At 38.2% G+C, this 144,179-nt stretch overlaps 1 protein-coding gene, 1 long non-coding RNA gene, 1 other non-coding gene and 1 pseudogene across 3 annotated transcripts; all 4 read right to left on the reverse strand.

The window, feature by feature from the left end:
• Positions 1-14,651: 14,651 nt before the first annotated feature.
• Positions 14,652-75,655, reverse strand: LOC115933177 (ankyrin repeat domain-containing protein 30B-like). Its single transcript, XM_063698401.1, has 21 exons — positions 75,362-75,655; positions 71,327-71,441; positions 70,995-71,168; positions 69,002-69,108; positions 63,386-63,450; positions 59,518-60,318; positions 54,239-54,269; positions 51,380-51,452; positions 45,526-45,616; positions 43,580-43,641; positions 40,991-41,078; positions 39,241-39,269; positions 39,070-39,142; positions 36,811-36,872; positions 32,422-32,512; positions 27,741-27,769; positions 27,575-27,647; positions 24,584-24,645; positions 23,037-23,127; positions 20,401-20,514; positions 14,652-14,741 (listed from the first exon to the last, which is right to left on the reverse strand). Exons 1-20 carry the CDS (start codon positions 75,580-75,582, stop codon positions 20,411-20,413), a joined length of 2,442 nt encoding a protein of 813 aa, XP_063554471.1. The 5' UTR covers positions 75,583-75,655; the 3' UTR covers positions 14,652-14,741; positions 20,401-20,410.
• Positions 64,712-64,818, reverse strand: LOC129527296 (U6 spliceosomal RNA). The gene has a single exon (XR_008672269.1). It is a non-coding gene; the product is annotated as a U6 spliceosomal RNA (small nuclear RNA).
• A 22,473-nt stretch (positions 75,656-98,128) lies between the features above and the next one.
• Positions 98,129-99,327, reverse strand: LOC134757323 (uncharacterized). Its single transcript, XR_010131186.1, has 3 exons — positions 99,203-99,327; positions 98,382-98,562; positions 98,129-98,247 (listed from the first exon to the last, which is right to left on the reverse strand). It is a non-coding gene; the product is annotated as an uncharacterized lncRNA (long non-coding RNA).
• An 18,091-nt stretch (positions 99,328-117,418) lies between these two features.
• Positions 117,419-128,711, reverse strand: LOC101152023 (general transcription factor II-I-like; annotated as a pseudogene).
• Between the last annotated feature and the right edge of the window lie 15,468 nt (positions 128,712-144,179).

Consider the following 144,179-nt stretch of genomic DNA (forward strand, 5'->3'; position numbering starts at 1 on the left):
ACCTCTGCCTCCTCCAACCTGCCCTCCTGTGACTTTGCCCATTCTAGTAATGGCAAGATATCCTCCCATCTCAACCTCCCAAGTAGATGGGACTACAGGTGCACGCCACTGCGCTCAGCCAATTTTTGTAGAGATGGGGTTTCTCCATGTTCCCCAGGCTGGTCTGGAACTCCTGAGCTCAAGCAATCCTCCTGCCTTGGCCTCCCCTCCAACGTCCTGGGATTACAGGCATGAACCAGCGCACCGGCCACCACCCTGGTATTTATGATAGCAAAATGTGTATATTTTAGTAGCTAACAAAGATTTGGGAGAACAGTAGAATTCATCTCTCTCTGGGAAGAAAGTGCTTTGAGCACTGCCTGGCACAACATAAGGGCAATATACATGTTTGTTACATAGAAATGTTAAATAAATAAGGGCATAAGAAAGTTCTAAATTGAGTCTTTGCAGATATTTCGATAAAAGTAAAATTCAGAACAGTTTACCCAGAAAGTCTTTTCAACAATATTTCCTATTTATGCAATAAAACATAGAGAAGGGTGTAGAGAAGGAAGTAGCTCCAGCAATTCCCCTCTCCCAGGTCGCCAGGTTTCCCTCTTGCACTGACTCCCACATATGCTGTTGTTTCTTGCGTCTTAAAAGGAGAAAGAAAACACAACCCCACTTCTCTTCAGCTGCTGTCTCATCCTCTCCTCTGTCTCCCCATTCTTCCTCCCATTCTCTCTTGAACTCACTCTGATCAGCCTTTCACCCCCACCACACCATCAAAAGGCAAAGGTCACCAACAATCTCATTGCTAAATCCTGGTCAGGGCTGGGTTGCTTTTCATGAGACCCACCAGCAGCCTTTCCTCCCCTCCCTGTTCAGCTGTCCTCGTGTGTCTCCACAGCCACTCCCTCCTGGTCTCCGTGGCTGACTCAGCCTCCTCCCCTACGTCTCCATGTTGGCCTCTGTGCTCTACTGATTCTCTGGGTGTTTAATCTGGGCTCATGACTTTAAACACTATCTGAATGCTGCTGACTCCCCACTTATAAGTCCGGCTTGGGTCTCCTCCCTGGCCCTATGTAGCCGCAAGACCTACATGGCCAAAGATAAACTCCTGATGGCCCCCAACCTGCCCTCCTGTGACTTTGCCCATTCTAGTAAATGCAAACATGATCCTTCTAGTTATTCAGGGCAAACATCCTGCTGTCATCCTGTCCCGTTCCCATCAGCAAATCTGATTGGCTCTGCCCTCAGGCCTTGGCAGACTCCATCACTTCCTACACCCCCACTGCAAACCTTCTTCTCCACATCACCAGGTCCCTTAACTGAATTGTCAATCGTCTCCTCTATGTGATGTGATGTTGGGCCTGCTGTGTCCCCTTCAGGACTGAGACTGCTAGGAGTGTCACCTGTGGGGCGCCTCCCCAGGAACCATCCTCAGCCAAAGACAAACTGCCTTAGCCAAGGTTCTGACCCCTCCCTGGAGCAGCCCACATCCCAGGACTGGCCCCAGTGGGGCTACAAAGCCCAGCCCCCTTGCCTTGATTCAGACCTTCTCTCAAGGACCACTCTGGCCCAGAGCTTCCCCTAAGATCATCTGAGGACTCTGTTGTCTCCTCAGCCACGTCCTGCCTCCCTCACTCCCTCACAGGTGCAGCTCCCGCAGGCACAGTCCCACAGGCTTCCTGGAAACAAATTCCATCCAGAGTCTGCTTTCCAGGGAACTTGACCTAACATTTCTCCCACTGGGCCTCTTCCTACTGTTCCCAACATGGTGGCCAGAGTGAGCCAGTTAAAACAGGTCTGTTCAAGTCATTCCTCTGCCAAACATCTAGAAGCTTCCATTTCACTCAGAGTCAGGGACAGCATGACCTGTGTGCTGATGTGAGAGCCCCTCACCTCTCTGACTCAGTCCCCATGCACTCTCCCCTTTCCACCCCACTGCAGCCACAGTGCATCTCCTTGGCGTGCCTGGGCCAGATCAGCCTCCTTTCTACCTCTGAGCCTTGGCATGTGATGTTCCCACTGCCTGGAATAAGCATCCCCTGATGTCCACACAGTTTAGCCCCCACTTCCTTCAGGTCTGTATGCAGATGTCACCTTCTCAGGGAGGCCTCCATGGCCATTCTGTTTACAGATTCAAAGCCCCCGTCTTTCACAGCTTCTATCCCCTCCTGCTTTCATTTTTCTCTGTAGCACCTGTCACCATCTAACATGTTATGTGTTTCACTCTTTCATCATGTTTATTGCCTATTCCCCCACACAGTGTGTCCTCCACAAGGGCAGAGCTTTTGTATTGTGCATTGCTAGATGCCCAGAGCCTAGCTAGTCCCTGGCATGGAGTGCTCAGTGAATATCTCTTGAATAAATACATTTTAGAAATCTATCTATTCCCTTCAGTTCAGGCAACTGCAATCAAATTCTCATGTATGGTTTACATCCATGTAGTTTAAGTGTCATAAAGCCACAGACAACATACCTGGGCTACAGTGTCTATGATTCTCCCCTTGATGTGGACATCCTCCAGAGGAACCAAGTTCCCAGAGGCATCCTGGAGGCCGGCCTTGGTGCTGCTGGAAGTTCTGGCATCTGGTAACTGGTAATCTAAACTTTAAAAATGTTACCATTAGCTTTCAAAATCATCCCTGTCTATTTTTGTTATCTTGATCTTTATTCCTTCTCCATGCCTTCATGCATTTTATTGTAGGGAAAATGGACAAACAGCATTTTATGATTTTCAATAGCCAATTCTGACAAGCAAGTGAACCCACATGAGAAAAATGGGAGGTGTCTTCTGCCTTTTTTTTTTTTTTTTTGAGACAGCATCTCACTCTGTCACCCAGGTGGGAGTGCAGTGGCACAATCTCTGCTCATGGTAGACTCATCCTCTCTTGCTCGGGTGATCCTCCCATCTCAGCCTCCTGAGTAGCTGGGACTACAGGCATACACCACCATGCCTAGCTAATTTTTTGGTATTTTTTTGTAGAGATGAGGTTTAGCCATGTTGCCCAGGCTGGTCTCAAACTCCTGGACTCAAAGGATCCACCTGCCTTGACTTCCCAAAGTGCTGGGACTATGGGTGTGAGCCACCATGCCTGGCCTGCCTTTTTTTTTTTTTTTTTAAAGACCCTTCTGCTTAAATTTTTGTTCTTCTTTTCTTCTTTTTGGTAGAGATGGGAGTCTCACTATGTTGCCCAGGCTGGTTTTGAACTCCTGTGCTCAAGTAATCCTCCTGCCTCAGCCTCTTGAGTAGCCGGGACTACAGGCATGTGCTCTTCTGCTTTTTTAATGTATAGACTGTGGGGTGTCCTCTTGAAAACATATCATTACTTGACATATGTTTAAATATACACACAAATACACAGAAGTCTTCAGACTGTCTCAAAGGTGGCTGAAGCCTGAATCCAGGTGTCTGCATTCCCTGGCTTGTAGTGTGGAAGGGCTCGGTCACTATTATTTATGGTGCCACCCAAGCATTTTGGGATGGCATCAAACAACGTAGATTTTCAATCCAAGGCTCCTATGGCAGCATACTGAAAAATGTTCACATCCTATTCTAAGTGGTACAAACATACAGAATACAGATAAGGTTAGGAAATATAAATACATATCATCTTGCCAGATATTTCACTTAATGACGCCCAGAGAAAAAATTGGAGTCACCTCTGAACACACATGACCTCATGCATTTCTGACAAAAAATAATTTGAGCACGGTCAAAAATGTTAATGTGTTCTTACAGTCCTACTAATTAATACTGTAATTGTTTGGCCTCATGATACTCTGAGAAGTGAATATCCTCTTGTATGCTCGCACTACTACCGCTAACACACGCACCACACGTGACAATTTACTCAGTGCCTTCAATTGCTCTCATTCCCATTGGAGACAAGGTGGAGCGCAAAAGGTATGCAGTTTCAAGACTGCAGGGTGGCAGGGCAACACTCAAACCCTGGGCTTCCCGGCTCTACAGCGGCTCTGCTGTCTGTTCTCCCCATCCCATTACACTTTCTGCGCCATGACATCTTAGCAAGGTTCCACAGGTTTTAGCCTTGGCTATTCCTGAAGGGAATAAGCTCAACTTCAGTGTGTTAATGAAGTCACACGGAATTTTGAGATCGCTTAACCTTTCTCAAGCATCCTGGTTTTCATGTATGCAAGATAAAAAAGGAAATGAGGCTGGCCATGGTGGCTCACATCTGTAATCCCAGCACTTTGGAATACCAAGGCAGGAGGATCGCTTGAGGCCAGGAATTTCAGACCAGCCTGGGCAACATAGTGAGATCTTGTCTCTAAAAAAAAAAAAAACACAAATAAAAAAATGTTGGCAGGGCGCCGTGGCTCACGCCTGTAATCTCAGCACTTTGGGAGGCTGAGGCGGGCGGTTCATGAGGTCAGGAGATTGAGACCATCCTGGCTAACACAGTGAAATCCCATCTCTACTAAAAATACAAAAAATTAGCCGGGTGCGGTGGCAGGTGCCTGTAGTCCCAGCTACTTGGGAGGCTAAGGCAGGAGAATGGCGTGAACCCTGGAGGCGGAGCTTGCAGTGAGCTGAGATCGCGCCACTGTAGTCCAGCCTGGGCGACAGAGCGAGACTCCGTCTCAAAAAAAAAAAAAAGGTCACGGATGGTAGTCCTAGCTACTCGGGAGGTTGAGTCAGGAGGATCATTTGAACCCAGGAGTTTGAGGCTGCAGTGCACTTTGATCACACACTGTACTCCAGCCTGGGGGACAGAGTGAGACCCTGTCTCAAAAAAAAAATATATATATATATATATTTTAAAATTGAGTGCTCTATTTTGATATTAGGCAGAGGGGTTTGACTGATGTTAACATTGAGAGAAATTTGTGGGAAACAATTCTGAGATTGAAAAGAAATGAAATACTTATGAATGAGGTCATAGATAAAACAAATGCAAATATACACTCCATTGAAAATATAACATTTGAGGTCTATAAATATAATAACATAAAACAGCATTCAAGAAAATTGTCCTACCTTCAACCTTTGAAAAATTTGAAAACTCAGGTCTGTATTCCTCTAATTCAGTATGATCACTAGGATGAAAGTCCTTTCTTTGATCTCCAGGCGTGGGAAATTTAATAATATATTTCATTTTAACCTGATTGGTTTTATAGACAACAAATTCATCATCCTAGAGCAAACAGAAATCAGTAGGTGATTAACAACAATAGCAACAAAAAACCTGTATGGGCAGATGTTTTCATAAAAGCATGTTTGCTAATTTAGAAAATGTTGAATTCATGCAGTAAATATTTAACAATTATTTAAACTTAAGCATATTTAATGAAAATAGGAGCAAAAAACTGAGGCTCTTCTTTGAGCATTCAAGACCCTCTTTGCTTGTTCCTTGATATAAAAATACCTCAAAGTCTGTGGTGACAGAGGCTGTTTGTGAAACTCCATGCACACTGTCGTAGCCTGGTGGTGCTTCAGTTAAGGAAAAGTCCTTCTTGTGTAAGTCCATACACTTTCTGAGGGCTACGTCACAAATGAGCAGGAGTCTGGTGCCATCTGTCTCTCCCGGGTGTGAGTACTTGATACTTGTCCTGCATGTGAAAGGAAATAAACACATATTTATTGCTTACAGTGACTTGTCAATAACATTTTATTGCATAAACAGGAAATATTATTGAAAAGACTTTCCTGGTAAACTGTTCTAAATTTTCCTGTTATTGAAATATCTCCAAAGACTCAATTTAGAACTTTATTATGCACTTATTTATTTAGTATTTCTTCTTCTTTTTTTAAGACAGAATCTTGCTCTGTTACCCAGGCTAGAGTGCAGTGACATGACCATAGCTCATTGCAGTCTCGAACTCCTGGGCTTAAGTGATCCTCCTGCCTCAGCCTCTTGAGTAGCTGGGACTACAGGTGTGCACCACGCCTAGCTAACTTTTAAATTTTTTTGCAAAGATGGGGTCTCACTATGTTTCCCAGGCTGGTCTCAAACTCCTGGGCTCAAGTGATCCTCCCTCCTTAGCCTCCCATAGTGCTAGGATTACAGGCATGAGCAACCATGCCTGGCCTATTTTGCATTTCTACGTGACAAATATGTATATTGCCCTTATGTTGTGCTAGGCAGTGCTCAAAGCACTTTGTTTCCAGACGGAAATGAATTCTACTGTTCTCCTAAATCTTTGTTAGCTACTAAAATATACACACTTTGCTGTCATAAATACCGGGGTGGTAAGTAGAAGGAAAAAACACCGCCTTATTAATTAGGAAAAAGTAGATTTAATTCTCTGCACTAAAGCTCGGAAAGGAGTAAGAACTGTGGGTACCAAGTGAGTAAGAACCAGTCAAAGGGAAAGACAAGCTCTCACAAAGCCTCCTGAGTGGAAAAACAAACATTTCAAATGATATCCAAATGAGAAATGTTGTTTTATCTTTCTTGGGGAATCAGCAGCTTTAATAAGGCAACTCTTGCTATTAGGAGCACAGGCTAGGACACACCTTTGGGGACAACATTTTATTTTTTTATTATACTTTAAGTTCTAGGGTACGTGTGCACAACGTGCAGGTTTGTTACATAGGTAGGAATTGAACAATGAGAACACTTGGACACAGGGGACAACATTTTAGAGACGCATCTCTATTTTTTTTTTTTTAGAAACAGAGTCTCCCTCTGTCGCCCAGGCTGGAGTGCTGTGGCGGATTTCGGCTCACTGCAAGCTCCGCCTCCCGGGTTCACGCCATTCTCCTGCCTCAGCCTCCCCCACAGCTGGGACTGCAGGCACCCGCCACCACGCCCGGCTAATTTTTTTGTATTTTTAGTAGCGACACGGTTTCACCGTGTTAGCCAGGATGGTCTCTTATCTCCTGACCTCGTGATCGGCCTGCCTCGGCCTCCCAAAGTGCTGGGATTACAAGTGTGAGCCACCGAGCCCGGCCTATTTTTTTTTTCTTTCTTTTTTTTGAGACGGAGTCTCGCTCTTTTGCCCAGGCCAGACTGCAGTGGCGCTATCTCCGCTCACTGCAAGCCCCACCTCCCGGGTTCACACCATTCTTCTGCCTCAGCCTCCGGAGTAGCTGGGACAACAGGCTCCCGCCACCACGCCCGGCTAATTTTTTGTATTTTCAGTAGAGACCGGGTTTCACTGTGTTAGCCAGGATGGTCTCGATCTCCTGACCTCGTGATCCGCCTGTCTCGGCCTCCCAAAGTTCTGGGATTACAGGCGTAAGCCACCGCGCCCGGCCTTATTTTTTTAAAGATTAAGTTCAAAATGCAGAAGTATGGCCAGACGACCCTTCTTTGTTTCCCCCACTAAAAAAAAAAAAAAAAAAATCAGTCCCCCCATTCCTTCTATAACCCTCTCCCCTTTGGAAGGCTCTTTTCCTGCAACTTACAAGCATGCTTCCTTCCTTTTCATTAAGCCCCACCCTGGACTTCTCCCTGGAGCTCTCTCTGTTGCTTCCTATCTCACCATGTTCTGGCAGAGGGGTCCAGTGACCGTCTCTTCTGGCTTATTTACTCCTTAATCCACTGCTATTTGGCTCAATTCACATCTAAAAATTTTTACTTTGATATATTGTGCATAGGAAAAAACATTTATGATATACATATTTAAAGAATAATAAGATAAATATCCACATAGCTACCACTTAGCTTAAGAACTAGAACATCCCTAAAACTTCTATGCTGCCCCACAGCTCACCTTCTCTCCCACCCAGAGGTAATTTGATCACTGTCTTGATTTTTGTGTGTGTTATTTTCTCTTTTTTCCCATGTGGAATTTATTCCATAAGGAGCCACAGAGGAGACCCTGGGTAGGTGGGAGAGGTTTTACTGTGTCCCCTTTTTTATAACAGTTTTCTCTTTTGTGTGTGTGTGTGTGTGTGTGTGTGTGTGTGTTTGAGACAGGGTCTTGCACTCTTTCATCCAAGCTGGAGTGCAGTGGTGCAATCATAGCTCTCTGCAGCCTCAACCTCCTGGCCTCAAGCAATCCTCCCACCTCAGTCTCCTGAGGCTGGGACTACAGGTGTGCACCACTGTGCCTGGCTAATTTTTAAAAACAATTTTGTAGCGGCCGGGAGCAGTGGCTCATGCCTGTAATCCCAGCACTTTGGGAGGCCGAGACGGGTGGATCACGAGGTCAGGAGATCGAGACCATCCTGGTTAACACGGTGAAACCCTGTCTCTACTAAAAATACAAAAAAATTAGCCGGGCGTGGTGGCAGGCGCCTGTAGTCCCAGCTACTAGGGAGGCTGAGGCAGGAGAATGGCGTGAACCCCGCAGGAGGAGATTGCAGTAAGCCGAGCTCGCGCCACTGCACGCCAGCCCGGGCGACAGAGTGAGACTCTGTCTCGAAAAAAAAACATTTTTGTAGCTATGGGGTCTCACTATGTTGCCCAGGCTGGTCTTGAACTCTTGGCCTCAAGCAATTTCATCCACCTTGGTCTTCCAAAGGGTTAGGATTACTGGCTTGAGCCACTGCCTGGCCTATTTTCTTTCATAGTATTAACGCACAGATATATGTCCCTCAACAATGTAATGTATACTTTTGCTTGTTTTTGAGCCTTGCACATACATGCATACCTCGTTTTATTGCACTTTGCAGATATTGCTTTTTTTTTTTTTTTTTTTTTACAGATTGAAGGTTTGTGGCAACTCCGTGTTGAGCAGGTCTACTGGTGCCTTTTTTTTTTTAACAGCATGTGCTTCCTTTGTGTCTCTGTGTCTCATTTTGGTAATTCTCACAGTGTTTCAAACCTTTTCATTTTTATTATAGCTGTAATGGCAATGTGTGATCAATGATCTGTGATGTTACTGTTGCAATTGTTTTGGGTGCAATGAACTGTGCGCATATAAGGTGGTGGGCTTGGTAAATGTTATGTGTGTTCTGACTACTCCACTGACCAGTGGTTCCCTCATCTCTCTCCTTCTTCTCTGGCCTCCCTATTTCCTGAGATACAGCAATACTGAAATTAGGCCAGTTAATAACCCTATAGTGGCCTCTAAGTGTTCAAGTGAAAGAAAGAGTTGTACATCTTTCACTTTAAATCAAAAGCTAGAAATGATTAAGCTTGGTGAGGAAGGCATGTTGAAAACCAAGGCGGGCTGAAAGCTAGCCCCCTTGCGGCAAACAGTTCTCCAAGTGGTGAATGTAAAGAAACAATTCTTGAAGGAAATTAAAAGTGCTGCTCCAGTGAACATACGAATGATAAGAAAGCAAAACAGCCTTATTGCTGATGTGAAGAAAATTTTAATAGTCTGGATAGAAGATCAAACCAGCCACAGCATTCTCTTAAGCCAAAGTCTAATCCAGAGCAAGGCCCCAACTCTGTTCAATTCTATGAAGGCTCAGAGAGGTGAGGAAACTGCAGAAGGAAGGCTTGAAGCTAGCAGAGGTTGGCTGAGGTTTAAGGAAAGAAGCCATCTCCATAACATAACAATGGAAGGTGAACCACCCAGTGCTGATGTAGAAGCTGCAGCAAATTATCCAGAAGATCTAGCTAAGATCACTGATGTAGGTGGCTTCACTAAACAACAGATTTTCCATGTAGACATAACAGTCTTCTATTGGAAGAAAATGCCATCTAGGACTTCCACAGCTGGAGAGGAGTCAATGGCTGGCTTCAAAGCTTCAGATGACAGGCTGACTCTTGTCAGGGGCTAATGCAGCTGGTGACTATGAGCTGAAGCCAGTATTCACTTACCATTCCAAAAATCCTAGAGCCCTAAAGAATTGTGCTAAATCTACTCTTTCTGTGCTCTATAAATGGAACAACAAAACCTGGATGACAGCACATCTGTTTACAGAATGGTTTACTGAATTTTACGCCCAGTGTAGAGATCTATTGCTAAACAAAAAAGGTTCCTTTCAAAATATGACTGCTCACTGGCAAAGCGCCTAGCCATCCAGGAGCTCTGATGGAGAGGTACAAGGAGTTTGTTGTTTTCACGCTTGCTAACACAACTTCCATTCTGCAGCCATGGATCAAGGAGTAATTTCAGCTTTCAAGTCTTATTACTTAAGAAATATATTTTGGGCTGGGTGCGGTGGCTCATGCCTGTCATCCCAGCACTTTGGAAGGCCGAGGAGGGCAGATCACCTGAGGTCAGGAGTTTGAGACCGGCCTGACCAATATGATGAAACCCCGTCTCTACTAAAAATACAAAAATTAGCCAGGCATGGTGGCATGCGCCTGTAATCCCAGCTACTCAGGAGGCTGAGACAGAAGAATCGCTTGAAACCGGGAGGCGGAGGTTGCAGCGAGCCGTGATCGCGCCATTGCACTCCAGCCTGGGCAACAAGAGCAAAATCAATCTCAAAAAAAAAAAGAAAGAAAGAAAGAAAGAAAGAAATACATTTTGGCCAGGTATGCCTGTAATCCCAGGAATCTGAGGTGGGATGATCACTTGAGTTCAGCCGTTTGAGGTTCCAGGGAGCTATGGTTGCATCTTACTGTACTCTCACCTGGGCAATAATGGAGCAAGTCCCCAACTCTAAAAAAAAAAAAAAAAAATACATTTTGTAAGGCTATAGCTGCCTTAGACAGTGATTCCTCTGATGGATCTGAACAAAGTAAATTGAAAACCTTCCAGAAAGGATTCGCTATTCTCCTTGCCCTTAAGACCATTTGATGAGTTATGGGAGGAAGTCAGCATATCAGTATTAACAGGGGTTTGGAAGAAGTTTATTCTAACTATCTTGGGTGACTTTGAGGGGTTCAAACTTCAGTGGAGGAAGTCACTGTAGATGTGGCAGAAGCAGCAGGAGAACTAGAATTAGAATTGGAGCCTGAAAATGGGACTGAATTGCTGCAATCTCATGATCAAACTTGAATGAATGAGGAGTTGCTTCTTATGAATGAGTGAAGAAAGTGGTTTCTTGAGATGGAATCCATTCCTGGTGAAGATGTTGTGAACATTGTTGAACTGACAACAAAGGATTTTGAATATTACATAAACTTAGTGGATAAAGCAGCAGCAGTGTTTGAGATAATTGACTCCAATTTTCAAGGAAGTTCTACTGCAGGTAAATGGTATCAAATAGCATCTCATACTACAGATAAATCTTTCATGAAAGGAAGAGTCAATTGCTGAGGCAAACTTCATTCTTGTCTTATTTTAAGAAATTGCCACGGCCACCTCAGCTTTCAGCAACCACCACCCTCATCAGTCAGCAGCCATCAACATTGAGACAAGACCTTCCACCAGCAAAAAGACAATGGCTCACTGAAGGCTCAGATGATTAGCATTTTTAGTAATATAGTATGTTAAAATTAAGGTATGTACATTTTTTTAAAAAACAATGCTATTGCATACTCAATAGACTAGAGTGTAAACCCTTTATACTCATTGGGAAACCAAAAAATGTGTGTGACTCACTTTATTGCAATATTTGCTTTATTGCAGTAGTGTGGAATCAAACCCTCAATATCTCCAAGGTATGCCTGTATATAGAATCATCTAGTAACTTTTGCTCCACTAAGGTCCTAAGGCTCATCCATTTGACATGTGTAGCCACAGTCCACTTGTTTAAACTGCAGGATGGGACTTCATGTAGGACTCCACCAAAATGTACGGATCCATTCCACTGTCCATGGACATCTGCATGATTTCCAGTGTTCTGTTATTACAGTGCTCTCTCTTTTTTTCTTTTTTCTTTTCTTTCTTTCTTTTTTTTTTTTTTAAAGATTGGGTCTCGCTTTGTCTCCCAAGCTGGATGTAGTGGTTCAGTCATACCTCACTGTGGCCTTGGACTGCTGGGCTCAAGCAATCCTCCTGCCTCAGCCTCCTGAGTAGCTTGGATTACAGATGTATGACACAATGCCTGGCTAATTTTAAAAAGTTTTTTTAGACGTAGGGCCTTGCTGTGTAGCCCAGGCTAATCTCAAACTCCTGAATTTGAGAAATCTCTCTGCCTCAAACTCCTGAGTAGCTGGGACTACAGGTGCATACCACCACGCACAGCTAATTTTTGTATTTTTAGTAGAGATGGGGTTTCATCACATTGGCCAGGATGGTCTCGAACTCCTGGCCTCAAGTGATCTACCTGCCTTGGCCTCCCAAAGTGCTGGGATTACAGGCATGAGCCACTGTGCCTGGCCCCAGCTCATTTTCTTTGCTATTGGGTTTCTATTCAAGTCTTTTGCACATCTGCTTATAGGGTTGCTTATCTTTTCCTTATTGATTTGTAGGAACTCTTTAAATATCTTGGATCATTATACTTTGTCCTGGGCCTGAACTCAGTCTCCATCCTTTAATTAGCTCTGCAACCTCAGGCAAGTTCCCTGACCTCCCTGAGTCTGTTTCCTTGCATAAAATGATGTCACAATACCAATTATGAGGTTGGCAGATGATGTACCTGGGGTTCTTCTCACTGTGTTGCCCACTCTGGACTGCAGTGGCATAATCATAGCTCACTCCTGCCTTGAATTCCTGGACTCAAGTGATCCTCCTGCCTCAGCCTCCCTAGTAGCTGGAACTATGGGTTCTATTAGCACCACCATGCACAGCTAATTTTTAAAATTTTTTATAGAGATGGGGTCTTGCTATGTTGCCTAGGCTGGTCTTAAACTCCTGGGCTCAAGTGATCCTCCTGCCCTGGCCTCCGAAAGAGCTGGGATTACAGGCATAAGCCGCCATGTCTGGCCCAAGGGCAGATTTAAATATTATCAAGGATGTTGAAGATGAAATAGTATTCCAGGCATATTGAGGTCATATATAATAGATAAATCTATGTTTTGGTTGAGAAACTCCCTCACCAAGGAAAGACAGAAGAAAACACATAGCAAGTACTCAGTAATGATTCTGTGATTAAGGATCGAACATACCTGAGCAAATCACTGAAATAAATCCCACTTCCAAGGTTTCCAACGTCTGTTCTTTGCACACCACGATCTTCCACTACTTTGGGTAAAAGCAACCCTCTGAAAAGAGAAGGGCAGGATAAGGTGTAAGCCCAACGCTAACTGCATCTCTCCCTTGCTCAGAACTTTGGCAGGTTCCTACTGAACTTCTGGCATTCAGAGAACTCTGCAATCAGGGTGAAGCCATGGTTGTTTCTCGGAACACAAGTAAAGGGAGATTTCTGCCTTTTTTTTTTTTTTTCTGAGACGGAGTCTCGCTCTGTTGCTCAGGCTGGAGTGCAGTGGCACCATCTCAGCTCACTGCAAGCTCCGCCTCCCGGGTTCACGCCATTCTCCTGCCTCAGCCTCCTGAGTAGCTGGGACTATAGGCATGTGCCACCACACCCGGCTAATTTTTTGTATTTTTAGTAGAGACGGGGTTTCACCGTGTTAGTCAGGATGGTCTCGATCTCCTGGCCTCATGATCCACCTGCCTCAGCCTCCCAAAGTGCTGGGAATACAGGCATGAGCCACCGCTCCCAGCCCCTGCCTTTTATTATATAAACACCTACTGTTTGAATTTCGTATTAGGAGATCTAATGAATTTTGTAAAATAGCTTTTGGGTTTTGGTCCTACTTAGAAAGCTCATCCCTACTTAAAGATTAGTTTAAAAAGATTCTCCCATTTTTCATTTAGTATACTTTTATGGTTTGAATTTAAATATTTAAATATTTGCTCTATCTGGAGTTTAAGTATGAGAAATGAGGTAACGGTCCAACTTTATATTTTTTTCCTTGCGGTTACCCGTTTATCTCTATAGATAGTATTGAAGAACTTGTCTTTCTTCCACGAAGATCTGCTTGTATCATATCCTAAATCTTCTGTGTTTTTGAGTTAATTGCTGTTTAATATTAATGTCACCCTCATTACGCTTCTTTTCCAGAATTTTTCTGGTAATTTCAAAATTAAAAAAAGTATGTGTTGTAGAATCAGCTTTTCACTTCTTTAAAAAAATCTTATTGGTAATTTTATCATGACTGCACTAAATCTATAGACTAATCCAGGAAAAACTGGCATCCTTCTGATTCATGCAAGTTGCCTTTTGGGTCCCTCAGTAGCAGTTTAATGGGTTTTTTTTTCCCCCAGGTGAATCTTGTATGTTTCTTTTTACGTTTCTTCTAAGTACTTAATTAATGGATCTACATTTAATAGTATTTTCTCCTGCTCCTGTGACTTCAGTTTCAGCCCTAATATTAAGTAGTAATTCAAAGCAAACAGAATCTTAGAGTTATGTTTCAAATAAACAACTCGTGTTGTCTAGTGTGCACTCTAATTTCTGGACTCTTCTCTTTAAATATTGGGCTATCCCTACATTAGATACACATGGAAGACTCATGAATATAGAATCACTTTTCTTCATATGACACAGTCTTCAAGAAGCAATTCATACCTATTTACTAAATTTTAAAAGTAATAGATACATAATTTTTCAAAATACAGATGAGGTCTTGCTAGGTTTTCCAGGCTGGTCTTGAACCCCTGGCCTCAGGTGATCCTTTTGCCTCAGCCTCCCAAAGTGCTAGGATGACAGGTGTGACCCACCCTGCCCAGCCATAAATATGTAATTTAAATTACACACTTAATTATAAACTGTGTAATTTTCTCCAGAATGCAGTAAGCTAGCTGATTTTAACTGAAAAGACCCATGTAATATAGAAAAAAGTAGAAAAAAAAAGTAAAACACTTCACATTTGTGAGGCTGAAATTTTTGAAAAATAAAGATGGCTACTCGTACCGACACAAGATTCCCACGATGTTTCGTACAGGAGAACCATGCAACAAGGGCCTCACATTGCCAGGTTTGCTCAAAAACTCTGTGGTTTCATTCACTCTGCCAACTCTAAATCTGCAAGACATCCACTGGGCTCTTACTGTAAGAATTAGAAGAAAAGCCTTTAGATTACATAATGGGAAACAAAACAAAAAGTCATTATGGCAGAAGAAATCCCAAAAGAGTCCAAATGTCTATTATCAGGAAACTGATTCAATGAGTCACAGCACAGCCTATCTTCGAAGTATTATGCAGGTATTAAAAAAATCAAATTCTTTAAAAAAATAAGGATATGTAGTAAAGCATACAGTAAAATACAAAGTTTAAAAGTAGATTACAAAACTTTGTACATAGTATGATCCCAATTTTGTCAAATATATAATAATATATGGAATATATAGTTCTTGCTCTGGGCAACAGAGCAAGACCATGTCTCTGAAAAAAAAAAAAAAAAAAAAAAAAAAAGAATGTAACTTCTGGCCGGTTGTGGTGGCTCAGGCCTGTAATCCCAGCACTTTGGGAGGCCAAGGCGGCTGGATCACTTGAGCCCAGAAGTTTGAGACCAGCCTGTGCAACATGGTGAAACCCCATCTCTACTAAAAATACAAATATTAGTTGGGCGTGGTGGTGTGCACCTATAGTTCCAGCTACTCAGAAGGCTGAGGCAGGAGAATCACTTGAACCTGGCGGGGGATGGGGGCGGTAGAGGTTGCAATGAGCCGAGATCGTGCCACTTCACTAGAGCCTGGGCGACAGAACAAGACTCTGTCTCAAAAGAAAGAAAGTTTGCCGGGCGCGGTGGCTCACGCCTGTAATCCCAGCACTTTGGGAGGCCGAGGCGGGCGGATCACGAGGTCAGGAGATTGAGACCATCCTGGCTAACACGGTGAAACGCCATCTCAACTAAAAATACAAAAAATTAGCTGGGCGTGGCAGCGGGCGCCTGTAGTCGCAGCTACTCAGGAGGCTGAGGCAGGAGAATGGCATGAACCCGGGAGGCTGAGCTTGCAGTGAGCCGAGATCGTGTCACCGCACTCCAATCTGGGCGACAGAGCAAGACTCCGTCTCAAGAAAAAAAAAAAAATGTTATCGGCCACGCGCGGTGGCTCACGCCTGTAATCCCAGCACTTTGGGAGGCCGAGGCGGGCGGATCATGAGGTCAGGAGATGAGACTATCCTGGCTAACACGGTGAAACCCCGTCTCTAGTAAAAATACAAAAATTAGTTGGGCATGGTGCTGCACACCTGTAGTCCCAGCTACTCGGGAGGCTGAGACAGGAGAATCACTTGAAGCCAGGAGGTGGAGGTTGCAGTCAGACAAGATCGCGCCACTGCACTCCAGCCTGGTGACAGAGCAAGACTCCATCTCAAAAAAAAAAAAAAAAAAAAGTTATCAAATACCTTATTTTTAAGTGCTGTTTAGGAAACCAACCAGGTTTGGAGAAAGGGTTGTCAAGAAAGGCCTCTCTTGGGAGGTGACGTTTATTGGAATGTGGCACCATAAAATGTGTATTTTAAGACCTCACTGGTTGTGATGGGTTGGATGGGGCAGGAGTGGAGGAGAACATCTGGAAGGACTTTGTAGATGGGATAACATGATCGGATTAAAGATGGCGGCAGAGTGAATGGAAGTAGCCAACAGACGAAGGACACTTTGAAGGCAGAATTGACAGAACGTGGGTATGTGGGGATGAGGGACAGAGAGACCCCACACTGGCTCTGAGTGGGTAGCTAAGATGGGGCAGTTGTTGGGGGAGACGGGGTATGGCTGAGGGCAGCTGTGGTGGGAGGAAGGGCACATCTTCCCAACCCCATGTCCAGTGGCCTCAGGTCAGCACCTTGACATTAGCTGTGGTGGGAGTATTTGCTTCCCAGAACTCAGCAAATATTCCAGATCAGGACTTTTCCTTCACAGAGCTGGCTTACCAGCACACCCCCGGGTGAGCAGCATCGGGGTGATTCAGGCTGGGTTATGTTCTACACCCAAATGTTGACAGTGGTTATATTATCTCGGGGTTGTCTTTGGGTGGTGAGATTTTGAGTGATTTTTAATTTTCTTCATATTTTTAGATATTTTCTAAGCTTTTAGCAAAGAACATGAGTTTTATAACTAGAAAAAAGTAATATAAAGAAATCATGATTAGTGAAATGAAATGAAGAAAATCTAACTTTTCACAGCAGCAGGATCTTTCCCTATGAAGAAGCCCACTTTAGTTGTGTGACTGCTTTTGTACTTAGGGGGTGGGGTGGATCTCCAAGGGCTTGCTCAGGTAGCCCTGGAGGGCTGAACTGCAGCTGCCACTCCCGGGGCTTGACGTGGCTCTTCCTGTCTTCCTGGAGAAAGCTTATTGCCCTCCCGATTCTACCTTCCATGTCACCGGACTCTTAATTAGTATAGATCTCAACAGACACCTAGGGGAGGGTCAAAAGTCAAACCAAAAGAATTTGATTACATATAAAAACAAAATCTGGAGAAGGCCTGTGGAAACGAATGTTTTTGAGACAGAGTCTTGCTCTGTCTCCCAGGCTAGAGTGCAATGGCATGATCCTGGCTCACTGCAACCTCCACCTCCCAGGTTCAAGTGATTCTTGTGCCTCAGCCCCCTGAGTAACTGGGACCACAAACGTGTATCACCATGCCCTGCTAATTTTTGCATTTTTAGTAGAGACAGGGTTTCACCATGTTGCCCAGGCTGGTCTCAAACTCCTGACCTCAAGTGATCTGCCCACCTCGGCCTCCCAAAGTGCTGGGATTACACGTGTGAGCCACCATGCCTGGCCCAGATTTTTTAAAAATTAAGGAGAAATTACAAAAAGATAAAATTAACCATTAAGTGTACAATTAGGTAGTATTTAGTACAGAACATTCAAAATGTCATGTAATCACCACCTCTAGTTCCAAAATTTTTATTTGCCCAAAAGAAAACCCCGTACCTTTTGGCTGTCAGTCCCCATCCCTCCCTCTAATGGCACCACACAATTTGCTGTCTCTGTGGATTTATCTATTCTAGATATTTCATATAAACAGAATCATACAATATGTGGCTTCTTTCACTCAGCGTAATATTTTTGAGGTTCACCCATTTGTAGTATGTGTCAGTACTTCATTCCTTTTTCATGGCTGAATAATATTCTATTACATATATTTATCACATTTTGTTTATCCATTTCCCTGTTGATGAACATTTGAGTTATTTCCACCTTTTGGCTGTTGTGAATAGTGTTGCTATGAATATTCATGTACAAGTACCTATTTGAGTACTTGCTTTCAAGTCCTTTGAGTGTACAACTAGGAGTGGAATTGCTCGGTCTTATCTTAATCATATGTTTAATTTGTTGAGGAATCATCAGAGGCTGCATCATTTTTCCCTCCCATCAGCAGTGTATGAGGCTTTCAGTCTCTCTATATCCTCATCAACACTTATAATTTTCCATTAAAAAGAAATCATAGCCCTGGGAAGCCACACTACTCAGGATACCCATAAACCACCCTCCCAGATAGGGGGGCTGCAGGACACCTCTGAAACTTGGAAAAAAGAAGTGCCTGTTGAAGTCACTCCATTTAAGAAGGTAGAGTTTAATGTAATTTTGGAAGATTCCCATCAAAATGGTTTTATTAAGCAGAAGAGTAAGCTGGAAAATCCTCTTCAGCAGAACAGCTAGCTAAGGTTCACTGCTATCAAGGTGGACAGACTTCTGTGCTCAGCAAACCAGGCTCACCCAAGGGGTGCTCTACACAGACTCAGGCTTGCTAAGAGAGGAAGGCACCCTGAGGGATGTCCTGGCCTATACAATGCTACAGTTTTCTTTCTCAATGAAGAAAACAATAACACATTCTATCATGTTTCTCACCTTCATTTTTACTTACTTCTTACCCAAACAACTAAATCCTCCACAAAATACAGTATACATTTCTGGGTACAAGGGTAACAAAACCCTTTCTCCTTCTTGGACACATTTGACCATGGATTAGCTTTCTAGCTCTGTTCCCATGGAAATCTGATAAAGATGGCATGTCAGCTATAATAGTAGGCAAAATTGCTTATGTAATTGTGACCTCTCATTGATAAATTGCATTGAGACTGGGGGTTCAACGGTGGGAAACCCAAGCTTCAGGCTTGTCAGAGAGCAGTGACTCGTATAGTGGGGTATGTCCCTTGAGGGCATCTGGAACCTAAGACAATGTTACAAGAGCTATGCGCTCTTGTAGGGTAGGGCTTCCAAGCCAAGCGGATCTCACATCCACCTGATGTGAGTCTCTTTCTCTTGTACCTGAGCTGACACTCAAAGAGGGGAAAAAGGGAAAAGCTCCTGGAGCCTGGGTGGACCTCTGCGAGGGCAACTCCCACAGAGAAGTGACTGTTTCCTGGCCTGAGATAGATCTGTAGGCAGCACACAGTGGCTCATGCCTGTAATCCCAGCACTTTGGGAGGCCAAGGCAGGTGGATCATGAGGTCAGGAGTTCGAGACCAGCCTGGCCAACACCGTGAAACCCCGTCTCTACTAAAAACAAAAAAATTAGCCAGGCTTGGTGGTGCTTGCCTGTAATCCCAGCTACTCGGGAGGCTGAGGCACGAGAATTGCTTGAACCTGGGAGTCAGAGATTGCAGTGAGCCGAGATCGCACCACTGCACTCCAGCATGGACAACAGAGCGAGACTCTGTCTTGAGGAAAAAAAAAAAAGATAGACCTGTAACTCTGAATGTCTACTTGAAAGGCATCCTGGTGAATGTTACAGAATTTTATTTGAACTTCAGGCATTAATTCTAAATTTATTTCTGTTTCATGATTATTTTAGATTGGAACTGTGCTCTTAAACTGATACTGACCTAAGGCAAAGGTCATGGCCTCTGCAAAGCCTCCCTTACTGTTCCCAGGGCTCTGTGACCTTGAGCCCTCAATACCTCATATATATATATTCAGGATTGGAAGTATCACAGTGGATTGTAATGATGAGTGTTATTTCTTTCTAGACAGTGATCTCTGAGGCCAGGGTGTGAAGCTATTTTTATCTTTGAGTGTCAGCCCTAGTTGATTGCTTGGTATATAGCAGGTGCTTAATGAAGTGTATCAGTGGAATGCTTTCAGAGGTGTAAATATTAGGAAAATATCCCATAAGTGATGTGGAACAAGAACAAAAATGCTATATACCCTGCACCCATTAAACATTCCCTCCTAGTGGGACCCTGTGCTGATCTACTCAGGGGGTGAGGTCCTCACCTCCCATACTCCAAAAGAGAACACATTTCCCCTTTGCAAAATTATTTACCAGGTGTTAGGGCTGAACTGTACCCCTACAAAATGCATATCCTGAAGTCCTAACTCCCAGGACCTCAACAATGGGACTGTGTTTGGAGATACAGCCCTTAAAGAGGTAATTGATTAATTAAGTGAGATCATAGGGGTGGGCCCTGATCCAATATGACTGCTATCCTCATGTGAAGAGATGAGGACACAGATACCCACAGGTAGAAGATCATGTGAGGACACAGCAAGAAGGCAGCCGTCTGTAAGCCAAAGAGAGAGGCCTCACCTCAGAAGAAATCAACCCTGCTGCACTTTGACCTTGGCTTCCAGCCTTTAGCACTGTGAGAAATAAATGTCTGTTGTTTAAGCTCCCCAGCCTGTTGCATTTATTAACAGCAGCCTGAGCTAAGACACCAGGTAAGAAGAAAAAGGTTGGGAGGCTGGCTGGTTCATTGAAACGAGTTATGAACAGAGGTGAATAAACACATAGGACTCAATATAAACAGCATTACCTGCATGCCATCATCCAGGAGGAAGTGTGAGGATATCAGGAAAGGACAGTCCCTGGAGTCCCGCGAACACTGCAGCTCCACAACCACAGCTTCCTGGCCTCCCTCCATTCCCACCTGGAAAATAGGATGTGCTTTCAGAAGCTGCACTCGGGAAACATCAAACTACATGTGCCATTTGAAAATGTTCATTATAATTATAAAATAATATATGTTCATTTAGAGATATAATTTAGAAAATACAGAAAAGTATCAAGAAGAAAATTAAAATCACCTAAAATCCTATGACAGCAATACAATCACTATTAATATTTTGGTACATTTCCCTCCTGTATTTTTACCATCCCGTAAATAGATCTGTATATGTTTATGCCATACCATTTTTCATGTTTTCTTTATCAACGAGGGAAATGTTATTTTCAAATTATGTTTTATTAACATACCTAAAAATACAAATGGAACATCACTTTGAAGGCTAGTGTCGATTTATATCTCTCTATATATTTTAGAGACAGAGGTCTTGCCATATTGCCCAGGGTGGCCTCAAACGGGTGGTCTCAAACTCCTGGGCTCGAGAGATCCACCTGCCTCAGCCCCCTAAGTAGCTGCAACTATAGGCGAGTGATGCCACACCAGACACTAGTGTCTGGTTCCAAGTCTTTGCTATTGTGAATAGTGCCACAATAAATAAATACTTTTTTTTTTTTCACAGAGTATGGCCCTGTCACCCAGGCTGGAGTGTAGGTGCACGATCTTGGCTCACTGCAATCTCTGCCTCATGGGTTCTCACATTCTCCTGCCTCAGCCTCCCGAGTAGCTGGGACTAGAGGCACCCACCACCATGCTTGGTTAATTTTTTGTATTTTTTCATAGAGATGGGGTTTCACCATGTTAGCCAGGATGGTCTTGATCTGCTGACCTCATGATCCGCATGCCTCTGCCTCCCAAAGGGCTGGGATTACAGGCGTGAACCACAGCGCCCGGCCTGAAATCTTGAAATAAATGAAAAACGAGCCAATCGCTGAACAAAAAAATAAAAAATCGCTGTGGAATGACAAGAACATTCTACAAATATTTATATGTGATTTTTGCAAAAAGTGTTAATGCCAATGTGTATAGGCTGAGTGATGAGGAGATAAGTGATTTTGAATCAGAGGAGCAAATCGTGACACTGAGAAAATAAATGCAAAAGCTGAACGTAGAATGCTACACCATGTGTCTTTAATGCAACACATTATAATAATTTATATCATTACATTACAAATATTCATCATGTTCTTTAATATGTCCTGTCACTGAGAAGGTAAAAAGTTTGGATGAGAGTTCAGCTGAATGTAGAACTGACATCTCAGCAGTGAAAGTGTTATGAATTGATCAGCTTGGATATATACTTAGAGAATAATACTAAATATAAATATCCACTAATTTTCATACCCCTGTGGTATAACGGTATGCCAACATTTTTGTAATTTGTAGCTTAGCCATCTCAATATTCCTTGATCCACTCATGGAGGAAGATGTACAAAACTCATCAGGAATAGCAAATATAATAAGCTTTCAATATTGATATATTTGTTTTAAATTTAGTTGCAACAGACTTATTAAATATTAATAACATTTTCTATGTTAAAATCAGTACAATACCTATGAATAAGAACAATTTAGGTATTCAAGCAATAAATTCAGAATTTTCTTTCTTCTTCTCTGGCTAAAAACATACTCAAAAGTAAGAGCAACATAACGCTTTCTCCTAACCTTTTCTGTCTTGACCCTTTATCCAATTACTCTTCTTCCACATTTCTCCCATGAAAGGCCTACTCCTCTTGACCCTCTATCCAATTACTCTTCTTCCACATTTTTCCCATGAAAGGCCTCTCCTCTTGCTACTCGGTCTGAGGTCCAAGGACCACCAGCATCAGCATCGCCTGACAACTTACTAAAAATGCAGAATCCCTCGTCTGCTGAATCACAGTGTGAATTGTTAACAAGGTTTTCAGATGATTTTCTAAAGTTTGAAAACTTATGGTCTATACGGAGTGTATATGACGAATTATATACATGTGTGGCCGTGCATATATGCTTATTCTCAACTATTGCAAATAGAACACAGCTCTCCATGGTCAGCTGCTTCCATCCCTAATGGCTTCCCACCAGTGAGAAAGACAGGAAGAGCCAGAATATTTTTGCTGTAATTCTCTGGTATGTTTTGGCACTAGAAAGTCACTTTATATTCTTCCCAAATTTCTAACCATACCCGATCTTTTCCTAAAGAATCATTTCATTTTACCATCCTCCATTATATAAACCTGCCTCTTGTTCCTTCCCGTCCTCTCTGTACTCTCTGTCTTTCTCGATCTTCATTTCCTCTTTTACTACTTTCTCCTTTCTTATTTTCTCATTTTCCTCAGCTCTTGGAATACCTTGAATTCAAACTAATAATTCAGTTCCTTTCCAGCACTCTCAATGTAGTCTGCTGCCAACACATGATAAGACGTATAACTTATCACCATTTCACTTCTCTTTGTTTCCATGCTTTGCATTCAGGAGGTAATTTTCTTCAGCTATTAGGGGATATCCTTCCTCATCAGTTCAGAGAAACATTTGGTCAAATGACTTTTTAAATAAAATATGGTTCTTACCTTCTAATTTTCCACTTAAGGTATCGAATTCTTTTTGATGTGTAGCCTTGGGTAAACACACATCATTCTGTAAGAGAGTCTCAAGGAAACTCTGTTAAAAGTAATATCAATAAATGATTTCAATGGAGAAATCCCAATAATGAAGAGTATCAAAAGTTCCTAACTCAAATCTTTTTTAAAAACACAGTTTCCTACTTTACAAGCAATTCGACTTAAGAGCAGACATGTGTTGAAACCCAAAACATTCTGATAGAAAACCTCACATAACACTCTCCACATCAACTTACCTTTACGTTCATGAGGCTATTAACTTGGTTACTGAGCAGGAAAAACAAATCACACTCACGAAAGAATTCACTCGTGCATATTTCAGAAAGTAACTCTCTTAAAAATATCTAACTTGTGTTGTAGTCCTCATTAAAAGTAAATATGCCATTTCAAACAAAATACAATACACTTGCTACTAGCCATAACACGTACTGCTTTAAACATTTAAAATATTCATGATCATAGAATTGTTTAGTGTTAAAAATGATGCATGCCGTGAAGAGAACTTTTAGAGTCTGTCATATAACGCATGCATGGAATGTTTAAAAAGCTGCTTTATTTTGGTAAACAGGGGCTTAAAACAAGCAACATGTTTTTGACAAAATTTATGCTGATAGAAAAAGTGCTTGAAGAGAATGTAAATGCAGTAAGAAAATAAATTATGTCATGTCTAAATGAAAGCCAACAAATATTAAAGTCTTTTTGTCTGACGACAAATCAGATAAAATCTACTTGTCTACTGACTTCCACCCTTTGCTCTTACCACCAAGCAGCAGCTGCTTGTTTCTAAGAGGTCAGATATTTTCTATGTCTTTCCACAGTTGTGACCTTAAAATACATCACTATTATTTCACGCTCATGCTGCTGCAGCTTGACTGCCTGCCACAAAGGGACTCGAGGAGTTCTACTTGTGAAAATAATTTATATTTTTCAAAAGATTACTCAACCAATACTCTTGTTACTGTAGTCCCACAAGGTTTCCTAGTCCTCATGCTCCTCTTTCTCCTGAAATGTCCCCTCAGATCTATACTGAACAGTACAGAAATGTCAATACATTCAAGTCCCAGGCATTAACTTTTCAGGTCCCAACTTTTACAATACTGCAGTTTAAACTGTCTCTCTATGAATCCAGTTAGAACTTTTGCACATCTAGATACACCACAGAATCATAAATTTGCCCACAGCTGGACTCAGTGTAATTCTTTCACTTTTAGACAAACTTGCTTCAGATCCCATGTGAATTTCTAATGACTTCTAAGCCTTATTTTTTACACTATACCACACAGGCTTCTTAAATTAAGCCTGCAAATTAGCAGAATTTCACTATGAAGCAGTCATCTACTTAGCACATAGATCCTCTATTAAGCGTATTCTGAAAAATATCGAAAATAATTTGGGAGTGACATATGCAGAGGTGAGAAAATAAAGTCTAAGCCTCTGCTTTTATGTTTTTGTATCATGCAATACTAGTATTAAAGAAAATTAATAATACACAGTACCTCAAAATCCCAAGAATGTTCTTCATCGTCCTTTTGTTTGGATTCTGATGGGAACATCTGAGCTATAAAAGGTTAATCACAGATACATTCATGAGAACATTTCTCTACTATAAACTTTAAAAACATATATAAATCTACTTTCATTCACGAATCTGCGGTTTTTCCTCTGTAGCCCGTATATTCTTTTTGTTGATTACAATCACTACTTCTATAGTCAATCCGTTAGAAATGAAATCTAAAAAAATCAGAAAATTAACATTATATCATTCGTTAGAATGCAGAAAAATAGAAATTTGACTAACTCGTAGAGTTATTTCTTCACAAAGCTGTCATATCCTCTTCTCCCGTGAAACACAGTGTGTCCTATACTTGCTGTTCATTCAGAAAACTTTAATTACCTATCATCTCTCACTTCTTTGTAAATTTTTATTTTCTAGTATTACTTAGTTTGATGGACTCTGCAATCTCTATTACACAGTTCTTCAAAAAAGATGATTTATCAACGAACAAGATTTGTTAGGGATATTAACTTTCTGATGTTAGTAAACTATATGTCCAACACTTTTACATTTCAATATGCCATGACAGTATATTGGGTGTGTTTTGGGTGTCTATATGTTTTAGGAAGATAAGCTTAAAAAACTTTTATTGCATATAAATTAAGAACTGCTTTAATTACAATGACATAGTTCTTCCCTAACTCAACAATGTCTTCAGAGTCAGCTTGTGACAACTAGGAGAAACATCAGAAATGTATAGGAAAAAATAATTGCCCTAAGTAATCTCACATCCCCACATGTTATAGGATAAAATCAAGGCCCACACAAGACTTGAGGAGCTCTCAGGCCAATGAGACAGAAAATGAATTTATACCAAAAATAACGTTCAGCTTTCTTTATCAACCAAAAGTACACATTACAACTATTTGAATCAGGTTAAAGAGAAAAGCAAACATGCACAACTAAAGCCTAAAAGACTGTATCATTGTTAAAGGTACGTTTATCATTTGACATCCATCAACTGTGTATCTGGTTTTTAAAAGTAAATTTAACGTGTGATCTCAGCATCCCTAAAGTTCACATTTCCTGCAGAGGCACCAAGAAATTAAAATCATATTTTGGTATGCCACCATTTTCACTCATGTTTAGAAGTGTACCCTGGATCGTTTCAGAGATCTAATGTGTTGCAGTAGCATAGCTCTAATAATCTGTGGGTCGCAGTTCGAATTGTTAGTGGAATGTATGATCGCACAAGGAAATACTTTAAATATTTTAGTTTTAATTTCTCACAACTAAAAAGTCAGTAGATATAACTAACTTAAAGACTCTGAAATTTTCATGTTTTCATTTTTATTCATTATTTATCGGCATAATAATTGTGTACTTAATGGAATTTTATAAACAATCTGATATTTAAAAAGACAGTTAATTGTGTCCTTTATGGACGTCTCTAAAAATTATAATGCTGATCAAAACAGAATGTTGCCAAAAATTACACTGTACAACCACGTATGCATTAGAAGTTGAAAAAAATTTTACGTATTAAATATGACCACGTACACATGTTGGAAAATGTTTAAACATGCATAAGAATACTTTAAAAAAGTAGTTTAGAATATTGGTTACTTCTAGGAAATAAATGGTACTAGTGTAAAAAGACTCTGGGCCGGGCGCGGTGGCTCACGCCTCTAATCCCAGCACTTTAGGAGGCCGAGGTGGGTGGATTACAAGGTCAGCAGGTGGAGACCATCCTGGCTAACATGGTGAAACCCCGTTTCTACTAAAAATACAAAGAATGAGCCAGGCGTTGTGGTGGGCGCCTGAATTCCCAGCTACTTGGGAGGCCCAGGCAGGAGAATGGCGTGAACCCGGGAGGTGGAGCTTGCAGTGCGCCAAGATCACACCACTGCTCTCCAGCCTGGGCGAGACAACGAGACGGGCGAGGCAGCGAGACGCCATATCAAAATTAAAAAAAAAAAAGAAAATTTAAGACGTGAAAACAAATTCTACACATAGTCAGAACCACACACATATGTTGTGAATTTATGGTTGTTTGTTTGCTTTTTGAGATGGAGTCTCACTCTGTCACTCAGGCTAAAGTGGCACAAGCTTGGCTCACTGCAACTTCTGCCTCATGGGTTCAAGCGATTCTCCTGCCTCAGCCTCCAGAATAGCTGAGATTAGGGGCACCCACCACCACAATCGGCTATTGTTTGTTATTTTTAGTAGCGATGGGGTTTCACTGTGTTGACCAGGCTCGTCTGCGACTCCTGACCTTAAGTAATCTGCCCACCTTGGTCTCCTAAATTGCCAGGATTACAGCATGCTCCACCGTGCACAGCCTGTTGTAACATGATTTAAACATGCATGGGAATGACAACAAAAATTAATTCAGGCTGTTTTGTACCTCTAGGCAATTAATTACAGTAGCATAAAAAGACACCAAGGCCAAAAGCTTTAGAGTCACACTGCTAAAACAGTGTGTCTAGCAAAGAGTCATCAAGTAGTGATTTTTAAAAATTATCTGTCACACACACACACACTCAGTCACCTAATCAGAAAAACAAGAAACTGATTTTCTTCAGATTCTCAGAGTGACAACACTCACAACTGTCACATCAGCAAGTGAAACTTTCCTCAAAGTAAAGATCAGAATTCCAATCAGCATTTGAACCACTGAAAATATTTCACAGTTTCAAAATTCACCTGCCTTAAAACCAAGCACGTACAGAAATTGCAAATTGGAAACTTTACACTATCAGGATATTAAAGAAGAACCACATGATGTAAAGCAGAATTTGTTTCTAAATCCCTAATTCTTATGCTTCTAAATGGCATTTTCTCAAACATAAATACTAACATTGGCATTATTTGTATCAAATTTTCCCATCAAATTTTCAAAAGAAAACAACATTGGGAATAAAAGGCTCTCAGCATTTCAAAGAGTTTAATATTCTTAATTCCAGAGTAAAATTTAAATTGCAAAATTTACCTGCTTTGAGTGTTTCTCTGTCCTTTAATTCTAAGGCTTTATTTGGAAGAGAAACTTTCCTTCCACAGGTAGGCTAAATGGGTTTGGAAACACAAAAATTAATACATAATATATGCTTCCTAAAATATGTAGTTAGTATTCAAGATAGCAATATAAAAGTTATTACCTTCAGAAGACCATCTTTAACAGGAGACTCTAAAAGTAAAGGGACATATATAATTGATTATATGCAAGCCTGACAAAGCCTACCAAGCATTCGTACAATGTGAATATGAAGATGAATCCTCATGCTTGAATTGAAAAGGGATTACACTAGGTTTTGGGGTCTTTTGGGCTTTTGTATTTGTTAACATGCCAAAGGGACAGAAATACACTTAAGAAAATTTTAAAAATAAATTTCATCAAACTTGCTATGGAGATTTCAACAATCAAAATATATTTCAACTGACAATAACTAAAGTAGAAAAATCCTAATACCAGTAAGATTAAACTGCCGTATAGGGAAAGAAGCTGAATTTAGTAAGATGACCAAGTCATGACCCCCTGCCAAAAAAAAAAAAAAAAGTCCTAGCTAGTGGAAGAATGCTATGGCATATTGTTAAGGAAACACATCAGAATATCTTATGTCAATATACTGCAAGTAGCTATTATGTTCTTCAATTTGTCCTGTAATTCAAGAATTGCAAAGCTGCGATGAGAATTCAAAGGTACAATTTACTTATCATTGCAGAGGATGTTCTAAATTTATCAGCATAAATATCTACTCATAGAATAAAAGTTTATAAATATATTTATTTTTGAACCTCTGTGAAATAGGAGTATTTTTACATTTACGGGGTTCTCTGGTTTAGTCCTCTCAAAATTTCCTGATCCACTTATGCAGAAAAGTCAAAGCACACCCATCAACAGACTAATACAGTCCAGGTGCCGTGTCTCATGCCTGTAACTCCAGAACCTTGGATGCCCGAAGAGGGCGGATCTCTCAAGGCCAGGAGTTCCAAAGCAGCCTGGCCAAAATAGCAAAACCCTGTCTCCACAAAAAATACAAAAGTCATCCAGGTATGGTGGCATATGCCTGTAACCCCAGCTACTTGGGAGCTGGAGCTGTGAGAATCACTTGAACCCAGGAGGCCCAGGTGGCAGTGTGTCAAGATCATGCCACTGCACTCCAGCCTGGATGACAGAGCGAGACTCTGTCTCAACAAAAGAAAAAACACCTGATATGAAAGTATCAAAAACTAGACGTCAATTTCCAGAGACTTTTTACATATCATTAACCTGCATATTTCAATTTTAGAGTAATGGTTATTGAAAATAACAGTTTTATTGTTCAAGGAATGAATTCTACAATTGCTTTGTTGCTAAAACTAATTCTATTTGTTATACCATGTGAGTTGTTAAGCCACTGTTATGAAAAAGCTTTTATAGAAAGCTTAGCTTCAAGAAAAAACAGACATTTCTTTGACATAGAAATATCTCTCCTTTCATCAAATAATATGAATATAACATGCTTAATCTCTCATTTTTCTCTACTTTGTTATTTTTCAGTAAGACACACTCTAATATATTTAGACATATCAAGTATATATGTTGTTTCCTTTGAGAGTTGATTGATCAATAATGAAGACACTTCAGGGATATAAACTGTCTAAAACACACAACATTTATGTCCAAGCATTTTAAGGCTAAATATGCATGACCGTGTTGCAGGTATGTGTTTTAGAAAAAAAGTGCTTAAAATTGTATTCAATACACTTTAAATAAAAACCCGCTTTAATTACGATGAGAAGATCCTTCTCGATTCATTAATATCTTTAAACTACTTCTGAAGCACTGAAGAAACCTCAGAAATTCATATATAGGAAATGATACCATTAATTCATCTGCTTGTTTTAGGTAAAAATATGATAAATGTACATCCTCACTAAGTGCAAAGAAAGCAGAGTGTCATGAGATAGGAAATGAATATGTAACCAAAATATTTTCCTTTATGAAGAAAATAGCTGGCTTTGACCTTTCTAAGACAAGATAAAAAAGCAAAACACGCAGAGATGAAACATTCAGAGCTATCTCACCATCAACGAACCGTTTATCACTTGGCATTTAGGAATACTATGTATGGTTGAAAACTCTGGTTTTAAATTGTGATCTGATTATCCCTGAAGTTCAAAATCGATGCAGAGGAAGCAAGCAGGGAAATACTACCTTCGTTATTTTTCTAAATTACTTTTTTTTTTTATAAAGGTGTACACTGGAGTTTTTTAAAATCAGGACAGGTCACGTGGCATGGCTCTAAAGATTAGTGAGCCACATTTGTAATGGCTATTGAAATGTATGGCTATGCATCCTTGCATTTTAATTACTTCACTTTTAACATCTAACATAGCGTGAAGTAGGACATACACTTAAACAAAGGCTTGTTGACATCTGTAATTATTATGATGCTTTTTAGTCACCATGAAGAGAGTCTAATTAAATGTGGTGGAAAGTAAAAATGCACACTATGATTTTTTTTTTCTTTTGTCTGTGTCTCGCCCTGTCGCCCAGGCTGGAGTGCTGTGTCGAGATCTCGGCAGAATACAAGCTCCACCTCTCGGATTCAGGCCATTATCCTGCCTCAACCTCCTGAGTGGCTGGGACTACAGGCACCCACCGCCACTCCTGGCTAATTTTTTGTATTTTTATTAGAGATGGGGTTACACCGTGTTAGCTAGGATGGTCTGGATCTCCTGACCTCGTGATCCGCCCGCCTCGGCCTCCCAAAGTGCTGGGATTACAGGCATGAGTCACCACGCCTGGCCTGAAATCTTAAAATAAATGAAAAACAAGCTAATCGCTGAAGAAAAATAAAAAGTTGCTGTAGAATGACAAGAACATTGTACACCCATTTACATATGGTTTTTGCAAAAAATGTTAATGCCAATATGTATATGCTGAGTGATGAGGAGATAAGTGATCTTGAATCAGAGGAGCAAATCATGACACTGAGAAAATAAATGCAAAAGCTGAACATAGAGTGCTACACCATGTGTCTTTAATGCAACACATTATAATAATTTGTATCATTACAAATATTCATCATGTTCTTTAATATGTCCTGTCATTGAGAAAGTACACAGTTCGGATGAGAATTCAGCTGAATGTAGATTTGACATCTCATCAGTGAAAGTGTTATGAATTGATCAGCTTGGATATATACTTGGAGCATAATACTAAATATAAATATTCATTGATTTTCATACCCGTATGCTACAATAGTATCCAACATTTTTGTAATTTCTGTCTTTGCCATCTCAGTATTTCTTGATCCACTGATGGAGGAAGATGTACAAACCTCATCAGGAACAGCAAATTTAATTAGCCCTCAATAGTGATGTATTTGTTATAAATTTAGTTGCAACAGACTTATTAAATATTAACAAAATTTTCTAGGTTAAAATCAGTAAAATGATTTTACTGATTTGGTATATCATGTTATTCGCTAATGAGGTTTTATAAAATGGCAATTTACCAACACAATTTGCTTCCTTAAAAATAAAGCCAATGTTCTTACATTCTAGTATATGTTATTCAAATTGTGAATATCAACAAAATATATACATATATATATATTTGATGCCTCATAGTAATAAAGAAAATTAATGAGTCACTGAGGTTTAGTCCAATTCTAGTAATCCTCATGATTCCAATAGTCTCTGGAGCACCCACACTCTAACATTCTGCAGTAAAAATATTCTAAATGCTTCCGAAGTGAGTTCACTCCATTTTCCTTCATACAAAATCCAAAATAATCTAGCTGGCTTCTCTCTTGTCCCCTGCTTCCTGCCTCATAATCTCTCTTCTTTAGCGAAACTAATCTCTAGACTTGTGCTCTTGTTTCTTCCCATTCAACACACATTCTTTCCTTTTTCTTTGTTTAGCAGTAGTATCTTCCATCTACAATTTCTATTCCATTGCCCCTTTCTTCTTCTCCCCTAACTAAAAACATACTCAAAAATAGGAGCACCATAATGCTTTCTCCTGACCCTTTTCTGTCCTGACCTTCTACCCAATGGCCCTTCTTCCACATTTTTTCCAACAAAGGTCTCTCATCTTGCTACTCAGAGCAAGGTCCAAGGACCACCAGCAATAGGATCACCTGACAACTTACTAAAAATGCAGAGTCCCTAGTCGGCTGAATCACAGTGTGAATTGTTAACAAGGTTTTCAGAAGATTTTCTAAAGTTTGAAAACTTATGGTCTATACGGAGAGTATATGACGAATTATATACATGTGTGGCCATGCATATATGCTTATTCTCAACTATTGCAAATAGAACACAGCTCTCCATTGTCAGCTGCTTCCATCCCTAATGGCTTCCCACCAGTGAGAAAGACAGGAAGAGCCAGAATATTTTTGCTGTAATTCTCTGGTATGTTTTGGCACTAGAAAGTCACTTTATATTCTTCCAAAATTTCTAACCATACCCGATCTTTTCCTAAAGAATCATTTCATTTTACCATCCTCCATTATATAAACCTGCCTCTTGTTCCTTCCCATCCTCTCTGTACTCTCTTTCTCGATCTTCATTTCCTCTTTTACTACTTTCTCCTTTATTATTTTCTCATTTTCCTCAGCTCTTGGAATACCTTGAATTCAAACTAATAATTCAGTTCCTTTTCAGCACTCTCAATATACTCTGTTGCCAACACCTGATAAGACGTATAACTCATCACCTTTTCACTTCTCTTTTTTCCGTGCTTTGCATTGAGGAGGTAATTTTCTTCATCTATTAGAGGATATCCTTCCTCATCAGTTTAGATAAATATGTGGTCAAATGACTTTTTAAATAAAAAATGGTTCTTACCTTCTAATTTTCCATTTAAGGTATCGAATACTTTTTGATGTGTAGCTTTGGGTAAATACACATCCTTCTGTGAAACAGTCTCACAGGGACTCTGTTAAAAGTAATATCAATAAATAATTTCAATGAAAAAATCCTAGTAATGAAGAGTATCAAAATTTCCTAAGTAAAATCTTTTTTAAAAACAGAATTTCCTAGTTTGCAAACAATTCGACTTAAGAGCACACACGTATAGAAAATCAAAACATTTTGATAGAAATCACCATCAATCCCACAGAAATACAAACTGCCATCAGAGAATACTATAAACACCTCTACACAAATAAACTAGAAAATCTAGAAGAAATGGATAAATTCCTCGACACATACACCCTCCCAAGACTAAATCAGGAAGAAGTTGAATCTCTGAATAGACCAATAATAGGCTCTGAAATTGTGGCAATAATCAATAGCTTACCAACCAAAAAGAGTCCAGGACCAGATGGATTTACAGCAGAATTCTTCCAGAGGTACAAGGAGGAACTGGTACCATTCCTTCTGAAACTATTCCAATCAATAGAAAAAGAGGGAATCCCCCCTAACTCATTTTATGAGGCCAGCATCATCGTGATACCAAAGCCAGGCAGAGACACAACAAAAAAAAGAGAATTTTAGACCAATATCCTTGACGAACATTGATGCAAAAATCCTCAATAAAATACTGGCAAAACGAATCCAGCAGCACATCAGAAAGCTTATCCACCATGATCAAGTGGACTTCATCCCTGGGATGCAAGGCTGGTTCAATATACGCAAATCAATAAATGTAATCCAGCATATAAACAGAACCAAAGACAAAAAAAAACATGATTATCTCAATAGATGCAGAAAAGGCCTTTGACAAAATTCAACAACCCTTCATGCTAAAAACTCCCAATAAATTAGGTGTTGATGGGACGTATCTCAAAATAATAAGAGCTATCTATGACAAACCCACAGCCAATATCATACTGAATGGGCAAAAATTGGAAGCATTCCCTTTGAAAACTGGCATAAGACAGGGATGCCCTCTCTCACCACTCCTATTCAACATAGTGTTGGAAGTTCTGGCCGGGGCATTTAGGCAGGAGAAGGAAATAAAGGGTATTCAATTAGGAAAAGAGGAAATCAAATTGTCCCTATTTGCAGATGACATGATTGTATATGTAGAAAACCCCATTGTCTCAGCCCAACATCTCCTTAAGCTGATAAGCAGCTTCAGCAAAATCTCAGGATACAAAATCAATGTAAAAAATCACAAGCATTCTTACACACCAATAACAGACAAACAGAGAGCCAAATCCTGAGTGAACTCCCATTCACAATTGCTTCAAAGAGAATGAAATACCTAGGAATCCAAGTTACAAGGGACATGAAGGACCTCTTCAAGGAGAACTACAAACCACTGCTCAATGAAATAAAAGAGGATACAAGCAAATGGAAGAACATTCCATGCTCATGGGTAGGAAGAATGAATATCATGAAAATGGCCATACTGCCCAAGTAATTTATAGATTCAGTGCCATCCCCATTAAGCTACCAATGACTTCGCAGAATTGGAAAAAACTACTTTAAAGTTCTTATGTAACCAAAAAAAAGCCTGCATCTCCAAGTCAATCCTAAGCCAAAAGAACAAAGCTGTAGGCATCACAGTACCTGACTTCAAACTATACTACAAGGCTTCAGTGACCAAAACAGCATGGTACTGTTACCAAAACAGAGATATAGATCAATGGAACAGAACACAGCCCTCAGAAATAATGGCGCATATCTAGAACTATCTGATCTTTGACAAACCTGAGAAAAACAAGGAATGGGGAAAGGATTCCCCATTTAATAAATGGTGCTGGGAAAAGTGGCTAGCCATATGGAGAAAGCTGAAACTGGATCCCTTCCTTACACCTTATACAAAAAGTAATTCAAGATGGATTAAAGACTTAAACGTTAGACTTAAAACCATAAAAACCCTAGAAGAAAACCTAGGCATTACCATTCAGGACATAGGCATGGGCAAGGACTTCATGTCTAAAACACCAAAAGCAATGGCAACAAAAGACAAAATTGACAAATGGGATCTAATTAAACTAAAGAGCTTCTGAACAGCAAAAGAAACTACCATCAGGGTGAACAGGCAACCTACAAAATGGGAGAACATTTTTGCAACCTACTCTTCTGACAAAGGGCTAATATCCAGAATCTACAATGAACTCAAACAAATTTACAAGAAAAAAACAACCCCATCAAAAAGTGGGCAAAGGACATGAACAGACGCTTCTCAAAAGAAGACATTTATGCAGCCAAAAAACACATGAAAAAATGCTCACTATCATTGGCCATCAGAGAAATGCAAATCAAACCACAATGAGATACCATCTCACACCAGTTAGAATGGCAATCATTAAAAAGTCAGGAAACAACAGGTGCTGGAGAGGATGTGGAGAAATAGGAACACTTTTACACTGTTGGTGGGACTGTAAATTAGTTCAACCATTGTGGAAGTCAGTGTGGCGATTCCTCAGGGATCTAGAACTAGAAATACATTTGACCCAGTCATCCCATTACTGGGTATATACGCAAAGGACTATAAATCATGCTGCTATAAAGACACATGCACACGTATGTTTATTGCGGCATTATTCACAATAGCAAAGACTTGGAACCAACCCAAATGTCCAACAATGATAGACTGGATTAAGAAAATGTGGCACATATACACCATGGATTACTATGCAGCCATAAAAAATGATGAGTTCATGTCCTTTTAGGGACATGGATGAAATTGGAAATCATCATTCTCAGTAAACTATTGCAACAACAAAAAACCAAACACTGCATATTCTCACTCAGAGGTGGGAATTGAACAATGAGAACACATGGACATGGGAAGGGGAACATCACACTCTGGGGACTGTTGTGGGGTGAGGGGAGGGGTGAGGGATAGCATTAGGAGATATAACTAATGCTAAATGACGAGTTAATGGGTGGAGCACACCAGCATGGCACACGTATACATATGTAACTAACCTGCACATTGTGCACATGTACCCTAAAACTTAAAGTATAATAATAATAAAAGAAAATAAAAGAAAACCTCACATAACTCTCTCTACATCAAGCTTATCTTTACATTCATGTGGCCATTAACTTGGTTACTGAGCAGGAAGAACAAATCATGTTCATGAAAAAATTGACACGTGCATATTTCAAAAAGTATCTCTCTTAAAAATATCTAACTTATATTGTAGTCCTCATCAAAAATAAATATGACATTTCAAACAAAATACAATACATTTTCTACTTGCCATGACACATACAGCATTAAACATTTAAAATATTCATGGTCATAGAACTGTTTAGTGTTAAAAATGATGTCTGTCTTGAACTTTTAGAGTCTGTCATATAGTGTATGCACAGAATGCTGAAAAAGCTGCTTTATTTCGGTAAACAGGGGCTTAAAATAAGCAACATGTTTTTGACAAAAGTTATGATGATAGAAAAAGTGCTTGAATAGAATGTAAATGCAGTAAGAAAAAAATTATGTCATGTCTAAATGAAAGCAAACAGGTATTAAAGTGTTTTTGTCTAATAAAAAATCAGATAAAATCTACCTGTCTATCGACTTCAACCCTTTGCTGTTACCATCAGGCAGCAGCTGCTTGTTTCTAAGAGGTCAGATACTTTCTATGTCTTTCCACAGTTGTGACCTTAAAACACATCACTATTATTTCCCACTCATGCTGCTGCAGCTTGACTGCCATAAAGTGACTCAAGGAGTTCTATTTGTGAAAATATAATTTATATTTTTCAATAGACTGCTCAACCAATAATCTTGTTATTATATTCCCACAAGGTTTCCTATTCCTCATGCTTTTCTTTCTCCTGAAATGTCCCCTCAGATCTACACTGAACAATAAAGATATGTCAATACGTTCAAGTCCCAGGCATTAACTTTTCAGGTCCCAACTTTTGCAATACTGCAGTTTAAAGTGTCTCTCCATGAATCCAGTTAGAACTTTTGTACATCTAGATATAAGACAGAATCATGTATTTGCCCATAGCTGGACTCAGTGTAATTCTTTTGCTTTTAGACAAACGTACTTCAGATCCCATGTGAATTTCTAGTGAATTCTAAGCCTTATTTTTTATACTATACCACACCGGCTTCTTAAATTAATCCTACAAATTCACAGAATTTCACCATGAAGCAGTAATCTACTTAGCACATATATTCTCTATTAAGCGTATTCTGGAAAATATCAAAAAATAATTTGGGGGTGACATATGCAGAGGTGAGAAAATAAAGTCTAAGAATCTGATTTTATGTTTTCATATCCTGCAATACTAAAATTTAAAAAAATCAATAACACATAGTACCTCAGAATCCCAAGAATTTTCTTCATCGTCCTTTTGTTTGGATTCTGATGGGAACATCTGAGCTATAAAAGGTTAATCACAGATGTATTCATGAGAACATTTCTCTACTATAAATTTTAAAAACATACACAAGTCTACTTTCATTCACGAATCTGTAGTTTTTCCTCTGTAGCCCGTATATTATTTTTGTCGATTACAGTGACTACTTCTATAGTCACTCCATCAGAATTGAAATCTAAAAAGTCTGAAAATTAACATTATTTCATTAGAATGAAGAAAAATAGAAATTTGACTAACTTGTATGAGTTATTTCTTCACAAAGCAATCATATCCTCTTCTTCTGTGAAACACAGTATGTCCTATATTTGCTGTTCATTCAGAAAACTTTAATTACCTATCATCTCTCATTTCTTTGTAAATTTTTAGTTTCTAGTGTTACTTAGTTTGAGTGACTCAGCAATCTCTATTACACAGTTCTTCAAAAAAGATGATCTATCAATGAATAAAATTTTTTAGGAATATTAACTTTTTGATATTAGTCAACTATATGTCCAACCCTTTTACATTTCAATATGCTATGACAGTGCATTGGGTGTGTTTTGGGTGTGTATATGTTTTAGGATGATAAGCTTAAAAAACTTTTATTGCATATAAATTAAGAACTGCTTTAATTACAACAACACACTGCTTCCCTAATGCAACAATATCTTCAGAGTCAGCTTGTGACACCTTGGAGAAACATCAGAAATGTATAGGAAAAAATAATTGCCTTAAGTAATCTAACATTCCCACATGTTGTATAGGATAAAATCGAGGCCCACACAAGACTTGAGGAGTTCTCAGGCACATAAGACAGAAAATGAATTTATACCAAAAATAACTTCCAGTTTTCTTTATCAGCAAAAAGTACAAATTACAACTATTTGAATCAGGTTAAAGAAAAAAGCAAACGTGCACAACTAAAACTTAAAAGACCGTTTCATCATTAACAGTACATTTATCATTCGACATCTATCAACTCTCTACCTGGTTTTCAAAAGTAAATTTAACCTGGGATCTCAGCATCCCTGATGTTCACATTTCATGCAGAGGGTCCAAGAAACTCAAATCATACTTTGGTAAGTCACCATTTTCACTCATTTTCAGAAGCATACCCTGGATCGTTTCAGAGATCTTACGTGTTGCAACACCATAGCTCTAATAGTCTGTGGGTCACAGTTCAAATTCTTAGTGGAATATATGATTGCACAAGGAAATATTTTAAATATTTCATTTTTAATTTCTAATAACTAAAAAATTAGCAGATAAAACTAACTTTTTAAAGACTTGGAAATCTGCATGTTTTCATTTTTATTTATTACTTATCAGCATAAAAACTGTGCAATTAACTATGCTACTGTCATACAATGGAATTTTATAAACAACCTAATATTTAAAAACACAGTTAATTGTGTCCTTTATGGATGACTCCAAAAATTATAATGCTGATCAAATAAGAATGTTGCAGAACATTACACTGTACAACCATGTATGCATTAGAAGTTGAAAAAAATTGTACATATTAAATATGACCATGCACACGTTGTAAAATATTTAAACATGCATAAGAATAGTTTTAAAAAGTAGGTTAGTGTAAAAAGACTCTAAAGCCAAACGCTTCAGAATTACAGTTTTAGGAAAAATGTGTTTATCAAATATTCACAAATAAATGACTACTTTCCTCATCTTTACAAGGTAAAGGTACCACACACATAAACAGACACACACAGGAACACACACAGACACACACACACACACACAAACACAAACACACAGAGTTCACTGATCCGAGTTACTGATTTTCTTAAGATTCCCAAAGTGACAACACCGGAAATGAGGTAATTAATATTAAAACACAAGTGTTATATCAGTAAAAGACATGATCCCCGAAGTAAACTGTGGAATCTGAATCAAGCTTCAAAGAACTAAAAAGAGTTAGAGTTTCAAAATTTACCTTCTTGAATCTTTAAGAAATACAGAAGTTCAAAATAGAAAACATTACAGTTTCGGGATACAAAAGTAGAAACACCTGAGATTAAGGCTATATTTTTAAAAAAAATATATTGAAAATTACTGTTCTTGTAATATCAGGTTTTCAAACACAAATACCAGTATTGGCATTATCTAGATCAAATCTTTTCATCAAAGTTGAAAGAAATAAATCATTGGGGATAGAAAGACTATCAAAATGTCCAATATTGGTTAAATTGAAACATTTACCTGCTCTCAATGTTTGTTCATTCTTCAATTCAAAGGCTTTATTTGGAACAGTCTTTTGCATTTCAATGGCAGGCTAAATGGGTTTGGAAGAAAAATGATCAATAAAGAATGTGTACTTCACAAAATACATAGTTAATAAGTCATTCAAAATTAAACCATAAAACTAAATACCTTGAAGGCAGATGGCTTCTCAGGAAGTTCTAAAATGCAAAAGAGATTTATCATCAATCATAAGTAAATATGACAAAGCCAACCGAGTGAATGCAGTGATAGTATCTAACTGAGTCCTCTTGGTTGACTTTGAGAATGAATAGTTTAGATTTGGGAAGTTTTCTTTTGGTTTGTTTAGGACACACACATGACAGGAATACACTGAAGAAAATACAAATATAGGTTTCATAGATCATGTAGTTAAGACCTCAAAAGTGAGATTGTGTTTCATGTGTAAAAAGGGTTGATATGAGAAAATAAATGTCAAACCTGAACATGGAATGCTACACCATATACTTAATGAAACACATTAAAATCATTTATATTATTCTATTCATCATGTTCTTTAATATGGCCTATCTTTGGAAAGGTACATAGTTATGATGAGAGTTCAGCTGAATGTAGAATTGACATCTCATCAGTGAAGTGTTATGAATTGATCAGCTTGGATATATACTTAGGTCATAATACTAAATATAAATATTCACTGTTTTCCATAACCATATGGTGTAATCATATGCCTATATTTCTGTATCCTCCAGTTTATCCATCTGAATGCTTCTTGATCCACTTATGCAAGAAGATGTATAAAACTCATCATGGAAATAATTTATAAGCTTTCAATATTGACATATTTATATAAAAATTAACTGCAATAGATGTATTAAACATAAATAACTTTTTATATTGTTAAGTCACCACAATATTTATTTTAAAAAGCAATCTTATTATTCAAGTATAAATTCAGTATTTTTTTAGTTCCTACAATTTGTCTGATTTGGTGTATCATTAGTCTATAATAAATTTTTTTGGAATGGCAATTTTACCAAAACAACTCACTTTCTTAAAATATAAAGCCAATGTTCTTAGTTTCAAATATATCTCACTTGAATAGCTAACATCAGCAAAATATATATTTGTCCTGCCTGATTGTAACATAGAAACCTAATGAGCACTCCTCTTGCTATTCAAAGTGAGCTCCAAGGGCCACTGACATCAGCATCGCCTGAGAACTTATTAAAATTTAGAAACTCAATTGTGCTGAATGATACTGTGTATTACCAAGGTATTCAGCTGATTTTTAAATGTTTCATAAGTATTGGTATATACTGACTGTATACGACAAATTATATAGATGCACACCTATGCATTTTTGTTAATACTCACCTATTGCAAATAAAACACAATTCTACATGCTCAGATAATTCCATTCCTAATGCCTTCCCAGTAGTGAGAAAGACAGGAAAAGTGAGAAAACTTTAGCAATAATTTTCTGACAAGTTTTGGGACCAGAAGATCATTTTATATTCTTGCCATCTTTCTAAGCATGGTCTATCTTTTCTAAAAAATATTTTATTTTGCCACCTCCATTATATAAACCTGCTTCTTGTTCCTTCATGAACTCCCTGTACTCTCTCTGCCTTCCTTAGTCTTCATTCCCTTTTTACTCCTTTTCCCTTACTTATTTCCTGACTTTCATCATGTCTTAGAGTATCTTGGATTCAAACAAATAATTCGGTTTTTTTCTTGCACTCTCTATATATTCCTGTTGCCAACACCTGAAAAGATACATAACTTATCATTTTACTCCTCTCTTTTCGATGTTATGTATTTAGTGGGTAATTTTATTTGGCTATTAGAGTATTTCAGTCATCATGCATTTAGACAAACATATGGTTAAAAGACTTTTCAAATAAAAAGTTGTTCTTACCTTCTACTTCTCTATTTATCTCCATTACTTTCTGATATATAGACTCAGGTATACACACTTGAGTCTTTGCAGAACTCTCAAAGAGACTCTGTTAAAAGTAGTATCAATAGATAATTTCCATTTTAAAATCATAAGAAGCATCAAAATTCCTAATTAAAATATTTTTTAAACTCAATTTCTGACTTCAAGGGCAATTTGATTTGAGGATAGGCACATATTGAAAATCACGACATTTTGATGGAAACCCTCACACATGCTATCTAGGTCAAAACTTATCTGTTATCTTCATGCAGCTATTGACTCGGTTACTGAGCATGAAAAATAAATAATATTGACACAAATTTTCACTCATCTGCATATTTCAAAAAGTAACTCACTTAAAAATATCTTACTTTATCTTCTGCACCAAAAAATCAAGAAAGCACATCAAACAAAATACAATACACTTGCTACCTGCAATAACGCATGTTGGGGTTCAATCAGGCTGGTGGGAAAAATATTAGAGATAGTTATAGAGATAGACACAAAACTTCTTTGAAGGCCGAGAAGTTTGCATAACTTTGGTAATGGATATGGTTGAAGGCAACCTGATCTTTACCTTTCGTTAAACAAATTAAAATAGTCATAAAGGAAGGCAGAGTAGTTTACCTAGCTAGCTAGTTTACTCATATAATCTTAACACTAACCTTTGATGTACCACAGGTGCTTAAGTGCTTTTTACTTGGGAAGTCCACAATGTCAATTAACCTCTAATGGTGTTGACTCAAGCTTTTGTTAATTATTATCTTACTGAATAAATGCGAGTCTGACTAGCTGATCAGGGCCATAGTGGCAACTGTTCACAGAACTCAGCAGGGAGTCTGTAAGCCACTCGGACACCCTCAGCTGGACTGGCAGAGCAGAATATCTGTGTGTCAATGTACTTTATTCATCTTTCCCTGGGTCAGGGGTCTGCAAGGGACAGACTCCCTGCAGCTGGTGCCTCCTGGAGAGGAGTGCTGCTGCAAATACATACTGCATTAAACATGGAAAATATTCATGATTATAGAATTATTTAGTGTTAAAAATGATGCATGGCATGAAGAGAATGTTAAGAATAAGTCTCCTGGCTAACACGGTGAAATCCCGTCTCTACTAAAAAAATGCAAAAAAATTAGCTGGGCGTGGTGGCGGGCGCCTGTAGTCCCAGCTACTCCGGAGGCTGAGGCAGGAGAATGGCGTGAACCCAGGAGGCAGAACTTGCAGTGAGCGGAGATCCAGCCACTGCAATCCAGCCTGGGCGACTGAGCGAAACTCTGTCTCAAAAAAAAAAAAAAAAAAAAAAAAGAATACTCAGAACATTGTAGAAGCGGCTATATTTAGGTAAACAAGGGCTTAAAATAATCAAAATGTTTTTGATAAAATGTCTGCTGATAGAAAAAGTACTTGAATAAAATGAAAAAGTAGTAAGGACAACTTATGTTATGTTTAAATGAAAGCAGACAAATATTAGAAAAAGTCTTTTTTTGGTCTATGGACAAATTAGATAAAATCTACTTGTCTATTGACATCTCATTTCTGTTACCACTGTGCAGCAGGGGCTTGGATCTAAGAGGTCAGACACTTCCTGTGTCTTTCCACAGTTGTGACCTTGGACTACACATCATTATTATTTGATACTTATGTTGCTATAAGCATGGCTACCACAAAGGGACCCAAAGAGTTCTATTTATAAAAATAATTTCTACTTTTTAAAACACTACTCAAACAAATTGTCCCACGGGTTTCCTATTCTTTATGCATTTTTTTCTCCTGAAATGTTCCTTCAGACCTATACAGGACAATACACGTATGTCAATAAGTTCAAGTCCAAAGCATTATCTTTTCATGTTTCAAGTTGTACAAAACTGCAGCTTAAACTGTTTTTCTATTAATCCAATTAGAACTTTTGTACATCTAGATATACCACTGAATCACATATTTGCCCACAGGTGGACTCAGAGTAATTCTTTAGTTTTTGGCCAAATTTCACCTCAGAACTTGTGAATTACTGGTGAATTCTAAGCCTTATTTTTTATACTATACTACACTAGTGTCTAAAACTCATTCTGAAAATTAGTAGAATTTCACCATCAAGCAGTAATCTACTTACCACATAGATTTTTTTTAAGTATTTTTTTTTTTTTGGAGACAGAGTCTCACTCTGTCACCCAGCCTGGAGTGCAATGGTGCAATCTCAACTCACTGCAACCTCCTCCTCCCAGGTTCAAGTGATTCTCCTGCCTCAGCTTCCCGAGTAGCTGGGATTACACGTGTGCACCACCACATCCAACTAATTTTGTATTTTTAGTACAGACAGGGTTTCACCATATTAGCCAGGCTGGTCTCGAACTCCTGAACTCAGGTGACCCTCCCACCTCAGGCCTCCCAAAGTGCTGGCATTACAGGCATGAGTTACAGTACCCAGCCAAGTATGTTTTTAGAAATATCAGAATTTCTTCTGAGCATATGCAGTGGTAAGAAAACCAAGTCAAAGCCTCTGATTTTGCATTTTCACATCACTCAATATTAATATTTTTAGAGAATAATAACAGCAATAATACACAATACCCCAGAATCCCAAGAATATTCTTCATCTTCCTCTCGTTTGGATTCTGATGGGAACATCTGATCTAAAAATGTTAATCACAGATACATTCATGAGAGCATTCCTTATTATAAATTTTAAAAACATATACAAATCTATTTTCATTCATGAATCTGTGGACTTTCTTCTGGAGCCTGTATATTCTATTGAATAACAACCACCACTTCTATAGTCAATTGGTTAGAACTATAATCTTAAAAATCTAAAAATTAACTTTATATTCATTAGAATGCAAAAAGCAATAAAAATTGACTAATTTGTATTAATTATTTCCTCACAAAAGAAATAATATCCTCTTCTCCCATGAAACACACTATGTCTGAAATTTGCTATTCACTCAGATAACTTTAATTACTTATCATCTCTCAATTCTCTCTGTTTTTATTTTTTAGTATTACTTAGTTTGATTGACTAAGCAATCTTTATTAAACAGTTCTTCAAAAAACATTATCAATAAGTAAGATTCTTCAAGAAATTAACTTTTTGATATTAGGAAATATATGTTCAACCCTTTGAAATTTCAATATGCCATGACAGTATATTTGGTGTGAATGTGTTTTAAATAAATAAGCTTAAAGAACTTGTACTGCATATAAATTAAAAGCTGCTTTAATTACAATGAGATAGTCTTTCCTCAATGCAACAATAGCTTCAGAATCAACTTGGGCCTCCTTGGAGAAACATTAGACATTTCTAGGAAAAATGATTGCTGTAAGTAACCTAAATTTCCCACATTTCATGGAATTAAAGGTCCAAGGAGTACTGAGAGCCATGAGGCACAAAATCAATATATTCATTTAACACAAATATTCTAAATGCATCTGAAGTGAATTCACTCAAATATCCTATTCAGAAACTCGAAAGTTGCCTGGCTATCTTCTCTCTTACCCTGTGTCCTGCCTCACAATCCCTCTTCCTTAGCCAAAATAATGTCTACGTCTGTAGTCTTGATTCTTCCCATTCATCATCTCTTAAAATCAATTTTCCCAACACTTTCTTTCTCTTTGTTTAGGGGTAGTATCTGACATCTGTAATTACCATTTTTTTACCTCTTTTTTCCCCTCTGGTCAGAAACATACTCAGAAATAAAAGCAATATAATGCTTTCCCTTGACCCTGTTATGTCTTGACCTTCTATCCAATGGCCCTTCTTCCAGATTTTTCCAAAGGAAAGGCTATTCCCTTGCTACTTAAGAGTGAGGTCCAAGGACCACCAGCATCAGCATCACTTGAGAACTTATTAGAAATTCCAGAATCCCAAGTCTGCTGAATCACAGCATGCATTGTTGACAAGGTATTCAGCTGATTTTCTAAAGTTTGAAAACTTCTGGTCAATACCGAGTGTATATGACAAATTATATACACGCACAGCTGTGCAAATATGCTTATATTAACCCATTGCAGATAAAACACAACTCTGCATGGTCAGGTGCTTCCATCCCTAATGCCTTCCCACCGGTGAGAAAGACAAGAGTGAAAACATGTTTGCTGTAATTCTCTGGCAAATTTTGGTAACAAAAGGTCACCTTATATTCTTCAAAACTTTCTAATCATGCCTTATCTTTCGCTAAAGAATTATTTTATTTTACCATCCTCTATTACCTAAACCCATTTCTTGTTGCCTCATGTACTCTCTGTACTCTCTGTCTTCCTCAGCCTTCATTCCCTCTTTCACTCCTTTCCTCAGGTCTTACGGTATATTGAATTTAAACTAATAATTCAGCTCTTTTTTGGCACTCTCAATATAATCTGTTGTCAACACCTGAGAAGACACATAACTTTCACTGCCTTTGTTCTTCCGTGTTATGCATTTAAAAAATAATTTTCTCTGGCTGTCAGAGTATATCAGTCCTCATGAATTTAGACAAACATTTGGTCAAAAGATGTTTTAAATAAAAAATGGTTCTTACCTTCTATTTTGTGATTTATTGTTTTGATATCTTTTTGATATGCAGCATCAGGTAAACACATATAATTCTGTGCAGCACTCTTAGAGATAATCTGTTAAAGGTAATACCAATAAATAATTTGTCTTTTTCCTTTTTTTGTTTTTTTGAGATGAAGTCTCACAGGGTGGCTCAGTGGTGTGATCTCGGCCTACTGCCACCTCTGTCTCCCAGGTTCAAGCGATTCTCCTCCTTCAGCCTCCTGAGTAGCTGGGACTACAGGCAGGAGCCACCACACCTGGCTAATTTTTTGTATTTTTAGGAGAGATGGGGTTTCACCATGTTGGCCAGGCTGGTCTTGAACTCCTGACCTCAAGTGATCCGCCCGCCTCAGCCTCCCAAAGCACTGGGATTATGGCTTGAGCCACGTCAATAAATAATTTCAATTTAAAAATAATAAAAATGACAAGCATCAATTTTTTTATTTAAAATCTTTTTTATGGGGCCAGGTGCGGTGGTTCATGCCAGTAATTCCAGCACTTTGGGAGGCCAAGGTGGGGGGATCACGAGGTCAAGAGATCGAGACTACCCTGGCCAACTTGGTGAAACCCCGTCTCTACTAAAAATACAAAAATTAGCCGGGCGTAGTGGTGGGTGCCTGTAATCCCAGCTACTCAGGAGGCTGAGGCAGGATAATCAATGGAACCTGGGAGGTGGAGGTTGTAGTCAGCTGAGATCACTCCACTGCACTCCAGCATGGTGATGGAGCAAGACTCTGTCTCAAAAAAGAAAAAAAAAATAATTAAAACTTTTTTTTAACTTTAAAGGCAATTAGATTTAAAGCTGTTCACATATTGAAAACCAAAACATTTCAAGAGAAAACCTCACGTTTTGTAGATCACACTTACCTTTTATCTTCATGTGGCTATTGACTGGGTTACTGAGCATGGAAAATAAATCATATTCAGAAAAAATTCACTCTTGTACATATTTCAAAAGGAATTAACTTCAAAGTATCTGCCTTACTCTGTAGTCCTCACCAAAAATAATAGGGCATTTCAACCAGAACACAATATGATTAAACACTTGACATATGCATAATTGTAGAATTTTTGTTAAAAACTATTCATGGCATGAAGAGAATTTTCAGAGTATGTCATGCGGAGTAGGAGTAGAACTCTGTAGAAGCTGATTCAGTTAGGAAAACAAGGGCTTAAAATAATAAGAATGATTTTTACAAGTTTTTGCTGATTAAGAACTGCTTGAATAAAAGGAAAGATTCATAAGGAAAACTTATATTTATGTTATTTTTAAATGAAAGCAAACAATCATTAGATAAAGTATGCAATTCATTCTTAATACACAACTTCAGAAAAGTAGAGCAAGCCTTCATAAAAAGAGAAAAATAAAAACATGTATTCGTGAAACATCTAACATATGCCAGACACATATTTGCAGACTTTTCTTCACCTTAGAAAAATGAGGATGACGATGACATTGGTGGTTACCCCACTTTCTGCATGCTAGTCATTCTAAGTTGTTAAGAACAAAATGATGAACAAATATGGCCCACTGTTCTCTGTTCAGAATGTCTTCCTCCTAGACTTTCATATGGCTTACTCCTCATCTTTGAGATGGGAGATTAAATGGCAGTTGCAGAAAGATCTACTCTGACCATAGAATTCCACTGCCACTCCCATACGCATGCTAATTATAAAGTTCTTCAATTTTCTCTAACTGAACATTCTCTGTTTTGTTTTAAAGAAAAAGTTATAGTGGCTTATAAGTGTTTTTTATTTGTTATTCTCTTCCTACTACTACAGCATAATCCCTCATCTTGGATATTCAGACTCACTGCCTAGCACACAGTTGGTACTCAGAAAGGAATTACTCCAGGTCAAAATATTGAAAATCTCATCAGGAAAGTCTCACTTTCCAAACTGCTATATTTCTATGGAAAATATGCAGTAGTAGCCTGCTGAAAGTTACCATCCCCTTACCCAAAATTAGAAATCCACATGCCTGTTCTTACTCCCCATTCTTGTGCTAACAATACTGCTTTCACATAAATGCCACTTTGATCATTTTGTCTTACATTTGTATACAGACTTTCCAGTTCAAAAAATGTTTTCACATTTGTTACAACATTATTTCATCACATGCAACTAAGAGGTAGATATGAGAGCTATTTTTATAAACCAAGTTAGTTGCATTTGGTTAAGTTAATTGATTTTTTCCAAGTTCCCATAGCTAGTAAGTGTCAGAACCAAATACAGACTTATCTTTTGACATCCACTCATTGCTGTTACCACTATGCAGCTGCTGCTTCTACCTAACTGGTGAGGCCTTTGCTATCTCTTCCACATCCACAGTTGTGACCTTGGAATACATCATTATTATTTGATACCTATGTGGTTGCAAACATGGCTGCCACAAAGAAACTCAAAGAGTTCTATTTGTGAAAAGAATGTCTACTTATTAAAATACTACTAAACCAAATTGTTGTTATTATAGTTTTACAGGTGTCCTATTTCTCATGTTTATCCAACTCCTGAAATGTTCCTTCAGATCTATACTGGATAATCAAAATATACCAATACTGATATTTTGAAGTCCCAGGCATTATCTTTTCAAGTTCCAAGTTGAGCAAGACTAAGACTACAGTTTAAACTCTTTCTCCCTGAATCCAATTAGAGCTTTTGTACATCTAGTTATACACAGAATCATATAATTGCCCATAAATCAATGCAGAGAAATTATTTAGTTTTTAGACAAACAACTTCAGAACTAAATAGATTCCTAGTGCCTTCTAAGCCTTATTTTCTTTTGCACTATTCTACACTGGCTTCAAAATTAATCCTGCAAATTAGCAGAATTGCACTATGCAGCTGTTATCTACTTGATACATGATTATAAAGTATGTTCTGATAAATGTCAGAAAATAATTTCTTGGTTTGCTTGTTTGTTTTTTGAGACGGAGTCTCGCTCTGTCACCCAGGCTGGAGTGCAGTGGCATGATCTGGGCTCACTGCAAGCTCCACCTCCCAGGTTCACGCCATTCTCCTGCCTCAGCCTCCCGAGTAGCTGGGACTACAGGCGCCCGCCACCATGCCCGGCTACTTTTTTGTGTTTTTAGTAGAGACGGGGTTTCACCTTGTTAGCCAGGATGGTCTCGATCTCCTGACCTCGTGATCTGCCGGCCTTGGCCTCCCAAAGTGCTGGGATTACAGGCATGAGCCACCACACCTGGCCCTTAGATTTTTTTTTTTTTTTTAGCTAAAATAACCTAGAACAAAAATTTACTCTTACATAGTTTATAGTATTGTAGAAATAATTAAAATTTAAAACGTTAAATTACATGTTATATTTTGCAATATCTCTTCCTAATTTACAGTTGTATTAATTACCTCTTGTGTGGAAAAATATGAAAGTTTAGTTTTTAATAGTACCTTATTTAACTGGGTTTGCATTGAAATAGTATAGGTTGTTTCTATTCTGAATGGCAAAAAGCTAAGTATAAATAATTGTATAAATTCTGCTTCTTCCAAGAAACAGAGAAAAAAAGAATAAATCATGGAGAGGGCAATGATTGATTAATGAAAATCATACATAGCCACTAAATAGAAACCTGTAAATAAATATGCTGACAATTGAGACAGCAATGCTCTAAAAAGCAGACACTGAAGAAATGTATTCTGTGAGAAAAAAAGTCTGGGGCAAATCATTTTAAAAAAGGTGAAAGAGGAGGGAGAAACAAACAAGAGACGTGACCAGTCAATCAAGTATGAGCTTCAGTCATGAAATAAAATGAAAAAAAACAACTATAAGACATATGATGAAACACATAAAGTACAGACTTTTGTTCATAATATATTCCTATAATGCTGATCAGTATTTACACTACAATTAGTTATTTGTTAATACCTGGGTAATAAAGATTTTAATTTTATTATTATATAATAAGACATTCAATTAGTTAAACATGGTCTTCAGCCAATACCTAAAAGCGGGAACATTCTTACTACAGAGAGAGAAAAAATTTAAAATGGAATGTTCCATAAACTTTTCACCTGAAGAAAGTACTGGTAATCAGAATTTTAGAGTAATGTATTCCTTGAAAAGATATGTTTAATAGAACATGAGTTTTGGATGGGCGCGGTGGCTCAAGCTGTAATCCCAGCACTTTGGGAGGCCAAGGCGGGCGGATCATGAGGTCAAGAGATAGAGATCATCCTGGCCAACATGGTGAAACCCTGTCTCTACTAAAATTACAAAAATTAACTGTGCATTGTGGCATGTGCCTGTAATCCCAGCTACACAGGAGGCTGAGGCAGGAGAATTGCTTGAACCCAGAAGGCAGAGGATGCAGTGAGCCGAGATCACACCACTGCACTCCAGCCTGCATGACAGAGAGACTCTGTCTCAAAAAACAAACAAACAAAAAAAAAAAGAACATGAGTTGAGATTAAAATTATTTTAATCTAAACTCCACTTGGAGGATACTAGAAAATATAGTGTAATCTTCTTTCCTATTTACTACATATCTCTGATTGTCTTCTTATTTGAGACATATTTTCACATGAATTTATGCATTCTAAATATTAAAAGAAAATATAAATTTAAGCCATATTTTTGAAATGCATTAGATTTAACTATAAGATATATCATGCATATTATCTCACTTGTAATATTCCATTATATGAAAATTCATTTGTCAGCTTATTTATTCACACTGAAAACCTCTTAAAATCCTTTTTATAGGCAAGACTGTATTCTGGGTACACTAGGATGCACACACGTATGTTTTCTAACCTGCAGTATCTCATAGTGATGCAAGAGCTCCAAAATGATTATTTAAATAACTAAATACAAAATCTTCCGTAATTTAAGATTTTCAAATATGATCAAAGATCTTTGAACAACATATTTAAAAACTGCAATTTAAAAATTCTGAAATTAAAATCTTACTATATGCTTATTCAGAGTCTCTGCTTCCAGAACTGGTTGTTTACTTGGGGTAAAATCTGCATTCTTCATTTAGATGAAGAATTTAAAGCATACTTTTAATGAAAAACTTAGAAAACACACTGGCATGCCTTAATAATACAGATTCTGAGAAACAGAATTTACATTTCTAAATTTCTACAATTATTTTTAAAATTAGAGATAAGTTCTCGCTATGCGCCCACACTGGTCTCAAACTCTTGGGCTCAAGCAATCCTCCTGCATCAGCCTCCCTGGTAGCTGGAACTACAGGCATGCACCACCATGCCCAAATAAATTTTCACAATTTCTAATATTATTTTGGTGTAATTAAAGAACCAAGAAGAGAAACTGAGAAAAAGCTCTCTCCTGAAAACTACGTGATACCAAAATAATACATGCCAAAAAAAAACCCTATATGCTATGTGGCACAGTTTCAGAACTGAACAGTATCAGAGAGATTCCTTGATTACTATAATAAGAAACTGGGTCCATCAAGACAAATTTAAGCATGAATTTTGTTTTAAGTTACAAAAGAATAATTTTAAAAGTCACAGTAAGTTTACTTATCCAAATAAATCTTTACCAGATTTTATATATTCTCTATTGTGGAATATAGAGAATTTTTCTAGTATAATGTTCCTGTCACTATGTATTCTCCAGCCCATTCCATTTTTCGGCCCTCACACCCTCAAAGTATTTACCAATCATTTGTTATTTACTAAAGAAAAAAAAATAACTGTTTAAATCAACTACTCATATTTCTATAAAATGTTTTTATCTGACCAACTTTATATTACCAACGTGAAATAATGATACATACACCACTGCTAAGAAATACTGTACAGAAATATATTGCAACTGAGAAAATCAACTTCACAAAAGAACATTTTACCTTGGTAGCAAGATTAAAGTCTTCCTCAACTTTTGTACACTGTGAATTTTCAATAGTCCGTGTGCCAAAAAGACTTTAAAGAAAAATGATACAACATAAATGAGCAAGTTCATATATTTAAAAAGAAAATCTGCTAGTTCATATCTTGGTGCTCACTCTATAAAATGAAAACAAAAAACAAAATTTGGGGAAAGACCAGTCCTCTGTATATTATATCATGTTTCTTGGTAGAATTAAAATATGTCCTCTGTTTTTAAAAATGATTTTAGTTACCTATTTTTGACTCTACCTCCCCAACCTAAAACATACAATAAAGACTGACTCTTAGTTACATAAGAAATAGTGACTGCCAATATAGTTGGCATACCCTGAGTATAATTCATCCTCACAAACTGTCCTCAATGATGAACTGGAAATGTACTTAATGGCTGACATAACTTTTGATATCTAAACTGGAACAAACTTGATAACCTAAAATAAGGAAGAAAGATACAGTTACCTTGTCCCTTATCCATTGTCTATCTCTGATTCAAAGACTAATCTGTGTCACTGGAAAATGACATTCTTTGTTTTTCAACATAAAAGCCACTTAAGAAGGCCCTGTTGCTTCCCTTCACCCTGAAACACTACAAAACAGTGCCCTGAAATATTTGAAATGTTGAAAAGCTGAACCTACAAATTTCAAGTTGCAAATGTATATTTGTTATTTGGAATATTTTTTCTCACAAAAATTGAAACATTAAAAATAATAAAATCTAACTACTTATTTTATACTTGTCCTTCCTTGTTCAGGTCTACATAAACTAGCAAAGCCTTAAAAATCTTCATAGGTACTTATACCCAAGGAGAGAGACTGCTAGAAAAACTGAGACCTGATAGTTGGATTTCTCTAAGTACTATATATACAGAGAGAAAGATCTGGAAGTGGGAGCCACTATATATAGTGAAAGTGTCTCTCTCACTTCCAGATCTTTCTTCTGCAGGGCTTCATGGCAGTCTCCAACCTTTAAATATTCAGCTCATCAAAGCACAGACTACTGAAAAGATAAACTCAATGACCAACCAAGAAGTTCTGTATTCACCTGTTCCTGAAAAACAACGAAATGGAGTCTCAGTCAGTCATTCACCTCCAGCATAAGCATGTTACCAAAAACCCAACTGAACCACGACTTACTTGCCAGTCAATCTTACCCCTGCTTTATATGTACATGGGTAGGACATCAGAGGCTTGGGAAAAGAGACAAAGGGGAGGGGACATCTGCCTTGGGCCACAGATCTATGTGACTCAGCAACCTTTAATCCCCTAGCATTCAAGGGGCTCTAAGCCACTCTTGTGAGATTTGGGGTGAAAGAACAGAATAGGAAATTTCTATCGGATTGTAGAGACCTTTCCCAGTGGCTCTTTTTTTTTTTTATCTTTCAATAGAAAGCTTGAAGTTTGCCCATTCCTCCAATTAAACAAGCAAAAAAGCAGTGACCTATTCAGGACTTCTTTGAACCCTATTTTAGTATGCTCTTCTAGATAACTCCCAATGTCTTCTGTGTTTTTGTTCCTCTAATTTATCTTTAATCCAACTTGTCATAAAATCCAACATTCTGATCTCTTTGGTAAAACCCTTACTCCTACCAATCCTGGGATTGTTTCTTTTCAAACTTGGCCTTTCCCTGATAATTCCATTCTTATCTACTTCCACTGGGTTCTCCAGCTAATTCCATTCTTATCCTTTTCCATTTGTTTAATTAGACCCATTCCCTCTTCCTATTATTCAAACACTCACCTACATGATGATATAAAAACAAGAGTAATGGGCTTTGAAATCAGTTTAAATATTACTTCTGCTACCTCCTATATTTAAATAAGTCACTTTGAGTTTCAGACTCTCCATCTGAACAACCATTTTTCCAGGATATTAAATACATGTTGAAATATGAAAGTATTTTGATTAGCCTCCAAGAGTCCTTAAAATCCTAAAATTCCATGTGCCTTTTATTTTAGCTATAGAAAAATGGTGCTGGCAGAAAGGAATAAAACAATAGAAGAAAAGAACACCAAGCAAAGCAGAGAAGAAAGTAATCAGGAAAAGATTATAGAAAAGTCATGGAAGAAGAAAAAAAGACTCTAGAAAAAAAATGAAAAATGCCTGCAACTAGGCAGGGTACTGCTTTGAAGAAAAACTAAACTTGGAAGTCAGTCAATAGAGAATTCTATAAGATATAGCCTCTAAATATGATTAACATAACATATCTATATCTATTCTCCACTAAGAGTAAAATAATCCATCTATAGATTTACCTGGTCTTCCTTATGAAACAAAAGCCTATGTCTTGTGGCCACAGCTAAGTAAGATCTGCTCTAAACACTTTGATGATAATAACAAGGTACTGGTTACCGCTTTAACAGTTAAACATGTTAGAACAAAGTATTTGATGAATGAGTGTTCTAAGAGAAAACTCGAAAAAGAGTTAACCTATAACAAAATGTAACTTTGTGAATTGATCCAATCTGGACCTGTACCTTGATCTCAGTGATGCAGAGGTCTCCATCAATCTATGCCGAGGGAGAAGAGAAGGGATTGGGGACCAAAGTAGGCGGATGGCAAACTCAAGGGTCAGCTACTTTTTAGCTATGAATCATAGGCCAATTAATCAACCTCTCTGAACCACATTTGCCTGTTTAATACAAAGTAGGTGACAGTAGCACAGATGCTTTGCAAAGCTGTGTGATGACTATGTGAGATGATAAATATTAAGCACATAATATGCTGTCTAGCCCAGAGTAGAATACTCAGCAGATAGTGATTTCTTTTCTCTATATTTTCTGAGTTAACCTATTCGTTTTAAAAAACCGCAAAGTCTTACCTGAATATAGGCTCTACAGAACTCACATCCACTGTTAAAGAAAAAAAGTAAAATACATTAAATTAACAAATATAAATAGAAAATACAGAGTATTAACAACATAAGAGGGCATGATGGCAAATGCCTGTAATCCCAACTACTTGGGAAGGTGAGGCAGGAGGATCACCTGAGGAGCCCAGGAGTCTGAAAGCAGCCTAGGAGACATTGCGAGACTTCAACTTAACTTAAAAGAATCATGCATATTTTCGTGCATGATCCAGATCTTGTTTAAAAAAGCATAATATTCCAACACTTTGTTATGAAGACTCAGATGATTTGATATAAAGGTTTCCTTTGGGACCATACATTGAGACTATAGTAAAATTATTATTAAGTATACTCTTGGTAGGAAATTAATGCATTAAGAACACTTTTCCCCCCTTTACAGTTCTCAAATGCACAGAAAAATAGAATTTATCACAATCTGATCTCTACAAGTGAGCTACAGTATACAATAGTCATAATCCAAACAGAATCCTGTAAGATGGACAGAATATTGTATTATTATCAGAATTAGTGTAAGTGGACACTGTCAACCTTAGAAAGTATAATTTCTAGAAAAATGAACTAAGAGCAGTTAGAGCAGAGTACACAGTAGTCTCTCTTTATCTGCTCTATGTGTAGAAAGAAACACACACAACATGATTTCCCTCTGCTCTCATGCCACAATCATCAAAACAGAAGACTTCTGTGACCAAATGTGTGGAAGATTTTGTCCACCAAAAAATAAGCAATCAATTCTGTAGCAGAAACCAGCAAGTTGTCCTCTATTTAATTCCAACACTATCTATCTAGAAATAGTGTTAGATCCCACAGGCTGAGGGCTCAGTCTCACAAGACTGCCCTCCCACATCAGCTGCAAATGTGGGTCTCTGAATCATCTAACCAGCTGGTTTCAAGTTGGGATTCTCATGACTCCCTCTTTGGGTTTGATTAACGTACTAGAGTGCCCCAAGTACTAAGGGAAACACATTTACCAGTTTATTATGAAGGGTATCACAAAGGAGACACATGAAGAGATGCATAGAGCAAGTTATAGGAAAGGGGCATGGAGCTTCCATGCCCTCCCAGGGCACATCAGCCTCCAAACACTTCCATGTGTTCAGCTATCTGGAAGGTTTCTGATCCCAGTCCTTCTGGGTTCTAAAGAAAGCTTTATTACATAGGCATGAATAAGAAAAATCTCTGGCTCTTGGTAATTGACCTAATCTTCACCTCCTAGGAGGTTGAGGGGTGGGGCTGAAAGTCCCAACACATCATGTCTTCTTCTTTCTTGTGACCAGCTCCTATCCTGAAGCTACCTAGGGACTGCCAGCCATCACTCAATTATTAGCATACAAAGACATCACTTTGGAGATTCTAAACATTCTATGAATTGTACACCAGAAAACAGTGTTGAAGACCAAACATAGATTTCACAATATAATATCCATGGTTTTGATTTCTGTGATTTCAGTTATTCATGGTCAACCATAGTCCAAAAATATTAAATGGGGAATTCTAGAAATATGCAAGTCATAAGTTCTAAATAATGTGTCATTCTAAGGAGTATGATGAAATATTAAGACATCATTTTCCATCTCACCCAGGTCATGAATCATTCCTTTGCATATGCTATCTGCCCATTAGTCATCAAAATGGTCTGTTTCTGAGTCCCAACCATCAACATTATCATGGCTCAATGATCCACCATCACATGAAGCAGATGATCCACCTTCTGATATGTAGTCAGATAGCCAGAAATAATTAGTAGCCTAACACCACATGACAACTCCTACCTCATTCACCTGACTTCATCTCATCACATAGGCATTATAACATCTCACAGTCATCACAAGAAAAAGAAGGGTGAGTACAATACAAGACACTTTGAGAGACCGTATTCACCTAACTTTGATTACAATGTATTGTTATTGTTTTATTTTATCATGACTTATTCTTAATTTCTTACTGTGCCAAATTTATAAATTAAACTATCATAAATATGCATACATAGAAAAAACATGTATATATAGGGTGTCATACTATCCACAGTTTCAGACATTCAGCGGGTGTCTTAGAAAATACCCCCCATGGATAAGGGTGAATTACTGTACTTATTTGTGTGTGTTTGTTTATGTTTGTGTGAGAGAGAGACACAACACAGATCTCCACTCTCCACAAGAAGCAGATAAAAAAGACAACACTTTTCCTCACACTTTACCCTTAGGTTTTGACAATTCTGGAAAAATATTGGCATGTGTACTTACCAGTCTAGATAATTTTCCAGACCCTGGGTATGTTGGCTGCTTCAGTTACAAAAAGTTAGGTAGGATCTTGGGAGATTTTTTCTTCGACATCAGAAATATCAGCCATATCAACAGTATACTTAACAACCCTAAAATAATTCTTTTGAACGGATTACCACTGAAGAACTTGTAAGTTAAATCTAATTGACTTTTCAGTAATCTTACTGCTTGAAATTCTCACATTTAAAAGTAACTCCTCTCCTACTTTTCATTAGCCACTGCTCAATCTCCTTTACCAAGTCTTCTGACTCTGTGAAATGTTGATACTCCCAGGGTTTTGTCAATGGCTTTCTTCTTATTCTACATCTTCTGCATCATGGATAAGCTCATTGAGATCTATGGCTTTGCCTAATAATTATAATAAAATTATTCTAAGCCTACATCTCCAACCAGAGTTCTATCTCCAGCTAGAAATACGTATAAACCAATTACCTACAGAAAATATCCCACATGAATGTTTCATTGAACTCAATATGTAAAGAAAATGGTTGGTCTGTCCCATGACTATTTGCACTTCTCTGCTGACCTGACAATTTTCTTTTCTTTTCTTTTCTTTTCTTTTTTTTTTTTTTTTTGAGATGGAGTCTCGCTCTGTCACCCAGGCTGGAGTGCAGTGGTGAGATTTCGGCTCACTGCAAGCTCCACCTCCTGGGTTCACGCCATTCTCCTGCCTCAGCCTCCTGAGTAGCTGGAACTACAGGCGCCTGCCACCACGCCCAGCTAATTTTTTGTATTTTTAGTAGAGACGGGGTTTCACCCGTGTTAGCCAGGATGGTCTCCATCTCCTGACCTCATGATCTGCCCACCTTGGCCTCCCAAAGTGCTAGGATTACAGGCACCATGCCCAGCCCTGACCTGACAATTTTCTACTCCTTCCCCATGAGCATTGTAAATGCTCATGCACAGTCTGTAAACTTAAGACCTGAGATTTTCTCTGTCCCCTAGCTTTTTTAACTCAATAATAACTAAACCATATTAACTGTACCTCTTTTCTGCCCTTGCTTTATCTTTCCAGTGACACTGGAAATACAAACTTATTATTTTATATTTATATTTCCTACTTAGACATGGCCCCTTAACTGATAGCTTTCACAGTGAAAAAGAAACCCTACCAATTACTATTGTTATTTTTTAAGTTAAAAAAATTCAGTAAAACAAATCAAAATAAAATAATGGCAAAGAAAGACATACAGGTTTAAATCTGTAAATTGAGCTTCTGAACTTGATTTCTTTTACCCTGGAAGGGTCAAATTTTCATAATAGATTGATACTAGGCTACAGATTGGTGACAAAAAAAAAGACTATAGCATGAACTACTACAAAAGCTTACTTTGTCTTTAAATCTTTTTATGTAATTACCCTCCATCTATCTTCTATGTGAAGGGCCAGCAAACTGTGTATCACAGGCCAAATTCAGCTTACCAAATGGTTTTTTATACATAGTTTTCTTGGAGTGCAATCATGCCTATTTGCTCACACATTATCTATGGTTGCTTTCACTCTACAATGCAGAGTTCAATAGCTGTTATAGAGACACATGGCCTAACATATTTCTTTTTCTTTTTCTTTTTCTTTTTTTCAGATGGAGTGTTGCTCTGTCACCCGGGCTGGAGTGCAATGGTGCGATCTCAGCTTACTGTAGCCTCCTCCTCCTGGGTTCAAGCAATTCTCCTCCCTCAGCCTCCCAAGTAGCTGGGATTACAGGCACGTGCCACCAAGCCTGGCTCTTTTGCATATTTTTAGTAGAGATGGGGCTTCACCATATTGGCCAAGCTGTTCTCGAACGAACTCCTAACCTCACGATCCACATGCCTCAGCCTCCCAAACTGCTGGGATTATAGGCGTGAGCCACCACACCCAGCGGTCTAACATATTTTCTATCTGGCACTTTACAGGAAAAGTTTGCCAATCTCTGCCTTATACCACGACCAGAATGCCCTGATGCTCAGATCCAATCTTGTGACTCCCCTGCTCAAACTTTTCCAATGAATCCCTGCAAAAAACATTGCTGGCTTCCTATGCCTAGTAATTATTTATTCTTTTTTTTGCTGCAGAAACACAAGTTTATTTAGATATTCATTATTCCATTACCCCCATTCCATCTCAAAAATAGAAATCATTCTTCTAAGCTAATCACAGTAATTACATTTGCTTTCCTAGTGACTGGCTTAGAAATGAGCATGTGGTATAATCCAGCCAACAAAATGTTACAGGAAGATTATTGCAACCTTCCAAGTTTTCTCTCTATTTAAAAGAAACATGTGAACAAAGCAGCCCTTCCAGCCTTTAAATATTGTCTTGAGAGAGCATGATGAGTGGAGCTGTTGCTAATTAGCCAACCAAAAGTGGGATCCTGACTGGGCACAGTAGCTCACACCTGAATTCCCAGCACTTTTGGAGGCCAAGGCGGGGCTATCACGAGGTCAGGAGTTGGAGTTTGGCCAATATAGTGGAACCCTGTCTCTACTAAAAATACAAAAAATCAGCCAGGTGTGGTGGTGGGTGCCTGTAATCCCAGCTACTTGGGAGGCTGAGGCAGGAGAATTGCATGAACCCAGGAGACGGAGGTTGCAGTGAGCCGAGATCGCTCGCACCATTGCACTCCAGCCCAGGCAACAGTGCGAGACTCCATCTCAAAAACTAAATAAATAAAATAAAATAAAAAATACAAAAGGGATCCTATGATATCCCTGTACTACCGAAACAACTTTGGTTCCTATGATTTTAGCCACTGTTAGTTAGTTCATCTAGTATTTACAACCAGAAGTATTGTGAGAATTTTTCCAGGGCCTACAGAATAAGATCCATTTATTTCTACACTGTTAAAAAGTGTTGCCTAAGCTTGCCTTATTTAGATATTCAAGTCATTCCCAACAACTCCCATATCACACTTTTTTCACTAGGGAACCCAAAGTGCCAATAAACCCTGCAAAGTTCATTCAAGCGTCTTACCATTTGTACTTGCTTTTGTAGATGTTTCTTTTGTAGGACATGCAATCATATTAGATGTTCCTTTTTCCAAAACTTCAGTTTTATTAGGTGTTACTCCTGCCACGCATTCAGTCTTTACAGATGTTTCTTTTTCCTCCCATGTGATCTTCCTAGGTCTTTCTTTTGCTGGCCATGAAAATTTCTCAGATGTTTCTTTTGTAGGCCTCAAAATTTTCCTAGGTGTTTCTTCTGTTGACTGTTCAAACTTTCCAGATGTTGCTTTCCCCAGACATTGAATTTTGGCAGATGTTCCCTCCACCAAGTGTGCAGCCTCATCAGGTGTTTTTTCCACCAAGCTTTCAGCCATGTCAGGTGTTCTTTCCACCAAGGGTGCAGCCTCGTCAGGTGTTTTTTCCACCAAGCTTTCAGCCGTGTCAGGTGTTCTTTCCACCAAGGGTGCAGCCTCGTCAGGTGTTTTTTCCACCAAGCTTTCAGCCGTGTCAGGTGTTCTTTCCGCCAAGGGTGCAGCCTCGTCAGGTGTTTTTTCCACCAAGCTTTCATCCGTGTCAGGTGTTCTTTCCGCCAAGCGTGCAGCCTCGTCAGGTGTTTTTTCCACCAAGCTTTCAGGCGTGTCAGGGGTTCTTTCCACCAAGGGTGCAGCCTCGTCAGGTGTTTTCTCCACCAAGCTTTCAGCCGTGTCAGATGTTCTTTCCACCAAGGGTGCAGCCTCATCAGGTGTTTTCACCACCAAGCTTTCAGCCGTGTCAGGTGTTCTTCCCGCCAAGGGTGCAGCCTCATCAGGTGTTCCTGTAGATGTTCCTTCTGCCAAACACACAATCTGGTTAAATTTTCTTTCTGCTTAAATATCATCCTCCTGACTTCACCTGGCAAACTTCTACTTATTCTGTACGCTTTCCTTAAATATTACCAAACTTTTCTTTTCTCTCTTCTCTTTTTTTTGATGGAGTCTTGCTCTGTTACCCAGGCTAGAGTGCAGTGGCATGATCTCAGCTCAATGCAATTCAAGCGATTCTCCTACCTCAAGCGACTCTCTTACCTCAGCCTCCCAAGTAGCTGGGATTACAGGCACAGGCCACATCACCTGGCTAATTTTTTATATTTAGTAGAGACGAGTTTCACCATGTTAGTCAGGCTAGTCTCAAACTCCTGAGCTCAAGCAATCCATCTGCCTTGGCCTCCCAAAGTGCTAGGATTACAGGAGTGAGCCACTGTGCCTGGACACTACCAAACATTTTAAAGCTTTAATTCTTCACCTTGGATATAAAATTTCTGACACATGCTGAATATGGTAATGGCATGACATAGTAAGTAATAATTATAAGCTCCAAAAGGGGTTCTGGCACAGAGTAAACACTAAATAAAGTAATAAATAATAAAAAAGATAATAATAATAAGAAAAATGCTTAGTATCTTAATAAAGAAGCAAATAAAAAATGACAATGATAACAACAAGGAAGATACTTAGTACCTTAAAGATACCTGACAGTTATTTGTTAAGTGGACAAGCAGATAAATGAATAAAAAACATTTTTAAGGAAATTCTGTTGGAAAAATGCAGAAATTCAATAGGCACAGCTCTTCTGTATTATGAGCACCTTAAAGACCCAAACTATGTGTATTCCATCTTTGTCTCCTGCAACTTGCCAAACCTAACTTATAGAGGTCCTTTGATAAATATATAATAAAGATGTGCTCATACAGTTCATATTGTACAATGCATTGTGTCACATTTAGGTATCACAGTAGCATTTTCATTATTGTGAAAAGTTTTTGTAATTTTTTAATAATTTTTTGTGTTTAGAGTTAAACTATTTGAATATTTATAATGATAATATTTTGGCTATTAGAGTATCTTGCTGTAACAAAATTACTATTAACACACTAATTATCCAGTAGATAGAACAACATACCTTGCTCTAATGAAGTAAATATATCTTATTTGGTTTCAACTTAGACGGAATGAAGTTGATAATAGTGAGACCTTGTTGGTACAAGACTATGTAACATAACCTGCGCTTCTCAACAAAGAATTGCTTTTCCAACTTCTGCACTCAGTAGGTATCTTTGAAAGATAATCTCCTATTGGTACCGATGCACCCTGGCTAAGTTTTGTAATTCTTGCTGACATTTGTTTATGGTGCCAGAAAAGTATTATTAAATTCCAAATTCTAAAGATAGTTACTTTTTTAGTGACACAAGTCACTTTGTCACACAGTTGATCCTTGAATAAGGGTTTTCACTCTAGGAGCCCACTAATAGATTTTTCTTTTCCTTTCCCACTGCAAGATGGCAAGACAAATCTCTCCTCTGCCTTCTCCTTATCAGACTACTCAACATGAAGGCAGTAAGAATGAAGACCTTTATGTATAATAATTGACTTCCACTTAATAAATAGTGAATATATTTTTTCCTCCTTATAACAGTTTCTTTCCTCCAGCTCACTTTATTGTAAGAATACCATATATAGTACATATAAAATAGAAACTATGTGTTTAATTGACTGTTTATGCTTTCAATAAGGCTCCAGGTCAACAGTGGAATATTAGCAAAGTTTTGGAGGAGTCAAAAGAAACAGATTTTCATATGAAGCAGATTTTCAGCTGCATGGGGGATCAGCACCCTAACTCTCATATTGCTCAAGATTCAACTGTAATTAACTCTCATTTACTAAATGCAAACCATTTATTGTAAAAATTAAATAGAGCCCAGAAGTTCAATACCAGCCTGGGCAACATAAGAAGACCCTGTCTCTACAATAAATAAATAAATAAATAAAACCATGTTTCTTCATAGCTTATTGTGTGAGTTCATCAGGCTCGTGGGAAACATTTTAAGATGACATTATAGGACATAGACACAAATCTCCTTGGAAGGCCAGAAAGTTTTTTAAAAGTCTCAAGATAGGGTTATGGCTGAAAGCAGTCTAATCCTTACCTTGAGTAAATAACCTAAAGTGGGTACAAAGGAAAGTAGAGTAGTTTATCTAAATAGCTTGTTTACTCATGCAGTCTTAAGACTCCCCTTTGATCAGCCATGGGCAGGATGGCTCTCCTGGGGTGGGGTGACCAGATTAATTACCCACAGGTATGTTGACTCAAAGCCTTTGTCATTAAAACTTTGCTAATAAATGCCCACAGGGCCAGCTTGCCAGGGTTGTGGCTGCTGACTCCTTACAGCCACCTTCCTTGGTGTCTGTAATGGGCTTGGAACCCTTGCGGCTCTTTCACTGAATATGGGTGTCTGGGTATGTGTCTCATCCGTCATGCAGCCGGGGTCTGCAGGATAGACCCCCGCAGGTTATAATATTCAAATGTTACAGTTTTCTGTTATTAATTCCTACTCTCCATTATTAGATGTTCAATTCTTTGTGGCTTGTAATTCAGGGCATGTAAACTAATTATAATTTGTAATAACATTTATTTATAAATATATTAATTCATTAAAGTGGATGACCTGATCATCCCCTATTACTGAGCTCGTCAATTACACCAAGGGTTATAAATTGTATAACAAGTCTAAGTTGTTATGACAATTGAGGAATCATACAATATACAAACTTAAGAATTGTGTTACCTATATACACAAAATATTATGTAGGATTTTAGGGATCATAATTAAATATTTTTTCAGATATTTTTTGAGATTATAAACTACCTACACCTAAATTCTTAACTAATTCTGAGTAATAAATTAAAAAAATAAATCAAAGCTATGTATACATATATATATATACACACACACCCACATATATGTATATATGTAAACACATGCTATTTGCACATTGCTTTTTGAATTGCTTTTTTGTGATCAGCACTTCCATAATCTTATGGTAGCACCATCAAGAGTAGTTTGCTATCCGAAGTCTTACCTGGATTGGTGTTTTGAGGATTTTTAGGTAATTTTCGTATATGTTCCAAAAGTTGTTGATGAATGCTATGTATAAAAATGTAATAAATAAAATTACTATTTTAACAAGATATAAAAAACATTTACCAAATTTATTAAGTTCTTAGAGTATTTCAGACAATATCAGAGCTAACATCAGAACGTTACTTATTTCAGCCAGACTTTAAGTTTGTAAGCTCTATGAACTTATTAAGCTTCTAATTAAATAATAAATAAAGTAAGATGAAATACTCATGAATTGAGGGCAGTATAACTCAGTAAATTAACGAGAGTTAGCTTGGCTTAATGGAAAATGTCCCTAACTCAGAAAAAGTCCTAGCGCAGTTACCAACAGGTATTTTCTCTTGAACAAGTTGCTTCTCTTAGGCTCAATGTCTTCTAAAAATGAGGATTTTAGAGACTTATTTCACTAGGTTATTACAAAGATTTAACAAGATAACATTTTTAAAATGCTCAAAGAAATAGTGAAGCATTGAAATAATTTATTCTTGAATCTTATTGCTGAAACTATTTTAAAATTCCCAATAAAACCCAATGTGTTGGCCTGGTGCAGTGGCTCATGCCTGTGATGCAAGCACTTTAGGATGCTGAGACAGGGGGATTGCTTGAGCCCAGAAGTTCAAGACCAGCTTGGGCAACACAGGGAGACCCTGTCTCTACAAAAAATAAATTTAATTTTTTTAAAAAAAGTGTTTCTTCATAGGTTGTAATGTTGAAATATTGCAGTTTTCCGTTATTAATTCCTACTTTTGGTTATTAGATGTTCTATTCTTTGTGGCTTGTAATTCAAGGCATCTAAGCTATTTTATAATTTGTAATGAAATTTATTTCTAAATATATTAATTCATTACATTGGATAACCTGATTATCCTCTATTACCGACCTCATCAATCACACCAAGGGCATAAAACTAACAGATCTCAGCACCTGGCTTGGACTACTACTACTATTTATCTACCTCCTTAAACGTGAATCAACAAATCTTTGTTAGAATGATGCTTAAGTCACGATGTTCATTTCCAGCTGCTGTGGAACACAAAACCCTACCTTTATTTTTTGTAAGTTCCACAAACAAGATGCAAGTTGGTACTTTCTCATTTCTGAGAGGCCTACTAACAACATATTGCACACAAGATCCTATGTGTTACCACATCTCATTTCATAGATCACCTTACATAAATATTTTTTGTATGAGAATCACAAGTGCAATCCTGGGTGTCACCCATTTTGCTTTGATTCACACCATTTCCTTGGAGCTAGTTAGTCAAATGTCCTTTTGGGGACTGCAAGAAATATGCAACACTTCACAGATTTGTGTGTCATCCTTGTGCAGGGACCATGCTAACCTTCTTGACATTGTTTCAATTTTAGTATATGTACCCCTGACACCAGCACAAATCCCTACTTTTATATGTGAAGACTGATCAGTGATGGATGAGGCTTAGCTCTGTTAAATCTAAGCAACTTACTTGAGATAGAGTGAAGTCTATTGAATGGCTTCATGGTAATGCAGAATTTGAAAAGATTTTAAAAACTTGAGGTAAAGATGCAAGTAACATGGAAGATTTTTACTTTCAGGAAAAGGGAATCACTTGAGGGAACAACCACAAGTTGGAACCCACTACAACTTTGGAAAGATGACATGGGATTTTACAGAATAAGATGAGACCTTCCACTACCTATAAAATGGTGCTACATGGGATATAAAGTGCCAGGAATATAGATCTGGTAACAAAATAAAAATGGATCTCTAATTTCTTCCTGTAACAGTATTTCAACCTGTCGTACAGTCTTAAACTTTCACAACTAATATTTGCTAGGGAAAATAGAAAAAGTCACTCAAATGATAACTTATCGTGAAGGTCTAGGCCAAGTCTGGGCTAAGATGTGGGTTTCACATCAGGTTTTGAGTGGGAGGAGAATGGTCAATTTGCTCACTATGTGTGTGGCAAAAGATAAAAGTCCTAGCTGCCAGAGCAGGGTGCTGGTACTTTGGAAACAATGGCTGAGAATATGTATGTGAACTTTAAAAAACTGTAATAACTTTGAAGTCTACATATGGATCACCATGAAAACTGAGGGATCTGTGTTAGTAAGGGCATCCTGGTCACAAAGGTCAATCATTACCAGACTGCAGAAGCAGTTTCAATGGCAACGGCGCAGCAACAGAATCAATGGAAACAACAAAATGAAGAGAATGGCCGTGTCCCCCCCAATCCTTCTGACTTATGCAAAATGAATGTCTTCCTTGGACTTAAGGAACCCCTTAGATTCCTTTTAAAAATTCAAGTATTAAGGTATGGAAGACAGCCCCCAGCGGACACTATCAGGTTTTCTGCTGAAGTGGACATTTCCAGACCCAAATAACTAATTAGAAAAATCAAAATTGTGACACTGTGTTTATCCCGAGCCTAGGGGTTATACTTCAAATCAAGCAGTCAACATTAGGATCCCTAGGGATAAAGCTGTTGAAAGTCCTAAAATAAAGAATCCTGGACCCAGTACTCCTTCTAACTAGTCTGGCTTTTTGCCTAGTTTCTGGCTGATGAAGTGAACTAAGTCATTGTCTTTCAAAAACTACCTGAAACAAACTATAAAATCTCACCTAGCCTTTAAATGTAAACACTTACTAATTAACTCCACAAGCAGCAGCATAACGTTCTGCAGTTATTCCATGTATGTCTTCAGCAAAGACGTCAACATTTTGCTGAAGAAGCATGCCGACTATCTCTGATGAGCCTTCACATATGGCAAGCATGAGGGCTGTGCTAAAATAACAAAGAGATAACTTATTATGAGCAGAATCAATTTAATATGTGCCTATCAGTGTAGAATTAACCATTTACATGTACTAACAAACATAAGTATCTTGAGTGCTCAAGTGTTTATCCTTGCAAATCACCACCAAATCTAAAAGGAAGGGGCAAAAAGACTCATGTCCCACTGGGGTATGGCATACTAGAATTGGCTAACATAAAGTCCCTTGAGGGGCAAGGAATTATGATTTGTTCACTAACCTAAAAGAGGCAAAGACTTAAGGGAAGAATTATCTATTTCTTCCTTAGTCTGATATAATATTTTGTACTTCAAAATCAGCTCGAAGTCAGACAAGAGAGAGCAATCTGAAGGCTTAAAACAATATTAGGAATAATGATATTAGTAGTAGTCATAGTAAGTTTAGTTAATGATGTTGATAAGAATGTATGAGACACTGAATTAAATGCTGTTGATACTTATAATGTTACTTCAACACAATCGTCCTTAAAGCACATATTATTATTCTCCTTTTCACATAGAAAGTCATACTTGGTATTATGTAATGTTTGCAAGGTCACACCTATCAAGTGAGGAAGCTAGAAATTAAACTCAGTCTTGTGTGAATCAAAAGCCTATCTCTTTTCTCTTTATCACTCACCTATGGCTTATCTTAATTAGCTAAAATATTAATCAAATTAAAGATGTCTTTCTTCCCTCTACCCATACAAATTAAAAATAAAAATACACTATAAAAAAAACAAAAAAATAATAAATTCACAGTATCTGGTGATAGCAATTAATAGTCAGTCACATAGGGATAACCTAAAATTAATATGCTTCAAAGAAAACAACTTTATTAAAGCAAATAGTCATCCTAAAGACAAAATGGTTTTAAACTCCTGTTTCTATTTAATATTGCTTTTTTTTTCCTTTGACACAGAATCTCGCTCTATTACCCAGGCTGGTGTGTGGTAGCATGATCTCAGCTCACTGCAACCTCTGCCTTCTGGGTTCAAGCGATTCTCGTGCCTCAGTCCCCTGAGTAGCTGGGACTACAGGCATGTGCCACCACGGCAGTAATTTTTGTATTTTTAGTAGAGATGCGGTTTTACCATATTGGCTAGGCTGGTCTCAAACTCCTGGCCTCAAGTGATCCAACCACCTTGGCCTCCCAAACTGCTGGGATAACAGGCAACAACTACCATGCCCAGCAAATATTGCATTTTTTAAAAAGTGTATAAGGTGTAAAAATTAATTCAGGATGGATTAAAGACTTACATGTTAGACCTAAAACCATAAAAACCCTAGAAGAAAACCTAGGCAATACCATTCAGGACATAGGCATGGGCAAGGACTTCACATCTAAAACATCAAAAGCAATGGCAACAAAAGCCAAAATTGACAAATGGGATCTAATTAAACTAAAGAGCTTCTGCACAGCAAAAGAAACTGCCATCAGAGTGAACAGGCAACCTACAGAATGGGAGAAAATTTTTGCAACCTACTCATCTAACAAAGGGCTAATATCCAGAATCTACAATGAGCTCAAACAAATTTACAAGAAAAAAACAAACAACCCCATCAAAAAGTGGGCAAAGGGTATGAACAGACACTTCTCAAAAGAAGACATTTATGCAGCCAACAGACACATGAAAAAATGCGCACCATCACTGGCCATCAGAGAAATGCAAATCAAAACCACTATGAGATACCATCTCACGCCAGTTAGAATGGCGATCATTAAAAAGTCAGGAAACAACAGGTGCTGGAAAGGATGTGGAGAAATAGGAACACTTTTACACTGTTGGTGGGAATGTAAACTAGTTCAACCATTGTGGAAGTCGGTGTGGTGATTCCTCAGGGATCTAGAACTAGAAATAACATTTGACCCAGCCATCCCATTACTGGGTATATACCCAAAGGACTCTAAATCATGCTGCTATAAAGACACATGCACACGTATGTTTATTGCGGCACTATTCACAATAGCAAAGACTTGGAACCAACCCAAATGTCCAACAATGATAGACTGGATTAAGAAAATGTGGCACATATACACCATGGAATACCATGCAGCCATAAAAAATGATGAGTTCATGTCCTTTGTAGGAACATGGATGAAGCTGGAAACTATCATTCTCAGCAAACTATCGCAAGGACAAAAAACCAAACACCGCATGTTCTCACTCATAGGTGGGAAGTGAACAGTGAGAACACATGGACACAGGAAGGGGAACATCACACACCAGGGACTGTTGAGGGGTGTGGGGAAGGAAGGGGGAGGGATAGCATTAGGAGATATACCTAATGCTAAATGACGAGTTAATGGGTGCATCACACCAACATGGCACACGTATACATATGTAACAAACCTGCACATTGTGCACATGTACCCTAAAACTTAAAAGTATAATAATAATAAAAAAAGAAATTAAAAAAGTGTATAAAAAAGAGAAGTTAGAAAAATACTATAAAACTGTTAATAATTCAATATTGAATTATAAAGCAAACTAAAAAAGTTCATACTTCTTAAAACTGATGCAGAACCACTTTAGCTAATAGAAGATAATGCAACCAAAATCATCAGATTACAAATAAGAATCAGTCAATATAATAAGAGAAGATAAGTCCTACTATATACTGTTTTTTATGTTGACCAGTCCAAATAATTGCTTTTCTTCTGATAATTTGTGTTGATATGTTTCACTATAATCTAATAATTTTAACTAAATGTTGTTAATTTAATATTTCTGACTTGAGCATTATTACTCTAGAACACTAGTCAAGTGTTTTTTAGTAAAAAAAAAAAGAACTACCATACCATTTAGACTCATTAAATGCGTTTGCATTTGCATTTTTTGTTAGTAAAAATTCCACAGTTTGCTTGCTTCTTTTCTGTATGGCCAGTAAAAGGGGTGTGAGGCTAGCCTGTAAAATAGCAGAACAATTTATAATTCATGAAATTACATATTTCTCAGCTGAACTGAATACCTTATATAATATCCTATTAACTTAAAAACATAAAGTAGAAAGTAAATCAAATAAATCAATAGCAGGCCCTTCTTTCTCCTTTTTCTGTGCTTTCCCATGCACTGCACCTTCCCTTGTAAATATTCAGCCTCTGCATCACTACATTAATTCTGGTTATCTCCAAAAATCATTATATTGTAATGATTTTATGGTTTCCCATCTAAACCAAGAGCTTCATGAGGGCAAGGGCTGTATCTTTTATCTCTATATCCTTAAACCCTAAGACATAGTAGTAAATACTTTGTTTTTGACTAAATGAGTAATCTATAATATTACCTCTAGAGCAGTGTTTCTTAAACTATATTCCAAAGAATAATTACCTTACCAGAAGCACTGTACCCCAACAGATTTCACCATTATCTATGTTCAAGAAATATTATAAAACTGTGAACTAAATGTCCATTATTCAATAAATGACTTGAACTTTGCCTAATACTTATTTGACAATATATTTTTGTGGCAGAGATTAACATATGACAAATTAGAATTTCAGGGAGACAGTTTTGAAAGCTTCCCAAGAAAAATGGAGGTTTCCTGTAGATGATACAAACTCTCTTGATTCTATTCTATCAATAATCCCAAGATCCCAGATGCCAATGTCAGGCACTCCTGCTCTAAATGGGTCACTAAGGAAGTGGCTCTAAATCGAAAGAGACTGGCTTCAAATGAACTTTGAGTGCTTATTATTAAACGGTCCATGAGGTTTCTCCTATTACAAGACAATACAATTTTTTCTCGGCTATTAGAAATTCAGTATAAAAGTTTATTCTCAATTATAATGATAATCCTAGGATCCTAATGCATATCTACTTCTTTAAATGCAATAATCCATTTTTATTCTGGTTGCTATTGTAATTGCTACTTAATTTTTGGAAAAATATCAAAAATATGAATAAAATGGCTTATTAATGAAAGTTCTAACTCATCTATGTGGATTAGCATAACAGAAGCCCCTAAATCACTTGAATTTTAAGGGACAATTCTAAGAAGAAGGATATAATATTTTCTGCAATATGCATAACCTATTCAAATACAACCATGATTAATCTAAAAAGGCTTAAAGGCATTCTAATAAAAGATTATTATTTATGGTTTATATACAGAAAAATCATTGTTTAAAAAGTCTTCTAAATTCTAGAAGTCAACCCCAGTATTAATGAATTAATGTAAAATATAAACTATATATTATAAACAGCTATCAACTGTCTTGAATACCTTGAAACCTTTACCAAAATATACTATGAGAGAGGAATTGATAACTGAAATATTTACAGAGGCAAAAGAGGTAAGTTCAGTAAGTGATGTAACTAGGTGGGCACAGTGGCAAACTGGAAACATGCTTTGTGTAAAGCTAGAACGTCGTCTTAGCATACCAAACAGTCATATGTGCTCAAGAGACACCAGATTCAATCCTTTAAGAGGAAATCCAGATTTCTGCACGTCTCCTAAATTTTACATGTTGACTCAATTTACACAGGCAAATTTTGCTTTCCTGTAGTTTTACACTAATTGGAAAGAAAAAAAAACTTGGGTAGTAAAGAATATTTGAAAAAGTTTTACCTTTAACAAATTCAAATATTTATCATAAATGCACAGAAAAGCCATACTCTCTAATAGTTCTTTTAAAAAATTAATATTTAAGGTTAAATCTTAGATAATTAAGTTCTTTAAAATTATTTTCACTCAAGGAATGTTTGTGTTTCCAAATATAAAAGCTTTACATATGTTAACATTAAAACAAATGGATTTCAAATATTTTGAAAATAACATTGGTTAATGTCTACCTTGTTTTGCACCTCGATGACTGCACCATAGGACAGCAGTGTTGCCACCATTAACAAATTCTCACTATAAACGGCATAATGGAGAGCCGTGTTGCCATACACATCTACATAATTTAGATCAGCACCAGCATCTATGAGAATATTTGCACAAGCCTCCCTCTCGCATTGTAGAGCCTGTCAGTATTAAAGCAAGAAGTACATTATAAATTATAGGAAATCAAAATAAGTATTCCACAGGTTTCACAAACTAGTTGTATTTCAACTAAATTCATTTTTATTCTATGTATTTAAACCAAATCCATCTCCCGCTGAAAAAACTGGCTACTATTTACCTTCATCAGAGGTGTCCTCCCTTCGCCATCAAGGACATTAAGCTGGCACTTTCTGTCTACCAGAAATGTTACTACTTCTGCATGGCCATTGACACAGGCCCAGTGTAGAGCAGTCCTACGAGAGTGAGAGGACTTTTAGGCAAAGTATAGCCCACTGTCTCAAAACATACAACGATTTAGGTAATTGTAAACATTAAATACCATGCTCTTTCTCTGCCTTCAAAACAAATATCTAATATTCTCCTGAAGAAAGTACAACATTCGTTCTCTTATTACTCACCACGTTAATGAAAGAGTGGCCTGTTTGAATACAAAGAGCTTGGCCTTTGGATTCAGTTCAACTTGAGCTTGAATATTACTTTAAGGTCTTTCACTTTCTAGCTGTCACTTAAACTTTCTGCACCTCAATTTTCTCATCAATAAAATGGAGATGAATACAGCAGTTATCTCACAGGACATCACTGTGATGCCTCATTGAGAATCTATGCAAAGTATTTTGGAGAGTTCCTAGTACATGTAACAGCTAAGTAATTGTTAGATATTATAATTATTACTACTACTTAATAAAGAAAACATTTTAAGTAAAATGGTGCAATTATGCCTACTTCGTGGTGTGTTTTAAAGGTTAGAGATAACACAGTATTTTAATGATTCTAAGATGCTCAATTGCTCATATTTTAACATCTCTGACATTGAAATGCCATTTATAATTCATTATTTATTACAACTATATTTGGCAGAAATTTAAACAATCTTTAATTGGTGCATAAAATAAAGAGGCATCACACAATTCACAGTGTCTTCCAAGAAGTGGAATATGGTATATACAACAGGATGATGGCAGTCCTAGTCACAGGATTAACACTGAAAGAAATTTTAGCTTTTTAGAGTACTACACAATACGAGAGTTGAAATAAAAACAACAAATTGTTAAAACAAACTACTTCTTCAAGATTTTAAAAACTTCAAGCCAAAGAAAACTTTGGATTCAAATAAATAGGTGTGGCTCATTTTATTCCATATTTAGATTTACAGAATGTATGGAAATTCATATTTAGGTTTATAGAATGCATGTAAATTAGGTATTTTTGATGATTAATATTACTATTTAGAGCTGTTATAAATTTCCAAAATCCTGGTTGGTAGTTATCTTTTACTCGTTTCTCACTTCAGAAGTGTTTTTGTTTGAAAGATGAGAGGAAAAGCTTAATTGAGATTCAGTCCTAATACTCCAATTTTAAATCTCTCACTTTGCTCAGGCTGAGCAGGTAAACATGAAACTTTTAAGGATGAAAAGGTCTTGAGAGTTAATAGAATGTATCTTCTACATAATAGGCATCCAGCTTACATGTGATAAATGGATTAAAAGAATGGATAAATACAGTTGGGAAGTACAATATCTTAAAAAACTGCTATAAATAAAGCACTTATATTTGTCATTTTATTTTTCTAATAATAAAACTACACTAAAATGATTAATCTATAGTTATTGACATATATGTAATAAGCCTATATGTAATAAAAATGTGTTTAATAAAATGTCTATGTAAATCAATAAGCAGAGATAAAAAGATTCTCTTCTGAAGATGCTAAAAGTTCACAGAATATACAAATGCACAAAAAAATAAAATATAGAAAGTGAGAAATTATTTTCATCTGTGCAAAATACATATTGCTGCTCTTCCCAAAAATTATTTCATTAATAATAAACTTTTACTAATAGCATTGTACATGCTCAATGCAGAAATCAAAGATAATAAAAAGGAAAAACATTTTATATTAAAACAAGTATCCTCAAATAGCAAATTTTATCATATTTTGGACATAATTTCAGATAACACAAGACCATAGTCTGTATGTATAATCAAACTGAATTTTACCCTCACTTGGTACACCAAAATACATTTTCAAATGTCAACATACTTCTGTATATGTTTCTACCTTGAGTGGTCACATATTATCCCATGCTGTAAACTCACTGAAATGTATTTATAAAAGCCATTAAATGGATTCTTTTTAATACATTGATATTTTAAGCAGTGCTCAGAAAAGAAATTGTGTGTATGTTGCATTATTTTCTAAAAATATTTTAGTATAATAGAATGGATCACTAATGGGCATATACAATTTTTTAAATATGGTACTTACCATCAAATTGTTTATTTGAAAACTCATCTGCAACTTACACTTTAAGGAGTACTATAAATATCACTGCTTTTTATCCTCACAAACTTTGTGGATAGAAAACAGTATTTGATTCCTCTTTTAACTTAAATGCCTTCTCTAACCAGGAACACTAATATTGTTTCCTGTGTGCATAGGTTACTTGCAGATCTTAAAAAAGGACTTTGCCCAGTTTTAAATTAGAGGCCAAGTACTTTTTTAGATCTGCAATTTAGATCTCTAACTTAAATTGCCCAATTTTAAATTAGAGGGTTTTCTGTTGATTTGAGTGAATTCTCTATAAAAGGAAGATTTTTAATTCTGATATGTATACACACACACACATACATGAGTAGTAAATATTTTACAAGTATGCTGCCTTTTATTTTTTCTCATATGCAGGGCGATTTAATTTTTGTTCTACTAAATTACTCTTCAGAATGCTTGCTTCTGAGCTTCTTAGAAAGGTTTTGTCAACATAAAAATGTATCTGTGTAAATAGGCATTTATGTTTTTTCTGGTATTTTTATCTTTTTGTATATTAAAAATGTTTAATCTATATTCCATCAGGAACTTATTTTGTGCCATAAAAATCTAGTTTTCTCCAAAAAGCAGGCATTTCACTTATGAAACTAATTCTTTTCCTAATAATTCATATTCCTAAAAGAATTATGAAACTAATTCTTTTCCACAAGGATAATGATCCTTGTGATCATTATCAAGTTCTAAATTCTTACATATGTTTGGGTGTTTCTGGATTTTCTATTTTGTTGTATTCATTTACCTGTCTTTTCAGCTGTTCGCAAACAATCTGTGATTTTTTTTTTTTTTTTTTTTTTTTTTGAGACAGAGTCTCACTCTGTCACCTAGGCTGGATTGCAATGGTGGGATCTCGGCTCACTGCAACCTCCACCTACCAGGTTGAAGCAATTCTCCCACCTCAGCCTCCCAAGTAGCTGGGATTACAGGCACCCGACATCAGGCCCAGCTAATTTTTGTATTTTTGTAGAGACGGTGTTTCACCATATTGGCCAGGCTGGTCTTGAACTCCTGACCTCAGATGATGCACCCTCCTCGGCCGCCCAAAGTGCTGGGATTACAGGCGTGAGCCACCGCTCCTGGCCCATTTTGTGCAAATTAATAGCGCATTTTGATATCTAGGAGGGCAAGACTTTTCTACTCCATTACAAAATATTTAAAATGTCATCACAACAGTAAAAGCCTGTGTAATTTAAAAAATGTTAAAACGTTAATAGCTTTATTTGGTTTATGTAAAACTGGTAAGTCGCATCTTGAGAAAAATGAGTCTTCTTAAATTCAAGAACATAAACCATCTTCCCACCTCGAAGTTTCCTTCTAAGGTCCCTCAGCAAAGAACATATTTACATAGACATTCATTGATATCAAAATGGACATTGGACTTTATCCAAAGAATTTTTAGCCAAGAAGGTCATATATTATGGGAATTATTTCATTATGCACCATTTCATAGTGTATCTAACATTATCTTTTAAAACCTGTACATTAAAAGTAAAACCCTGTATGTACTTAATTTTGTGAGTTTAATCACTTTAAAATTTTCTACACAGTGCTTTGTGAGGGGAAGTGGAAGTGAAGGAGAAAGCAGCTAAAGCTTGGGGTTGATTTTAAGGTGGCCTGGGCCCTCCGCCCTGCAGGGCGTCCCCATCCCAGGCCTGGGGGCCTGACCGGGAAGAAGGCCAAGACCTCGGGGCCCAGGACGGCCGCCCCATCGCCCGCCACTCCTCCACCTGCTCCCCTCGTCCCCAGGACCCCCAGCCACCACTCTGAACGGGCGATCCTCCCACAGCCGCCTCCTCCTCCTGCAGCCCCGGCTCAGTCAGGGCCTGGTACCTCTTCTTCATATCTCTTTTGTTCAGGTTGACCGGCTTCTTCCCTACTGTCATCTTCTCCAGCTTCCGGACTTGGCCCCGGGAGGCAGCGGTATGGATCTTCCCTAGATCCCCGAAGTAGATGGTCCCGTAGTCCTTCTCAGTGTAGACCCGTTCGCTGAAGGGGTTCGGGGGCTCCGGGCCCCGCACGCCCTTGCCAGCGGCAGCTAAGAGCCTCTTCATGGCTGCAGCCCCCTGCTAGAGAGAGCCCGCGCCTCCCGCTCGCCCTTCCCCAGCCCCTACCCCTCGCCCTCGCTTCCCGCTTACCCTTCCCCAGCACCCGCCCCCGGCTCGCACTCGCCCGTCTTCAGTTCCCGCACCCGCCCCAACACCAGCAGAAATTTCTGTATCGCCAAGCTCTTGAACACTCCGGCCTCTGTCGGGAGAAATTCTGAGCAGAGCCGTTAGCTGCTCTAACGTTAGAGCGTTACAGCAGCAGCTCACGCGCAGCTCAGCAGGCTGAGGACACACGGGCCCTGGCCGCGCTTCACCGGGCACCGCGTGCAGGTGGCACCGGCCGCTGAGGCGCTGCCGGGCTGGCGGGCCTCCCTGGAGCGGAACGTGGGGGGCGCCCTGCAACACGGCCTGCTTGACATAGCCGCCCCTGGCCCCTCCCCGACCCGCGATCCAGGAGCTGGACCCTGGTACTGGGCACCGTGCAGCCTCCAGGGCGGCGCTGAGCGTCGATTCCCGCCCTCCTGCAGCTGGGGACCGACCCCCTCACTTAGGCGCCCTGGAAGCTTCTGACCCAAGTATCCGCCCTGCTGCTGGCACTGACAGGGTCCGGGTTGGAGCCCCCGCTGCCGCGTGCCAGGTTCAGGTGGGAGCTGCACCTGAGTCCACGGTGGAGGCTGCAGGGCTGGGCCCAGACCGCTGAGGGTCGCCGAGTGCACCGCCCTTCCACCCTGGGCTCTGCTCTTCCTTGGCCCGCGCTGGCAGCGTAGGCTCGCGACCTCTGGGCCCTGTATAGCTGCCAGGATGAGGCTTTGCGGCAGGTTCTCGCCCTCACACAGCTGAGGTCCCACCGCCTGATTTAGGCGCAGTGGCGGCGTCCGACCCTGGGGTTAGCCGCTGCTGGTGGCACGGACAGGTTCTGGGGTTGCCACCGTTGCTGCCACTACAGCCATGAACCACCGTGCCAGGATGTAATCTTTTTTTCTTGAGACGGAGTTTGGCTCTTGACGCCCAGGCTACAGTGCAATGGTGCGATCTCGGCTCACTGCAACAACCTCCGCCTCCCAGGTTCAAGCGATTCTCCTGCCTCAGCCTCTTGAGTAGCCGGGATTACAGGTATGTGCCACCATGCTGGCTAATTTTTTTTTTTTTTTTTTTTTTTTTTTAGTAGAGACGGGGTTTCTCCATGTTGGTCAGGCTGGTCTCGGCAACTCCCGACCTCAGGTGATTCGCCTGCCTCGGCCTCTGAAAATGCTGGGATTTCAGGCGTGAGCCACCGCGCCTGGCCGGTTACTTTGTAGGTTACTTTGTACTTTAAGTAACATGGACGCAGGCCGGTCGCGGTGACTCTGGCCTGTAATCCCAGCATTTTAGGAGGCCGAGTCCGGTGGATCAGCTGAGATCGAGGTGGAGACCTGCCTGGCCAACATGGAGTGAAACCCCGTCTCTACCACACATACAAAAATTAGCATGTTGCCTGGTGCCGTGGCTCAAGCCTGTAATCCCAGCACTTTGGGAGGTTGAAGCGGGCAGATCACCTGAGGTCAGGAGTTGGAGACCAGCCTCGCCAACATGGCGAAACCCTGTCTTTACTAAAAATAGCTGGGCGTGGTGGTGTGCGCCTGTAATCCCAGCTACTAGGGAGACTGAAGCAGGGAGCATCACTAGAACCTGAGAGGCAGAGATTGCAGTGAGCCGAGATCAAGCCCTTGCCCTCCAGACTGGGTGACAGAGTGAGATTCCGTCTCAAAAACAAAGTCCAACTAAAAATAAAAAACAAATAAAAAATAAACAGTCTGACAAGTTGTAGAGACTACATTTCATTAACTTACTCTGTTTTCTTTGTTAGTTTACACTAAATAAAATTTCATTGTTATTTATTCCAGAATAGGCTAAAAAGGTATAATGGGCTCTTTTTTCCATTGAAGATGAAAAACAGGAATGATTATTCTTGGCTATTCAGAGGTCCTTTAAGGTCCTTGGATCTTCACAAAGGAACTCACAATTTCTGTTCTTTTATCCCTAGTGAATTGACGGAGTCTCGCTCTGTTGCCCAGGCTGGAGTGCAGTGGCTTGATCTTGGCTCACTGCAAGCTGCACTTCCTGGGTTCACGCCATTCATTCTCCTGCCTCAGCCTCCCGAGTAGCTGGGACTACATGTGCCTGCCACCACGCCCAGCTAATTTTTTGTATTTTTAGTAGAGACGGAGTTTCACCGTGTTAGCCAGGATGGTCTCGATTTCCTGACCTTGTGATCCACCCGCCTCAACCTCACCAAGTGCTAGGATTACAGGTGTGAGCCACCGCACCCGACCAGGGGTATTTATAGTCTTATTGATCCCAGTTCATGTGATTATTCATATGATTTGCCATTAGAGTTATTCCATAATAGGCAGAATATTTACCACATTACCTTTCTAAAATCTAAATATTTTCGGATTGTAATTTCAAAGAAATCTGACTTGGGAATCTTATTTTGAAATCTGATTCTAAGGAATTCGGATAAGCTATTGGAAAATATCACAAATGACAAAAATTTTGCATTAAAATTGTTGATAAATTTAAGTCACTTTGCAGCTGAGCGTGGTGGTTCACACCTGTAATCCCAGCACATTGGGAGGCTGAGGCGGGTGGATCACGAGGTCAAGAGATGGAAACCATTGTGGCCAACATGGTGAAACCCCGTCTCTACTAAATATACAAAAAATTAGCCGGGCGTGGTGGCACGTGCCTGTAGTCCCAGCTACTCGAGAGGCTGAGGCAGGAGAATTGCTTGAACCCAGGAGGCGAAGGTTGCAGCAAGCCGAGATCGCACCACTGCACTCCAGCCTGGTGACAGAGCGAGACTCCGTCTCAAAAAAAAAAAAAAAAAAAATCAATTACTTTGTGTATATAAGGGTCTAATTTTTTAAAAATTGTAAAATATCCTATACCTTCATTAGTATTACTTATTTGTTCTTATCACTCCATCAATGTGAGGCGTAAATAAAATTTGTTAAGTTAAAACTTTCGGTGTACTTTCATTCATTTATTTATTTTGAGACAGAGTTTCACTCTACCATCCAGGCTGGAGTATAGTGGCGTGATCTCGACTCACTGCCACCTCTGCCTCCCAGGCTCAAGTGATTCTCGTGCCTCAGCCTTCCAAGTAGCCGGGACTACAGGCATGCGCCACCATGCCTGGTTAATTTTTAAAAGTCCTATATCATATAAGAACATTAGAGTCCTGGGATTATTTTTTGTTTTTGTTTAAGAGACAGGGTCTCACTGTATGACGCAGGCTGGGGTGCAGTGATGTGATCATAGCTCCCTGTAGCCTGGAACTCCTGGGAAAAGCAATTCTCCCACCTCAGCCTCCCCAGTAGCTGGGACTACAGGTGCTTGCCACAATGCCCATCTAGTTTTTAAATTTTCTGTAGAGATAGGTCTCACTATGTTGCCCAGTCTGGTTTCAAACTTCTGGCCTCAAGGGATCCTCCCCACTTGGCTTCCCAAAGTGCTAGGATTAGAGGTCTAAGTCACCACGCCGGGACAAGAACATGAGACTTCTCTTGCCATTTTTTTATATCTAAGTGGAATAGCATAGTATTATGTGTCAGCATTGAATTATTTTAAAATATTATGCACTGAAACATGCTAATAATCTGGGTCAGTTTCTATCTTGACCTAGGTTTAAACATATTAGCTAACATGAGGGGCCCAACATTAATAATGATTCTATACCATCTCCTTATTTATTTATTTATTTATTTATTTATTTATTTATTTATTGAGACAGAGTTTTGATCTCTTGCAAAGGTTGAAGTGCAGTAGCACGATCTTGGCTCACTGCAACCTCCACCTCCTGTGTTCAAGTGATTCTCCTGCCTTAGCCTCCCGAGTAGCTAGGATTACACCCACCACCACAACCAGCTAACTTTTGTATTTTTAGTAAAGATGGAGTTTCACCAGGTTGGCCAGGTTGGTCTTGAACTCCTGATCTCAAGTGATCTGTGGCCTTGGCCTCCCAAAGTGTTGTTATTACAGGTGTGAGCCACTGCCCCCAGCCACCATTTCCTTTCATTAAAAATATGTGAGATGAAAGTAATTTGAGGGCAGTTATTTTCATATGGAGTCATTTTATCAAACAGGGATTAATATTAATGACTAGTATTAATATTTATTTTATCCAAAATTATGTCTGATTTTTTCTAAATTTTCTGACTCGCTAACAATGTTAAACATTAGGTTTAATACATATAATTAGGTCTGTGTGGAGGCACTACGTAAATAAAATTGTTTCTAACATTTTGTAAGGTCTGCTGCTTTACAAGTCTTATTATCTTTGCTCCATTTTTAATACAAAAATTTTAACTGTGATAATTAGGCTGGAGACACCAAATCAAGGATATGTTTACATAATCACTCTCAAGGATCTCAAGGGTCATTTTCTGGTTACATTATGAAAATTGTAAAAGGAATCCAGTATATATTCCAGATAATAGCTCTTGATAAATCATATACATCTATATAATAGCTATAGATACAGTTTAAGATTTAGATCTAGATATATTCAGCAACTCTGTAATTTATCGAAAGGTTTTGGTTAAAATGTAAGACATTCCTCAATGTAGAATTAGTTCTAAAAAATTGGTTGCAATGAAGAATGTTAACAACTTACCTTCCTGTTTTCTCTGAATATGGAACAATTCGAGATAGACATGGAAGTAAAGCATAATGAACTTTGGGAGGCCGAGGTGGGCAGATCATGAGCTCAGGAGATCAAGACCATTCTGGCTAACACGGTGAAACCCCGTCTCTACTAAAAATATAAAAAATTAGCTGGGCATGGTGGCGGGCGCCTGTTGTCCCAGCTACTCGGGAGGCTGAGGCTTGAGAATGGCGTGAACCCCTAAGGCAGAGCTTGCGGTGAGCCGAGATCGCGCCACGGCACTCCAGCCTGGGCTACAGAGCCAGACTCCTCCGTCTCAAAAAAAAAAAAAAAAAAAAACAGAAGTAAAGCATAATGAAATAAACATGTGATCTCTGTAGCTCATGGTGTTGTTGGCGTGGTGCTTAGCAACAGGGATTTTCCTACACTACACTCCAGTACAGAGCACAGAGCAGAAACTTTATCGCTAAATTTACCGCACAGCAGAGGCAGAACAGAATTCATTTTCACTGCAGGCTGGGACATCCTAAAGAGAAAAAACGTGGAATGGGTGATATGAGCTACCCTAGTTTCTTTCTTTCTTCCAATATCTCCAGTCACCTCCACTATTGATCTAGTGAACACAGGCGCAGGAACAGTGCCCTAAACCACATTCAATGTCCTTCAATATCTTTGTCAGTCGAAATTCAAAGGAAATATTTTAACTCAAGTAAAAAGACTACAAAAGAAAGATAACCCACATGGGGATAGCAGAATTTTTTGTTTTTGTTTTAAAATCTCTTGTTTTGGCCACAGGCACTCTGAGCTAGAAGAAAATATTTAGGAGAAGGATGAGAAATCCTTCTGTACTGAATAAGGGAATTACTTCCAGATGGCAGTGGTATAAATCTACCATGATAACAACTATATATATACATATATATATATATACATATATATATATATAATGAAATATGTTTATAGAAAATGTCTGGAATCTTTTTATAGTCTACAGTCCTTCTCAATGGCCTTAATTTGCACAAATAGCCTCAAACTATTTTATTTAATTAAAAACTGCAAGAGATTAACATTTTCTCCTCATAAGGTCCAGTCAAGTATTTTTCTTTTGAATGAAGAATAATACATTGCCTGTAAAAAATTAATTCTTTGATTTAGTAGTTAGCAGTGAACAGTTGATATGGTTTGGATGTTTTATCCCCTCCAAGTCTCATATTAAAATGTGACCTGTATTGTCGGATATGGGGCCTAGTGGGAGGTTATTAGGTCATGGGGGCAAATCCCTCATGAATGGTTTGGTTCCCTCCCCTGGGTAATGAGTGGTAAAGAGTTTACAGGAGATCTAGTTGTTTAAAAGAGTGTGGCACCTTCCCTCTCTCTCTTGCTCCCTCTCGTGCCCTATGACATGCTGGCTCCCCTTCAAATTCTGCCATGATTGTAATCTTCCTGAGGCCCTCACCACAAGCAGATGCTGACACTATGCATTGTGTACAATCTGCAGAACCAAGGGCCAAATAAATCTATTTTCTTTATAAATGACCCAGTCTTAGGTATTTGTTTTACAATAACACAAACACACTAACACGCTGGTGAAAATCAACTTAAATACTTAAATACAGATAATAATATAAATTTAAAATGCAGACTAAGAGTTGTAAAATTTATATTTCCCCTTCAAAAATTAGCATTCTAAATTCTCTCCTTACTATTTGTTTTGCTTTATACACTTCCAACTTCCTATGCTCAAGTTTTCAGAAGACATTGAAGAACATCACATCATTAGAGAGAAGAAAAGGAAAAATTGGCTACAAAAATTAACCATACAATGTATTGAATTAATAGAGTTTTGCTGAACAATTTTTGTTAATGGAGTTTATATTTTTAGGTATAAACATTTTTCTGCATGATATATTTAGACAAAGTTTTTTTTTAATATAGGATATTTGCAGCAAATGGTCCAAAGGAGCCCAATTATTAAACAAAAAACAAATATAAATTGATTACAATATATCAAATATGCCTTAATAATTAATTTGGGTAGCGATAAAAAGTAGAGTTACAAGATTGAGAGGTACTTTGTCTTCTGTGAAGGCTTTTAAAACATGAAGCTACATTTCCCACCATCAAAGATTTACGTGTAAGAGATTTGTCTTCATTTTGTTTTAATTAGACCAAACGATTTGCCCATGGGGCATCTAAACTCAGAATGAGTTTGACATCACAACACAGTCTATATTCTCTGAGGAAAAATGAAAGGAAACTGAAGGATTTTATTTTTCAGACATCAATTCACAAAACAAAACAGTCCAATTTTCTTTGGGTTCTCAGTGGTACATTTATGTCTTCAGGGTTTTAAAAAACCACACCATTTTGCATGCTTAAAAATAAAAGATTCGGTTCAAGAGTTCATCTTTGTAACATCTTGGCAATTTTTCTTTAAATCTCTAGGTCTAAAACTTTGCTAAAATAAAAAATATTTAGTGAGAAACAAGTTTACATGTGTTGCTTGCTGAAAGAAACTGCTAAAGGGAATGCATTAAGATATGGAACACAATTATGCAAAGTAAATACTCAATTGAACATGCCAGAAGTTTCCTAAATTTAAATTGTTAAATGGCCATCGTGGAAGAATCATTTTAGTTTTAATTTCTATAATAAGCAAAATAACTTTCTTATATAGAAACATTTGTTCCTTTGTGTATGAACCACATCAAATATCATAAATTATATATAAGATATGAATCATATATGATGTAGCTTATCCAAACATATTTTAGATGAACCTGTCAGTATTTTTTACGTTATCAACATAGAACTGTTATAAGATAAATAAATCATTTATTCATTTTTCATCTCAATCAATATTTATAAGAGATGACATAAGTTAGATGATTCAGCTAATCTACACTGAAAGCAGTGGATAAGTCAATTACAATTTTTGCTCAAATATGGAAAAAATCTGACTGATTAAATCAAAATCATTAATTGACATTTACTTTTCCTGAAAGCTCTTTATTTAATATAAAATCTAGACATAAAGAAACTAATTTATCCTCAAGTGCTATAAACATTTTCTCTCATTTCATTATTTTTTTAGTTGTCAATTTTGATAGTGTTCAACTAGAAGTCGCCAATAGGCAATCCACTAACATAGGTTCACAGTTCTCATATATTTTTGAAACACTGAAATCAACCTGTCCCCAACTCCACTCCAGAGGCTAATGTTGAAATATCTGCCGAAAGCAATGCCAAACCAATATCTCTGAAATATAGAGAAAGTTGGCTATTATAATTCTCTTCATGATTATATTTATAATTTTATGTATATATGAGAGACAGAGCAAATATTACACATGAAAAATAATACATTTTACTTAAAAACATGCTAAGGTCTGCCGGGCGTGGTGGCTCACGTCTGTAATCCCAGCGCTTTGGGAAGCCGAGGCAGGCGGATCACGAGGTCAGGAGATCGAGACCATCCTGGATAATATGGTGAAACCCTGTCTCTACTAAAAACACAAAAAAATTAGCTAAGAGTGGTGGTGGACACCTGTAGTCCCAGCTACCTGGGAGGCTGAGGCAGGAGAATGGCGTGAACCCAGGAGGCAGAGCTTGCAGTGAGCGGAGATCCTGCCACTGCACTCCAGCCTGGGTAACAGAGTGAGATGCCATCTCAAAACAAACAAACAAACAAACAAACCATGTTAAGGTCTACAAGGTCTACAACTTAGTCGTTTCTTAACTATACGACCTTGGGTGGGCCACTTACTTAGTTTCTCATTACTTTGGTTTTCTTTCTTGAAAAGTGAAGAATTGTTTTCTTCACAATTATCTCATAATTGTTTTCTAAAAACATAAAACACTAGACACATTGCCTGGCATTGAGTAAATTATTAGTTTTTAGTATTAGTACTGATTCACATTTTTCCTACTGAAAATTAGATAACGACTCCTCATATTCTGCATGATTTTATAGGATATACATTTAGCTACAAATCAAGACATATTTGAAATAACGTTCTATACATTCAACCTCACATTTAGTGGATGAAACCCCACATTTCTCTCTATTTGATAGCGTAGGTGACATTCACATCCTATTTTGCCTCATTATTGAACACTGTCTTACCTAATTTTCTAGATGTCATAATTTATTTACTGTTGTCTCGTTTTCATGGTGGTGTGTATACTGCATATTTTGAGACACAGTACATTTAATTGAGTTATTTTCTCGCTCAAAAATAAAACTAGTTCCACATCCATTGAATCTTCAGTTTAAACTTAGAATCTAAAATAAAAAAACTCTTCTATGGCAATGATCATAAACTGGCAAACTGATATCTCATGGGTTGGATTAAGGCTGATTGACAGAATGACCTTGCAGGGCCATGTGTGTGCATGTTTACTCACCTTAAAATAAAAGAATTTTCTGTATGGGTTTATTTTACTAACATTAGTGAGCCTTTTAAATGAGTCAGGTGCTTCTGATTCATCATCTACGTCCCTGCCCAGTCTCTCTGTACTCACAAATCAGTCTGAGTGATGTAATATCATTTGAAGGTAGACTGTGATAAGTTAAAGCTGCATATTATGAACTATGAAGTAACTACCAAAATAAAAAGTTACACCTAAAACTTAATAAAGAAAAAAATAGGATCATAAAAGTCAACATAAAGCAGAAAAAAATATGCACCAGAAAAGCATATGATAAAATAGAAAAGAAATAGTGAGATGTTAGATTTAAAACCAACAATACAATAATTATTTTGGAAGAGTAGATGAAATATAAATTCGAGGCTACCAATTTATTAAGTGGATTTTGAGGACAGTCACTGTATTCTTAAGAAAGTTCTATTAATTTTGCAAATACTTTGAGGGGTATAAAAATACGGATATAATAAATTGTACACTAAAGACAATAAGTGATGATTAAGTACTTTATCACAGATGCTACATATTTCCCAAATCCAGTAGAAATGTAATCAATTTGTTTGACAGAATTTCAGTCTATTAACAGTCTTTCAGATCAAAATTAAAGAAAATCATATTGTATACTTGAGCGATGTCCTTTATAGAGTCTTCATGCTCGGTCATAGGCTCAATTGCATGTGTCTGATAAGAATTATAAATAATATGACAGTTATTTCAGTTAATATGTTCTGTTAATCTATTTCAATTCAGAAAAAAACTAACCTATTTAGTTTGAGGATCTAATATATGTGAGCAAATTTGGGAGGATTTCTTTAATAATCTATATGCATTCTTTGTTTTACATTCTTTCAAGCAAACATATGACATGGACAAATATGTGCAAACAGAAAATCACTGCAGTATATTAGAGTGGAAATGCAATGGCAGAATTATTTTTCAGTAAGTTATTGGGTAAAATATTTGAGTCATGCTGAGTACAAAATATTTTGTTAAGGCTAATTAGGTTGCAGATTATAAAATGCCCTAATAGTACCGATAAACTAGACTCACCTTTCTCAAAAGAAAGTGACTAATAATATTTTGTTGCTGAGTTAAACAGAATAAATGTCTAAGAACTTAGCCATAAGGCTGAGATTTTAATTAGATATTAAGGTGTTCAGGTTAATGTAAATCAGATTTGCCTTTCTAGATAAAGAATCCAGATTGACAGTGGCATTAACATTGTCATTAAATCTTAAATAAACACTAATTTCCCATTGCTTGCAAGAATCTGACCTGGAAAAAGATGAAAAAAAGGAAATACTATAGAGTTTTTTGTTAATTATCAAGCTTTTCCTTTGTGTTTTGTTTATCAGATATATAACCATTCAAATTGAAGCTGATAATCACATGAAATAGTTTTTAAAAACTGCTTGTTGGAGTCAAATGACTACTCTTGGCTTTTCTTTCTTTTTTTCCATTTCCATTTACAATAACCAAAAAAAGTTTCTTGTCACTGTTTCTAAATAACACCATGACCTCCTGCTCACAAATTAAAATGTACTGCAATTTTCTAAATAGGAACAATCTACCCTTCTAAAATTTCAAATTAAATGTGCTTTATTTTTAGTATACTGACCTACCCTGCATGTATAAATTAAATGTAAAAAACATTTTATGTTTAGTAGGGTTGAAAATGAGACTATTTTTCCCTTATTTTTTTCTCCTTAAAACTTATTAATTCCTTTTTATATTCTAGATCTATAAATACTAAAATATTCTATTAACTGCTCTAATCTTCATGTAACAGTGTAGGTTTTACCCATGTAACAGATGAGGAAACCAAGGAGCACAGTTATTTACTAACTTGCACAAGGCAAGTTTCAAAATTGTCTTTGAAAATAATGATTGCTTTTAAGGTTTATTCTATAATGGTTTAAGATCATGGGTTACAGAAGTAGAACAACTGTGTCTAATTACTAGTTCTGATAATTCTTATGGAGATTTGAGATTTTATACACACACATACATGTTTGTTTCTGTGTATAAGTATATATATAACAATGTATTACACATATGGATTAACTGTTTAATATGTGTGAACTATTATATTCATTACTTGGCATTAATGTTTAGGTTGTTTCAATTTTACCCTCAAAATGTAATGACTTTTTGAGAGCCTATATCAAATTATTGGAAATACACATGTATTTTTTAAAGGCATTAGGGATTCTTAGTATTTGAATATGAATTGTGAAGATTAGTATTGAAAAAAATCTTGGTAACTAAGTGGGAGTAGTTGCAAAGGTGTTCCTTCTTTTCCTAAATGAATTATAAAGTAACAGTATTAAAGTCTACTTGTTTTTACTGCTAAAGTTATATATATATATGTATATATATATGTATATGTGTATATATGTATATATGTGTATATATGTATATATGTGTATATATGTATATATGTGTATATATGTATATACGTATATACGTATATATATATGTATATATATATGTAGAATTTGAAGTTTTAGTTCATCTAACTATGATTCCTCTATCAGAGCCTTTCCTGAGGAAATTTTTTTTTTGATGGAGAGAGTGAAAAGACTAGGTGAACAATGAGCAGCTAAAGGGAGAATTAGGGAGTTCCAATACTGTGAGAATGGGATTCCAGGTGGATTTCCTGAAAATGGCAAGATTCATCAGAAGCCTTTCCTTATTTTGGAATGTTATTTATTTATCATAATATTTAGCTTATTTCTTATTCTGCTGAAGAGTCTCTAGTAATCTGTGGTTTGTACTGACTAGAAATATATATTTCAAGGAAATTGATGATAAAATATATATAAAGCAAAATATAAACCTTTACTTTTAAAGATTGTGCTATTTGATGCACAAAGAATGGTGCATGTGTTTTCTGAGTGAGATGAGAAACCAGAGAATAGAAGAGTCATACATTCTCACCTCCTTTTGAAAAACTGACAATGGCTCCTGGATTGAACTTAGAGCTGTCAAATCAGAAGCAAGAAAATCTAAAGGTCACTGTGAAAAATATATAGTAGAGAAATGGTGGTGGTGGCAAGAACCAGTTATTGTGGCTACATTTAGTGCTAATTGAATTTCCTGTTAGATTCAATACATGGTGTAAGATAGAGGAGTTGATGAAAATTCAAATATTTTTGACTATGCTAATAGGATAGAGGCTATTTGCAAATATTTTTATATGTTCACTTTTATAAAATATGGAACCCTTGAATAAAAGCACATCTGAAGGGGGTGATCAGAGTATGAAAAGGTTAGATTGAGTTCCGACTGTGGCATATTAATTTGAGATTGTCTACCGTACTATATGTTCAAGGAAAAATGTCAAATTGTTAATTAAACTTGACTCTGGATTTTAAAACAGAGGCCATAACTGGCGATGCATTTTTTTTAATTCTCAGCATCTAAATGATATTTAAAGCCATGAGACAGGATTTAGGAACCAGGAGAGTGAATCTTGATAATAAACGCAGTGGCCTCAAATTCAGCTGTGGAACATTTCAAAGTTACATGGTTGGAGATTGGACGATGAGTTTCTGAACAAAGTAAGAAGGACCTGCAAGCAAGACATGAGAGAGAAGAGGGAAGGTTATGTTGTCCCTGAAATAAAGGAACAGTTTCCAGGTAAATGGTAGTAGGAAGATTCAATGCTGTAGAAAGATCAGGCAGGAAGTAAAAGTTTATATTAGATTTTCAAAGTGGATTTTATTTGTAACACTGGCAATAATAGTTTCATTTTGTTTTTTTGAAGTGTTGGAATGGAATTGATTCAAGTGAGAATGGAATGTAATAAATCAGAGCCTGATGTCCTCATCTGTAAAACTGAACAATACTAATAACTGTTTCAAAGGGTTTGTAAGAACTAGGTTAGATAATTTCATAAATTTTAAAGCACATTACCAGGTATATAATAAATAATTGAAAACTGTGTTTAAATGTTTATTATAATTAATTATTTTTAAAATACTATTATCAAAAAAAGAATTTTAAAATAACAGTAAAAAAGGATGGATATATTGCAATATCTGAATTTTTTAAAAATCTAGATAATTTTTATTATTGAAATTGCCAAATAGTTTGATAGCCTATTGGAATTTTAAATGGTGTGCATAAATAATTTAGGAAAAAGAACAGAGATTGAAGTCCATTCCTAGGCTTTTGTGTAATTTCACATACTTTCAAGTTAGATATATTACATATACAAAGTAGACTTTACATAGCTGTACTTTTATATTTAGATTGAGACAGAATTGGAAATATTTTGTAATATACACGTAGTTGGTGTAAGCCTGCTTACCTGAATCAGGGTTGTCTCTGAGAGTTGTCAGAATCACAGGATTGGCAGAGGCTGTATTGCAAATGGGTACTTTTATTTGTATTTATATCAATCCTATATTAGTCCGTTTACACACTGCTATAAAGAACTGCCAGAGACTGGTAATTTATAACAAAAAGAAGTTTAATTGACTCACAGTTCCATGAGCATGGATGCGGAGGCCTCAGGAAACTTACAATCACAGCAGAAGGGGAAGCAGTCATGTCTTACATGGCAGCAGGCAAGAGAGCGAGAATGAGAGAGAGAGAAAAAAGAGAGAGCATAGGAGGAACTGTCAAACACTTATAAAACCGTCAGATCTCATGAGAACTCACCCACTATCATGAGAACAGCATGGAGGAAACTGTCCCCATGATCCAATCACCTCCCACCAGGTCCTGTCCACAACAGGTAAGGATTATGGAGCTTACAATTCAAGATGAAATTTGATGGGGACACACAGCCAAACCATATCAAATCCCCAAAAGCTAAAGCTGCGTGTGAGGGTGATGTGCTCTCTTTGGCCTAAAGCACTATATTAATATTTTCCTGCATATCTGAGTTTTCTTCCTGTATCTCAGATGAGAGTTATTCTTTACCTTGGTTTCTAACTTCCATCTCAACAAGTCCATGAATGTAATAAAAAATAAGAAAAACACTTGAATTAATGCTTGGCATGTTTGACTGAAAATGAAAAACAGTTCTTGATGTATAATTGTCAGAAGTGGCTGCACGTTGGCAACGATAAGACTTTTTGTATTCACAAGAGAAACATGTTTCTCAATTTGATTTCAATCATGCAATGTATGTAATTATAAAGTAATTGAAAATACATAGCTTCAAGGGCTCCTGTTTTTAAATAATAGATATGAGATAAGCATTTTGGACTAGACCCTTTGTAATTTCTATGACACTTTAGAAAACTAAGAATTATTCTGAAGCAAAAAATATAGATAAACTGGAAGAGAAGAGTCACAGTCATAATTTTCAATATGATTTATTCTAATTTCCATCATGCATTCATTTGCATTTTTATGAAGTAGATCTCATATCAACACATTTATTCAACAAACTATTGTTGTCATTCACTCTGTAAAATGACAAAGCCATAGTGACAAAAAATGTCATGGCCTCTTCCCAGAGTAACCTCTCAAGCATCATGAAAGAGTGATGTTTAATATCAAACTTTACAATGAAATAATGACATACACCTAGTATATAGTAGATTAATGAATTAACAGTCTCAGCAAAACAGGGAGGAATCTTTAGGTCTATTTACTAAATAGTAATAAAAAGTATTCAGTACCTGTACACATACACACACACACACACACACACACACACACAAAATGGAGATTTTTATAATCAGTATTTGGCTACCAGTTGATTATTCATGGTGAGTCAAATAGAAAAGTTTGTAACAACTCCTAGCATTCTAAATTGGACACCTTACTGCACTAACAGAATATGCAAGAATACAATTGACACTTGAACAACTCTAGAGTTGGGAGCACCATCCCTGGAGCAGTTTAAAATCCCCAAAAAGCTTTTGATTCCCCCAAAACTTAACTACTAATAGCCTGCTGTTGACCAGAAGCCTTAGCAATAACATATAAAGTCAATTAGCACATATTTTGTATGATATACATATATATATAACTGTATTTTTAACAATAAAGTAAGCTAAAGAAAACATTAAAATCATAAGGAAGAGAAAATGTATGTATTGTTCATAAAGTGGAAATGGATTATCATAAAGGTCTCAACCACATTGTCTTCACATTGAGTAGGCTAAGAGGGGCAGTTGGCCCTGCTGTCTTAGGGATGACAGAGGCTGAAGAGAATCTACTATAGTGGAGTGGTGTAGTTGAAACCCATGTTATTTAAAGATCAACTGTAATTCAACTGTAATGTATTCAGATGAAAAGCTACTTATTTATCTTCCCCCTCTAACTTTAAGTATTTATTTAGATGGCTTTACAGGTAAAACTTAAAGTGATGGAGTTTAAGCAACAAATAGTTTAGTGTACTTTGTTAGACTAAGATTTTTTTAAAGATACTGCTTTTAAAATTATTTCCTTCTTTGGTCCAAACAAAATATTAGAGAATAGTGAAGTATTTTAGTCATTTATTTGTCTCTTAATAAGTAGATAATATTTCAGTTATAATATTTATGTTAGAAATATTTTTAATCCTGCTCATTGGAATAATTTGTCCTTGATATAACTTTATATACTTTTTGAGTAGCTAAACCATTAAACAGATACCTAAATATACATGGTTATTCAGTGAAAATCATCCTCAGTCCACTCAGTACAACTATTACTCAAAATAAAATCACGTTCTTAGTTTCTTGTCAATCTTTCCAATGGTTTTAGGCATACAGAAGCAAATGTTTTTACAAGTATTTTGCTTAAGTTGCAAAACTAATATCATACTATATATATATATCAGCACCATTCTTTATTCACATTAAATATATATTGATGATTCTTCTATAAAAAGGGCTAGCTCCTTTTTTTGCTAAATGTCATTCCATTGTACAGGTGTGCTCTAATTTACTTAGGCAGTCTTGATCTGACACTTAAGTTATGTACAACATTTCACTATGAACGGCTCTGTGACAATTCATAATAACTTTAATATACAGTTGACTCTTGAACAACACAAGTTTGAACTGAACAGGCCCACTTATATGTGATTTTTAAAAATTAAAGTTACAACAAGTGTGACTGCCTTTCCTACCTTCCCTCCACTTCATCTACCTCTTCTGCCTCTGCCACTCTTGAGACAGCAAGATCAACTCCTTTTCTTCTTCCTCCTCCTAAGCCTACTCAGCATGAAGATGAGAAAGATGAAGATCACTATGATGATCCACTTCCACTTTATGAATAGTAAATATATTTTGTATATTTTCTCCTCCCAGGTTCACGCCATTCTCCTGCCTTGGCCTCCCGTGTAGCTGGGACTACAGGCACCCGCCACCACACCCGGCTAATTTTTTTGTATTTTTATTGGAGATGGGGTTTCACCATGTTAGCCAGGATGGTCTCAATCTTCTGACCTAGAGATCCGCCTGCCTCGGCCTCCCAAAGTGCTGAGATTAAAGGTGTGAGTCACCGTGCCCGGCCTGATTTTCTTAATAACATTCTGTTATTTAGCTTAATTTTTTGTTAAGAATACAGTGTATAATACAAATTACATACAAAATATATTTTAATTTACTGTTCATGTTGTTAGTAAGGCTTCTGGTCAGTAGTAGGCTATTAGTGATTGAGTGGTTGTGCTTAAGTAAACTTTATTTTACTTAACAGTAATCCCAAAGCTCAAGATTAATAATACTGGCATACTATCTTAATTTTTTATTGTATTATTAGTTATTGTTATCTCTGCTGTTCCTAATTTATAAATTAAGCTGTATGATAGATATGTATATACAGGAAAAAACTTAGTATACATAGGATATGTTACTACCTGCAATTCCATGCACCCCCGGGGGGTTCTTGGAACAGATCCACTGAGGATAAGGGGGAACTATTATATTAATTAATGGGGCCATTCTTCTTTGCATACCTTAGATTCCAAATGCATATATTCTTTCCACTAGAGCCACAGAGCCATCAAAGGTCTTCTGTTCAACCTATCTGCTGCATCCTAGATGATGAAACACAATTCTCAGAAAGTACTGGCTCCAAACTGACATTTTAGCTGTGCAGGCCTTTTCAACCCTCTCTCCAGCTGACAGCTTCTGGATGGGTAAGTATGTCATCTCATGGTCATGGGCCCACTTGCTCTTCTCCTTTGCTATAAACTAGGTCTTGGTCTAATGTAATAATAATGTGTTTTCATGCCAGTGGAACCACGACTCTGCAAGTCCACAGATAGTAATGTTTGCTGTTGCCCTACAGGTAAGAATGGTACCCCCATACTAAGAATGTATATATGGGAGGTAAACATTGAGCACACATGGATATAAACATAGAAATAATAGACACTGTAGACTACTAGGGAAAGGGGAAAGGGTGGAAGGAGGGGGACGTGGGTGAAAAAACTACCCCTTGGGTGCTATGCTCATTATGTGGGTCTAATATACCATGTAACATTTCTACACATATACCCCCGTATTTAAAATAAAAGCTGAATTTTTTAAAGAAAAAATGCTGTAAATAATGGAGAGAAAATCACAGGGCTAATATTTTGGGAATCTTATAAAAGAATCATATTAAAATTATATAAGAATAAAGATAGGAGTTATTATCTTAGTCTGTTTTGTGCTTCTACAAAAAAATACCTGAAATTGGGTAATTGATAAATAACAGAATGTTTTTTTCTCACAGTTCTGGGGACTGAGAAGTTTAAGATCAAGGCATCAGCAAGTTTGGTGTCTGATAAGGACCCCACCTCTGCTTCTAAGATGCAACCTCCAGAGGGAGGGAACACTGTTCCCCACATGGCAGAACAGAGGAGCTGAAATTCATTTCTGAATGCCCTTTTCAACAGTTGTTTCACCCACCCATGTGGGCAGATCCCTCCTGGCCTAATCACCTCATAAAGGCCTCACTTCCCAATATCACTACACTGATGATTAAATATCAACGTTAAGTTTTGATATAAATATTTAAACCATGGCAGTTGTCTATTTGAATTTTACCTTCAAAAACTCTGTTCACTTACATTATCATGTGGAACACCATACTTCTTTGAGTTTGCTTCTTTCTTTCTCTCTCTCTCCCTCTCTGGATATGCCTTCTCAGTTCCTCTTCATTCAATTTATTCTGCCTATTCTTTACAATACGTCTATTATTTAGAGATCAGTGACAGTTCAAATTGCTTCTTATTTGTAATGCCTTTTATCTCATTTTCATGCCTTTAATTATTATTGATGGACTGATAATTCCCAGGTCTCTTCTGCCAGCTCAGATATCACTAATCATAGCTGGATTTATATATACACTGCTTTTGAGACATCATTCAAATCATGCTTCTCAAAAGATGACCCAAGTTCTTTTATTCTTAGTTGTTGGGGTGTGTGTGTGTGTATGTGTATGTGTGTGTGTGTGTGCACATATTTCTATACACGGCACTACTACAATTCACCCACACCCCAAGTCAGACACAAGTTCATTGACATTGTCACAGGCCAGAGACAATGATGTCACAGAAACTCTTAGTGAAATTGTATACTTTTGAGGGTGCGATCCCAGAATCTGAAGCCAGAATCATGCTTTTTTAAAGTAACTGCATGATCTTGGGCAATTAATGCAATAATTCTGTGCCTTAATTCCCACATCTGCCAAATTGAAATTAAAGTAGAACTCAACACAAAGGTTTTTGTGTGGGTTAAATACATTGAGATATACACAGCGCCTAACTATATAAACACTCTATGTGGCAGCTACTGCTGTGTTAAGAGTATTATGATTGATAACATCTACTAAATCTCTCCCTCTTGCCTCACTGTTATTTTGCTAATTCAGAATTCTATGATTTTGAAAGTATCACTGAAAAAGCTAACTTCTCTCTGAAAAAGCTAACTTCTCTCCTCAGTGTTGTTGGTTTATAATCCTTTCTATGTATTACAGTGATTTTACTAAAATGGGAATAGGATCAAGTTGCTTCTTTAAATAAAATTCTTTAATAAGGTTATACAATATTTTCCTATATGTTCATTCTTATTCCTCCTGGCTATCCATCTGCCTTATTAGGAATTTTCTGGTTGTTTTATCTTTCTACATAAAATTTGGGCTTGACTTCACAGTGATTGCAGAAAACATTTCTATTTTACTGTTCTTTTAAATTTATATATTAATATTGACAGAATTGTCATCATTATGGTGTTGTGTTTTTATTGCAAGACATTACATGCTTACTATTTGTTAACAACTTACTTTAAATCTTCCAACAGTATATAATTTTTCCCTTTAAAAATGGTACACATTGTGAGGTCTGTTTCAAGTTTTTTGCTTTGCAAAATAGGGTGTTTTCTAATTATATAATGTATACATTACCAATGATTTATTTTTGTTGTTTATTCACCTATCATAATAATTTATCATCATGTTTTCAGTCATTTTTTTCAGTCTTGGCTCCTGTATACTGAAAGTGTTGAATCATATCATCTGTAAATGATGACAATTTTGCATCTTTATTTCTCATGCCTCGTCAAATCTTAATAGCTAACACAAGGATATTTACTTCTAGCTATAGTACATGAACTTGAATATGACCATCCCTCTTGCTAGACTAATTAGTAAGGCTGGGTAAAATATGAAAGATAATGTGTTAGAGGGCACCTGAGAGCTACCAAGCAGCAGAGTCTTGAGGATGCAAGACTCCAGAAAGAAGGGAAGCACACGAACATAAATTAGATGTTCTGTTCAGATTTTTGCTATGATGCATTTGCCAATTGAAAGGGGCAGAAGAAGGCATCTAAAAATCTTGAAAGTCGAACTATCTATTCAACAATTTGGACCTGCAGTGCTAAAAAATGAACTCACATTAGATTGAAGGAAAGCATAGGGAGATGTGAATGATATGAGCTGCTGAACAAGCTGTGTCTTCAACACAATCTCCTATTAGGGCAACATTCAAATAAAATAAATATATTGAGATTATACAGAATTATGATGCTGACTGGCCATGAATTCCAGAGGACACAAAAAAAGATTTGCGGAGTCAGAGGAATTGGAAGATAAGTCTATCTGGATAGCCATATCAGGACAGACATGGCTGAGAACAAAACATTGTCTGTAATAGAACATACAAATTCTTCCTTAGAATGTAGTAAAGGGACTCCTTTATTCATATGCAGTTCCTGCCACAACTCTGAATGCATAGATTCTTTTGACTTGACATAAATGCCACAGATTTGTTTTTATTTTAATGAAGCCCAATCGCAGGAGATCCACCAATAAACTGGAGGTAGCAAGTAGCTATTGAAAGTTAAGAAGTTTATGAAATTATTAGAAAATGCCTTATTGAAACTTTCTGTTACCCATCTCCTAGCATTCAATATCTACCCTCATCAAATTCTATTAGTAAATTTAATAATCACTTTTTGCACAATCAAATTTTTATTATGCTGGTTGTTAAGTGGGACATACACCATGGTTCCAAATTTTCTATACTTTAAAAATCATTTTCTTCATTTAAACTTCATACCATTCTACTAATTTTCATAATTGGTTGAATTCATTGCTTCAATTTCTGATTAATTTCTCATATTATATAATCCTTGGGAGAAAATATGTCCTTCAAACTCAAATTGTTTGTTTCCAGTGCCATATAGTTAAACATTTCTTTTATTCGGCATGTATTTCAACCTTCCTTGTCTCTCCATAAATCACTATCCTTTCTTCCCTTCACAATCGGTAAATATTTTATTCTGCAAAGAGGATGGTCTAATTAATTTACCAAATAAAATAGTTTTGTATAGGAAAAGACATTGAAATTCTAAATATCTATTCAAAATGACATATAACAAAACCAATTTTTTTCTTATCAATGGCATAACCAAACAATTTTGAAGAAAATGATGTTACTCAAAGACTTTCCCTATGTAATGTTGCTTAAAGTCACAGTTGCCAAGCATTTATCAACAACATCAAGCAAGGACTTCTTGTACTTAATATACAAATAGTTTTTAACAAAAAAAAAAAATGTCTCTTTCCTCTGCTGAATGCTGATTGCAGGCATTAAATCTCCAGTTGCTTGATGAATGCATATTCTTTTAAAAAACAAGCTATCATAACCTATTTTGAGTACAGCAGTATTAACAATATATTTTTATCTCCTTTGTGATAGATCAGTGAAGCAAGTTTTGAAATGAAGTTAATAATTTTGAATTTAAATCTACAATTTAACTTTTTAAAAATGCTGAAATTTTATGTAATACTTTTCAAAGGTCTTTAGCATAACAAGTTGGTGAGATGAAATGGTAAAATGTGCCAATTAGCTTCCTATCATAGTTCACTTATATATCACTTGCATTTTAATAAGTATCATTATAGATTTCTGAAAAGACCATTATCCTTAACAAACTAACACAAGAACAGAAAAGCAAATACCACATGTTCTCATTCTCATTTATAAGTGGGTGCTAAATGATGAGAATGTATAGACACACAGAGACCTAGGAGGGTGGGAGGAGAGAGAGGATCAGGAAAAAATAACTAATGGGTATCAGGCTTAATACCTGGGTGATGAAATAATCTGTACAATGAACCTCCATGACACAAGCTTGCCTATGTAACAAATCTGCACTTGTATCCCTGAACTTAAAATAAAATAAAATATACAACTAGCAGAGACCAGGCATGGTGACCCAGGCCTATAATCCCAGCAATTTTGGAAGCTGAACCAGGAGGATCACTTGAGAGCAGGAATTGGAGACCAGGAGTTGGAGACCAGGAGTTGGAGACCAGCCTGGGGAACATGGTGTGACCCTGTGTCTACTAACAAAAGAAAAAAAAAAAAACAGCCAGGAATGGTGGTGGTGCAGAACTGTAGTTCCAGCTACTTGGGAGTCTGGGGTGGGAGGATCCCTTGAGCCTGGGAAGTCTAGGCTGCGGTGAGCCAAGATCATGCCACTGCACTCCAGCAGGGGTGACAGAGTGAGACCCTGTCTTAGAAAAAAAAAGAAAAAGAAAGTACTAATCTAATTTCCCTACTGGAATCGCCTCTTCACCTGCCCTCTCTGGAACCTCACTTGTCAGTTGTTCCTCCAACTCCCTGTATCTTTAACCTGTCCCCCACCAATCCTTTTGGTCACTGTGGTGGCCAAAGTAATGCCCCCTACTGATTGCTCACGTCCTAGGTTACACAGCACAGTTTCAGAGGAAGGGGGATATTAAGAGTGCAGATGGAATTAATGTTACTAATCAGCTGTCCTTGAAACAAGATTATCCTGGAGTATCTGGGTGAGCCCATGTAATTACAAGGGTTCTTTAAATATGGAAGAGGGAGGCAGGAAGTTAAGAACCAGACAGAGTGAGCACAGTGGCTCATGCTTGTAATATCAATACTTTGGAAGCCCTAGGCAGGAAAATCCCTTGAGTGCAGGAGTTCAAGGCCAGCCCTGGCAACACAGCCGGGCCCCACCTCTACCGAAAAATTGAAAATTCACTGAGTGTCATGGTGCTCACCTGTAGTCACAGCTACTCGAAAGGCCGTGGTAGGATTGCTAGCCTGGGGGGTTGAGGCTACAATGAGCTGTGACTGCACCACTGAACTCCACCCAGGGTGAGAGAGCAAGATCCTGTTTCTGAAGAAAAAAAAAAAAGGACATTGGAATCAGGGCTTCCTCCATCCTAAGGTGCCTACAAGGCATCTCTCTCTGAAAATGAGTAAACATCCTCTAATTCTCCACAGAGTGGAGCAGCAGGAAAACGCACTCACCTCATTTCTGTGCTGCTTGAGAGGCCTGGACAGCCCAATAACCACCTCATTCCTGATGAAGAAATCAGGAAATGGCTCGAGTTGAGCTACGGAGAATTTGGTTCCTTCTTTTGGTTCTCAATAGGCAGGGTGGGGGCCAGGCATAGTGGCTCATACTTGTAATTCTTGCACTTTGGGAGGCCTAGGGGAGAGGATCACATGAGGCCAGGAGTTCAAGACCAGCCTGGGAAACATAGCAAGACCCGGGTGGCATGCACCTGTGGTCCCCACTACTTGGCAGGATGAGGTGAGAGGATTGATCACTTGATCAACCCAGGAGTTTCAGGCTGCAGTGATCCATGATCACACCACTGAACTCTGGCCTGTGTGACAGAGCCAGACCATGCCTCAAAAAGTTAGAGAGAGAGAGAGAGAGAGAGAGAGAGAGAGAAACTATAGACAGGCACCAGCACATTCAGCTAATTTTTAAATATTCTGTGGAGATGAGGTTTTGCTAGGTTGCCTAGGCTGGTCTAAAACTCCTGGCATCAACAGATCCTCCTACCTCAGCTTCCAATGTCCTGGGATTATATTTTTTGTTTACTATCATTGAAGACACTTGTTCTTATACTGCTTTAAGGTATAAAAGGAAAAAAAACGCAGATAATAACAAATGTTGGTGAAGGCCAGGCACGGGGCCTCAGCTTGTAATTCCAGAACTTTGGGAGGCTAAGGTGGCCAGATCATTGAGGCCAGGAGTATGAGACCAGACTGGGCAACATGGTCAAACCCCATCACTACAAAAAAATATATAAAAATTAGCCAGTCATGGTGCTGTGTACCTGTAATTCCCAGCTACTCGAGAGGCTGAGATGAGAGGATCACTTGTGCCTGGGAGTTCAAGGCTGCAGTGAACTGTAATGACATCACTGCCCTCCAGCCTGAGAGACACAGCAGGCCCTTGTCTAGAAAAAGAAAAAAATAACGTCAGTGAAGATGCAGAGGAATTGGACCCATACACATTACTGGTGGGAACATAAAGTGCCACAACTACTTTAGGAATTTCTTTTCTTATCATTTTAATTGGATTTTTTTTGAAATCAAGACAGGGTCTCGCTATCTTGCCTAGGCTAGTCTTGAACTTGTGGGCTCAAGTCATCCTCCCAACTGAGCCTCCTAAGTACCTGGGATTACAGGTGTGAACCATCACACCCAACTGATCTAACCACTTTAGAAAATGTCTGGCAGTTTCTCAAGAGCCTAAATGTGCAGTCATCACATAATGCAACAATTTAACTCCTAGGCATATATCCCAGAGGAAAAAAAATATATATGTCCATACAAAAACTTGTATAGGAACCTTCATAGCAGCATTATTCATAATGGCCAATACATGAAAACCCAAATGTGCACCAACTGATGAATGGATAAACAAAACGCAGTGTGTTTCTACCATGGAATATTATTCAGCCACAGAAGGAATGAAATACTGATACATGCTACAACATAAAGGAACTCTGAAAACATTTTACTAAGAAGGAAAGCAAGCCAGCCACAAAATAACACATATTGTACAATTCTATTTGTCCAGATTAGGCAAATCTACAGTGACAGAAAAATCAATCAATGGTTGTCTGAGGCTGGGGCAAAGGCAGGTGGGGGGAGGAGGAGGCAGTGGCTAAGGGGTGCGGATTTCTCTACAGGGTAAGGAAAGGTTCTAAGAGTGACTGTGGTGATCAGTGCACAGCTCTGTGAATATTCTAAAACCCACTGAACTGCAGATTTCAGCAAATAAATTGAATGATATGTGAATTACATTTTAATAAAGCTGTTATTTAAAATAATAATAAGGAGCTGGGCACAGGTAGTCATACCTGCCTGTAATCTCAGCACCATGGGAGGGTGAGGCAGGAGGATCGCTTGAGGTCAGGAGTTTGAGACCAGCCTGAGCAACCTAGCAAAATCGTGCCTCTACAATAAAAAACAAAAAAAAATTTAGCTGGGCATGGTGGCACACGTCTGTTTTCCCAGCTGTTTGGGAGACTGAGGTGGGAGGATTGTTTGAGACTAGGAGTTTGAGGCTGCAATAAGCCATGATCATGTCACCATACTGCAGCCTGGGCAACAGAGCAAGACTCTGTCTGTAAAAGGGAAAGAAAAGGGCTGGGCGTGGTGGCTCATGCTTGTAATCTCAGCATTTTGGGAAGCCGAGGCAGGCGAATCATCTGAGGTCAGGAGTTCGAGAACAGCCTGGCCAACATGGTGAAACCCTTTCTCTACTAAAAATTACAAAAATTAGCCGGGCATGGTGGCGGATTCTTGTAAATCTACTTGTAAATCCAGACTAGCCTGGCCAACATGGTAAAAACCCGTCTCTACCAAAAACACAAAGAAGTAGCCTGGAGTGGTGGTGTGTGCTTATAATCCCAGCTACTCAGGAGGCTGATGCAGGTGAATCGCATGAACCTGGCAGGTGGAGGTTGCAGTGAGCCGAGATTGTGCCATTGTACTCCAGCCTGGGTGACAAAGTGAGACTCTGTCTCAAAAAAAAAAAAAAATCGATCAGATAAAAAAATTATGAAATGATGGAACAAATAAGATGTTAAAACTTGTTCCAAGGAGAACTCCAAAACCCACACATATCTGAGACCATCAAGTATGATGAAATATATTTGATTACTATATTTAAAAATAAACCGATTGTATAGTCAACAACAATTGGGCAGGGGTCTCCTCATCCACAGCCACACAAACCCGATCATGTGGCTACGCAGTTGAAAGGCCTGCATAGCCTAGATGGGACTGGTCCAACTTGAGATTTCATTTTATTTGGATTTGTATTTTGAGACAGGGTTCCACTCTGTCACCCAGGCTGGAGTACACTGGTGTAATCATAGCTCACTGCAGCCTTGACCAACTGGCCTCAAGAGATCCTTCTGCCTCAGCCTCCCTAATACCTGGGAATGCAGGCAGGTTCCACCATGCCAGGCTATTTTTCTTTTAATTTTTGTTGAGAAAGAAGTCTTGCTATGTTGCCCAAGCTGGCCGCAAACTCCTAGCCTTAAGAGATCTGCCCACCTCAGCCTCCAGAGTAACTGGAACCACAGGAATACACAACCATGCCTGGCTATATTTATTTTCCTAAATTTCTTTCTTCTACTTTTGTAGAGAGGAGGTCTTGCTATTATTGCCCAGGCTGCTCTCTAACTCTTGGCCTTAAAAGATACTCCCATCTCTGCCTCTCAAACTGTTAGAACTACAGGTGTGAGCCACTGCACCTGGCCTGACCTGAGATTTCTTTAATCTAGCATCCTTTACTTAGTAGGATTGGGAAAGGCAGCAGTGGTTTTTTTTAATTACTTAATAATTCAATTTGAATCAAACTCAACCTTGACCCCTGCCTTCTCTCACACCCCATGTCCAGTCTGTCAGGATCCTGTTGACAGTCTTCAACATGTCTCCAGGCTCTGACCATCTCTCACCACCACCATGACCCTGGTCAGGACCACTATCATCTCCTACCTGGATGTGGTGACAGCTCGGCCTCCCTGCTTCTACCAAAATCTTCCTATAGTCTTTCCCAACTCAGCAGCCAGGAGTGCTTTTAAATAGGGAGACAGATGATGTCACCTGTCTGCTCAGAACCTTCCCACAGTTCCCATCTCAGTCAGAGTAAAAGTCAAAGCCCCAGCAATAACCTCCCAGGGCTTACACAATCTGTACTGACCTCAGCCCAGCTACTCCCTGGCCTCCTCCCCTGCTTCTCTTCCTCCCTCTCTCTGCTGCACCAGACTCCATCCTGAGCCTTAGACACACCAAGGAGTTCCCTCCTAACATCTTCACTCTGTTGCTTCTGCCTGCAATGCTCTTCCCTAAGCACCTTGGCCAGCTCCTTTCCCTCCTTGAAGCCTTTGCTCAATTTTCACTTATGAGGACAACCCTGAACACTCTATTTAATATTGCCATCTGTCCCCACTCCCACCATGCTCACTCATTTTTTCTTTCTTTTTTTTTTTTTTTTTTTTGAGACAAGACCTCCCTCTGTCACCCAGGCTAGAGTGCAGTGGCACAATCACAGCTCACTGCAACTTTGAACTCATATGCTCAAGCAATCCTCCTGCTTCAGTCTCCTTACTAGCTAAAACTACAGGTGTGTGCTACCAAGACTGGTTTTTTTGTAGACAGGGTCTCACTATGTTGTGCAGACTGGTTTTGAACTCCTGGGCTCAACTCATCCTCCCACCTCAGCCTCCTAAAATGCGGGGATCACAGGCATGAGCCACTGTGCCTGGCTTTGTGTTCATTACTTCCTGCTTCTTTTACACACTACCCTACATTGAGTGGCTTAAAACACCACAAGTCTACTATCTGACAGTTCTGAAGCTCAGAAATCCAAAATAGGCATATCAAGGCTAAAGTCAAGGGGTCAGTAGGGCTGCATTCTCCTGGAGGGCCTAGAGAGAATGTGTTCCCTTGCCTTTTCCAGCTTCATGAAGCCACCCACATTCCTTGGCTCATGGCTCCTAACTCCGTCTTCAAAGCAAGAAGTGGAGCATCTTCAAATATGCCTCTCTCACCTCTGCTTCCATCATCACATCTCGTCCAATTCTGACTCTTCTACCTCCCTCTTGCCATTATAAAGACCCTTGTGATTGCTTGGCATGGTAGCTCACACCTGTAATCCCAACACCCTGGGATGCCAAGGTGGGAGGAATGCTTGAGGCCTGGGGTTCAAGACCAGCCTGGGCAACATAGTGAGACTCCACCTCTACAGACATAGTAGTAATAATGAATATTAGCCAGTCATTGTGATGCACACCAGTAGTCCAAGCTACATGAGAGGCTGAGATAAGAGAATTGTTTTAGCCCAGGAGTTTGAGACCGGTCTAGGCAACATAAAAAGATGGCATTTTTATAAAAAATGAAAAAAATTATCTGGGCGTAGGTGGCATGCACCTGTAGTCCTGGCTACTCAGGAGGCTAAGGCGTGAGGATTGCTTGAGCCCAGGTTGAGGCTGCAGTGAGCTATGATCACATCACTGCACTCCAGTCTGGGTCACAGAGTGAGACACTGTCTCAAAAATAGAAAACAAAAGAAGAGAAAGACACATTTGGTCTCTGCCCCTGGTCCTGGCACAGAGCTTCTAAAGCTCTTATAAAGTCCTCAATGATAGAGGTGATAGGAGCATCTTTTGTTTCAATATTTGATCTTAGTCTTAGGTTTCTAGCACAAGATCCTCTTGTGGATCACCCTACCCCCTACTTCCTACCCCATCCCCTACAAAACAACCCAATTCTTCTCCTTAATGGAGCTATATTACAAAAAGTTGTACTCATTTATATTTTGAATTTCATTCATTAAAATTTTGTGGAAATTTGTTTTCTCTCTTGTTATACCTACATGCTATTCTTGGTTTTGTCTCTTAGTCTTTGAAGCCTAAAATATTTAGCATCTGGCCCTTTAATATGTTGACCTTCGGACTAAAGGAACTGGGAGGACTTTGGACTGGAAGAAAGAACACAATATGACAACTGCTCTCAAATATTTGCTGGACTCAACAGGGAGCTGGATCCATCCATCACCAGGGAATCTTTACTACGGAACACTCTCCTACCTATGAAGAAAGAGGTAGCTGTGTCTCTACAAAAACAAACAAACAAAATTAAGCCAGGCAGGTTAGTGTGGGCCTGTAAGTCCAGTGACGCAGGAGGCTGAGATGGGAGGACTGTTTGAGCTCAGGAGCTTGAGATTACAGCAAGCTATGATTGTGCCACTGCACTTCCAACCTGAACAGCACAGCAAGAGTCTGTCTCTAAAAAGAAAGAGAACAGACACTCTGCAGAATGGGATAAAATATTTAGAAATCATATAGCTGACCAGAGTTTATTGTTTAAACTTTTAAATAGGCAAAAGACTTGAATAGTAGGCCAGGCATGGTGGCTCACACCTGTAATTCCAGCACTTTGGGAGGCCGAGGCAGGCGGATCACGAAGTCAAGAGATCGAGGCCATCCTGGCCAACGTGGGGAAACCCTGTCTCTATGAAAAATACAAAAATTAGCTGGGCATGGTGGCACGCACCTGTAGTCCCAGCTCCTCAGGACGCTGAGGCATGAGAATCACTTGAACCCAGGAGGCGGAGGCTGCAGTGAGCAGAGATCACACCACTGCACTCCAGCCAGGTGGCAGAGCAAGACTCTGTCAAAAAAAAAAAAAAAAAAAGACTTGAATAGTAATTCCACCAAAGATATAGAAATGGCCAATAAGCACATAAGATATTCAAAATCACTAGTTATTAGGGAAAGAAAATCAGTCCTGAAATGAGATATCACATCACGCCTACTAGAATGGCTATAATAATAATGAAAAGATAACAAGCACTGGTGAATAAGTGGAGAGATTAGAACCCTTGAATATTCTCTCTAGGAATGTAAAATGGTACAGTCACTGTGAAAAAGTCTGTAAGTTCCTCAAAAAGTTAAACACAGAATTGCCGTATGACTAAGCAATTCCACTCCCAGGTGTATAACCAAAAGATTGAAAAAATGAACTCAGAAACATGCCGAGTGCTGATGTGCAAGTGTTGATGTTGGCTCAGGACAAGAGAAGAAAGGAAAGTCCAAGGACAGTATTTACTGCAGCGTTAATCACAATAACCAAAAGGTGGACAAACCCCAGGTGTCCATCCATAGATGAAGGGATAAACAAAATGTGACATATACATGCAATGGAATATTATTCAACCACGAAAAAGAATGAAGTTCTGATCAATGCTATCAGATATCTTGTTACAACCTGGCTGAACCTTGAAAACATTAGGCTAAGTGAAATAAGCCACACATAAAAGGGCAAGTATTGCATAATTCCTTTTATATGAGGTACCCAAATAAGGAAATTCATAGAAACAAAAATTAGATTAAGAAGTTACCAGGGTATCAGGGAGGAGAGAATGGAAAGTTATTGCTTATTTGGTACAGAATTTGTTTGGGATGATGGAAAATTCTGGAAATACATAGTCATGATGGTTGTAAACCTTGTGAATGTAACTAAATACCACTGAATTTTACACATTTTAAATCAATCCTTTCTAAAAACCAAAGAGAAATGGAATGGTATATATTACCTATCAAATGCTGTGCTGGATACATTATAGCCATTATCTGACTAAGCTTCATGAAAGTCTGTGAGTCATTCAAGGCCAAGTATCTTTCTCAAAGTCTCACAGCTAGGAACGGGCAGTAAATTTTTTCACTAGACAATGGGTACTTTTCTACATAAGGGTCAAGGATCATCTGCCAGGGTTATTTAATACAAAGAAGATTTTCACATTAGAAAGCAGATTATTAATACAACCAATAATAATAGTAACATGCCTTTTGCATACATTATCTCCTTAATCCTCACAAATAGGAAAGAAAGAACCTAAGACATCAGAGAGCCACTTAGGATTAAGAACGCAAGCTGCCCCCAATATGCATCCTCTGTCTTTAAAGACCTGAGCTACGAACATGGAAAAGATTGAAAAACACTGCCTTCAGGTATGAATAAACATACATTAGATCTGAGTAAGAATGCATCACTTAGGGGGAAGGGAAGCAGATGCTTATCTATTTTGTCTTATCTACTGATAACTAAATTCAGAAATTGTAATAAAAGTAATACAAATGTTATATTTTCTCTTAATTTTTAAAGAGCAACGATTACAGTCTGAAAAACTGTCATTCAGCGACTAGTGCCATACTGAGGCCAAATCTTTTTGGTTTTCAATATCCAGCTTTATCATGTCACAATTACCTTCAAATTCTTTTCCACTTATATTGTAAAAATGCACATAAACTCAAAACTCTAGGTAAATCTATAAACCTATACCTGTGAATCAACCTTTAATTCAATAAAAAATACACTTTCTCTACACACACTTTCTTTCCCTTTTTTATGTGCATTATCTTATTTAATCCTCAAAGCAATCCTCTGAGTTAGGAGATTTTTTTTTAAGGGATACATGTGCAGAACATGCAGGTTTCTTACACAGGTATACACGTGCCATGGTGGTTTGCTGCACCCATCAACCTGTCATCTACATTAGGTATTTCTCCTAATGTTATCCCTCCCATAGCCTCCCACCTCACACAGGCCCCAGTGTGTGATGTTTCCCTCCCTGTGTCCATGTGTTCTCATTGTTCAACTCCCACCTATGTGTGAGAACATGCAGCGTTTGGTTTCCTGTTCTTGTGTTAATTTGCTGAGAATGATGGTTTCCAGCTTCATCCTGCAAAGGACATGAACTCATCCTTTTTATGGCTGCATAGTATTCCATGGTGTATATGTGCCACATTTTCTGGGAGTGTATATTAGTTATTCCTCTTTTTTTAACTTTAAAATTTGAATTTATGGAGCATTAAGTTCTTGACTGTAAAATCAAAAAGCAAAAAGAGATGTGAGGTCAAAGAAAGGAGAGACAGTGAAAAATGGGCCAGGAGTTAAAAAGTAAAATTTTTCAGTAAAGAAGAACAGTTAAGATGGTTGTTCATGTTGTTATTGAAACAAAAGAGGTTTGGTCTAGGTCCTGCTGCTCACTGCACAGAAACCTAATAACAAGTATTGCTAAGGAAGAAGGCTGTAACCCGGTGCTGCAGCCAAGGAGAGGGAAGCTCAGTCTCAAATCCATCTCCTTCACTGACTAAAACTAGGAGTCTATTTGGCAGGAAGAAATGCAACAATGTATAAGAAAACAGGAATTAGGGAGGAGCAAGGAAGCATCTGGGTACTGTGATACGGTGAATTTCAGATCTTTGATACTTTCTGAAGATCTTTTTTTGAGGAGAGAAGGCAGATAAGTATAGTTTCAAGCTTTAACAGCAGGGTTAAATTTCTACGTTTATCATCTATGGGACTACCAGGCTAGTTTCAAATTAAGCAATGATTCTATAGGCCCTTTTTGTTGTTTTAAAATCTGAAACAATTGAATGTATGTTATATGCTAGACCTAAAGAAAATCCATTTCATGTGCTAAAAACCAGAGGTGATCAAAGTAAAACCTGTTACAAATAGCCTATGAGTATCAAGTTTGGGAACACTATGAAAAATTCCAAAAAAGGTAATCAATTCATAAAACTTACAGATGAACAAATGAATATTTCAGAATTCTTATCAGTACTAAGTATGAACATGACCTTATCAATATTTTCATTACTAATTATACAATAAGAACCTGACTTCTGACTATTCTAAGGTATAAATGTGTACCTTACCTTAAATAGGAAAATGTGTTGTATATCCATTTTGAGATTCATTACAAGATTCACAGAAGAGAAAACTGATAGCCCTGTATCGATTAAAAGCATTTTTTTTTAAGACAGTTTTGCTCTTGTTGCCTGGGCTGGAGTGACATGACAAGATCTTGGCTCACTGTAACCTCCGCCTCCCAGGTTCAAGTGATTCTCCTGCCTCAGTCTCCCGAGTAGCTGGGATTACAGGTGTCTGCCACCATGCTGGGTTTTTTTTTTTGTTTTTTTGTTTTTTTTTTGTTTTGTTTTGCTTTTGCATTTTTAGTAGAAATGGGGTTTCACCATGTTGGCCAGGCTGGTCTTAACTCCTGACCTCAGATGATCCACCCACCTCAGCCTCCCAAGAGATGGAATATCACTATGTTGCCCAGGTTGGCCTAGAACTCCCAGGCTCAAGTGATTCTCCCACCTCAGGTTTGAGAGTGGCTGGGACAACAGGGTGCAAACCCAGATGAGGGTAATTTTTGTAACAAAGGGAGTTAGGAAACTTTCTATCAGAGAAACCTCAAGGCCCAGATGGTTTCACTGGCATATTTTACCAACTTACTAAAAAAAAGAATGTAACTAATTCCTAATGTCACAAGCAGTCAATTACTGAAAACTGACTGCTAAAAACATGAAATTCACTTGGACATGGCCTAACATGTGTATACACATATTCACATAATTACGAGCCAGAAGGTTTGCTCAAAACACTTTCAGAGTTCTCTAGACCTGATAAAGCTATCCTCTGAGAGAAAATAAACCTGTTAGGCAATTGCAAATTAAAACCACAATGAGGAACCACTGCATATCAACTTAAGAGGGTAAAAATAAGATTGACCATACAAGTATTCACAAGAATGTCAACCAAAACTCTCATACCCTGCTGATGGAAATGTAAAATAATGCAGGTGCCTTGGAAAACAGTTTGGCATTTCCTTCAAAAGTTATAGATCCCAGCTATTCCATTCCCAGATATCTACTCAAGAGAAATGAAGGCCTATGTCCACACAAAAACTTGTACACAAACATTCATAGTAGCTCTACCTGCAGTAGCCCCAACCCCAAGCTGGAAGAACCCAAATGGCTATCAACAAACAAAGGGATGAGCAAATTTTACCCATGTATACAACAGCGTATTAATCAACAACAAAATAGAATCTCCTACTGATACATGCAACATTGTGGATGAATTTCAAAACAATCATGTGAAGTAAAGAAGTCACATGAAAATAGTCCACATTTAATCATATCATATGATATCATATATATGACTTTCTAGAAAATGCAAATTAAGCTAAAACAGAAAATCAGCATGTTGCCTGAATACTGGGCAGGGTCATGAATTACAAGGGATATGAGAAAACTTTCGGGGGTATGGATATTTCATTATCTCGGTTGCAATGAAGATGGTTTATTAGGTATGTACATGTCAAAACTGGATTTTATACTTCAAATGTTTAATTTACTACAATTACACATAGATAAAAAATTAAGCTGACTATATCTGCATTTGCCTAATAGGTTTATTTTGCAACACTAGAAACTGGCATTGAATTACTAAATTGTGCCACGACTTGTGCTTATACTTTTACAAACATGAATGACTATTTTACATATCCCCTGAATTGTGTGAGTTGACCTTATATCCACATTTTTAAAATGTTTTATCCCAGTGACTTATTTACAAATATAGATGTCCATCAAGAACTAATCAATAAAATACTATTTAAGAAGTTAAAGCAACTGATAAACTTTAATTTTAACCACAAATTTTTTTAATTAAAAAATTGCATTCACCCTTATTACCTTGAATGTGATATAATCATAATCAGGATCTTCTGATTCTTCCTTTACTGTCACAGCTGCCACTTCCAGGGAAATGACTATAAAAGCAAATGAAATTATATGATTGCATGTCAGGGCTTTCAGCTAAACTGTGTAGGGAAATCCTCTCCATGCTCCCTATAAATACAGCAATGAATACCCATTTTAAATAAAGACTTTAAAAGTCTTTGAAAGGACAAAAGTTCACCAGGTAGCAGAGTGTAGGAATCACCTATAGTCCCAACCGAGACAAAGTTTTAACCATTTATTAATATTCTGCAATTATTTGCTGCCAATTTTTTTCTCCAGCAAATTCTTATCTTTAGAATTAAAGAAAATTTAGTCACAATCCATGTTCACTGAATATTAAAACTACTATTATAAACCACTGTTATATACATCAGTTTTAATAACTCAATATTCCAGAGTAGAGATGGTATAATTTTTGGCAATTTCAATAATGAGATGCATTGATTTTTTTTTTCCTCCTCATAAATCTCTTCTATTAACAAGAGGACAAAGCACACCTTTCTGCATAAAGGTTTGCCCACAATTAGGACAGGTAATTTGAAGCCACCTTTGTGGCCAGATACAGAAGAGTGCATATTGGGTAATTCCTTTCATTTGAAGGTCAAAATAGGCAAATGAAATCTTTGTTATTGAATATGGAGGCTGGGTGTGGTGGCTCATGCCTGCAATTCTAGTACTTTGGGAGGCCAAGGCAAGCAAATCACCTGAGGTCAGGAGTTCAAGACCAGCGTGGCCAACATGGTGAAACCCCGTCTCTACAAAAAATACAAAAATGTAGCTGTGTGTGGTGGTGGGCACCTGTAGTTCCAGCTACTCGGGAGGCTGAGGCAGGAGAATGGCGTGAACCCCTAAGGCAGAGCTTGCGGTGAGCCGAGATCGCACCACTGCACTCCAGCCGGGGCGACAGAGCAAGACTGTCTCAAAAAAAAAAAAAAAGCTAAAAACATTAATGTAAGCGTAGCAAACTAAGGAATAAATTTTTGTGACAATTGACAGCAGATGAGAATGACTATAGTTAACAACAATGCATTGTACATTCCAAATTAGTTAGAAGAGAGGACTTGAAATCATAAATACTCAAGGTGATGGACACCCCAACTACTCTGACTTCATCATGACACAGATGATACATATAACAAATATCACAGTTACCCTATAAAAACCTACAAATGTATGAACTAAAAAGGTTAAATCCAAAAAAAGTCTTGTAAGTTGCAGAAAAGTAGACTGTAGCAACTGTATTTTCTTCCTTTTCTGCTATGAATGTGTTTGTATGCAGATTATGTATTTGCATATATTAACTATTCCCTTCTATGCGCAGTATTTTACAGAAGTTTTATTGGAGGTTTCTTTTCCATTTGTCCATTAGACTAGAGATTACTCAAATAGGTTAGGATTGAATTTGAAGAGTAAGTGATACGCCTCATGACTAGATAGTCAGTCTCCCAGAGATGGGTGTGGCTGTTGGAACACTATGTCTCCTCATTTTGAGCAGATGGTAAAAATTGATTTCTTTGTAGGAAGTTGCACTCTGTTGGATGGAACAGTTGTGTTGTTGTACAGAAAGTCAAATGTGCAGGGAAGGGTGTATATATTTCCTGAGTAGCCAAAGAGGGTAGCCAGGGCTAGCTATTAAAGCTGATGTCTCTTAGTTGCAAACCCATTCTCTGGGTTTTTGGTGAAGCTTGAGCTCTGCACAGCAACTGGCTTTGTGTGAGTCTCTACCACAAGAACACACTATGTGGAGACAATAGGCTAGAGAAGGGGAAGGGATCTGTGCCTTCTTTTTGTCTCCTTGTCTGCACCCTAATCCCATCAAGGTCACTCCTTGGTACCTTCATTCAGCCTGGTGAATGAAGGCCCTCCAATAACAAGATATGTGTCTGGTTGACAATGTCTCTGACACTACCGACAGCTTCACTATGCCCCAAAGCCGCCAGTGTCAACCACACAGTATCCCACCTCCAAAGTCAAAATGGGAGTGGGTGCAGTGGCAGCCATGACCTAGATTTGTTCCTTAGACACCTTAGTGTTCTAATTTTTGGAGGAAGGCCAAGGCAGGTGGATCATTTGAGGTCAGAAGTACAAGACCAGCCTGGCCAACATGGTGAAACCCAGTCGCTACTAAAAATACAAAACTTATCTGGGCATGGTGGCACTCACCTATAATCCCAGCTACTCAGGAGGCTGAGGCAGGAGAATCACTTGAACCTGGGAGACGAAGGTTGCAGTGAGCTGAGATCAAACCACTGCACTCTAGCCTGGGCAACAAAGTGAGACTTCATTTCAAAACAAAACAAAAAATAATAATACTTCTATGGTTTCTTGCAGCTCTCCCAAAATACATTTACATACATAAAAGCTCATTCACATACATGCACACACACACATTATCACAGCTCTTCCCCTCTCCCCAACAATTCATTCCAGATGCCATTAGATGGTGCTAAGTGTGGCAGGTGATTGCCCCGGGAAACACAGCAAGATGAGAAGGTTTAGGAGGAGCAGGAGAAGTTGCCAAGGGCCTGGGCAGACAGAGGCAGATGAGGGGCAGGCAAGGTGGTAACAGCCCACCAAGGAGTGTCCCATGTGAGTAAAGGACATGGGCTCAGCAGCGGGAGGCTCAATGGTGGCACTAGTACACAAGATAAATACTGGGTAAATGATGAAATAAATCAATAGGCTGAGAATATCTGGGTGGCATGGTTCTATGAAAGCATTGCAAACAGGAAAAGAAACAAATAAACAAACCCAAGCTCTGGATGTTAAGAACAGAACTGAAGATACAGGTATGAGCTTTTGGCCTTCAACATGTGTAAGTACACAGACAAATACAGATGTAAATGTGTGCATGCACACGATGATTTTCCTTATTGTGCTGACTGTACTGTGGTTACACAGGCCAATGTCCTTGTTTGTAAAAATTACACATGGAAGTAGCTGAGAGATACGGCATTGTGCTGGCAACTTACTGTCAAATAGTACAGGAAAAAGTTTATTGCACCATCTACATGGATGCTTTCTGGGGTCTTTCTGTTAGCTTGAAATTGCTTCAAACTGTAACTGATTTTACAACAAAAATTTTAAAGAATTACAGTATTATTTATCTCTTCTACATCAAGCTTTTCTCTTGTAGTCTATCTTACAGGTACTTCCATATGAATATAAACAGATCTATCATTTTGTGTTTACTGGCAACATGGATGGAATTTCCAGAAAGGAACAGTAGGTTAATTATCTTTTTTATAAGGCAGCAATGGGTTAAAGAATACATGCATCTTAAAATAATAAATATTGTCAAAGTACCATGCACAAGATAGCTACAGTTTATATGCACATAAACAATGTCTTAACCTGCCTGTTTTTCCAAACCCTTTGCTAAGATGGAGCATAAGCAAAATTTACTGTCTGCCAACCTGCTAGGTGTCAAACATTTTCATTCTTAGATTGTTATCTGCACTTCTTTAACGAGATTGAGAATTTCTTGAGTCTCTGCTCATTTATTTTGTGGCTTGCTTCTTTTAAAACAACATATAGATGGAGTCTTCCTTTGTTGCCTAGGCTGGATTCAAACTCCTGAGTGAAAGCAATCCTCCCATCTTGGCCCTTCAATGACTGGGATTACTGGTGTAAGCCACCATGCCCAGCCTGGATTCGTTCTTCGTAAATCAAACCCTTTGTCATTTTCTTGCAAATAGCCTACCCTTTCTCTTACACGTCCTTTGACACATTTTAGATGGTTTTGCCATACAAAACTTTTTGATTTTTAGTTAAAGGTAGGCTTAGGAAACATTTCAAGAAACTGAAGTGTTTCTTTTTTCACCTGCTTTTAATCTAAAGTCTTATTATATCTGGATTTTAACATTTATTAAAAGTAATGTCAAATTATAAATGTTTGGATTTTATTCATTTTCTAAATGATTCTGACTGGTTTCCTACATATACAATCATATGATATGACCTGCAAAATAAGATGTGCCCTTTACTTTCTAATTATTTGCAACTAATCTGTACTGGTTTATACATCTAGGAAACTGATGAGCAACTGGTGGGAGTGTGTATCTTTTTCACATGAAGCATGCTTCTAGTGGTTTACTATTAGACAATAATGGGTTGGCATTTGCAATAATATTGCAACCAATTATATTAAGGATTTCTGCTGCTTTTTCATGAGACACCCAGATGATACATTATTTCTAGTTAGTTCAATAATATGAGAAAATGAATTAAGATTTTTTATAAAATTATCCTGTGTTTCTGGATAAATCCTAAATATGAAATTCACTGTAGAATATAAATTTTTATATTTTAGAGATAGAATCTTGCTCTGTTGCCCAGGCTGGAGTGCCATGGTATAATCCTAGCTCACTTCAGCCTCCAATTCCTGGACCCAAGCGACCCTCTTGCCTCAGCCTCCTAAGTAGCTGAGACTACAGACACGCACCACCACACCTGTCTAATTTTTGTATTTTGATAGAGGTGGGGTTTTGCCATGTTGCCCAGGCTGGTCTCTAACTCCTTGTCTCCAGCAATCCACATGCCACAGCCTGCCAAAGTGCTGAGACTATAGGCATGAGTCATCACACTGAGCCATAAGATATTTTTTGAACTCATGTGAAAGCATAGTTAAAAGCCCCACAATGGCAGGATCTGCAACAGTGAGAATTCAGATATAATGCAACTGACAACTGGCTCCCACCCTCTGCAAGAGGTTAAGCCCAGAGACATTGACTATTTTTCAACAATGTAAAATTGTGTTTCATATGATTAAAATTTTTGGACCCCACATATAACCTAAAGACAGGTTATATAGCTTAAAGGAACATATAAGCTATAAATCCCTTAATATACAAACTAGTACCAGGCACGGTGATGCATGCTTGTAATCCTAGCACTTTGGGAGGCCAAGTTGAGTGGACTACTTGAGCCCAAGAGTTGATTTTTGAAAAAGGTTTTATGGCAAGTAAGCAGAGAAGGAATGGTCTTTTCAACAGATGCTGCTGGTAAATCACATGCAAAATGGTGACTTTAAACTCTTACCTCACAATATGTGCAAAAAATAACTCACAATGGATCTTACCCCTAAACATAAGAGCTAAAACTATAAATTTCAGGAAGAAGATCTAAGTCTAAACCTTTGTGACCTTAGGTTGGACAAAGATTCTTTTGATACAACACCAAGAGCATAGTAATAAAAGGAAAACTTGAAAAACTGAATTTCACCAAAACAAAAGCTTTTGAGCAATAAGGGACACCACCAAGAAAATGAAACAACTAGCCAGACAGAAACAGTATGTGCAGAATCTTATTTCTGATAAAAGACTTGTATCCAGAGCATATCGAGAACTCCTGTAACTCGTAAAAGAAGAAAAACACAATTTTTAAATGGGCAGACACTTACATAGACATGTCACCAAAAAAAAAAAAAAAAAAAAAGTAAAACAAAATAAAATCTTCATGCCTTTGGGTTAAGCAATGGTTTCTTAAATATGAAGTCAAGGCTGGATGCAGTGGCTCATGCCTGTAATTCCACCACTTTGGGAGGCTGAGGTGGGTGGATCACGATGTCAGGAGATAAGAGACCATCCTGGCTAATACAGTGAAACCCTGTCTCTACTAGAAATACAAAAACTTAGCTGGGTGTGGTGGCATGCGCCTGTAGTCCCAGCTACTCAGGAGGCTGAGGCAGGAGAAGCGCTTGAACCCAGGAGGTGGAGGTTGTGGTGAGCCGAGATCATGCCACTGCACTCCAGCCTGGGTGACAGGGCGAAACTGTCTCAAAATAAATAAATAAATAAATGAAGTCAAAGGCGCAAGTGCCAAGAGAATAATCTGGTTTCTATCAAAATTAAAAACTTTTCTGCCTCAAAACGATACTACCAAGCAAGGGAGAAGACAACATATATTAAGAATAATGTAGAATTATTAGAATTGGAGAAAATATTTCCAAATCCTACACTACAACCTGCATGAAAGTGTGACATCCTGTCTCACATGCAAAATTTTTTAAAATCATCAATAAATTAGGGACTTATATTGAGGCTATGTAAAAAGCTCTTATGACTCAACAAAAGACAAACCCCATTTTAAAATGGGAAGAGGATCTAAACAGACATTACCCCAAAAAATATTTGTAAATGACCAATAAGCACATTGAAAGATAACATAAACCTGTAATCCAAGCACTTTGGGAAGCCTAGGCAGGTGGATTACTTCAGCCCAGGAGTTTGACACCAGCCTGGGCAGTGTGAGGAAACCCCATCTCTACAAAAAAAAAAAAAAAAAAAAAAAAAAAAAAAATTCAAAAATTAGCCAGGTATGATGGTGCACACCTGTAGTCCTAGCTACTCAAGACATGAGGCAGGAGGATCACCTGAGCCAGGAAGGTTGAGGCTGCTCTCAGCCCAGATCATGCCACTGGACTCTAACCTGAGTGACAGAGTGAGACCCTGTCTCAAAAAAAAAAAAAAAAGTAAAAGGTAACACAACATCAATAGTCACTAGAGAAATACAAAACAAAACAAAATACCAACATGAGATACCACTTCACACCTATTATGATGGCTAACATCAAGAAGGCAGTAAGTTGGCAGCAATGTGGAAAATCTGAACCCTCATAATGTGCTGCTGGAATATACAATGGTACAGCCACTTGGGAAAACAACTGGTCAGTTTCTTAAAAGTTCAGTGTAAATGTACCCTATTCCTAGTAATTATACCCCTAGGTATATATACAAGAGATACTAAGGTATATGTCCAGACAAAAACTTGCTCAAGTATGGTCACTGTAGCATTATTCATAACAGCAAAAAATGAAAACAACAGAATCATCAAGTGATGATTAAACAGGCGGTATGTTCATAGAATACTTAATGCTCAGCAATAAAAAGGAGCTACTGATCCACGCAACAAGCCCACTGAGCCTGAGGTGAATTATGCTTAGTGAAAAAAAACTAATTTCAATAGGAAACACACTATATACTCAATTTCTATATCACAATTCAGAGATAGCGGTAATAAAAGCATCCTAAAATTAGATTGTGATGATTGTTGCAAAATCATTTAAAAAAAGTAAGACTGTAAATTTACTATCAGTGAATTAAATACTTCAGACAGGTGAATTTTATGGTGCATCAATTATACTTCAATAAAGCTGCTAAAAATTAACCTTTTCACCACAATGAGAATAAAACAAAGGTTAAGAAAACAAAATGTGTGTGTTTATGTACATATTATTTTCCCTTTTATCCTTACATTGTGAAGAGTATTCCAATGATATTTGTTATTTCCTTTCAAAAGTCTAAAAAAAAATTGGCTCCAAAAGGTACCACTCTATCATCTTTTCTCTTCAAATGAAATGGCTAAACTTCCCTAAAGGAAGCTGAAATCCTTCTCATTCCCCAAGGGCTCATGTAAATGCCCTCTTCCTCATGAAATTCTTCCTGAACTATAAAGGAATCCAACCCCTAATGAACATTCGCAGCACTTTCTCTGAACCAGTCTTACAGCAGGGATGTGAGGCTCTTGCCATGGCCATTTTACAAACTTTTGTCCCTTCCACGAGACTCCAAGCCCTCCAAAGCCATAATGCTTATACACAGCTGTGCATCCCCTCCCCAACCAAAGCTGTGCCCAAAAATGCCATGCCTATTCAGTGACATTAGGTCATTAATCCTACTCATGATGCTTGGAAGTGGGCACAGATCTATGATCTTACGTAGAAAACAAGTAGCTGATCTGAAAACAAAACACAAGTCTCTACTTTTTCAGCTCAATGAACTTTTCTTGGATTATACAAATATCTAAGCAGCCCATAGGAAAATGTCTTACATCATATTCTCAAAGAAAATAAAAGAGAAACCATTAAAGTGTATTTAAATCTAGCAAAACGGGATAGGAAGCCAGCCAGCTATCAAGGAAGCAAAGCAATCCCTAATCTAGATGCTTCTTTGGCTCTAAGAAAGATCTGCAATAAAACAAAACTAATAAAACACATGAATACATAAAATTAATGACAGCATGAATTTAAATGAATTGTCTTAACCAAGAATTTTTAAACTATATTAACATAAGCTGAATATTCAAATTTATATGAATAAACCATTGATGGGCACGAAGGGAGAAAGCACCTCACCTCTTAATAATAAATGAAATCCCAGCTGTGTTCTCCAAAATCCATTTCAGGGTTGCAAGATCATAATTCTCAGGGTGTTTAAAGGCAACACCTTCTGGAAGCCCCTGTACTATCAAAGCTGACTGGTCTTGTAGCATCTTCTCATATGGTACAGGTACCTCTGTGGGTTTTTGTAAAGCTTTCCCTGGGAGAGGCAAAAAGCAGATAAATGTCATTAAATTGTAAGACTAAAGAACAAAATCATCACCACCTTATTGTGCCTTAATAAAGGCATACGTGATCTTTTGTAATATGTGGTTTTAAAATTACTTAACACTACAGCACCCTATTCACATGTAAGAAGTTCTAAACCTGACACCGATCCAAAGGGCCAAAATGTAAAGTATATTAAATATCTGACTTTAAAAACTACACAAAAGGAGAGAGAAATGTCTGATTTCTTGCATTATTGTCTTTAAGATGGTCCTACCCTGGCGTATTTCTTGGGTTCCTCCTAAAAGGAAGTGGAAAGTAAGGTTATTCCTCATCCATTCAGCTTGTGAAAATGTTGTTATATGACTGTTAAGTCAATGACATAACATTGTCTACCCTTTAAAAACTCTATTATATCAGGTATCTTTTATAAAATTTAAGTGTGTTCCTTTTAAGACAGCAAAAGCAGAAATAGTCCTCAACTGTTTTTTTCCGAGTGTTGCCATTTCTACAACATCTACACTCATCTGATTCACCTGGGTTGTAGACTTTATTTTACACATCTCTGCAACCTTTTCTTCTTCTTCAACACCTGTAAAAAATATTAAGGTGCATATCTATTTTCTTAATATTTATTTGGCTTTTAGTGAAAATAGTTTTTCCTGTATTCCAATATCTGTGATCTGTTATACAAACAAAAAATAGGTCAAGTGAAGTGGCTCACACTTATAATCCCTCCACCTTGGGAGGCTGAGGCAGAATTGCTTGAGCCCAGGATTTCAAGACCAGCTTGAGCAACACAGAAACAACCTATCCCTATAAAAAAAGATGAATAAAATTAAGTGTGGTGGTGCATATCTGTAGTCCTAGCTACTCTGGAGGCTGAAGCAAGAAGATTGCTTGAGTCCAGGAATTTAAGGTTACGATGAGCTATAATTTTACCACTACACTCCAGTCTGGGTCACAAAAAGAGACCCTGTGTTTAAAAAAAAAAGGCAGGGGGAAGATCTTAAAGGGAGCTTTTAAAATACAAACCTAAAATAAGAGTAATTTATTGGCTATAAATTTAAATATGGGAAGATTATCATCAGGAAACAAATTCTAGGCTTACAAAGTCCAGCACAATAACCACTAGACACATGTGACACTTGAAATGTGGCCAGTCCAAATTCAGATGTGCTGTAGATGAACAACACACATTGACTTTTGAAAACTCAGCACAAAAAGTATTCCAAATATCCCATTAATAATTTCTATATTGATCACACATTGAAATATTTTAAAGTATTACCACTAAATGATTTTCACTTGTTTCCCTGTATTTTTTAATGTTGTAACTAGAAAGTTTTAAATCATGTGAATGACTCGCATTATATTTAGTTCTATTTAATAGCACTTCACTAAATCCCAGAAAAGGGCTCAGAATTCTCCTGAAGAATTTCTACAACTTCCTCATGAAACTATTATGTTTCAGAAGAACACTATTGCAAACAAATAAAAGGTACTTGAGAATTAGGTACAAAAACCATTCTCCATGTTATCAAATTAGTAGCAATGTAAACAAACTATAAATACCAATAGGTGGGGACTACAACTCCCAACGAGGACAACTCCCCTAAGGCTTAGTTCGAATCAGTGGAGAACCATGTAAACCATGGAGCACAGGGAGGGGAGAATAAACACAGCTGCCCGCGAGATTGTGGTGTTTGTGGGTCAGAGGGCAGGTGATACACACACAATCAAAACAGCATTATTAGTATAAAGAAACACAAAATCAAGGACTTAACATTTCTCAAAATTATAATATTGGCAAAATTTAAAAAATAGGTTACTACCATAAAGCTTGGAAGATTGTAACACAGGTGGTGAGGGGAGGGATACGGTGGTGAGGGGAGGGATACAGTGGCAAGGATAGTTTTTTTAAGAAACTAAAGCTACTACTGGGAATAGGAATTAGTGAATTAGCAAAATTTTTAATTCACTAGTAATCTCAATTCATCATGAATTGAATCTAATCTGACAATGCAAATTTAAGTTTAAAGCTTAGTGGCATACAGACATCTGTGGGAGATACTGTAGGTTCAATTCCAGACCACCACAATCATGGAAGTATAAAGTGAAGTTACACAAATGTCTTCGTTTCCCAATGCATTTAAAAGTTATGTTGAATCTTTCTTTCACAAAAGATCTCTGGGAGGTTTGATGCTATTGGATAGCATTTTACACACAGTGGAACTTCTTTCCAAATCGGAATCAATCCTCCGAAAGCCTGCCATTGCTTTATGAAGTAAATTTATGGAATATTCTAAATTTTTTGTCATTTCAACAATATTCACGACATCTACACCAGGAGTAGATTCCATTTCAGAGACGACTTTCTTTGCTCATTGTAAGAAGCAACTGCTTATCTCTTCATGTTTGATCATGAAATTGCAGCAGTTCAGTCCCATCTGCAGGCTCCACTTCTTTTTTTTTTTTTTTTTTTTTTTTTTGAGACAGAGTTTCACTCTTGTTGCCCAGGCTGGGGTGCAATGACAGGATCTCCACTCACTGCAACCTCTGCCCCCTGGGTTCAAGTAATTCTCCTGACCCAGCCTCACAAGTAGCTGGGATTACAGGCGTGCACCACCATGCCCGGCTAATTTTGTATTTTTAGTAGAGATGGGCTTTCTCCATGTTGGTCAGGCTGGTCTCAAACTCCTGACCTCAGGTGATCCCACCTTGACCTCCCAAAGTGCTGGTATTATAGGCATGAGCCACTGTGTGCCCAGCCAGCAGGCTCCACTTCTAATTTTAGTTCACATGCTATTTCCACCACATCTGCAGTTCCTTCGTCCTCTAAAATCCCAAACCCCTTAAAGTCACCTATGAGAGATGGAATCAACTTCTTCCACCAGTCTTGTTAATGTTAATTTTGTTCTCTTCCCATGAATCACAAATGTTCTTAATGGCACCTAGAACAGTAAATCTTTCCCAGAAGGTTTTTAATTTACTTTGCCCAGATCCATCAGAGGAATCACTATCTCTGGCAGCTATGGCCTTACAAAATGTAATTCTTTCTTTTTTTGAGATGGAGTCTTGCTCTGTTGCCAGGCTGGAGTGCAGTGGTGTGATCTCGGCTCACTGGAACCTCTGACTTCCTGGTTCAAGTGATTCTCCTGCCTCAGACACCTGAGTAGCTGGGATTACAGGCACACACCACCACGCCCAGCTAATTTTTGTGTTTTTAGTAGAGATGGGGTTTCACCATGTTGATCAGGCTGGTCTCGATCTCCTGACCTTGTGATCTGCCTGCCTTGGCCTCCCAAATCACTGGGATTACAGGCATGAGATACCACGCCTGGCCTACAAAATATATTTCTTAAAGAATAAAACTTGAAGGCTGAGTACAGTGGCTCACACCTGTAATCCCAAGCTCTAAAGAAGGCCAAGGTGGGCAGATTGCTTGAACCCACAAGTCTGAAACCAGCCTAGACCACATGGAAACAAAACATCTCTACAAAAAAACCCCACAAAAATTAGCCAGGCATGCTGGTGCACCACCTGTGGTCCCAGCTATTCAGCAGACTGAAGTGGGAGGATCACCTGAGCCTGAGAAGACTGAGGCTGCAGTGAGCTGTGATTGTGCCATTACACTCAAGCCTGAACAACAGTGAGATGACCTTCTCAAAAAAGAAAGTAATAATAATCATAAGACTTGAAATTACTCCTAAATCCATGGGCTGCAGAATGGATGTTGCATTAGCAGGCATGAAAATGACATTCATGTCTTTGTACAACCTCCATCAGGGCTCTCAGAGGGACTGGGTGCAGTGTTAATGAGCAGTAATATTTTGAAAGGAACTTTTTTTTCTGGGCAGTCAGTCTCAAAAGTAGGCTTAAAATAATCAGTGAATAATGCTATAAAGAGATATGCTGTCATCCAGGCTTTACTGTTCCACTGATAGAACACATGCAGAGCAGATTTAGCATAGCTCTTAAGGGCCCTAGAATTTTTGGAATGGTAAATGAGCACTGGCTTCCTTTGAAGCTTTGAAGCCAGTAACGGAATTCTCTCTAGCTAGCAAAGTCCTAGATGGCATCTTCCAATATAAAGCTGTTTTGTCTACATTAAAAATCTGTTTTTTGAGTGTAGCCGTCTTCATGAATTATCTCAGCGAGATCTTCTGAAGAACTTGCAGTTCCTACATCAAGCACTTGCTGCTTCACTTTGCACTTTTGTATTATACAGACTGTGTCTTTCTTTAAACCTCATGAGCCAACCTCTGCTAGCTTTCAGCTTTTCTTTTGCAGCTTACTCACCTCCTCTCAGCCACGACAGAATTGAAGAGAGTTAGGGCTTTGTTCTGGATTAAGCTTTGACTTACAGGAATGTTGTGGCCAGTCTGACCTTCTATCGAGACCACTCAAAGTTTCTCCATATCAGCAATAAGGCAGTTTTGCTTTCTTATCATTTGTGGGTTCACTGGAGCAGCACTTCTCATTTGCTTTGATAACTTTTCCTGTGCATTCACCACCTGGCAAACTGTTTGGCTTAGCTTTCAGCTGCCAACATGTCTTCCTCACTAAGCTTCATCATTTTTAACTTGATTTAAAGTGAGCAGACTGCAACTCTTTCTTTTACATGAACACTTAGAGGCCACTGGAGGGCTGTTAACTGGCCTCATTTCAATATTGTGTCTCAGGGACCAGGGAGGCGTTAGGAGAGGAAGCGATGGGAAACCACCTGATTGGTGGATCAGTCAGAGCACACAACATTTGCCAGTGAGGTTTGCCATCTTATACAGGTGCGTTCATGGAGTCCAAAACAATTACAACAGTAACATCAAAGCTCACTGATTGCAGGTCACCACAGCACATATAATAATCATGAAAAAGTTTGAAACATTCTAAGAGTAACCAAATGTGACACAGAGAACCAAAGAGAGCACATGCTGTTGGAAAAATGGCACAAAAGACTTGCTTGACAAAAGATTCCCACAAATCTTCAATTTGTAAAAACTGCAGTATCTGCAGGGCTCAAAAAAATGAGTTATGCCTGTATGTATTCTGTGCCTATTGCCCTGCCTTTTTTTGTTCCCTTTCAGTGTTTCACTCAGTTAACATGAAACCTATCAATAGTGTTAGGTTACACACAGATATGAAAACTGTCATACTGTGAAAGGCCATAAGTATTAACACCCTATAGTAAATTTTAATACTGTGTTCCAATGTCAAATAAGCTCATTGCTCTAAACAAGGATTACAAAACCCACTGAAGATTCAGATAAGGTGATTCCACTCAGCGAGTTGAGAACTGTTTAATTCTGCATCATACTTAAACAAACTCCTTTGCACAGTGAATTTCTTGTTTTCAGTTCACAACCTTTATCTAGAACTCCGTTATCTGAGTAAGAACTTTTAATCTATTCAAAATTTCTCTCCCTTCATTACCTTCTCTCTAATGCATCTCATTAATCCAGAGTGAAGCCAAGCAAAAAGCCCCGTACAATCAACACTTGCCATTGTTCTTAACTCTTCAGTATCTACCCTGACATATCACCACTTCGGTGATTCCTTTTAAGCATTTTGAAATCTCTTCATAAACATTTCAGAAAATCATTCATAGTTTAGACCGTGCACAGTGGCCCACACCTGTAATCTGAGCACTTTGAGAGGCCGAGGTGAGTGGATCATTTGAAGTCAGGAGTTCAGTACCAGCTTGACCAACATGGTGAAACCCCATCTCCACTAAAAATAGAAAAAAAAAAAATTAGCTGGGTGTGGTGCCACGTGCCTGTAATCCCAGCTACTCAGGAGGCTGAGGCAGGGGATTTGCTTGAACTCAGGAAGCAGAGGTTGCAGTGAGCTGAGACCTCACCACTGCACTCTGCCTAGACAACAGAATGAGACTCCATCTCAAAAAAAAAAATTTTTTTTATAGTTTAAACCTCATTCTGCTTTAGAAGAAAATATGACTAGTGTTATCTATAAATATTTAGGTTTAAAAACAATGAAATAAAAATGATAACAATACAATGCTTACAATATTTCACAAAATCCGCTTGAAAATCCTTTCTGGTATTGAAAAAATTGTGTCCTCTGTCCTTCAGTTCTGAAGGCAAAGAGATCTGCTTTATACTCTGTGATGCAGGCCACTTTGGCCTTAAACTTGGCCAGTTCTTTAAACTATAATAATAACAGCAAATATTATGTTAAAGGCAGACATTTAAAAGCACCATTTCTGCTAGATTAATTAAAAAATCTAACACAAGCCTGGGCACAGCACCTCATGCCTGTAGTTCCAGCACTTTGGGAGGCCAAGGCGGGTGGATGACGAGGTCAGGAGTTTGAGAAAAGGCTGGCCAACACAGTGAAACCCCGTCTGTACTAAAAATGCACATAATAATAATAATAATGATAACAAATAAATAAATAAAAGGCCGGGTGTGGTGGCTCATGCCTGTAATCCTAGCTACTTGGGAGGCTGAGGCAGGAGAATCACTTGAACCTGGGAGGCAGAGGTTGCAGTGAGTCGAGATCGTGCCAATGCACTCCAGACTGAGCAACAGTGCAAGACTCTGTTTAAAAAAAAAAAAATCTAACACCATTTTTTAAAGTTACTGCTCTTTCTAAATAGATTTTTGCCTGATTTTAAGCAAAAGACACCACAAGATTTATAAGAAAAAAATGCAGAAATCCCTTGTAATCTATTACAGGTCAGATTCTCCAAGAAAGAGACTGAGATTTCACACAGGCTTGCTGGGGAGCACTGTCAATAACAGCACCCAGGAGGTGGGAGGCAGGCATCGCTGAACAGGCAAAGTGCTGAACAGGGATGCAGCTGCACCAAGAGCTCAGAAGCCAGTGTGGCCCTCCCCAGGTAAAAGGTGGACAAGGTGACTTGAACACTCACAGCTGCTGGGGAAATTAGTGCCATCAGAATTGAAAGAAGGGACTGAAACCCACACTACAGTATTCAGTACATAATCCCCTCCTCCAGAAGTATTACCCCATCTACACATAGCCAGAATCACATTTAGGTGATTACTTACTGACTTTCACTAAGAATATTTCTATGAGAGTCAAATTATTTAAAAGCTTTATAGAGTACATAGTATTCCATTTTATGGATACACCATAATTCATTTAGTGCTAACATCATTTCAAAGGTCAGTGATTCCAATTTTCCCTCCTAAAAATAACACTACTGTAATAACCTGGGAAGAAAATATTTATGTACATCTTCAATGACTTTCTCAAAAAAGACATGAGAGTCAAGAAAAACAACCATTAAGAGTCAATACTCCAAATACTCAAAATCTACTAAAATATGCTTTCTAATAAGGTTCATAATATCCTAGCAAATGTTACCATGTGACTTCTCCAGAAACCTTGAAAAAGGGTATCTTAGTGTCATAAACATACTCCACTGATTGGTGTTAAAATTAAAGAATATTGTAGCATAATTTTCTGCAAATTACCATTTCTTTTGTCTATTTATCAAATGTGTTAGTGTATCTCTGACTGACCCATAGAGGTACATCACTTATTTTAGGCATAGAAAAGCCATTTATGGAATTAAATAATTATATAATAATTACATATATTTTGTTTTGGTTTTAAAATCTGTCTCAGTATAACTATTTTTGCTCATCTAGAATTTAACTCATCACATGATGAAGACTATACGTTGAAGCTTGTTTTTACCACAATTTTTACTTTTTACCAAATAGCCTATTTTCTCAGTATCATTTGTTGAAAACTGTAAGCTTTCCAGTATTTGTTTTTGATTTGTACAATAAATGCCCTCTAATTTCTTAACTGGAGATTATTTCTGCATAATATTGCTTTAAAATGTTATCTTCAGTAACTAATTTAGCAGCTAGTGAGGTGATCAGAAATCTTTTGAGCTATAATAAAGCCATGGTAGAGAACTTCTGACTTGGAGGTGGGCCAACAACTGCCCCAGCAGTTGATGTGAAGAATGATGAGCCTCGGTAATTTCCTTCCGTTGCACTTACATGACATGTGCTGTGGCTACTCTCCTGTAAGGAACTATTATTTACTTACCTTGTGGTAAATGAGGGTACATTCTTGCTTCAGTATCCACACTCTAAAACAAGCCTGTCAACAAAGGCAATGTTTATGAAAGAGTAAGCAAGATTCATGTACTATCCATAGATTAGATAAAACAAGTCTACCAGCCAAGGAAGAGATAAAGTCAGCCTGGATCTGCTTAGCACTCTGACAAGCCAGTGAAAAACTCAGCAGTTTCTACAACTTTAATTATACTGTGTCATATACAACTAGGAATAGGAGGAGAAATGGTCTTACTAATAATGCTGGGGAGGAAGACATAAAGGCTGAGAATAGTGAAATGACTATGCCAAAGATGAGGGAACTGTTAAGAAACTCTAAGGAAGTGAATGGGTCTTACGTGGCCTTATGGTATCCTTTGCAGAGATCAATATTTTAAAAAAAAATTTTATTATCAACAGAACAGCATTTCATCTCTAAATTTTTATTTAACATTAAAGTCACAAATTTTGCCTGGTTTTATGATCACAAGGCAGAAACAAGTCATTCATAAAATAACAATATATAACCACCAACCATTCTAAAATTTCTTTAAGGAGATAATTTTATAAAGTTCTTAAAACATTTTTTAATGCCCTAATAAGAAAACAAAACACATGGCCAAGCACAGTTGCTCAAGCCTATAATCTGAGCACTATGGGAGGCTGAGGCAGGAAAGTCACTTGAACCCAAGAGGTCAAGGCTGCACTGAGCTATGATCATGCCACTGCCCTCCATCCTAAAAGAGTCAGATCCTGTCCCAAAAAAATGAAAAAAGAGCATCCACAAACTTTGTCACACAGAGTTCTGTGAGGTTAAGCACCACCTAAATACTTTTCAACCTCTTATTAAGAGGAGGAAAATGCATACTCCTGCTTAAAACATTTACATTTAATATGTCAGAAAATACCTAAGGCCGTGCATGGTGGCTCATACCTGTAATCCCAACACTTTGGGAAGCCAAGACAGGACAACTGCTTGAACCCAGGAGTTTAAGACAAACCTGGGCAACATAAAGAAACCCTGTGTCTACAAAAAAGCTTAAAAATTAGCTAGGCCAGGAACAGTGACTCATGCCTGTAATCTCAGGACTTTGAAAGGCAGAGACAGAATTGATTGAGCTCAAGAATTAGAGACCAGCCTGGGCAATATATTAAGACCTCATCTCCACTAAAAAGCAAAACAAAGTAGCCAGATGTGGTAGCACATGCCTACAGTCCCAGCTACTCTGAGGCTGAGGTAGGAAGACCACTTGAACCCAGGATGTCCAGGCTGCAGTGAGCCATGATTACACCACTGCATTCCAGTCTGGACAACAGAGTAAGAGCCTTTCTCAAAAAAAAAAAAAAGGTTAAAAAAAAAAAAGAAAATACCTAAGTCTGATACTTTTTCTTCTTTTTTTGAGACAGAGTCTCACTCTGTCACCCAGACTGGAGTGCAGTGGCAAGATCTTGGCTCACTGCAAGCTCCACCTCCCAGGTTCATGCCATTCTCCTGCCTCAGCCTCCCGAGTAGCTGGGACTACAGGCATCCGCCACCACACCCAGCTAATTTTTTTTGTATTTTTAGTAGAGATGGGGTTTCACCGTGTTAGCCGGGATGGTCTCAATCTCCTGACCTCGTGATCCACCCGCCTTGGCCTCCCAAAGTGTTGTGATTACTGGCATGAGCCACCGTGCCCAGCCACATGATACTTTTTATAATAAATATTATTTCCAACTACATACCCATAAAAATATAAATTAATTGTGTAACTACCATGATAGTAATATAAAAATACAAAACTACATAATCAGTACTCAATATTTCACTGTAATTATGCATATGATAGGTTTTTATTTTTTTTAAGTAAAGAGCTGGCCAGGTGCGGTGGCTCTCACCTGTAATCCCAGCAATTTGGGAGGCCAAGGCAGACAGATCACTTGAGCTCGGGAGTTTAAGACAAGCCTTACCAACATTGTGAAACCCCATCTTTAGCAAAAATACAAAAATTAGCTGAGTGTGATGGTGCACATCTGCAGTCCCAGCTACTGGAAAGGCTGTCAGGACAATCACTTGAGCCTGGGAGGCGGAAGTTGCAGTGAGCTAAGATCGCACCACTGCACTCCACCTTGGGTGACAGAGTGAGATTCCGAAAAAAAAAACAAAAAAAAACATAAACAGCTAACACTAAACAATTTAGAAAGAGGTGGTTAATGCAATGGTGAATGTGTAAGCGGAAGAAATATAGATACACAATAGTAAAGATGCCCTCATGACCCCAAATTCTGGGAATCTTCTACATATTGATACAATAAAACTCTAGCCCCATACTCTAGTATACAAACTCATTCTAAGTAACCACAAATATTATACATAATTTCAAAATTCACACTTGCAAAACAAAAGATTGCCTAAAATAATGGTAGAAAATTATTTGAGATTCAAAGTAAAAATGAAACATTCTGAAGCATGGTAATAAAATGTCATTTGAAAGGCATAACTGCTACGCAAGAAAAAAACTACTCCTTAAAACTAAAGAAACATAAAATTATATCTTCTACAAAAACAAATCAACCTTATCTACAGCCGAGTCCTACCCAACTATGGAATGTCAGAATAGAAATTCTCACCATGGACTCAAGAGCTGACATGAGGAATGTCACCACCATCCCTCTCTCTGAGGACTCCTCATCTTCAACAGCCAGGGTGGACACTGTTACTTGGGCCATGATCTTTGTGCAAGACAAGTAATAACAAAATAAGTGGTAGAAATCTGGTGTTCCAAACCCACATTCAGAGCTCTGAGGATCTCCCACTGGCTGCCTAATTTACTATTTTCTTGCCTAAGAGAAAAAACAAGACTGAAAAATTAAGTATGTGATTTGCCCAAAACTCATCAGATAGAGAATCTATCCCCTAACTTCCTATCTAGTGTTATTTCAATAAAATTGGGTTAATATCACACCCAAAATAAATGCAGATGGCACTCAGAATCAGTGAAATTTCTCCCAAGAAGGAGGAGGAGGAGAGGTGCTTTACAACCCAGTGATGGACTACCACAGACCAATGCAGGACAGAGCTGCCAAGCTCCCTCTCTCCCCTGCACATCCTGACACAGCAAAGGGTGGGTGCAGTGGACTGAGGATGGGTGGCGAGAAGTTTCTCTTCTTACTGTGAAAATAGATCATGGGCATCAAGAAACAAGTAGGATGATTTATATTACAGCATATTGCTCTATTTGAAAAACTTTTTATAATATTTTGGTAATAACAAAGACCCTCAAATGAATTTCAAACACTTTAAATATTCAACACATAAACAGAAAATATTAAATGTCAGCAAGGATATTGAAAAACTGGACCTTTTATGCACTGCTTTTTGTAATGTAACTGGTGCAGCCCCTGTGGAAAATGGTTTGGCAGCCCCTTAAAATATTAAGCACAGAATTATCACATAATCCAACAACTCCCTTTCAGGGTATATACCCAAAAGAACCAAGAGCAAGGACTCAAACAGGTATTTGTACACTCATGTTCATAGCAACATTATTCACAATGGCCAAAAGGTATAACCAACCGTAATGCCCATCAACAGGTAAATAGATAAGCAAAATGTGATATACACACATACATGAAATATTATTCAGCTGTATAAAGAAAAAACGATTCTGGCCAGGTTCAGTGACTTACCCCTGTAATCTCAGCACTTTGGGAGGCCAAGGCAGGCAGATCACTTGAGCCCAGGAATTCCAGATCAGCCAGGGCAAAATAGCAAGACCTCATCCTGTAAGTTTTTTTAAAAAAAATTCTGATAATGCTATAGATGAACCTTGATAGCACTATGCAATCTATGCATGTAACGAAATTGCACTTACACTCCACAAATGTATGTAAAGTTGTTTTAAAATGGGGAATTCATCAAGGAAGAAATGTGAACAACAGAGAACAGAGAGGAATGAGACAGAAAAGCCACCCACCCAGAATTGGTGTGGATCCCAGGGGGGATCCCCATGGCAGGAAAACAGTGAGCAAGAGCCACTGGTGACTCACTCTTCTGCCATCGACTTTTGAAATCCTGGGCACAGAAAATCCCCCGACACCCTCCCCTCAGGGCTCCCCAACTGACAGAGCTGCATGGAGTCTGGGCAGAGCCTCCAGTCAGGCCCACATGGAACCCTAAGGGCCTTGGACCCCTGAGCACCACAGTGCCAGCTGCTATAGCTCTGCCACCAGAAGAGGCCAGACTCTCTCACATGCCCCCAGGATAGAGACCATATCTACAGTGCTGAGGAGCAGACAGACTCACCTCCCGTCTCTACTCTACCTCCTGTAGCGGCCTCACCTCCACTACACCTCGCCTGGTAGTGCCCACTGGCCTGGGTCCCAGTGCAGCCACTTACCCTCTGCCTGAGCACTCAGGCTAATTGCAGCTCTGCAGACTGACCTCCCAGAGGTAACTATCAGGCCTACTGTTTTAGCAACTGCCATGGTCCCTGCCTCTACCTCTCCTAGGCTAGGGAGGGACTGAAGAGCCCAAGAACTATCATAGGCTTCTTAGCACATCACAGCTGCCTTACAGAAAGTGGGCAAACTGTATCCACGTGGGTCCCCCTCCCTGCTATGCCTCACTGGGTAGGGTCTCCTGACCTGGGCCGCCAGCACAGCCATCCTGCACCCCCACCCTGAAGGATTGCTTCATTCAGTGGCATCTCTGCATCTCTCTGAGATGGAGCTTTCAGGGGTAACTCACGGGCTCTCTGCCATTGCCACTGTAGCAGTACCACCACTGCTGCCCTTGGCCTGGGGAAAGAATAAAGACCCTGATTGCTTTGCCAGCACCTCCAGCGTGCCACAGCCACCAGATGGAGAGAAGCCCAGTTTCTCTTCTCTGTGAGCTTCCTGCAACCTGCTCTTCACCAGAAGGAGGCCCAGGTTTAAGCCTACAGTTCAGCTACCTCACCCTTGGCTGAACATTCTCATTGGCAGTGGCTCTGCGTCTCTCTGGGGTGGAGTTCCCAGAGGCAACTGAGATCCCTTTTGCCATTACTGCTGCAGTGATACTGCCCTTGCTGCCCTCAGGCTGGGGAAGAAACAAAGTGCCTGAGTGCTTTGCTCACACCTCCAGCAGGCCACAGGCACCATATGGAGGGAAGCCCAGTCTCTCTTCCCTGTTGGCCCCAAATCCCCTGCTCTTCACTAGGCAGGGGTCCCAGCTTGGGCCCACAATGCAGCTGCTCCATTTCTGACTGATCATTCTGATTGGCAGAGCTCTGCACGTCTCTGAGGTGGTACCCCAAGAGACAAGTGAAAGGCTTTCTGCCATTGCCATTGCCAAGGTCCCCAACCCTGCTGCTCCCAAGCTGGGGAGAAAATGAAAAGCCTGAGTTCACCCCAGAGCTATGGTGCACAGGGCTATGGGATGGGAGTGCCAAGCCAAGACCTATGGCTAGTACTCAAGTGGAGGACCAGCATAAAATCACTGAAATGACAGAGAATTCAGAACCTGGATGCCAATGAAGAGCTTCAAGATTCAGGAGAAAGTTGAAACCCATTTCAAGGAATCTAAAAAATTCAGCAAAACTATTCAAGAGATGAGAAATGAAATAGCCTTCTTAAGAAGGAACAAAACTGATCTGATAAAGCTGAAAAACTCACAAAAAGAATTTTGTAATACAATCAGAAATATTAACACCAGACAAGACCAAGCTGAGGGAAGAATCTCAGAGCTCAAAGACCAGTTCTTTGAATTAATTCAGTCAGACGAAAATAACTGAAAAAGATTGTTTTTCATGAACAAAACCTTTGAGAAATATGGGATTATATGAAGACACCAAATCTACAACTCATTGGCATCTCTGAGAGAAAGGAAGACAGAACAAGTAACTTGGAAAACATTTTTTAGGATACTGTCCATAAGAATTTTCTTAACTTTCCTAGAGAGGTTGAAATTCAAATTCAGAAAGTTCAGGGGACCCCTGGGAGATAGTACACAAGATAACCATCCCCAAGACATGTAGTCATCAGATTCTCCAAGGTCTGTGTGAAAGAAAGAATATTAAAGGCAGCTGGAGACAAGGTGCAGGTCACTTATAAAGGGAACTCCATTAGGCTATCTGCAGACCTTCCAGCAGAAACCATACAAGACAAAAGCAATTGGGGGGCCTATATTCAGCATTCTCAAAGAAAACAAACTCAACCAAGAATCTAATCACACCAAACTAAAACTTCATAAACAAAAGATAAAAGATATCCTTTCAGACAAGCAAATGCTAAGGGAATTCATTACCACCAAACCTGCCTTAAAAGAGATTCTTAAGGGTATGTTAAACATGGAAAAGAAAGACTATTACTGGCCACCACAAAAAACACACTGAAGTACATGGGCTATTTATACTATAATGTAAATACACAATCAAGTTTACATAACAAACAGCTAACAACACAATGTCACGGTCAAGTCTGCACATATCAATATTAACCTCGAAAAAGAATGTGCTGAATACCCCACTGAAAAGGCGCAGAGTGACAAGTTAAATAAAGAAGCACGACCCAACTGTATGCTGTCTTCAAGAGACTGATCTCACACACAAGGACATCCACAGGCTCAAAGAAAACAGATGGAGAAAGACCTACCAAGCAAACAGAAAACAAAAAAGAGCAGAAGTTACTATTCTTTTTTCAGACAAAACAGACTTTAAATTAACAATGATCAAAAAAGACAAAGAAAGGCATTTCATGATAATGGGTTCAATTCAGTAAAAAGACTTAACTATCCTAAATGTTAATTATATGCACCCAACATTGGAGCACCCAGATTCATAAATCAAGTTCCTAGAGACTTATGAAGAGACTTAGATAACCACACAATAATACTGGGAGACTTTAAAACCCCACTGAAAGCACTGGACAGATCACCAAGGCAGAATATATTTAGGACCTAAACTTGACACTTAACCAAATGGACCTAACAGTCATCTACAGAACACTCAAGCCAGCAAAACCAGAATGTACATTCTTCTCACCTGCACATGACACATACTCTACAACTGACCACCACACACTTGGCCATAAGGCAACTCACAACATATTCTAAAGAATCAAAATCATACCAACCACACTATCTATTGGACCACAGTGCAATAAAAATAGGTATCAATACCAAGAAGATCTCTCAAAACCATACAATTTAATAAAAAATTAAATAAGCAGCTGCTGGTGACTTTTGGGTAACGAATAAAATTAAGTCTGGAATCAATAAATTATGTGAAACTAACAGAAACAAAGATGCAACATACCTATATCACTGAGAAACTGTTTAAAAAAAGTGTTAAAGGGAAAGTTTGTAGCACTAAACACCCACATTAAAAAGTTAGAAAGACATCAAATTGAGAACCTAACATTGTATCTTTTTATTTTATTTATTTATTTCTGAGACAGAGTCTTGCCCTGTCACACAGGCTGGAGTGCAGTGGAGCAATCTCAGCTCACTGCAACCTCCATCTCCCGGGTTCAAGCAACTCTCCTGTCTCAGCCTAGCTGAGACTACAGGTGTGTGCCACCATGCCCAGCTAATTATTTTCTTTTTAGTAGAGACGGGGTTTCACCATATTGGTCAGGCTGGTCTCAAACTCCTGACCTCAGGTGATCCACCCACCTCGGCCTCTCAAAGTGCTGGGATTACAGGCATGAGCCACTATGCCAGGTGATATCTGGAGGAAACAGAAATGTAACAGCAAATCAACCCCAAAGCTAGAAGACAAGAAATATCAAAGCTGAACTGAATGAAACAGAGATCAAAAAAAAAAAAAACACTGTACAAAAATCCAGTGAAACTTATTTCTGAAAGAATAAATAAGATTGATAGACTGCTAGCTAAAGAAAAAAAGATGATCTACCTAAGCATGATAAAAAGTGACAAAGGAAATATTATCACTGATGCCACAGAAATACATGAAACCATTAGAGACTGTTATGAACACCTTTATGCACACAAACTAGAAAACACAGAAGAAATGGATAAATACCTGGAAACATATAAACTCCCAAGACTGAATCAGGAAGAAACTAAAATCCTGAACAGACCAATACTGACTTCTGAAACTGAATCAATAATAAAAAGCTTACCAGAAAACTCTGGACCAGATGGATTCACAGCCAAATTCTACCACACATATAAAGAAGAGCTGGTACCAGTTTTACTGAAACTATTTCAAAAAAAGCAGGAAGAAAGACTTCTTCCTAACTCATTCTATGAGGCCAGCATCATTCTGAAACCAAAACCTAGCAGATATGGGGGGAAAAAAAAAAAGCAAATTGGGCTGGGCATGGTGGCTCACGCTTATAATCCCAGCACTTTGGGAGGCAGAGGCAAGCAGATCACCTGAGGTCAGGAGTTTGAGACCAGTCCAGCTAACATGGTGAAACTCCATTTCTACTAAAAATAGAAAAAATTAGCTGGGCATGGTGGTACAGGGCTGTAGTCCCAGCTACTTGGGAGGCTGAGACAGGAGAATCCCTTGAACATGGGAGGTGAAGGTTACAGTGAGCCGAGATCATGCCACTGCACTCCAGCCTGGGCAACAAGAGTGAAACTCCATCTCAAAATATATATATATATATATTTATATATTATATATAATATATATATTATACATATAATTTATATATTATATGTATAATTTATATATTATATATAATTTATATATTATATGTATAACTTATATATTATATATAATTTATATATTATACATGTAATTTATATATTATATATTATATATAACTTATATATTATATATAACTTACATATTATATATAATTTATATATTATATATAATTTATATATTATATATATAATTTATATATTATATATAATTTATACAAATATATATTATTTTTATTTATATAAATATATATTTATGTAAACATATATTTATGTAAACATATTTATATAAATATATTTATGTATTTATGTAAATATAAATATTTACATATAAATATAAATATTTACATATAAATATAAATATATTTACCAAACTGAATCCAGCATCACATCAGAAAAGCTAATCCAACATGATCAGGTAGGCTTTATTCCTGGGATGCATGGTTAAACACCCTCAAAAACTAGGCATCAAAGGTACGTACCTCAAGATAATAACAGCCATCTATAACAAACCCACAGTCAAGATCATACTGAAAGGGCAAAAGCTTGAAACATTCCTTTTGAGAACCAGAACAAAACAAGGATACCCATGCTCACTATTCCTATTAAATAAAATACTGTAAGTCCCAGCCAAAGCAATCAGGCAGTGGAAATAAATAAAAGGCATCCAAATAGGAAGAGTGGAAGTCAAATGATTTCATTTCACAAATGATATAATTCTATACTTAGAAAAGCCCACAGTCTCTGCCCAAAGGCTCCTAGATCTGAAAAAAAAAAAAAAACTTCAGTAAAGTTTCAGCATACAAAATAAATGTATGGAAATCAGTAACATTTCTATACACCAATAACATCCAATTGAAAATACAATTATATTCACAATAGCCACCAAAAGAATAAAATACCTGGAAACACAGCTAACCAGGAAGGCAAATGTTCTCTACAATGAGAATTACGAACCATTGTTAAAAAAAAATTAGAGATGACAAAAACAAACAGAAAAACATTCCTCGCTCATGGATAGGAAGAATCAATATTGCTAAAATGGCCCTGCTACTGAAAGAAATTTACTTTTGAATTCAATGTTATTCCTATTAAACTACCAACAACATTTTTTGCAGAATTTTTTAAAAATGAAAAAAGTTATTTGAAACAAAAAAAGAGCCTGAATACTCAAAGCTATTCTATGCAAAGGAACAAAGCTAGACTCATCATACTACCCAACTTCAAACAACACTACAAGACTACAATACCTAAAAGAGCATGGATACAGGTACAAAAATAGACACAGAGACCAAAGGAACAGGCTAGAGAGCCCAGAAATAATTACCATTCAGGACACAGGCATGGGCAAGGACTTCATGTCTAAAACACCAAAAGCAATGGCAACAAAAGACAAAATTGACAAATGGGATCTAATTAAACTAAAGAGCTTCTGCACAGCAAAGGAAACTACCATCAGAGTGAACAGGCAACCTACAAAATGGGACAAAATGTTCGCAACCTACTCATCTGACAAAGGGCTAGTATCCAGAATCTACAATGAACTGAAACAAATTTACAAGAAAAAACAAACAACCCCATCAGAAAGTGGGCAAAGGACATGAACAGACACTTCTCAAAAGAAGACATTTATGCAGCCAAAAAACACATGAAAAAATGCTCACCATCACTGGCTATCAGAGAAATGCAAATCAAAACAACAATGAGATACCATCTCACACCAGTTAGAATGGCAATCATTAAAAAGTCAGGAAACAACAGGTGCTGGAGAGGATATGGAGAAATAGGAACACTTTTACACTGTTGGTGGGACTGTAAACTAGTTCAACCATTGTGGAAAAGTCAGTGTGGTGATTCCTCAGGGATCTAGAACTAGAAATACCATTTGACCCAGCCATCCCATTACTGGGTATATACCCAAAGGACTATAAATCATGCTGCTATAAAGACACATGCACACATATATTTATTGTGGCACTATTCACAATAGCAAAGACTTGAAACCAACCCACATGTCCAACAATGATAGACTGGATTAAGAAAATGTGGCACATATACACCTTGGGATACTATGCTGCCATAAAAAATGATGAGTTCATGTCCTTTGTAGGGACAGGGATGAAATTGGAAATCATCATTCTCAGTAAACTATCGCAAGGACAAAAAACCAAACACTGCATATTCTCACTCATAGGTTGGAATTGAACAATGGGAACACATGGACACAGGAAGGGGAACATCACACTCTGGGGTCTGTTGTGGGGTGGGGGGAGGGGGGAGGGACAGCATTGGAAGATATACCTAATGCTAGATGACGAGTTGGTGGGTGCAGCGCACCAGCATGGCACATGTGTAACTAACCTGCACATTGTGCACATGTACCCTAAAACTTAAAGTATAATAATAAATAAATAAGTAAATAAATAAAAAAAAATAAAGCCACACATCTAAAACCATCTGATTTTTTCACAAAGCCAAGAATAACATACAATAAGGAAAGGACTCCCGCTCAGGCACGGTGGCTCATGCCTGTAATCCCACCACTTTCGGAGGCCAAGACGGGTGGATCACCTGAGGTCAGGAGTTTGAGACCAGCCTGGCCAATATGGTAAAACCCCATCTATACTAAAATTACAGAAATTAGCTGGGCATGGTGGAGGGTGCCTGTAATGTCAGCTACTCTGGAGGCTGAGGCAGGAGAATCACTTGAACTTGGGAGACGGAGGTTGCAGTGAGCTGAGATCGTGGCACTGCACTCCAGCCTGGGCAATAACTCGAATCCATCTCAAAAAAAAAAAAAAAAAAAAAAAAAAACGGAAGGAAGGAAAAGACTCCCTATTCAATAAATAGTGCTGGGATAACTGGCTAGTCATATGCAGAAGATTGAAGCTGGACCACTTCATTTATACCATATACAAAAATTAACTCAAGATGGATTAAAGACTTAATATAAAACCTAAAAGTGTAAGAACCCTAGAAGAAAACCTAGGAAATACCATGCTGTACATTGGCCCTGGCAAAGACTTCAAGACTCTAAAAGCAACTGAAACACAAGAAGTTGACAAATGATACCGGATTAAGCTAAAGAGCTTCAGCACAGCAAGAGAAACTATCAACAGAGTAAACACACAACCAACAGAATGACAAAAAAAAAAACTTGCAAACTATGTTTTTCATCAAAGGTTTAATATGTAGAATCTACTTAAAAAATTGTAATTCACCAAGCAAAAAACAAACCTTATTAAAAATGAAAAAAGAACATGAACATACACTTCTCAAAAGAAGACAGACATGCATCCAACAAGCATATTAAAATGCTCAATGTCACTAATCATTAGAAAAATGCAAATCAAAACCACTGGATACCATCTCACATCAGTCACAGTAGCCATATTAAAGAGGCAAAGAATAATAGATGCTGGTGGGTAGTGAAGAGAAAGCTTATACACTGCTAGATGGAATGTAAATTTTTCCAGCCACTTAGAAAGTACTCTGGAGACTTCTCGAAGAATTTAAAACCAAACTACCATTTGACCCACCAATTCCATTATTTGGTATATACCCAAAAACAGAAATCATTCAGCTGTAAAGACACATGCATGCTTATGTTCATCACAGTACTATTACAATACTATTTACAATCATACTAAGTACTAGTACTATTGTACTAGTACACAGTACTATTTACAATAGCAAAGACATGGAATCATCTGATGTCCTTTAATAAATAAATGGATTTTACAAATGTGTGTGTGTTTGTGTACACAATGTAATATATTACACAATGTAATATAGATATATATTACACAATAATGTAAATACACAATCATATTTCATTGTATATATATATCATTATATATATATATACACACACACACACAATGAAATAGTATTCAGCCATAAAAAGATAAAATTCCGTTATTTGCAGCAACAGGGATGAACCTGGAGGACACCGTGTTAAGTAAAATAAGCAAGGCATAAAAAAAATACTGCATATTCTCACTAATATATAGAATCTAATAAAGTTGATCTCATAGGAGTAGAGAGTAGAATGGTGGTTACTAGAAGCTAGGGTGTGCAACAGAGTGCAAAATGAGAAAATGGTCAATGGGCAATAAGTTACAGTTAACAGGAGGAATATATTCTAGTGCACAGTAGGGTGACTATGGTGAACAATTTTGTATTGAATATTTCAAATGGCTAGAAAAGAGAGTTTTGAATGTTCTCACCACAAACAAATAATAAATCACATGTTGGATATGCTAAATCCCCTAATTTGATTATTACATATATAAACACATATCTAAAGCTCACATTGTACCCCATCTATATGTAAAATTATTGTGTCAATTAAAAACAAAATTAAAGGCGAGGTGTGGTGGCTCATGCCTGTACAAATCCCAGCACTTTGGGAGGCTGCGGTGGGCTGATCACCTGAGGTCAGGAGTTCGAGAACAGCCTTGCCAACATGGTGAAACCCTGTCTCTACTAAAAATACAAAAATTAGCTGAGCATGGTGGCGGGTGCCTGCAATCCCAGTTACCAAGGAGGCTGAGGCATCAGAATTGCTTGAATCCTTCTCAATGAAATAAAAGAGGATACAAACAAATGGAAAAACATTCCATGCTCATGGGTAGGAAGAATCAATATCGTGAAAATGGCCATACTGCTCAAGGTAATTTATAGATTCAATGCCATCCCCATCAAGCTCCCAATGACTTTCTTGACAGAATTGGAAAAAACTACTTTAAAGTTCATATGGCACCAAACAAGAGCCTGCATCACCAAGTCAATCCTAAGCCAAAAGAACAAAGCTGGAGGCATCACGCTACCTGACTTCAAACTATACTACAAGGCTACAGTAACCAAAACAGCATGGTATTGGTACCAAAACAGAGACATGGATCAATGGAACAGAACAGAGCCCTCAGAAATAATGCCACATATCTACAACTATCTGATCTTTGATAAACCTGAGAAAAACAAGCAATGGGGAAAGGATTCCCTATTTAATAAATGGTGCTGGGAAAACTGGCTAGCCCTATGTAGAAAGCTGAAACTGGATCCCTTCCTTACACCTTATACAAAAATTAATTCAAGATGGATTAAAGACTTAAACCTTAGACCTAAAACCATAAAAACTCTAGAAGAAAACCTAGGCAATACCATTCAAGCATTACCATGCCCAAACCTAGGCATGGGCAAGGACTTCATGTCTAAAACACCAAAAGTAATAGCAACCAAAGCCAAAATTGACAAATGGGATCTAATTAAACTAAAGAGCTTCTGCAAAGCAAAAGAAACTACCATCAGAGTGAACAGGCAACCTACAGAATGGGAGAAAATTTTTGCAACCTACTCATCTGACAAAGGGATAATATATCCAGAATCTACAATGAACTCAAACAAATTTACAAGAAAAAAACAAACAACCCCATCAAAAAGTGGGCGAAGGCCATGAACAGCCACTTCTCAAAAGAAGACATTTATGCAGCCAAAAAACACATGAAAAAATGCTCACCATCACTGGCTATCAGAGAAATGCAAATCAAAACCACAATGAGATACCATCTCACACCAGTTAGAATGGCAATCATTAACAAGTCAGGAAACAACAGGTGCTGGAGAGGATGTGCAGAAATAGGAACACTTTTACACTGTTGGTGGGACTGTAAACTAGTTCAACCATTGTGGAAGTCAGTGTGGTGATTCCTCAGGGATCTAGAACTAGAAATACCATTTGACCCAGCCATCCCATTACTGGGTATATACCCAAAGGACTATAAATCATGCTGCTATAAAGACACATGCACACATATGTTTATTGAGGCACTATTCACAATAGCAAAGACTTGGAAGCAGCACAAATGTCCAACAATGATAGACTGGATTAAGAAAATGTGGCACATATATACCATGGAATACTATGCAGCCATAAAAAATGATGAGTTCATGTCCTTTGTAGGGACAGGGATGAAATTGGAAATCATCGTTCTCAGTAAACTATCGCAACAACAAAAAACCAAACACTGCATATTCTCACTCATAGGTGGGAACTGAACAATTGAACACATGGACACAGGAAGGGGAACATCACACTCTGGGGACTGTTGTGGGGTGGGGGAGGGGGGAGGGATAGCTTTAGGAGATATACCTAATGCTAAATGACGAGTTAATGGGTGCAGCACACCAGCATGGCACATGTATACATATGTAACTAACCTGTACATTGTGCACATGTACCCTAAAACTTAAAGTATAATTAAAAAAAAAATTGCTTGAATCCAGGAGGCAGAGGTTGCAGTGAGCTGTGATCATGCCACTGCACCCCAATCTGGGCAACAGAGTGAGACTCTGTCTCAAAAAAAAAGAATTAAAAAAGGAAAAATGAGGTCATGAGCTAAACATCTGCCCCCAAACTGTATGGAAAGGTATATGAATAAAGATCATCACCACTTACCAGAAGAGAAACGTGTAAGAAAAAACTTCAGTAGCAATTAGTGCTATGGTAGGAAACCTACACTGTAATTGAGGAATTGCTGAAGCCTGAGAGTGGACAAGCGTGAGAGTTAAAATCTCCAGGGAGGCCAGTCTTACTCCCTCCTTCTCACTTTTGAGTTTTATCGTCAGAAGCCCTACCAGATTCTTACACTAGAGGTAGAAAAATCTCGTGTTTCTGGCATAGGGAAAGGAAATGTACCCATTCTAAAAGCCACCTAGAACATTCTATTCTTCTTACCAAGCTCTGCCGTAAGAAAACTATTTGAGCAAAGCCTAACCTACTGGGGTTTTGTCAGAGTTTATATGACCTAAGTTAAGGGAAATACCCATCACCAGACTGCTGTAGTCTTCAGTGGGGAAGAAGAGAAATCTTCAATTTCAGACCACTTGAGCCCTTCATGTGAGAGAAGAAACATATGCAACTCCCATTCCCTCTAGCCTTCCTGCTAAACCTAAGGGGGTGGGAAAAGAAATGTGAAGCATTTTTTAAGATGACAAGACAGAGGCACAGACTCACTACAAGACTCAAAACTCAGGGCCTGGAATGGAGATATCCTTCTGTTCTCAATAAATGCATCAGGACAAACTGATGGGAGCAGAAATAATAAGCAGCCTAGGTTTTCCTCTCTGTATCTCATGCTCTGTGTCACAGATGTGTCCTCTGGAGGACAGAGCACTTCTCCTATGTAACTCTGAAAGAAGTAACATTTTTCTGACTTCCAAAATACTTTTGCTTTAGTTCAATTCAGAAAAATAAAATCCACTAAGGAACATATTTGAAGAACACTACAAATCACCTGTAGGGAACCCATAGAAACACATTAGGAAATGTGATATTGCGTTGTGCACATTTTGAAGGCTGGATTATTGGGAGGTATATTTTGTTGACAAGTTCTGAGAACATACAATCCATTAGGCAGAAGCTACATAGAAAAATGAGCTTTCACATTAAAAAGTTTGGAACCCAGATGGTACAATAAAAGTTTAGAAATTGTACACTCTGTGGCTGTGTTGATGTTTTATATTATTTGATGTGGAAATGAGTGAAGAGGCTAGATTATCCAGAATGTACCTGAGATAATCAGAGATAACCAAGGAGAAGGTAAAATTAAAATGATCGTGGTAATTATTTGGAGCACTAAAGAACAAATATTGATAATGCGAGATCTGTTTTTTCCCAGATACATGAAATACATTTCTTTGTTATTAAGATGAACATACTTTAAGCATAATGCTTCTCTTATGCTTAAAAATACCTTTTTTCAGCCAGGTGCAGTGGCTCACGCCTGTAATCCCAGCACTTTGGGAGGCCGAGGCGGATGGATTACAAGGTCAGGAGATCGAGACCATCCTGGCTAACACGGTGAAACCTTGTCTCTACTAAAAATACAAAAACTTAGCCGGGCATGGTGGCAGGTGCCTGTAATCCCAGCTACTTGGGAGGCTGAGGCAGGAGAATGGCATGACCCCAGGAGGCAGAGCTTGCGGTGAGGTGAGATCATGCCACTGAGCTCCAGCCTGGGCAACGGAGCGAGACTCTGTCTCAAAAACAAAAAACAAAAAACCTTTTTTCCCAAGCTACCATTGGACTTTTAGCCAACACCTTTTTCCTTTTCTTCAACGTCTTCATATTCCTTCAGGATCAGAAATCGAAGCCCCATGACCTCATCAGCTGTAATTCGGCCTTCATTCATGTAGTGATGTTCCTCACTGTGGTGGATGCTTGGTCTCCAGATATGCTTGAATCACTGCACTTAGGGAATGAGTTCAAATTTAAGTCCTTGTCCTACATAAACAGAGTGAGGATGGGCCTATGTATCTGTAACACCTGTCTCCTGAGTATACACCAGGCCAGCACCATCAGCCCCAACAACTTCTGTTTGGCAAGGCCTAAACAGAAATTCACAAATAACATTATCATGTCATCTTTTTTTTCTTTTTTTTTTTTTTGGTCCATCAATTTGTCTTTCAGTTATAACATAGTATTCTTTACTGTGGCTTCTTCTAATGTGACACAGACCAGTCTACCTAAGGGCAGCAAATACTGTTCACTTTCTCCCATGAAGTCCTTCATGAGAAAAGTATTTTTTACTCTGACATTATCCAGGGATGTCTTCATTATAGGAATTACACTGCATTCAATTGCACACATGGTGATCCTTGTGTCCAGGCATGAGAGGCAATCTCAGCACCTTCACAGCATCAGCATCTCTCCTCAAGCCTTCCCAGAGAAAAGGGCTGCTCAGACCATCCTGCTGTTAGTGAGCTACTGTCTGGTCATGTGCTGGGTGGACCTCATCATCTCATCTTCTTCAACCCTGCTGTGGACGTGTAAACCAGTTTTCCTGAGTGTGCAGAACCTTGTGGGCAATGTCTATGCCACTGTTGTTCCACTGGAACAAATCAGCTCTGATAAAAATATAGTTGACATTCTCCAAAATATGCAAAGTGCTATAAAGCTTTAACAAGTTGGCGATGGAAAACATTTCTAAAAAATAGCCTTCTCCTATAGTTAAATTGTTCAAGTAGCCCTGGAGTTCTTTTTATCTTATTTAATAAAATGCATGGAATCATACTTTTATTATATTTATATGCTTTCAAAACTGATGCATCTAAGGACCATGTAATTTCTTTAATTCCAGTGTCTACCATGGGTTGACATTTCTGTATCAAGTTTCTTACATTTTTATTTTCATTTTATCTTGGTAGCAGAAAATGTTTCTCTCAAAGTATACTCTTCCTTTTTTTTTTTTTTTGCTCTGTAGCTGAGGCTGGAGGGCAGTGGTGAAATCTCAGCTACTGCAACCTCCACCTCCTGGGTTCAAGCAATTCTCATCCTCAGCTTCCTGAGCAGCTGGGATTACAGGCACGCACCCCCACGTCCAGCAAAGTTTTGTATTTTTAGTGGAGACGGGATTTCACCATGTTGGTCAGGCTGGTCTCGAACTCCTGACCTCTTGATCCGCCCACCTCAGCCTCCCAAAGTGCTGGGATTACAGACGTAAGCCACCGCACCCTGCCTTGAAGTATACTCTTAACAATCTCCTCTTAGTAATCAAATTTCTCAATGTTTTTACTTTTGAAAATATTTTAATTTACTCTTATTTATGAAAGGTACTTTAGCTAAATATCCAATTTTAGCTTTTATACTATGCTTGTTCGTTAGAA

Source organism: Gorilla gorilla, chromosome 16 (assembly GCF_029281585.2).
Source record: "Gorilla gorilla gorilla isolate KB3781 chromosome 16, NHGRI_mGorGor1-v2.1_pri, whole genome shotgun sequence".
Taxonomy (NCBI): Eukaryota; Metazoa; Chordata; class Mammalia; order Primates; family Hominidae; genus Gorilla; species Gorilla gorilla.

Bases quoted from the DNA above. Each gene is read 5' to 3' on its own strand.
- LOC115933177 (XM_063698401.1), bottom strand. From the start codon at position 75,582: ATGAAGAGGCTCTTAGCTGCCGCTGGCAAGGGCGTGCGGGGCCCGGAG. The intron at 71,169-71,326 runs GTAAATAGTAGC...TAATACTGACAG, and splicing joins GGAGGACACCTCTGATGAAG to GCTCTACAATGCGAGAGGGA. The intron at 39,143-39,240 runs GTATTTAGTTTT...AAACCCATTTAG, and splicing joins AGAAGCCATCTGCCTTCAAG to CCTGCCATTGAAATGCAAAA.